Genomic DNA, 144,179 nt, shown 5'->3' with positions numbered 1-144,179 from the left:
GGTCATACAGTCTATAGAGTCTAGCAGGAGCCACCATCAACCAACATATTCTAGAAAAAATTAATAATATGGATAATGTATAGTTGAAAAAAGTCTCATGGATAAATCACCCGTTATAATTTTTCTTTAACCTTTAGTACAAATACATCAATATATCAATTGCTGTGCTCTTCTTTATCTTTTCGGGGTGAAGCAACTGAGTGGGTTAATTTCATTAAGACCCCCCGGGGACAAAGTTCCTAATGTAAAGATCCAGAAGGCTTCTCTTTGAAGAAGTAAGACATCTCTGTCACCCCCCCTGTTCGGGGCCGGAACATGTTCAATGCCCATGAATTTCAATGTGGGCAGTGTGTGTCCTGCTTCCAAAAAATGTTTGGCTATGGGGGTGGTTGCTATGCCACTAGATAACGCAGTCCTGATAGTGGATCTGTGTCCCCTCGAAATATATATACACACACATATATATATATAGAATTTGCATATGCCCACCCAGAATCCTTTGCAGTACTAACATCGCTGCAAATGTGTGATTTCTGTGTGAAAAGCGAGCCTTATGGATTGACTGGTGTGCAGATTTTTGTTGAACATTGTATTAACTATATAAATATATATATAATATACATTTTAAAAAAAAGAAACAAAATGGTTTGGAAATAGCAAAGTGCTACTTGTACTTATTGCCCTATAACTTGCAAAAAAAAACTAAGAACATGTTAACACTGGGTACTTCTAAACTCAGGACAACATTTTTTAAATATTTAGCACGGGTGTCTTTTGGCAGTTGTAGATGCATTACAGATTTTGGGGGTCAAAGTTAGAAAAAGTGTTTTGTTTTTTAATTTTTAATCATATTTTATAATTTTTTTACAGTAAACTATATGATATGATGAAAATAATGGTATCTTTAGTAAGACCTTTTAATGGAGAAAAGAACTGTATATAATATGTGTGGGTACAGTAAATGAGTAAGAGGAAAATTACAGCTAAACACAAACACTGCAGAAATGCAAAAGCAGCCCTGGTCCTTAACAGTGAGAAAAATGAAAAACGTCTGGTCACTAAGGGGTTAAGGATTCACATTTTTTTTATTTATAAATTATTTGTTATATGGTTTAAGTCTTTATGTAGCTTAGACATTTTAAAGACAAAGTTGCTGGTTATAAAATTGCAGTCTAAGCATATAGCCCATCAACATTTTAGACAATGGGTGAAGAAGTGATCTCAAGTGTTTGCAATACGAAAGGTCAAATACAGTGAGTACAATATAATGATCCCAAGAGTCAGACACTATCACTCCTAACGCTTTACCCTAGTCATTGTCACACGGTGAAATGTCACAAAATGACTGAGGTTTGTGTCACACGCCAACGCCCCAGCTATGAACTCACAAGCTACAAAGTGCCTCACAAGGAGACAATAGCTTCATTTTATATCCGAGGAGACAGATAAGATGGGCGATCCCAATATGATGCCGCGGCAGGGTGACCCGATGGCAGTCATGGTACGATGATATCAGAGGAGGGATATGTGGGGGGCAGGAAATTAGGATACAATTCAATTTGCTGATTCTGTGGGTAAGAAGCACACTCACGCTGCAAACCAGAAAACAGCTTTTTGTCACAAGTCCAAAAGTGCTCTACGGTTTCAATTCCCTTAACTAATCTGGCTGGACTAATTGCAAGTAGTTCTTTTGTGTGTGTGTGAATTAAGGGCTGATTGCGATTTCTCAAGGGGCTTTGAATAATGGATTTTATTTTATTTATTTTTTTAATCATGTATTTCCTTTATCTGTATCCAGCTCAACTTTTCATTGAAGAGACTCTTCTTGTTCTGTGCAAGGCGTGCTGAGTAGATAGTGTTCCGGCATAAAATTAAAGGAACACACCAAGTTCCATAACCACTACATTCTGCTGTAATAGTTATGGTGCCAGGAGTGCCCTAGTGCCCTGTCCTCTCAGGGTCTGACAACCTACCTAGGTCCAACTGGGTACCTGTTGATAGGTCCCCTTGTTCCGGAAACTCATGTTAGGAGCTTCTGTTATCTCTACTGAGCTAAGCCGTGCCATGCAGGGACACGCTTTTTGGCAGAGAGCGCCAACTGAACTCTCTCAGCCAATGAGCTTGGCTCTGCACGGCCAGGCTTAGCTCATGGCAGGAGCTTCTGGAAGCAGGGAGAGACAGAGGCAAGTTATCAAGCCATTCTTAAATGCTTTGAGTGTCAGGGCATTCCTGATACCATAACCACTACAGAGGACTGTTGTGGATATGGTGCTTCAAGTGTTTCTTTTGAGATTTATAAGGTAAGATTTGGCAAGTCAAAATCCTGGAACAAAGTGCTAAATAAGAAGCAATCGCCATGGAAACCAAGAGAATGCTCTTCATCATCTAACACTGTGCACCAGAACTGAGGTCCCTGTTTTACCTTGATACATCTAGCCAGGAGAGTAGAGTCCAGCTCTAGTTGATGTAAAGAATTCTAATGAATGGATTGTTAGAAAACAATTTCCGTGGGGACTGGGGAGGTGCTAGTTCTCAAAAAGACCAGGGTCTCCAACTCAAGGGTAAAGTTTGTGGTCCCTCTCACATATATTTATTTAAGCCCCTCCCAAAACCCCATCCTATACCATGCTGGGTGTCCAACCCTAAACTTTAACATGTTCTGTGGATCACATTATAACACCAAACTCTACATCATGGTTTATTAACCCTGCAACATCAGCATTAAACCTGCATCCACCGTATAAGAACCCTACACCCTAAGTAATAACCATAAACCATGCTCTATAATTTACTCACAATATGACACATTAAAGTTGAATTATAGCAAATTATGTAATTAAGGTTATATCTCAAACATTTTACAGGGAACGTTGGGCTCGAAATTAAAGGATCAAAGTCAAACATGGGGCTTTTCAAAGACCCCCCGGGGCTCCTACTCAGAACAGTCTGACACTCCTCCACCTTCAAAACCTTATCTGAAATATTGACCTCAAAGATTACTTTCTGTATTGCAACTAGATGGTTTAATGTTTTATACTTTTTATTTTACTATAATTTAATGTTATAGTAAATACCTTATATCTCAAATTGGAAATGTAGCAACCTTGTCCGACTAACAACACACGGATGTCTAAATATGCCCTTGGAATATTTTTAATTTACTGTTCCTTAAACTCTTTTCATAACTATATTTCGGCATATTATAGGTTAATGGAATAATTCTAACATGTTGCCTTTTTCAATGAAATATTATACTTATTTTTCACCAGTAGATCATACTGTGTCCAAAAATTCAGATGCTGTGTAAACAATTACCTTTGCACCTACAAAATAAATAAAACCTATTTAAAGATTAATAGGGTTGTTTGTCTTTCTGAACAACATGCAAACTATTCACACACATTTGAACAGAGCAAGCACCCACGAGGTAACATAACCCCCCTTGTATATGTAAATTAAGTCTGATACAGAAAGTTTGGCACAGAGCTAAAGGTATAGCAGTCAAATTGACTTACCGCAAAAGAGCATTCTCACCAAACTGGTCGGATATAAAATGATGGATTGTAACCAAATTCTAGAAAATGTATTCTAACCTACTTTATATTCTTGGCAGATATGAAAGTTGTTATAAACTTTTGGATCAAGTATAAATCTGAAAAACTAACAAAAAATATGAAACAATTACATAATCTGTTATAACTAGGCTGTTACCCAAAACGTGTCGGGAGCAGGTGTGTGGACAAGCGTCCAACATGTGGAATGTAGTCATGGTCATAAAAAGTGTTTTTGTGGATCGAAGAAAGGCTTGAAATGTCATTGGGATTTATATATTGTATTTTTTTTTCTTTTAATAACGTCAAGATCACTAGAATATGAATCCTATTGATACATGAATCAGTTGAAAGTTGAAATGTTGGATAGAAAACTGTCCATTAGTTTAGAAACGTGGACGTTTATTGTACTGAAAAAAAGGGAGTTGGGTTTCTAGCGCATTTGATGTAAGCAGTAAAGGATTGAACAACCCACAATAGAGTGTCTGTTGTGATGTGTACAGATGAAGGAAACAGTGCCTATGGGGATCTTCAGGAATATTTACATATGAAATGAAAGAAAGCAGGCAGACTATATGGTGTAGTAAGTTGGGAATAGTATTGAAGAAAAAAAAAGAGAAGAAATGCACTCACAATATGTAGAGCTGCCTAGGAGCCTATATGCTCCTTGGCAGTACAATCTCCGTCTGAGGAAGTTGGATGCGTCTCTTGACCCAATGGGGGTTGACAAGGTGGTTATAGAATATAAAGAGAATGACTACTAGAATGTAGTATGTGTGGAGTCACTGGTGTGAATAATATAGTGCGTAAATATACACTCACATTGTATAGAGCCTGATAATAGCTCTCGACAGTTTATTGAACTGGGAATACTGCAAGGTAGACTAAGCAATTGCAACTTTTAAGCCATCATAGCACTGAAAAAATTACCAACTTAACTGTTTGTTTGTTTTTTCAAATGAGTTATTTTGCGTAAAAAAACTTTCAATTCCTTTGTCAATTTTATGTATTTCTTTTTAATATCTGCAGTTTTCATTCTCCCTTTTATTTATTTATTTGTAAATCTTTTTTATATTGTCTCACATCGCAAACAAAAAGGAGGTACAGAGTGCGCAAGATAGAGTACCTCTAAAGATGTCTTTGTGAGGAGTAGAGATGAGTGGCATGGTGCCCAAGAGAGTCACAGTCACAGAACGCAGATCAGCCTATACTCTTTAGGGACAGAACAAAGTCACACAATGGAGAGAGATGCTTCAGGTCTAATAGCCTTGGGGAGATTTAACTTCTTGGCACCAAAACCACTGCAGCATGTTTAATGGTGCTTGGAGTGTTCCAGAGTTTTGCAATAGTCACTCTATCTGGAAACTACAAATGGTTCGCTCATCATATACGTACAATTCACCTGCGATCCTCTGGGCACGTTAATCTTTAAAGTTAATTGGCACAGACATTTTGGCACTAGAGGTATGTTCCCCTTATACACTTTTCATTGGTATTCTCCTTCAGTTTTCTAAACATTGTTACCATATTAATAAACTGCATACTTGGTCTCACCCTGTTGTGTAAGTTGGTGTTTAAAGGGAAGAGACAAAGAAAGTTCTACCTTTGGGTAGAAATCAAATGGTGATTAGTCTACGCTGGATTTCATCCCACTGGCATTACTATCTCTTCCCTGCTCCCTTTTAGTGCTATACAACGGCTGGCGTAGATAGAGCATCTCATACTTATGCGCCCAAGGATTAATTTATATCTCAGGTGCCTGTAGACACAACAAGTGTCCACAGCCTCACATTAAAAAAAAAAATATGGTTGTATTAAAAAAAAAAAAAAAAAAACTTTTTTTGGGAAATGGGTAGAGGTGCCCAACTTTCTCTGTTAATATACCTTCTGCAGAACACCCAACTGGAAAATGACCAGCGACAAAGACTAGAAATAAAACGTGCAAAGAACAAAGGCATGTGGAAAAACCTGTGCCCTTCCCTTACCCAATTTCCCAGTAGGTGGTGGATAGCAATGGTTAAAAAGTAGTACTGGTTTATGAGTCCCTCAAGGACAGACACCTATAGGCAGCTACATCATGAATAGATGGAGTAGCGCTTTAAGGTATTCTCAAATTTTGGATATGACTCTGAGCCATTCTTACTTAGGATACTACACTATATTTGGCATTTCTTCTGTTTTACATATTCCATATCTGAGAATCCCTTAAGGCACTACTTCCTCTCTTCATCACTGTCACGGTAGTTTACCCCAACTCGCAAGATTTAGTCCAACAATGACAATATAGAGCAGAGATACGTCTTACCGGACCTTAGAATGGCCGGACTAGACGTAGAGGAGAGAAATACAGAGTCAGGAACGATCCGAGGTCAAGGGTACAAAGAGACAGCGAAAACAAGAACTAGCCAAGGTCTGGTACACAGTAATCAGTAAGCCGGCAAACAGGACAAAACAGGGATAAAGAGATAAACGGAGTCAACTACAAAGCCAAGGTCAAGTACGAAAAATCACAACTGAACACAACAAGCAGTAAAGGGAACTGAAACAGAAACCACGATAGGGTGAGGGAGTTAAGGGAGAGGTAAGTATAAATACCCTAACATTTAATTTGATTGGCCCCTGTCATATCCACGCCCCCAAAATATGAGTGTATGGGGAATGTGGAATGACAGGGGCCAATGGGAGACCGTTTTAGTTTTCGACTCCCACTTCCCCTTTAAGAGTGTGCCCGAGATGCGCGGCGCGCTCTTGGAGCTAGGCGGGACACGTGACCGCATCCCGTGGTCAGTGCCCGCCGTCATTCGAGCCCCGAGCGAGCCACACGCGGCGGGAACTGAGGACCTCGGCCGGCCCCCGGAGAAGGTAAGTACCGCTACAATCACGTACATCTTTTCTGGACCAGACTTCGGTTTAGGTTGTCTGAGCTGCCTTTACCATCCAACTGTAGATCACTAGAAACCTTAACCTACCATCTCTTACACTTATGGACCAATAGGCAGCTGCTTACTCTGCCTAATGGCAAATGCAGACCATCATGCAACTGCCTACGTGTAGGAAGGCTACTGGGAAGAGAAGAACTATGCCAACCTGTGCTTAGCAATCTAGGCGCTTCAATATACCGCCAGGAAAATGAGAGTCATAGATTGTGGGGATTCAATCTGGAGCACTGTATCCCCCTAATATTTCCCAAGGTTCCAGAACCCGGAAACAGCTTTTATGCTGTAGTGAATAAAATATTCATAAATTTCTCAACATATTTTTCTCAACATATTTTGCTATTTTTAGAAAATATTTTGCTAGCCAACTTTGATACAGTGATTTTTTTTACGATTATATTTCAAATATTTACCATATTTTGGCTGCTGCCATAGACTTAGAAATGGGTTTATTTATGTCTATGAATTGAAATGGAAATGGAATGCGGAGGGTTAATCCTGGCCAGTGTAAAGAAGATATTTTCGAAGATGCACAAAGCATGCCTTTGATTTGCTAGTAGAGCTCACAGTTTGACCCAAGGGCAGAAATGCCTAGTGAAAGGGCAGCCGATTTGAGAATCCTGCAAGAGGTCCATTAAAGGAAAGAAAGCAAGACAACGGCTGGTTTTGTTTCCCAAAGGCTTCTGGTTTTATAAGAACGCCGTTCAAAAAAAGGGAGCATGATAATAATGACAGAGGGACAGAAGGGAAATTTCCTGCAATGACAAAAACCTGACAAGTGCAAAAAAAAAAAAAAAAAAGAACTTAATGATACTATTCACAGTCTATAGGAAATATAAAAAGACCGTGACATCTAACCTTCGCAAACCAGATATTTGTGAACTAGATTTCCTTTAAAAAGAACTGTCACATCTTTGAAAGTCACAGTTCCTCATTCGCTGAGTTAATGCTATCATTCAACGAGTTAAATCTATTGCAGCTCTTACGGAGGGTGAATAATGCAAGGGAGGTAAGCAAAACAAATCTACTTACCTCTGCAGCACTTCCATGCCTAGAGTGATGTTGTTGCCCTAGAATGCCCTGACCGTACTAACGATGCCCTAGACATTGGCAGAGAAATGCCATACAACGGGACTCCCAAACGTCCTGATTTTAGGGTCCCACTGTCCTGGATTTTGTTCCCCGGTGTTCTGCTTTTGGGTACACCGGGGCACTGTGCCAAAAAGCGTAGCGTAAGCACATCATTAGACATGTATTCACGACAGGCTGATCTTCCAGTAAATTGGGCAGACATTTGTTTTTTCTTAAACAGCAATGTTTTACATTGCATAGTGGGCCACAGCAGCACCCAGGCCACTTAATCTTAAAGAAGTGGTCTGGGTTTGGTTTACTTAACCCCTTAACACCGCAGCCAAATGTACAAGTTGTGAACGAAACAAAACGTAAACAAAACCTGGCATTTGCGCTATATGTCTGTCCAACCGTAATTCACCTCTTTCATATTAAATGCACCCCCCTTATTATATATCATTTTATTCAGGGGAAACAGGGCTTTCATTTAACATCAAATATTTAGCTATGAAACATAATTTAATATGAAAAAAATGGGAGAAAATAAGATTTTTTTTTATTTTTTTCGTTCTTCATGACATTTTAACTGTCAATGTCATAATACTGTTTGCTTTTACTGCAATAAAATACACATATTTGTATTCAGCAAAGTCTCACGTGTAAAACAGTACCCCCTATGTACAGGTTTTATGGTGTTTTGGGAAGTTACAGGGTCAAATATAGCGTGTTACATTTGAAATTGAAATTCGCCAGATTGGTTACGTTGCCTTTGAGACTGTATAGTAGCCCAGGAAATAAATTTACACCCATAATGGCATACCATTTGCAATAGTAGACGACCCAAGGTATTGCAAATAAGCGATGTCCAGTCTTTTTTAGTAGCCATTTGGTCACAAACACTGGCCAAAGTTAGCGTTTGTATTTGTTTGTGTGTGAAAAATGCAAAAAACGCCAATTTTGGCCAGTGTTTGTGACTAAGTGGCTACTAAAAAAGACTGGACATACCCCATTTGCAATACCTTTGGTTGTCTACTATTGCAAATGGTATGCCATCATAGGGGTAATTTTCATTCTTGGGCTACCATAGGGTCATAAAGGCAACGTAAGCAATCTGGCGAATTTTAATGTGAAAAAAATTAAACACAAGCCTTATATTTGACGCTGTAATTTTTGAAAACACCATAAAACCTGTACATGAGGGGTACTGTTGTACTCAGGAGACTTCGCTGAACACAAATATTTGTGTTTCAAAACAGTAAAAAGTATTGCAGCAATAATATCGTCCCTGTAAGTGCTGTTTGTGCGTGAAAAATTCAAAAAACGTCACTTTTACTGGCGATATCATGGTTGTAATACATTTTACTGTTTTGAAACACTAATATTTGTGTTCAGCGAAGTCTCCCGAGTAAAACAGTACCCCCCATGTACAGGTTTTATGGTGTCTTGGAAAGTTATAGGGTTAAATATAGTGCTAGCAAATTAAATTCCCTATACTTTCGGCATGGGTGGTCAGGCAGGTCCCGCTAATTGTAATTAATTAGGATACCTAATTATGTAAAATTATTACATAAATATATGTGTAGAATTAATATATGTACATATATACATATGTGTATATATACGTATATATATATATAATTTTTTTTAATATTTTTATTTATATATAGGTATATATATAGTGATATATACGTATATATTTATGTATATAGATATATATATTATTTCGTTATAAGTGTATTTTGATATAAATATATATATATTAATATCAGAATACAGTTAGAACGAAATAAAACACATATATTTTTTAATATTTTATTTTTAATTATTTTTTTTATTTTATTTTTTTACGTATTTACATATTAATTTTTTAATATTATTTATAAATATATATATATAACAATAAGTATATATATATTTAATCAGTATCAGTCTACGTGTAATTTGATATTAATATATATATATAATTATATATATATTAATATTAAAATACACCTAGACGGTGTATGTGTATGTGTGTATATGTGTATATATATACTTAGATCATATATATATAATATATATATATGATCTAAGTATATAATTTATTTATTTTTACACTGTTTTAAAACATTTTTATTTGATTTTCAGCCAGCAGGGGGACCAACTGTCATTACAGTTGGTCCCCCTGCTGGCAATGCAGCAGGCAGCTATACCGGCCATGTGATTGTGAGGTCCTCGCAAGGACCTCACTCTCACATGGCCGGGAGGGCTCCTGGAGGGCGGACGTGCCGCGGGGGGCTCCCTGGGAGTCCCCCGAACCGCGATCGCCGGCGTGGGACCGCCAGCGACTGGGTAAGTTACTAAAAACCGGAGGGCGTACTATTACGTCCGGCGGCGTTTAGAGCCGCTTTTAAAAGGACGTAATAGTACGCCCTCCGGTCTTACGGGGTTAATAATTACTAGTGTTTAGTATGTATACAATCTACAAAATTATATTTTCCCTGCACAGATAGTGCAGCCAATCCGGGAGCACTACCAGCATGCAACACTTCTGCACACTATATAATCCCACCCCTGCTACACCATCTTTGTGGAGAGTTTAGGAGCAGAGAGTGAGCAGAGTGTGAGAGCAGAGTATGAGAGCAGAGAGAGAGCAATTTGTGTGTGAACAAACAAAGTTGTGGTGGTGGTGGTGGTGGTAGTGGGGTAGTTGTGGGAGATTTGCCCAGGGAGGGTGATGGGAGGGAAGGTAGGTGTTCTTGTGGCAGGGAGAGTGGTGGCACTAGCAGCTCCTGCTGTTTCATTTGCCTCCACTTCAGGTTAGTTGAAGAGGAAGCAAGTGTACCACTACCTGTGCTCTGCCTCTTAACACTAGTACTGGTAGAGGAGCTAGTAGTGGTACCACCAGCAGTGACATGACGGCTACCAGTTTCCTCAGTCACTTTGGGGAGAATGTGAGGAGGACGTGGATTATGGTTTGTTTTGTTTTATTAAATTTTTATTTAAATTAAATCACAGAAAACTAAAAAACACAAAATGAATCACTGTAGCAAAGTCACAGTGCAGCAGAGAGACACCCTGGCAAACAGACTACCTGGCTTGAGCAGCCACACACTCTCATCACCCCCCCCCCCCCCCCCCTTCAAAAAAATAAACAAAATGCAGAAGTAAAAAATAAGGCAAAACTCTCTCTCTCTCCCCCTGGAGCACACACTTAAAAGCAATGTGGCTCCCCAAGTTTGCAGCAAGTAAAGTACAATAAATGTAATTTATCTCTCTCGTCACTTGTGCTATCACTACCTGATTTATATACTATCCCACCTCAATGACTTTGTGTGCCTTCACTGGCCAAGTGTCAGTGACAAAATTACCATTAATTGGCTGTCCTCTAACATCAATCAAAAAAATTTGATCATTTCATTGGACAGGGAATAGTGAAACCGGATTGGGCAAGCAAGTATTACATTGCACAAAAGGAATTAGCTTATTGGTCAAGATTCCTGGCATCATTCACATAATTTTCCCTCTCTCTCTCTTGTTTTGCTACTTTTCAGGCATTCAAATCACTTCGGCACTTCAGAGCTTGAGTACTTCCAAACTACCGAACTTCTTCAATTCTTCACTTCGGAACCTCGGCACTTCGGACATTCGTAGGCATCCGAATGTCCGAATGGCATGAAATCCGTACGAATTTACATTCGGAACGAAAGGAATTGCACATGTCTAATATTTTATTATTTTGATATATTTTTTTAAATATTGATCGTTTTATATATGATGTCTACGTTTCACATGATTATCTGGCAGTCGGAAAGGGAGAATTGTGGTGAATGTAGTCCACAACATGTTTGATGGCTGAGAGTGTTTGCGTAGGAGGCAGTGACTTGCAGTTAATGGTTACAACAATTAATACTGTTTATTCACATCCACCATTTTTGCCTTGATACATTAAACATAAACGTATCAAGGGACATTGAAGATCCTGTTATTACACTGCTTAAAGGCTCATAAGATATAAATCCAGCATCGTACTTAAGTTTCCTTAATATTCTGTCAGTATCACATTGGCGGAAGTCCAATGAAAAATTGCTATTGGGTTTTTAGTTGTTAAGCAGATGAAACAATGTTTAATTCACTTTTCAGCCATTATCTGGTGCCGTTTCATGAGGCCAGCACTAACGGAAGGGAAACAGGACGGCCAACAAAAATAGACAAAAACATCAAGGTCCATGTAAAAGTCGAATTAAAGGAACACTCAATTGTACAATAACATAGCAGTCCATTCTGAGATTCATTCCAGTGGCAATAACAATGGTATGCTAGGTTAATGAGAAGCCCGTCTCGAATAATGGCACGAAATTGACATATTGAACACATTAAAAAAGTGGCTTCACTTTATAGGATAAGTACGCTATTATTTGGCATCTGTTGATTAGGAAAAAAAAACTACTGAGCCTTTGTTTAGAACGTGGAAATGATTATCATCACCACGAATTCTACCTCATTCCGGACATACTCAAGTCATGTAATGGTCTATGTAATCCTGCTCCATGATTACAATTACACCAGCAGTATTAATATGTATATTTACACTTAAATAGATGTACCAGCCCCGTAATCTGTATAGAAAACATTTTATTTTTTTCAAACTGTCCATGCTGCAAAAAAAAGGGTCCAACACTGTTGGAATGGCCAATGCCTGTGTTTCTGTATACTACATGATCCAACCATTATTTTAATCATATTATGAAAACCCATAGTGTATTATGACATCGTGTACAAAAGGTGATGTCATCGTGCAATATTCCACCACCAGGGACAATCTGGGCTCTTAGTCTTTCTAATTACTTCTTCTCGTTGAATTCGTTATAGTGCCTGGAATCCCCCGGCACTGTTACTTCATTCCGTATTAAGTTCTTTTTGAGTGTTTTAACACTGAATGGGGGTCCCTGGCTACCCTCAGCTCTGTCTTCATTGAAAGTATGCCTCACTGATGATGCCTAACAAGGCTGAAACGATCGTCTGGTGGTTGCTGTATCTCTCGTGCAGAGGGAACTTGCTGGCATTTCGGATCTGGACACCCTGTATGGGTGGGACCAGTCTGATATGTTTCAGATATGTTCTCTCTGTAATGGCACAAGATGAGCAAAAACAAGCTTGAGAACTGAGCGGGGACCCACCGAAGGGCAGGCTATTTCAGCTGCTGCCCGTTCTCAGTATTCTCTAGCGACCCATTTTTTTTGCTCTTCATTGAAAGTATGGCTAATAAGTAGCTGTGATTGGCTGGCAGTCTCAGTGCCGCTCATTTCTTCTCAGGCTAAGGCTTCCTCATTAGGCCAAGCAGTACAGATGGAATAGGCTTCTTAGAAATCTAGTTTAGCATTAAAACATTTAAAACTGCATTAACACTGAACTGGAAGATGGCACTAGGGTTTTAGACACCACTTCAAGTACATGAGCAACTAAAGTGCCTAGAACAGGGGTAGGCAACCTTTGGCATTCCAGTTGCTGTTTACTACATTTCCTATAATGATCTTGCAGCCATAATCCTGGCAAAAGCATCATGGGAGAAGTAGTCCACAATATATTCTGGAGTGCTAAAGGCTGTCTACCCCTTCCCTAGCGTGACCCTTTAATGAATGCATAACTGGTTTTAAACTTTTGACACACTCATCTGGGCTGGTCAATGTGTGCCATGCACGTTCCACTTTTAGTGACCAAATGACAAGAGGTTTAAAGGATGACAGCCAGACTTCCACTGCGAAAGTCTTAAGGAAAGCATTGATTCAATTCTTTCCAATGGTAAAGTTTAAATGTGCGCATGGCGATCGCCGCACATGCGCCTTAAGTCACCAATGCTCCTCCGTGATGTCAACTGGGGAAGAGAAGTAAACAGCACAGAGGGAGACTTGGTACTGGATCAAGTTGAGTTCAAAAAAGTTTTTAACCCTTTCTTTGCCGAACAGAGGGGTGAGGACCTAATACTACTAGGAAAAGGAACACTATAATGTAAGTATACAGATTTATATTTCTAAAGTTATAGCGTTCCTTTATTCATTAATTAATTCATTTTTCATTACTAGCATTTTCCACATTCTTTGCTTACAGAAGAGCCTTAGGCTTTTGATTGTGAGGCTGTGTTTGTGAGTCAAGGCCTGAAAACCATTGATGGAGATAAGACATATGAAGTTATGTGAAGGTATTTACAGCTAGGAGGGGCAAAGGATGGGGGTAGGTGGGGTAGAACAGCATTATTATATACAATTGAAAAGTTTATCAACCAAATTCTTTAATCCGATATCCACAAAATAACAGTGGTGTAACATTGTTATAGATAAAATAATAATATGGTGACAAAGGTAGAGTAAATGAGGTTCAGTTAGTACCTGAACAATGCACAGAGAGGAGAAATGAAGAGTTGGAGGTTTTTGTTCGTGAGGTTGGCTTCGTAAGAAGAGAAGGACTAAGATCCCATGGGGCAATAGGCAAGATACAAGTTTGCCTCCACCCACCCCTTCATTCTCTACATAGTGATGGTTAATAAGGTCAAGTAAATTCATGGTTCTGAGACCTCTGTGTAACCCCTGGGCCTTAGGCAGCTGCCTAGAGTTCCCTTATGGTTAAACCTGCTCTGGGTTTAAGAAAAAGAATTGCTGAATAGTATTAACAGATAAATCTAGCTCTGTTGGTTGCCAGTTTTTTTGGCAGCAGATTGAATAAAAGAAATATGTCCACAGAGGTCAACGAGAGTTCTTCAGAGTTAGACAAAGACTATTCTGATAATTCGCTCAGATATTAGTGCCGTAGTTCTCAGAGTGTTAAGAAGAGGATGTATTTTGAAGAAGCATTTTATTCCAACCTACTGCTGAAAAGATAGCCCCATATTTCCACTTTATAGTCTATTTTTGTAGAAATGCCTTTAATTAATAAAGCTAATGCAGTAATTAAACCTGCGGGACTTGCTAGCATCCAATCCTATGAAACAATCTCCTTCACAATGCAACAAAATGATGGGTGAGAGACTCACTCACCCTATAATAATATAGTATTTAGTGGATACTATCTATATAGACAACACGATTAAAATAACGTAAAAAAATAAATAAAATTAGATTATCAGTTTGAGCATTTGAGTTTAGAGGTGCTATTTGTTCCTCTCTCTTAGATACTTATGAAATTGTCTTACGTCCGTATGTCTTTTAGGAGTTGAAGTGAATAGCTAAGCGTGAAAGACAATATAGACCATTTAGAACAAAAATTGCTTTTGTATTAATTCATCTTAAAAGTGATTTAACAAAATAAGAATACAGTTGTGTGTGGGGGGGAGCGAGGGGGGGACATTAAAAAACAGTTGCTTAGGACTTTGTACACAAGCGTGTTTCCAAAGCAGAGAGGCCTTATATGAGTTCTACATTGCTCATGTCAGTACAGAAGAGACTTATCCCAAACATGACTGCTGACCCATTCTCCTTTTGTCCACACACTTTTCTTGTGAATAAGGGCAACGGCCACAGCTTTATTAACTTCAATTTATATAACCATAATCTGTCAGCTGTTGGGCGGTTAACCCAACAGACAGTTCTCCACCTCTTTTTCCCAAGAGCCTCAACAGCCGGCACTTGCCATCAGCCCTCATGCGGTCTGTTGTCTCCCCAACTTGACTCTGTGTCTTTCTCTTTTACTCCCAGTTGCGCTGTCCAGGGATCCCGCCAAGCTGTGACAAAACAAGAAACAACAGCAAGACACCAAAACAAAACCAAACCAACACATCCAAGGGGAGGGTGCGTGGGATTTTTTAACCAGGTTCCCTCCAGAGTCTCTGCTGACTGGTAAGTCTCCTCCCCACTTCTCTCCCCAAACCCCTTTTCTTTGCAACAAATTATCCAATTTAGACCAGTCCACCATACATGGGCAGCAGTCATGATCCTCCTTCCCAAGATGTGCAGGGGGAAACTGATCTCACCTTCAGTGGCATTCTAGAACCAAAATCATATCCGTTCTTCTGCATACGATATACCGGACAATTATCTTGGCCATTTAAAGATGGCATCACTGATTTGGAAATTATGTTCAGCCAGGCACCATGACTAAAAAGTCCAAGTCTGAATTTCTCTTGGATTATGAAGACCTTTAAAGTTCAACAGAACCAAAAAAAAAGGTGTGAAATACCCACCTACCATGAATAAAAGCTTAGTAGCTTATTTTTTGAGTAGTTGTCTACACAGGAGGTCATGTCTTCTTGATGTCTATGTAGGCACAGTCTCTAATACTGAATTCTATCACTAGAGAGTAGACTGATAGATATATTATTTTGAATATTTGTTCTATCCACATTGAGCTCCACTGAGATCAAATGATAATAAATAACCACCGATTTCTAACTAGTTTTCACATCACGGTTCTCCCTTTTCGTCCAAGAAACATAAATAGTTGCGTTGTGTTATCTTTGTGTCCCTGAAGCTTGCGTGGGCGCTCTTTCTATTAAAGCAATTTTCTTCATCATTTTTTATATGTACAATTGGTTAACCAACAAAATAATAAAATCCCTGAGATCTAAAATTGCATCTCACTTATGACTTCATGCTTCCTGCATACCCTAATGAAACAGAAGAGGTGGTCATATTTAAAGTTTTTTTTTTTATCTTTTGTGTCTGCTGCCGTACACATTCAGAAATTTCACCTGTAAATGACTTTGTTAGAAGCAAGAAAGGGTTTTTATTGCACTCGTTTGACTTGTGGCTAATATATGCTTGATTTATCTACAAGGGTAATGGATCCCATTGCTCGGGAAAGGCTATAAATTTAAGAAAGACCCTGCACAAGGTGGATAGTGGCTCTGGATTGTTTCCAGGGATAAGTCGATATAGTGTAAAATGTAAAAAAAAAAAAAAAAGTCATACGGAAGGAAGCTGCAAAATTGGGAAGAATAAAAAAGTGAAGGATCAAGGATGGAAGGGGGAGACAGAAAAGAAGAGGGGATTTGTAAAATTAAAGAGAGAAGAGAAGGACACAGAATGAACAAGTGATCACTCATCGTGTTCTGCGGTTTAAGTGCTTTGATAGTTGTTTAATATTCCGAAGCTTTATAACGTTGATTGTAATATTAATCTACTCATCAATGATAGTATTACTGCTAATCTATGTAAAGCACTCAGAATAGAGGCACTATATTAAAGGTTAAATGAAAATAAAAATAAGTCTATCTATGAAACGTGCATAAAAGTCATGTCTGTGGGCCGCAAAGAGTTGTGTGCGTTTTAGTGTATCAGATAAAGTATTCAGCAGATAGCTGTTGGCTTTTATCAGTGATTTTCATGCGCGGGTCACTTCCGATTTTAGAATTCTGGTTCACTAGAACAATGATATTATCACAAAATGTAAAATCACAAAATAAAATATACAACTAACAATGTGCATTGGACAGTGTCAGATATTTAAAAAACAATTAGCTTAATTTAAAAAAAAATAACTGTATCTGTTTAACATTATTGCAGAGCATAAATAATTAGTTGAGTGTTGAGTTGGTCAAAATATTTTAAAGGAACTCTGTAAGGAGCAAAGCCACTGCAGCCCACTGTGGTGGTTATGGTGCCATGACTCCCTGGCACCCCCCCAGATTAAGTCATCAAATCACAGCCCTATTTCTGGATTCTCCTGCAAGGAGCTATGCAGTGCAGGGCAGTATGTTCATTGCCTGACAGTGTCCACTTTTAGCCAATGATCCTATATTGGGTCATGCTTGGATCAGGGTTCTAGGTTCTCCTGTAGAAGAAGCTGGATTTGGCATGGAGTCCGGGGGACCCAGGTAACGCTTCTTAAACGGTTTGACTTCTTACCTTTGGAGGGTACCTGACAACTCCCGGCACCATAACCACTACCGTGTACTATAGTGTTTATGGTGCCTCAAGTGTTCCTTTAAGGTGTAAAAAAAAACAAGAGGTTTGCAATGATGTGAATATTTCCCTTTGGTAGGATTTCAGCTCATTCCTTTTGACCAGAAGGGAAATACAATGTTACTGTGTAGTGATAAGATCAGTCAGAACTGCACTGTCTATAACAATAAATCAGTTGGGTAATCCCATAGGTAAGGCTTGTATTCTCTCCACATATGTAGATCTAGTGAGGGTATAGAATTTAAATACACTAAACCACCCAAAGACGCAAGTAACTACCCTGGTCAGATAGATATTGACTTTTGTCAACAGCTGACAATCACAGTTCTCATCAAACATAACTTATTAAACACAATTAAAATACTCACTTTTCTGCATCATAGCTGCCTTCAACAGACTTATTAATGTTTACATTAGCAGTTTAGTAATTAGACATGCTTGTGTTTTGTTGCCATTCACAGGGCCATTCAGACTTCAAATTCTGGACGCAGTTCTTGCTATTCAACAATGTCCGGCGTTTGCAATTCAGGCCCCGTTGGCAAACGGCTGAAATCCGTATTGAACGCTTTAAATCTGAGTCCCGAGAAGATCAATGCCATTCGCACATATTTAGATAACAGGTACACACATACAAATAGGGTACAAAAATGTTAGTACATAACATAAACAAAAAATTATAAACAGCTGTAAACAAAATCCACTAGCTGATGGGTGTTGCGTGGTGCGTCTCCTAAATATCGCCAGTATGTGAAATCTGAATTCGCCCCCAATCCTTCCCAAAAAAATACAAACAAAAAAAAACAAAACAAAGAGACCTAGCTGATCTGAGTGCCTCCTGTCTCTTAGCCAGGCACTGCAACATTCTAGATTCTTAGAACTGGAGCCAAGAAACAAGCAGCGTGAATGGAATAGTTTCAAGATTCGAAAAAGAAGAATGACTTCCTCTCCCCTAGAAAACGGACAGCAAGTCAGATCGTCTGGAAGTTCCCCAGATATCTGTAGGTTATATGGTTTCCTGTATCTTGACACCGTAGAATCTAAAGAAATGCCTGCGAGATGTATGCTGTCTTCTGCGTGGCTAGGATCAGATTTCCATAATTAAATCAATATATGTGTTTAGCAGTAGGTGATGAGGTATATTTCCAGAAGCTAAAATTATCTGGCAACATAGTGTTTAGTCTTAGGACGGTCATCTGAAACCAGGGGATGCTTAGTCACAGCGTTCAGGGGTATTGTTATTATTATCGTCATTTATATAGTGCCAACATATGCAGTACAGCTTTAAAATGCTAAAATGGGGATATTTGACAACAAGTCATTTACGTTCGGAATATAACGTTCGGAGGCAAGAGGTGAAGAAGGCCCTGCTCAAACGAGCGTACAATCTAGAACATTGTGGGGAAATGAAAGTGAATTTCTAATTTTAGGCAAAAGTTATTCAACTGGAGCTATGTTTTTAGGTCGGCTACTTTGGCCTTAAATTGGACATTCACTCTGAATTCCCCCAAATTCTCACTTTAGTAAAAAACACTGGATTTTATGTGGATCTTGCAGTAGTCGCATCCACTTAGAAAGTGGTCTCAGATTAAATAGCTTGGCGTCACGGGGAAGGGAGGGGGTTGAGGTTCAGATTTTAACGGATTGTATTATTGATCTCCCTATCAACGCCAGGGTCATAACGAAAAAAAAGGCCATAGCCTATCATTTGTAATCACATATTTGGGGGTTTGTTCACTAAACTAGTATTTGTGTAGAGTTCACAAGGGAACTGCTAAGTTTCATTAAAAAACAAATATGTAAAAAATATTCTACAACTCTTTACGCTCTACTGTTACGGCTTAAAATTCCCTTGTCAGTTCTCCAAAATTCCCAATTTAGAATGCAACCACATGTGGGTTTAAGACTTTTCTTGGCTTTCTTTAATTATCATTTCTCTCTTTTTGTGGGGGAACCGATAATAAGAGAGTTCCGAGTGAATTTTACATTTCAGGTCAAAATAGCTAAAATGGAAGAATTATCTAATTCACCTATGCTTTCATTTTGGCTACTTCGGCCTTAATTTTAAAAATCACTTGGAATTCTTGGTGAATTTTCGCTATAGTCAGAGCATTAATTGAAATATATATATTTAAGATGTAAAAATAGTTTATTGAAGTATGCAATGACACCTTTTTTATTGGACTAACATAATACTTAAAAAAAACACGCTTTCGAGCGTTTTCCACTATTCCTCAGGTCTGAAGCAATACCGAACATTCATTGCTTCAGACCTCAGGAAGAGAGGAAAACTCCAGAGGCGTGCCTTTTAAAGGAACACTATAGTGTCAGGAAAATTAACATGAATGCAGGATTAGCCCCTCCTCTCTGGAGATTAGAGCTGATTTTACTCACCATTTCTCCCACGCTGCACTGGTCTCGCAACCGCTGGCCCTGCCTTCTTGGCTGAGCTCATCAATTTTGATTACCTCAGCCAATCCAATGCTTTCTTGCTAAACATTGAATCAATGCATCTTTATAGGGGAACATTCAGTGACTCATGCCGAGCACACTGTGCAGCACTGAACTAGGAAGCACCTCTAGTGGTTGACTGAGTGACTGCCACTAAAGGTGTTACTAGCCAGCAATGTAAACACTGCCATGTAGTTATAGTTATGCAGGTGACTATAGTGTCCCTTTAAGCTAAATAATATCTTAAACACTTTAGATCCAACGGGAGTAAAGACGTATGGAATACTGCATGCATTACGTTCAGTACAATACTCATCTTTGCTCAGAACATCCAAAATTATCTTTACTAGAGGAGTTTACTGTAGTACAGATAAAAACAAGCACTCTGGTCTCTGTCTCCTCCTAGTGGTAAAATGAGGAACTGCTCACCTCGGTAAAATTAAGGCAGTTGGATTAATTTACTAAAACAAGGGGTGGTAATGGCTATAAATATCTACATACCCCTTCAAAGCCATTATTCTGTGTACTCTGTCTGTTTTATATTTATTTCCTACTTAACATTTTAGTGGTTCAAGGAATTGTGGAGAATTGAAGATTATGCTAGCTTTAGTGTACCTATAATCTTAATTTTAATAATGACAAGAGGTGAATATTTGCAATGAACTTTTTTTTACTAACTCCATAGGAGCAAAGAAAAAAAAAAAGTCAGAGGGTATATAATGGAACACAACTGCAACATCACAAGTCCATAGGAAAACAGGAAACGTAGAATAATAGTCCAACATCAGACTTGAAACCAAACAGGCGAATTAATTCCTCCCATAATCCACGATGAGGAATTAAACTGTATCCGAGCTTAAGTTCCAGAAGCAATTCAAATGGAAAGGAGAAAGTGTGTGATAGGTTGTTAATCCCACAGTAGGAAACTTCTGAAACATGTTAACCTGGCTGATCTATGCTGGATAATTTAAAGTACAATCAAAACGATAACCAAGAAGAAACAACCCACCTAATGTAACTAACTAAATACGACAGTAAACCAGCACCCCACCACACTATCATTTAGCCAACACATTGGAGACCAAGTAACCATGTCACTGAGTATGAGGGATACATAGAAAATCAGAGGGTAAGAATAATATGGAAAAAACAGAATGAAAGGGTGGGAAGAAACTGAGAAGTAGGGTGGGAAATATTCGCCTCCTGTTAGATTATAGGTATACTAAAGCTAGCATAATCTTCAATTTTATAACATGACAGGAGGATTCATATTTGCAATTGTACCGCTGAGAGAGAAGAGAAAAGGCTGCATTCGACGACGATCAAAAGTAGAAAGTACGAAAAGTGGACTCTCGCGTCCAATCTGCAGCTCAAAGAATGTCGGCCAAAGAAGCACCCGCCGAGTAAGCAGAGGAGGCCGCCGACCCCGGTACAGAGTGCTCACCGAAACCTGGATGAATCCCGGCTAACGATAGGAGCCAGCGAACCCACCTGGCTAAGGTAGTGACCAAGACTGGGCCATGAGAGCGAACATATAAGATGAGTAACTGACGCGATGTAGAGGGCCGCAGTAGCCTTAAACATAGGAACAAAGCACCGGGACGGCACAGAGTTGAGGATCAGCAGGGTGCCCCCGAGGTGATTGATATTAGGCCATCCGAAGCAGAATGCAACAATTCAACCTGTCTTTCGTTAGACTGCGGATCGTGGATGATCCTGCCAGGAATTCCATGCAGTTGATGTGCATGGAAAGCTCTTGGAGTCCAAACGCCTCCTGTGGACTCTTCGAAGCTGGAAAACAAGCTGGAAAACAAGTTCTGGGGTTGATCTCGAACCCCAGGAATTTAACCGTATGACACAGATTCACTGTGAATTTGGGCCTGTTAATCACGAATCCCAGCAATTGGATGGTGTAGGTGGTATGGTCTTGCAATGTTCCCTTGTCGCCGCCGAAGAGGAGAATGTCGTCAAAGTAGATTATGCGAAATCCTCAAGCACGAAGATGAGAGACTACCGGTTTCAGCATCTTCATGAAGCACCACAGGGCCGAGCTGAGGCCGAATGAGAGGCAAGTGAATTGCCATGCATGTCGGTGCCAAAGGAAACATAGGAAATTGTGGCTCTAAACGTGAAAAGGGATAGTGAGGTATGCGCCCTTGAGGTCCAATCTCCATCTTGAAGGAAGTCCCGGAGGAGGTGAATGCCTTCCATCTTGAAGTGTCTGTACATGACCGGAGTGTTCAATTCCCGTAGCTTGATGACCGTACGGAATTCTCCAGATTTCTGACCAGGAATACGTTGCTGAAGAAGCCCCTGGCATCTAGTGCCGGTTGAATGGATCCTTTCGAGCACAGTTCCCGAAGCTCCAGATCAATGAGTCAAGCATCGGCGGCTGTGAATTGCAGTGGATGGGGCGGATGAGATTGAATGGGAACCTCCACGAGTTCTATTCCATATCCGCAAACCATCTGCATTATCCAAGCATCCGTGGAAAGGTCTGCCTAGTTCTGGAAAAAAAGCAGAAACACGACCTGCAATCTGAAGAATGGGAAGAGGGGTAGAAAGAAAATTACTTCCCGGAGGTGAACCTTGCTCGAGCATGTCCTCCGCTACCTCTTTCACATTCCGAGCCCCTGGAATAGTTGAACCTTTGTCAATTCCCAGTTTTGCGGGAAGAAGGGTTGCATGTAACAGGGGCTTGATGGCCAGAAGCGGCTAGTGGCACGGCCCAGTTGCCGACCAGCCCTGTGAAAAAAATACTCCTGGAAGCATTTCCCCTGAAGATCTTCTCTGGGAGCCATAAATGCCAGCATCAGCTAATCAAATTCAGGGGTTGCAGCAACTTTGTTGGCTAAGGTGACGCGAGGGCATTCTGACCTCATGCGTTTACGCAGGTCTTTGTCAAGAGATTTTCGCAACCAAAAAATGCATAAATTTGCCAGATGTTCTGGGAGTGACCAGTCCTCAGAGTGAGAGTGGCGTATGTACCGAGGGTCAAACATTTGTTGGCTGGTGGTTTCTAGGAAAACTATCTGGGAAAGGACTCCCCTTTGGTCATAACACTCTTACTCTGGGGCTCACCTAGGAGCGATTCAGTGACAAAAGCAGAGTCTGATTATGGCGCAGAGTCGCACGCTGCCTCATCTGAATCGGATTTCTCAGCTTGCCATTCGTCCACGATGGACAGTTTGTGAGGGAGGTCATGTTCCTCATCGGAGGAGACTACAGGTGCCGGCTTCTTACTCTGTCTTACTGATGCCTTTCCCTTAGATTTTTTTAGCCCTGGAGCTTTCGTCTTTCTAGTAACGCTTTTGTGGGCAAGGGAACTCCCTGGAGGAGTCAGAGTCCTCAGAGTCTTACACATAGTGAGTCCGTTTTGGGGCGGACTGAGCGGGGCCATGTTCCACTGGGAATGCCTTGGAGAACGCCTTCTCCATGAAGGCAGCTACTGCCGCGGCAATCATAGCCTGTATGTCTGTTGGCGCTTGGGAGTCTTCCATGGCGACTTTATATAGGAAAGTGGGACACTGAACAACTTGGCACAAAGGGTTGTAGAGGCTTGGGGAACAGGAGAGTAGGTAAGCAGACAGGTGAGGGAACCTGTATCAATAGTAGTAGGCCACAGGCCTGTAAACAGAGCGGAGTAATGTATAATATCACTGGGGTTCACCCAGGAAAACAGAACCTGCATCAACAGGTTCAGTTTAACAGCACATAAAAGGGGGGCTCAGAATAAGGGATAAAACCTAACTGGGTAACCAAGCCCACAGTGCAGAGCTGGTCCCAATTGAGTCTCAAGAGACAGGGTAAACAGCTTGAAGCACGGTACCACAGCAGAACCGCAGGGTATGCCAAAATGGCGAAACAGGAGTAGTAGTGTGTTGTGTAACAGTGTATGTGTAGCAGTATGTGTATAATATTTCTGAGTGTGTGGGTGTGTGGGTGTGTGTGTGTGTGCGCTTAGCAGTATGTATACTGTGTGTGTTGATGGAAGTGGGTCAGTGTATGTATACTCTGTATAGCAGTGTGTGTCAGTGTGTATACTATATGTGTTTGTGGAAGTGTGTCAGTTTGTGTACAATCTGTATAGCAGTGTGTATACAGTGTATATGTTTATGGAAGTGGGTCAGTGTTTGTATACTCTGTATCAGTGGCAGAACTAAAGCAGAGAGGGCCCTGGTGCAAGAATATTTATGGGGTCCTCTTATCGCAAGGATGGAAAAAAAGTAGACAATGCTTTGCCAGCTGGGGATGTACAATGTGTCCATCATCGAAGGGTTGTATTTAGCGCTGAGCAGTGTTTGTATGTTTAAATGTAAGCATATTTTGTGTGGAGTATGTGTGTGTGATGTAGGGGTGTGTTTGTGTGTAGTGTTGTGTGTAGTTTTGACGTTTGAATGCAGGTATGTATTTGTGTGTAGTGTTTGAGTTTGAATACTGAGATTTATGCACATATACATATACACTGCCATACACACACACTGATACACATAAACATACTCTAACCACTGGCGGATCCAGGGGGTGGGGCAACGGGGCAATTGCCCCCCTCCCCCCCCCCCTCCGAGAATCCGAGGTTCTCCCTCTCCCCTGCCGACTAATGCAGGGCTGATGCAATGTGCCTTCATGGACCGGAGGGGAGATCAGAGATCTGCCTCTCCGGTCCGCAGGCACTGTTTGCTGGCCGCCGGCAGGGGAGGGAGAGAGAGAGGACCCGGGGGAGCTCAGTCTGCAGCTCCTCCAGGTCCCTCGCGAGCACGGAGCGTTGCCACGGCAACGCTCCGGATCTCGCGAGAGTGAACTCTAGCCTTGGAGACCGGGGCTAGAGTTCACTCTCACCACATGGACCACCAGGGATTCCCCACCGGACCACCAGGGATCGAGAAATGTCCCCCCCCCTCCCTAAACAAAGGTAAGAAGGGAGGGGGGACATTATGTATATTTTAAATAAAAAAAAAATAATTTTTATCAAATTAAAAAAAAAACATTAAAAAAAGCCCCCCATCCTTATCACACACATACCCTACACACACACACATTGCCCCCCATATACATAGACTGCCCCCATACACACACACTGCCCCCATACATACACATTGCCCCCACATACATAGACTGCGCCATACACACACACTGCCCCACATACATACACTGCCCCCATACACACACACATTGCCCCCATACACACACACTGCCCCCACATATATACACTGCCCCCATACACACACATTGCCCCCACACGCATTCACTGCCCCCATACACACACACATTGCCCCCATACACACACACTGCCCCCACATATATACACTGCCCCCATACACATACACTGCCCCCATACACATACACTGCCCCCACACACATACACTGCCCCCATACACATACACTGCCCCCATACACATACACTGCCCCCACATACATACACTGCCCCACATACATACACTGCCCCCATACACACACATTGCCCCCACACACATACACTGACCCCATACACATACACTGCCCCCACATAGATACACTGCCCCCATACACATACATTGCCCCCATACACATACATTGCCCCCACACACATACACTGCCCCATGCACATACACTGCCCCCATGCACATACACTGCCCCCATGCACATACACTGCCCCCATGCACATACACTGTACACTGAGGTATAGTCTCTAGAAGTATTCCGGTTCCTGTGTAGTAAAACACAGAGATCCCTGAATTACAAAACTCAACCTAAAAAAAAAAAAAAAAAAAAAAAAAAAAAATCTGATTTGGAAAAATTCTTCAAGGCAGCGATAGTCCCAGCTTGGATATTTTAGCCTCAATTTAGTAATTTAGTAGTTTAGTCAATAATCCCCTAGTTTATCGGATGGCGTACAAAATGACAAGGGTGATTGACAGACGGTAAAGGCCGTATACATTTTCTATCACTCTACCTCTAGTGATTCCACAGAAAACATCAATAACGACTAAATATTTGATGTGATCTGTTTTGCGGTGTTGTCATATTATTATTTGCAATAGTGTGTTTCTAATTAGCTGTTATATCTACATATTAAAATTGTAACGCATTTCAGATTACTTGGGCGTTATTTAAATGCCAATTATATTAATGTCATTGTTAATATTTTCCCCTGACGTTTACCCACGTCATTCAATTTAGTACCGTCGGATGTTCTCCATGTACTACATCCATATATTTAAACTTATTGTAACGCATGCGTTTACACAGTAAATGTATGCATTTACACAATATATGTACGTATTCAAAGGCTTCACGTGATAAATATATCATGTATTTTATTGTATATTAAATATTGTTATAAAATATAGTTTAAGCTATTTTTATTCCATTTTTTTCCATTGGACAAGAAGGGGGGGGGGGGGAATCTGTATATGTTACATTATGATATGACGTCAAATGAGATTAATTCCCTAATCAAAAATGGTTGCCGGTGACATGACGTCACGTCCCTTCAACCTCACGACATTGGTTTAAAGCTAAACAGCCTGTCAACCCATCGCGTTCGAACGGATCGTTCGGGAATTGTAGTTTAAAAACGGAAGCAACGCGTCCAGTTAGAAGAAGCGACAGACTACAAGTACCGCGGTGCAATGCGCGACGCAGCTTGAGACGGAAACGTGCGTGGAGGCGGTGTTTGCGCATGCGTGCGGAGAAGCGTGCTTCATGTGGAGGTCAGAGCTGGAAGAGGTGAGTGAAGGCAGGCCAGTGTATGTATGTATGTTCCCTATTATGCTGCGCTGCTGACTATGTTGGCGCTATGTAGGTGCCATATGTTATGAAACCTGCGGAATTGTGTTATTGACTAGCAGGATTCTCTAGTAATGTGGGAATTATCGATAATTCAATGTCAGTGCTTAGTCTCAGGCCTTAGTTGCTGAACTGCAAAACATTCTTTAAAGGGACACTATAGCATTAGGATTACAAAACTATTATTAACAAAAACGAAATGCCTAACACAACTGTTAAAGGGACACTATAGTGTCAGGAAAACAAATCGGTTTTCCTGACACTATAGTACCCTGAGGGTGCCCCCACCCTCAGGGTCCCCCTCCCGTGGCGCAGGGTCGTCCCCCCTCCCATGTTTAAAACCCCTTCAGTAGCTCACCTAATTCCAGCGCCGGGCTCCCTTACCTCTCCTCCCCCGCCAACGTCAGCATCCTCGTCACAGGAGCTGAATGCGCATGTGCGGCAGTGCCGTGCGCGCATTCAAAGTGTCCGTAGGAAAGCATTTTTCAATGCTTTCCTATGGGCGCTCTGCGTGATTAAGGCATAATATGCCTCAGTCATTGCAGATGACTGTCCGAAACTGCTATGTTTACATCAGGAAGGGTTAACCCTATTGGAACCTGCCACCCAGATCACTTCATTGAGCTGAAGTGGTCTGGGTGACTATAGTGTCCCTTCAACTGCTAACTCTATAGTGTTCCTCAGCCCTAAAGTTATTGTCTGGCGCATCCTTCCCTCCAAAAAAAAAAAACTTTAAACATATCTCTTTCCCGTGATGTCTACTGACATCAGTAATAGGGGGGGGGGACATTGTGCGCATGCAGTGTGAGTGCTGCGCATGCATTAGGCCTTCCCCGTATGAAGCATTGCCTCAGTGCTTTTCATTGGGGATTTTTTTTTGGACGCTGGATGTCCTAATGCAGAGCGTGAGGATGTCCAAGTCTGTGAAACTCCAGGACGTGCCTCTAGTGGCTGTCTCCAGGAAGTGCCTCTAGTGGCTGTCTAGGAGGCAGTCACTAGAAGCAGTCTTAGCTCAGCAATGTAAACATTGCAGTATCTGTGATGGGACAGGGTCACTACATCCAAACTATAGCTACTGTCATTGAAGTGGTCTGGGTAGGTATAGTGTCCATTTAAGTCAGCTATGCTTGTAATTGTTAGTTTCACCTAAAATTTTAAGTTTATTTTGTTTTCCTGGCATTTACACTTTAATGATTAAAGGACCACTATAGTGCCAGGAAAACAAACTCCTGACACTATATGGTTATTTGCCCCCCCCCCCCCCCCTCCCGCTGGGCTGAGGGGGTTAAAACCCCTTCAGCCACTTGCTTTAATCCGAATGTGCACGCGCGGCAAGAGCGGAAGCTGCCTCTAGTCGCTGTCAGGGAGATGGCCACTAGAGGCTGGATTAACCCTCAGTGTAAACATTGCAGTTTCTCTGAAACTGCCATGTTTTCAGCTGCAGGGTGAAAACTAGAGGGACCTGTCACCCAGACCACTTAATTGAGCTGAAGTGGTCTTGGTGCCTTTAACTATTTGTTTATAAGGATAGGTTGATTGCAATTGGGAAGATATGCTGAATGCCCAGGTCAGAGGTGTCTCGGGTGTATAATAAATTATTGGATAGGGGATATTCATGCTCAGTTTTTTTTTTTTTTTTTTTTTTTAGGTAATATCCCTCACTGTATTGGGATTTCTGTTTATTTTAAACCAATTGCTCAATATGTATTCCAAAATTTATCTCTTTAGTTTTTACAGAAAAACATATACTAAAACATGGCAGCGCGGCTCTTTGAGAGAATTGGCAAACTTGGCCTGGGATTGGCTGTGGTTGGTGGAGTGGTGAACTCTGCTTTATATAATGGTAAGTACGTATATTAATGCCGGTCATGTACTTTAACCTCTTTAATCAACATTGCAGTTTTTATCCCACACCACATTGTTCTTTAATGGCGACATTAGTAATTTCCCTATTCTGGTACATAGTTACACTAACTTAGAGGTTTCCATGATGACTTCCTCCAAAGGGGGACCACCAGTTATTTCTGCTAGTTCTCTACCTTTTCTATACAGGCTTTCACTGTGCCCTTACTTATGGACTAACATGAAGAAAGATTAGTACTAAAGAGAGCGAGGTACAAGTTTGTTAAAACAAATTATTAATGATCGTTTTTTTGTCCTTCCTCTCCCTCCAAAAGTTGATGCTGGACATCGTGCTGTCATCTTTGACAGATTTCAAGGGATACAGGATATAGTAGCCGATGAGGGGACACACTTCATCATTCCATGGGTGCAAAGGCCATTTATTTTTGACTGCCGTTCCCGTCCTCGCAATGTTCCTGTTATTACTGGGAGCAAAGGTGAGTAGATGCTCTAGTGACATATCTTTGTGTTTCCTTTAAAAGACCACCCAACACTAACACAATTCAGCATCTCTTAAAAATGACCGTTTTAATTAGATATCAACATTTTTTTTCCCCTTCCTGCTTCCATTAGTACCCCAGAGCTATAACAGAAGTGGCAGGTGTGCTCTTGAGCACGTCTGCTTCTCCCTCTGCATATTTCAGACCTCCGTCGAGTATACTGCTTGTGCACGCACAAAGGGAGCCCTTTAAAGGATTCTCAATAGGAAGCCTCAGTCTATTTCTCCGCAAACAGACTGAAAGCTTCTTTCAGGGGAAAAAAGTGAGTTCAAAAGAACTGCAGCTTTGGCAAGCTGTTGTAAGATATACCCCCAATTAATACATACATGATAATGCATGTATACATGGGAGATGTATGTACTAAGCATTGATTTATATATTTTGCCAGTATGGGCAGTGGAATGTTCCTCTAAGTCTGAAGGATAATCTATACATGGACCCTTTTCTTACTATTTCTAGATTGACATCAGTTGTACCTCACTGATGAAGCCAAAATAATAATCTGTGTTGCTGCATATTTTGTACGGATGTGACTTGACTAGCATGTGTGTTTTTTTTGTTTTTCTGGGCTATATTTTTGGATGCATTTGCTTTTTTAGACTAATAGCATAGTTTCTCGCATTAGAGGACCACTAATGTCATCGAGGGCTCTTCATCTCAATGAAGTGGCCTAGGTGCAGTGGCAAAAAAATGTTGACATGTGTTTTGTTTTTTTTTTTTCCAGTTTCAATCTCCTGCTATGTAAATCAAACTTTGATCACATATAGGAGGCTTTTGCATGGTCTAACAAGCTATTAACATAACAGGAGGCAGTAAACAGAATGTGCAATAAAGGAATTCTAAACCTTAGATGACTCTCTTTACAGGAAGAGTACAGAAAGACTGTACAAGTCACAGTCAGGGGCCTGTATTAACAGTGATTTAACTCCTAAATGGCAGAAAATTAAGCAGTGAGACTGCAGAGCATGATCTATACACCAAAATTGCTTTGTTAAGCTAAAGTTGCTTTGGTGCCTATGGTGTCTCTTTAAGTCCACCTTGAGCTGCTCATCAAAACAAAAAAAAAATATTGTCATTGATGCGCAAGTGTTTTTGTATATGATACCAACTTTTTTTATTGCAATAGATTGTATGTAATGAGAAATGGGGAATTTGTCCCACAGATCTACAGAATGTCAACATCACTCTGCGTATCCTTTTCCGGCCTATAATCAGTGAGTTGCCTCGGATCTTTACTAGCATTGGAGAGGACTATGATGAGAGAGTACTTCCATCAATTACAACTGAGATTCTCAAATCAGTAGTGGTAAGTGGGGAAGGTAGACTCCTTGTAGCGTACTTGACATTGAAAAATGACATGGAATCTTAATATAGAAAATGTAATTTAAACTACATATCACTGATCGAATATTTAGCAAGTACATAAGTAATCTGCATATATTTTTGTGTTCTACAACTTTTTACCATTGGCCCATAATTCAAATCTAGAAATATAGCTCCTGCAATATGTGTATATCTTCAATTAAAGGGGTAGTCTAAGCACCATGACCCATATAGCTCATTGTACTGGCAATAGGTAGAGAATATGTGGACACTGCCCCAAGATTTGTATTAAATATTTTGATTTTGTTAAATGAAAACAATGTCTGAGCTGGGGGACTAACTGTAGATATAAGCCACTCTCCACAGTAGAATGGGTCAGGGTATTCTAGACACCATTACCTTTGTAATTATAGTTCTTGAGCTGACTCTTTCATTTGTAGACTTTTTATCCTTTGATTAATTGACTTTTCATTAGATGACCTTCCTACATCGGTTTCTAGCAATCTAATTTTTACAACTTTAAAGGAGCACTTTAGGTCAGAAACACAAATCTGTAAGGATTCTACTCACCAGAACAAATGCAATAAGCTGAAGTTGTTGTGAGACTATTGTGTCCCTTAAAAGCATTAAACCTTGTTACTTTTTTTTTTTTTTTTTTTTTCTTTAGACCATGATCTTCACCCTTCAATGTGAATTTTTACTTCTGTAAACGGATCTATTTCACAGCTGTTTTTCTCGATCCTTTTCTATCTTAGGCCCGGTTTGATGCTGGGGAACTGATCACTCAGAGAGAGCTTGTTTCCAAACAAGTGAGTGAGGACCTCACAGAGAGAGCTGCAACGTTTGGGCTTATCCTTGATGATGTCTCACTGGTAAGTGTACTGACTGACCGCTGCTTCAAGATGTGCAGGCATAGAAAGACCTGTAATGCAAATTTATGGGAAAATGATCCCTTATATCTTTTAAAATTCTTTATGGCTTCAGTGTTTAGGGAGTGTGCACTCGACACTTGCTATTGGCAAGTGAAAATGTATTGCTGGTTCGTATGCTGTGAACTTTCCAGGCTTGCAGTGGTGATTATCTGTTGGCCCATAGCATAGAATTTTTGAAATTTTAGTGCACCATGACTACTTCAGTGATTTGAAGTGGGCACGGTGCCTGGAGTCTGTATGTGTAGCTTTTTGCCATGAAACTTTCCACATACAAAGTGTAACTCTGAGTTCCAGGTTGGCTTAAGTCAATTCTGTGTATATTGAGGGAGCATGGCGCTGGAGAAAGGTAAGTGTTTAAACCTTTCCTCCCCCTTCAGCCTGGCGGGAGGGGGACCCTGAGGGTGGGGGGACCTATTAACACTATAGTGCCAGGAAAACAAGTTTGTTTTTCCTGGCACTATAGTGGTCCTTTAAGAATCAAAACACGATTTACATTTAAAATTGCTATTAAAAGGATACATAAAGGTATTTGGTTTTCTTTTAAAATGTAGGGAGACTGTTGGCTGATTACATTAATAAACATATCTGCTCATTCTTTCTACAGACTCACTTGACATTTGGTAGAGAGTTCACTGATGCCGTAGAAGCCAAGCAAGTGGCCCAGCAGGAGGCTGAGCGAGCCCGATTTGTTGTGGAGAAGGTACAGTTTTTTTTTGTTTGTTTGTTTTCAATACTCTGACAGAATGCAGTCACTGATGGGGTTAATCACTAAACCAGATGTTGTTGGAAATTGATCCAATTAAAATTTGGCTATTGCGGAGTTAAAAATTTGGCTATTTTGTTCTAAAATTTGCAATTCCATAGTTTCTGGTTGAGAATACACATGGGGGGTCTTTTGGGAAGCTCTTGGAGGGGGAAAAGGGCATACAGGTGAATACTCCTCTCTCCTTGATCTTACCTTATTTCCTGTCCACCATTTGAAAAATTAGACTAAAACAAAAACAGCGCAACAATGAGTGAAAACCTTTCTCATTTGCACTGATTTGCTACAACATTTAAACCACTGACAGGTGAAATAACATTGATATCGTTACAGTGGCACCTATCAAGGGTTGGGATAGATTAGGCAGCAAGTGAATAGTCAGTTCTTGAATTTCATGTGTTGGAAGTAGGAAACATGAGCATCTCCCAAACCGCAAGTCTTGTTGGTCATTCATGGTATGCAGTAGTTGGTACCTACTAAAAGTGGTGCAAGGAAGGAGAACCGGTGAAACGTATGGATAGTGAAGGGCTAGCCTGTCTGGTCCGATCACACAGAAGAGCTACTGTAGCTCAAATTTCTGAAAAGCTTAAAGGAACACTACCTTTCCAGTCTGCTGGTGCTGGCTCTGCCCCTGATCTGCCTTCTTGGCTGACATCATCAGAAGTGATGATCTCAGCCAATCACAATGCTTTCCCATAGGAAAGCATTGGATTGGTTGACATTGGCCATACCAACTGCCCCACCCCCTTGGCAAACGCCACCATAGCCAATCAGCATCTTCTCATAGAAATGCATTGAATCTATATCTCTATGAGGAAAGTTCTGTGTTTCCATGCAGATGGTGGAAATACTGTCAGTCAAACTATGCAACACTAACCCAGGAAGCACCTCTAGTAGCCATCTGAGTAGTGGCCACTGGAGGTGTCCCTAGGCTGTAATGTAAACACTGCCTTTTTGCTGAAAATACAGTGTTTACTGCAAAAAGCCTGCAGAGACTAACTATATTCACCAAAATAATTACATTAAGCTGTAATTGTTCTGGTGACTATAGTGTCCCTTTAATGCTAACCATTATAGCATTTCAGAAGTGTCAGAACACACAGTGTATCGCATTTTGGTTCGTAGTCACAGACCGTTTAGAGTGCCCATGATGACCCCTTCCCACTGTTGAAAGCTTTTCAATGAGAACGTGAGTGTCAGAACTGGACCATTAAGCAATGGAAGATGATTATCTGGTCTGACATGTTTTCTTTTAGATAAGGTAGATGTGCGGGTGCGTTGTTGCGAACCTCTCCTAGGTGATCAGAGTATTGCCACCACGGATTCCCTTTCTCCCTTAGTGAAAGCCCCCAGAGAGATTATAGCCGAGGGTAAGGGTAAACACACTTTTTATTGCATGACTGTCGCTTTTTTATACACTGGTTCCAAACAGGGGACCACGAACAAAACCATAATATTGCACACTGCATGTTGCAACCCAGGTGTTTGAATTCTTGGATAGCTCCCGGTTGGGCACGTGCCCCTGAGAGTCCCTCACAAGTCTCTGGGCTGCTGTTAAGGTGCTGAGGCACTGTAGAAAGGGGCTTCCGGTGGTTAAGATCCTTCGGGAGAAGGTGGTGGCTGGCAAACCTGTACTAGTCCATAGTGACCAGGGTGTCTGTCAGTAGTTTGCCTACAGAGGGGATGGCAGCAGGATTCACTGCAGGCCCGTGGAGGCAGTGTTATGCTGGGATATCTTCTGGTTCTGGCATTCATGTGGATGTTACTTTGACACGTACCACGTACACCTCTTCATGGCAATGGTGTTCCCTGACGGCAGTGTCCACAATTCAAAAATTGTTCAGGAATGGATTGAGGAACATGACAAAGAGTTTAAGGTGTTGCCCTGGCCTCCAAATTCCCTAGATCTCAATCTAATTGAGCATCTTTAGGATGTGCTGGAACAACAAATCCAATTCCATGGAGGTACCACCTCGCATGTTGCAGGACTTAAAGGGACACTCCAGGCACCCAGACCACTTCTGCCCATTGGAGTGGTCTGGGTGCCAACTCCCACTACCCTTAACCCTACAAGTGTAATTATTGCAGTTTTTCTATAAACTGAAATAATTACCTTGCAGGGTTAACTCCTCCCCTAGTGACTGTCTACTAGACAGCCACTAGAGGGCACTTCCTGCTTCATAGCACAGAAAACCTGTGCTAGAGCGTCGCTGGACGTCTTCACGCTGTGTGAGGACCTACAGCGTCGCTCAATTCCCATGGGAAAGCATTGAAAAGCATTTTCAATGCTTTCCTATGGAGAGCTCTAATGTGCGTGCGCAGCATTGCAGTGCATGCGCATTAGGTCCAGCCTGCGGGCGGGATCAGTCTCGCCCACCGGCTGACGTAAGGAAGAGGAGGAGGAGCGGCGGCGTCCCGAAACAAACGCCAAGGGACATCGGCGGGGGTCTCAGGTAAGTGATTGAAGGGGTTTTCACCCCTTCAGCAACCAGGGATGGGGGGTGGGAGGGAGAGGGGACCTGCAGTGCCAGGTAAGTGGATTGTTTTCCTGGCACTGGAGTGTCCCTTTAAAGGATCTGCTGCAAATGTCTTGCCTGATATCATAGCACATGTTCAGAGGTCTTGTGGAGTCCATACCTTGACGCATCAGAGCTGTTGGCAGCATGAGGGGGGCCTACACAATATTAGACTGGTGGTTTTAGTGTTGTGGGTGATCAGTGTAGTATGTTTGTGCAACCGATTTGCTTGTACATTTTGATAAACCTGGTACTGCATTCCTTTAATGAGAGAAACAAATGGAAACATTTGCTTAGTCTCTTAATGTACATTGCGGCATCAGGACCCTAAACAGCCGGATGTATACAATGAAAAATAACGTTTCTGCCTTAATATAAATGCTGAACCACATCCAGATTCTGCCCAACCTACCTTCCATCTCTTTATTTAGAAATAATAAAACCATGTCCACAATTATGGTTTGCTGTAGTTTTCACAGTAACCCCAAGTTAACCCCAAGTTTTTTTTGTTTTTTGTTTTTTTTTAAATCCATGTTGTCACAAGAGGTATATGACTTGGGTAAGAAAAAAAGATAAACAAGTACCGTATATACTAGAGTATAAGCCGAGGCCCCTAATTTTACCCAAAAAAACTGGGAAAACTAATTGACTCGAGTATAAGACTAGGGTGGGAAATGCAGCAGCTACTGGTAAATTTCTAAATAAAATTAGATCCTAAAAAAATTATATTAATTTAATATTTATTTGCTGTGTGTGTGTTGCAGAGCCTTGGTGGGGGGTGGGCATTTTTATTATTATTTTAATATAAAAAAGTTTTGTTGTTATTTTTAATATTTTATATATTTTTTTTTTCGTCCCCCTTCCCTGCTTGATACATGGCAGGGAGGGGGCTCTCACTCCCTGGTGGTCCAGTGGCATTGGCAGTTCAGTGTAGGGGGGCTGGCAGGGAGCGTTTACTTACCTCTCCTGCAGCTCCTGTCAGCTCCCTTCTCCTCCGGTCCAGTCAGCTCCCTCTGTAAGTCTTGCGGCTGCGCTATGACCCCGCGGCTCTCGTGAGACTTATACTGTGAGCTGACCGGACCGGCGCGGAGGAGAAGGGAGCTGACAGGAGCTGCAGGAGAGGTAAGTAAACGCTCTCTGCCAGCCCCCCTCCTACACAGCCCCTTGTCTGTATAATGGCAATGTAAATTGCCATATTACAGACAGTGACTCGAGTATAAGTCGGGTTGGGGTTTTTCAGCACAAAAAATGTGCCGAAAAACTCTGCTTATACTCGAGTATATACGGTAATTGCAATCTGCTAGGGTTAAGGTGCTGCTAATGACTACATTGTGCATGCGGCTGGTAATGGATTATGAGAAGTTAGTGAACCTGTTGTGTCACACACATACATGCTCACTAATGGTTCTATAGGAAAAACATATCTGGCCCAGAAGCATTTGATAACATGCAAACAGAAGTATACTTTCCTTCTCAACATTACCTAGATAATGCATACAGGAAAGACCATTTTATTTTGACAGCACCATGTTTACAGTCATTTTCCATTGATTCTGCAGTGACTTATCGTCAAAGGTGTAGAACAAGCTATTTTTTGTTCTAAGTACACATTCTTGGCATTAACGCTTTAAACTGTCTCCGTAGGCTGAGCAGCAGAAGAAAGCCGCTATAATCTCCGCTGAAGGAGACTCCAAAGCTGCCGAATTAATCGCTGTGTCACTAGCAGACGTGGGGGACGGCTTGATAGAGTTGCGAAAACTGGAGGCTGCCGAAGACATTGCATACCAGCTTTCACGGTCTCGTAACGTCACCTACTTGCCCAGCGGGCAGTCAATATTGCTAAACCTGCCACAGTAATTCAGCTGAGGTGAGAATTTGGAGCAAGCAGAACTTCTCCCAAATTAATCCCTCAACATGAACTTGTAGTTCTGGTCATGACCGCTAAGGGTGCAGTTACGGAGGATCGTGTGTAAACACGTGAATGTTTTGTCAGCAGCTTGACCAATCTGTGCAGCATCAGAATATGACGACAATGACATGCCTTAATGATGAGTAACCTGTTCCAATACAGCAGTAAAGTGACCTAATGAAAAGTTGATTTAAGTTGATCACGGCATCAACACATTATATATAAAAATGTTTTGAATTCTGAAAGATTCTCACGAGCGTAATCACATTGTTTCCTCATATTGGGAGGGCTCTTCACTGTGTCCCTTTTTTGTCAATGATTACATGATATATCTCTGTCTGTCTCTTCATTTGCACTTACGGGATTGTCCAACTTGTCCCAATATCAGTTTTAGACTACAGTTGTTGGACTACAGTTCCCATAATTCTATACAAGTGAATCGTAGGAAATGTATTTTAACAACTGAAAGGTTTTTTTTTTTTTTTTTTCTCTATGGCAATTGAGTATTTAATTGTTGGGATACAATTCTTTTTCTGGTAGGACTAAGTACTGCAAACTGCTTTTCCTGAACTTGCATAATCCTGTCAACGTCAAAAAAACGCAAGGAAGTATAGTCGAACAATTGAGGGACGTGGCTGGACAGCCCTGATCTAAAATTAAACCTTATATTAGAAGTGCTATTATAAATACATTTGGTATATTTTTTTTTTTTTTTTAAATGTCCTAAATTTTGCTACTCAGTTGAATTAAGTATTCGTGACTAGGTGAAAAGGCACAGCATGATGTGAATAATGCAGGATAGACTTTGCAGCTCTGGAAGTAAGACATGCTAAAACGCCTTTCTTCCGCTTGCAAGGTGCACTGCGTCTTGGGCCCAGTTAAGATACAGAAACTCTTGTGTGTATTTCCCAGCACTTAGACTGTATAAACATTTTTGCACACACATTGCTTAATTGCAGTCCGTTTCACTGCAGTATATATTTTATTCCTGCATATTCCGTAGGTTGCGTATTAAAGAACCATTGTTGGGTCACTTTATTGAAACTTGCCTTTCTAAACAATTAAAGGATCAGTAGTGTTCTAATATAAATTGCTTTTATAATGAAATGGCACATTCATTTAAGATCACCTACATTACATGTCTGAGACTTACCAGTTGTGTTAACTACTGGAATACGCTAAAAGGCTTTGGTAGGACATTGAGGCTGTATATTGTGGTTGGGTAAAACACAATCCAATCGGAAAAGGCTGCAATTCAAAAAGAAGAACCGAAAAATGTTCGTGGGGCAAAAAAAAAAATGAATGAATGGCAGCCCCCAGTTTCATAAAATACTTAATTTCTGGGGCAATAAAAGTAAATCAATACTACTCATAATTTGAAATGTTAGTCGTTGATTCTGTGCTTTTTATATAAGAATTTATATTATAGCATTACTGTCTCTTTTTTCTTTAAAACTCTAAGCTGTCCATATTCTGTTAGCTGTTGTAAAAGAATAAATGCTGATTATTTCAATTAGGAAAAATGTCCCATGTGTCTTTCATATATGTTAATGTCTCGCAATTTTTGTGTATTTAAAATGATTTGTATTTATTTTATTCCCAATAGTTTAACCCCTTAATGATGCAAGGCATGCTATGCCATCCTACAAAAGGTGGGTTTAGCACGCCCTAATGATCTCCTACCCCCAGCCCAGATAATCTCTGTGATGATCGCTATCGGTGGTACTGCCTGACGACTGAGGCAGTTCCCCTGACTGCGATAGTCATCCGCGTCATGTTCTCACAACGACGCTGCCATCAAATGACACAGATCAGCTTCAGTGCAGGGGGGACCTGGGTTGTTGGGTAGATCAACAACTTATAATTTAAAAAAAAAAATGATTGTGCATAAAAAGTACTGTTGGAATCAAAATATATCTATTCTAAGTGTATTTTGATATTAAAATATATAATTTTGTTAATTGTATATTGGGACCTGCCTGACAACCCATGCAGAAATACCAGAGAATTTAATTTGCGAGCGCTATGTAGAAAATATTATTGTAGTGAAAGCTAACCGTATTATGAAATTCATAGTTAAAATGCCATGCAGAATAAAAAAAATAAATAAATTATTTCAAATATACATATTTAATATGGTATGAAAGCCCTTTTACTTCTGAACAAAATTATATAACAGTGTGGGTGCACTTAATATGAAATAAGTGAACTATGGTTGACATAGCGCAAGTTCTTTTGGTCAGAATTTGTACATTTGCTCTGTCCTTAAGGGGTAAACTAACATAGGAGGTGATGTGCATAGTAGTATTGTATATGTCTAAGCAGTCCTTTTTAGGGTGGCTTCCAAGATCTAAACAAATTTTGGTGTATCAGAATCTGTCCCGGTTTTCAGATTACAATCAATCATGAACTCTCGTGAGGGAGTTTTAAGAAAAACAAATATATATATACATGCATTTTAAAGGGAGCAATTGCAAAAAAAGAAAATTGATAATAGGTTTTCTCCAAATATTCCTGTGCCACTGGAGTTCCACTAACGAACAAGTGTTCATCTCGAAACCACCATGAGATAGGAGTGTTGACATTGACTGATAAAGGAGCACACTGTTGGCAGAGGGGCATCATATTATCTTACAGGACACCAACAAAGCCCACACATGGGTTGTGGAAACATGGTTCTGAAGTCAAACATCTGTACATAGACTCCATATAATTAGTTACTGGTATTCCGGAGCATCAGAGTCCACATACAAACTGCTCCTTCTCCATATTTCCCCATGGGTATGGTGTGTAAAACAAGGGGAATTACTAAATGATAACACTCCTTTTGATTCTAATAACAATCAGTTCCTGGAATCTTCAAAAGAGAAGTCATGTGTTCTTGGCTTACAGAATGATGAGGGAACTAATAACTTCAGATGTAACAGAGAATCTCAACAATGAATAATCAAAACAAGAAACAGACTCTAAAGCTTAGATAACAGAAAACATATTAGGGAGACATTTCCCGTTCAGGAGTCTCCAAGCCCACTTTCCAGATGTCAGAATGAGATCCGTCATATCCCAATATCATTTGGACTTAATACATAGTCATAATAGAAGAGAATCTGTAAATACCAGTATTAAAAATTAAACTGATAACTCTTTGCCAATAATAACGTTTTTTTTTCAGGGACAGAGTAGGAGTCCCTCATAACAAAGCAATAATTTCTCGCTTATGTCATGTTCAGGAAGCCAGAGAGGAAATGGAGACTGGTTGTAGACTTTATCTGGCCTGCAATTTTAATTCAAGTACTTCCAACTACACTCAGCAAGGTCCCTTGAATACTTCCTCAGGTCCTTCTAATCAATATTGTGGACCTCCGTCACATGGAGCATTTGTGTTTTCAGTTACTTGAAAAACGACGTATCTTTTCTCGAAGTTCTATGGGGTTATTCACTAAAGTGAGAATTCCAGATGAATTTTAGGTAAATTTCAAATTTAAGGCTATTTTGACTTTTTAATTTGAAATCGCCTTGAATTCTCACTTTAGTAACTAACCCTGTTAGAGTAGAACGTCAAGAGTAGATGATAATTTTCTGCAAAAGTCAACACTACAGAAGGATCATAGTGTGTCTAGCTCAGTGATTCCCAGTCCAGGATTTAGGGATTACCAAGTTGTCAAAGGTGTTTTTGGAAGAAGAAGAAAAAAACAACTCTTTAGACACAACAGGGTAATCCCTAAATCCTGTACTGGTAGGAGGTACTTGAAGACTGGGTTGGGAGCTCCTGGTCTAGCTGACAGAGTTCATCCCTTAGTCCTCTGGGAATTGGCACAATGGTATCTTCTTCCTCTCGTCATCTTTAATTTGTTAGTTCTGCAACAAAGTCAACAATTCGGATCAGTTCCTTGGAGTGTACTGCTTGAAACAGAAACTACAACAGCTATCTCTAACAAAAGCTTTACAGAAGACTTCCTCTCGGGTATATTGATTGGAAGATAATGATTACTGATGTAAGGCCAGGAAAGTTCCTAAGAAGCAGAAATCAGCACTTGCAAAGTAAGCCACGAGGGGACTGTGCCCTCGTCAAACCTTTCTGGGAGTCAGAAGGGTGATACGGGAGGTGACAGATGAATCTCTACCACTGTCACCAGCCCCATTCCTCTTACACAATGCCAGTTTACAGACGGTCTGTAATCCTGAGGCTCCTTAACGCTGCAAAGGCAATCATCCCCCTCTTTTGGAGACAACCGTGCACACCTCCCCTCAAGTGCTGGGTGAAAGAGGTGGAAGACACGAGGGAAATCGAAGATCTGAAAGTAACCTCACCAAATGACAGGGACAAGTACACACAGTGATGGTTGATGATTTCATACATCTAACCAACCCATGAACAGCTGGAGGAGAGCGATAAGTGGTCGTGGTACCAAGAGTAACCCTTTACAATTTACTATTAAGGTAGTTGGTGTGTTTTTTTTTTATTCTTTTTTTCATTCTTTATTTTTGTCGTGCACAAGGATACGTAGAACAAAGAAACTCACAATGCCACAACAGTGCTAGTGAGCACATTTAAAACAATGAACGACAAAGTGGTTGTAAAAATAGGCACATTATGATATTAAACTCTGCTGACTAGATATGTGTGTGTAGATCTCTATAGCTGGTACAGGTTATGTATAGATGAATATCTGGTGTGTAGCGTGACATGTCTAGAGTGTTTTCACAGTTTTTATAGTATGATGACAAATGAGATGCACTAAGACCTGTAGGCTGCTAGGTCCCAGAGATTTACACCTCCGGGTCAGGTATAAATTTGGCTTTATGAGTAACCTCGGGTTAGAGGCGGGGGGCTATTAGTGTTAGTGGGGAAACCAACCCTTCTGGTAAAGAGTCAGGCTAATAGATTTAGACAACCAAAATATCAGGTTAAGAAATTAGTAAACACAATACAAACTGAACTGAACATAAAGTAAGGTGCTACATATAGCCTAGTGCAATTTAAATTTGCAAACTATTATCTGTTAGTAGCTTCAGGTTATGGCCGCAGCATAGGAGTCCGTGAATGTCCTATGAGGGACAAACAGGTTGATAGTCGTCGGATCCCAATTGTGGGATGTTGCATTAGATACTGATCTCCTTGTTTGACGTCCCGTGGAAGGCCTAGGGTTTCCATGAGATCCGCGGTGCCTTGTAGGTCTTGGACAGGGTGGACTGAGTTGCCATGCAGAACCTGAAGGGTCCTCGACCCGCGCCATCTATAGCGAACGTTGTGGTTCCTAAGAAGTATGGTGAGTGGATGCAGGGAGCTCCGCCACTTGCAGTGTGTCTCCAGATAGGTCAGAGAAAAAAGTAAGTTCCATATTCTCCAATCTGTATGGAGAAGTCCCCTTTAGGGCTTGTCACTGCTACTCTGGAAGCACAACACTAGGTGCTTTCCGAGGCTTGGGAACTCTGAAGAATTTGTCTATGGAGATATGCTTGGCCTGCTTTGGTGGACGGCAAGGCCGCCAGTAGCCTCTTTAGGAGGTGCGTAAGTTTAGCTGCCGGGACGTCCTCCGATATGCCCCTGTTCTTCGAGTTTTTTTGGAGTCTTAAGTCCTCCAAGGTCGTGAGTCTCCAGTCAGAGACCGCTTGCTGTTGTTTTAGAGCCTGCACCGCGAGTGAGGTGATCTTCTGAGCCTGGTCATTCGCTGAGGCCTCGACTGAGTTCAGTCATCTTACGAGGCCTGTTATGTCAGACCGTAGGAACACCATATCCACTTAGAGTGTTTTCTGGAGGTTCATCAAAAGCTCCTTCAGTGTCTCCGTCGTCACCGGCTAAGAGTTCAGTTTTCGTGGGAAGAAAAGATGAGTTAAACCTAGGATTAAGGTTGTTTTCAGGTTTAGGCTTTGACAGCTTAACTTTGTGACTAATTCATTGGTTTGTTTAGGTTTTGGGAGGGGTTACATTTAGGGTTATGGAAATAGAGGTGTTTAGGGCATGTGCCGTTTGAAGGGTTATGTGCAAAGTACTCACCGTCCTATGTCTTCTGTAGTCCAGTCAGCCTCCTATGATTGATAACAGAGATGCAGAAACTGTTATACAGTGTACATCACACAATGTTGTCCCTGATCCTCCTGCAAGGCATTTCCTGTGTTAGAGGCTGCTAGTGTACAGATGGGAAGTGATCCCTTCCACTTCCTGTCCAGCCTCACTCACAGACACCGGAGGCTGGGACAGCCCTGGGTTTTACACCATCTATAACTGTTTCTGCAGCTCTGCTTTCAATTATAGGACACGGACTGGACTTTAGAGAACACTGACCAAGGCTCCTGGTACAATCTCTCCCAACCATCAAAGGCACATTATAAATTCTGAAAAAAATATCCTATGCTGCCTATTGGGAGATCTGACCCTGAATGTAGATTGGAGGAGCTATCCATTTAGTTTAAAGTGGCATTGTAACCCTCCCCGCCCCCCGAAAAATTAGTATTTGATAATACTGTCAGGCTATGTGATTTCCATCAACCATCACTAGTGACTGCTGCAGGGAAATTATTGCTTTCTGTGGAGGGCCTTGCAGTATCATCCATAAACTTCAAGGCTTTTACCTAACCCCTCCACCCCCCTCCCGGCCAACGGACCCCCAATGGAAATGTCACTGTCGGGGGTCTTTGCAAATTTTTAAATAATAAAATGGGTGTCTGTGCAACATTTTGTAGGGATATATTTTACACTGTTACATAGTAATACTGGTTTAAAAAAAAAAAAAAAAAACTAACATTCATCAAGTTCATATAAAACTTATATAATACAATAAAATCATTATGAGAATGCACAATGTATTTTTTTATGAGCATCCCTAATTAAAGAAGTAGTAGAGCCACCCGGTGAGTTGGTGAATTTTTCTGTACATTATTCACTAAAGGGTTTATTTACCAAACTCCAAATTGCAGCAAATTGAAATCCAAAGATTTTGTCAAACATAGATACATTGCATATCGTCCAACATTTTAAATAGACACACTTTCATTTTAAGGGTGTAACTTATGTAATTACGGAGCTGCTACGGGAAATATCAGGTAATGTACTCATAACAATTTATGATGACACTAAAATGTAATTTAGAAAAGGAACATTTATTTGAGTTTAAAGTCACCTTACTGGGAGTATTATTGCTGTGGAGCTCTGTTATACACTCAGACACATTACTGGGAGTATTATTGGTGTGGAGCTCTGTTATACACTCAGACACATTACTGGGAGTATTATTGCTGTGGAGCTCTGTTATACACTCAGACACATTACTGGGAGTATTATTGCTGTGGAGCTCTGTTATACACTCAGACACATTACTGGGAGCATTATTGCTGTGGAGCTCTGTTATACACTCAGACACATTACTGGGAGTATTATTGCTGTGGAGCTCTGTTATACATTCAGACACATTACTGGGAGTATTATTACTGTGGAGCTCTGTTATACACTCAGACACATTACTGGGTGTATTATTGCTGTGGAGCTCTGGTATACACTCAGACACATTACTGGGAGTATTATTGGTGTGGAGCTCTGTTATACACTCAGACACATTACTGGGAGTATTATTGCTGTGGAGCTCTGTTATACACTCAGACACATTACTGGGAGCATTATTGCTGTGGAGCTCTGTTATACACTCAGACACATTACTGGGAGCATTATTGCTGTGGAGCTCTGTTATACACTCAGACACATTACTGGGAGTATTATTGCTGTGGAGCTCTGTTATACACTCAGACACATTACTGGGAGTATTTTTGCTGTGCAGCTCTGTTATACACTCAGACACATTACTGGGAGTATTTTTGCTGTGCAGCTCTGTTATACACTCAGACACATTACTGGGAGCATTATTGCTGTGGAGCTCTGTTATACACTCAGACACATTACTGGGAGCATTATTGCTGTGGAGCTCTGTTATACACTCAGACACATTACTGGGAGTATTATTACTGCGGGGCTCTGTTATACACTCAGACACATTACTGGGAGTATTTTTGCTGTGCAGCTCTGTTATACACTCAGACACATTACTGGGAGTATTATTGCTGTGCAGCTCTGTTATACACGCAGACACACCAACAATATGGAGCTCCTAGAAAAGAGAGACATTAGGATAGAAAAGAGAAATAGAATAAAATAGGGACTGTCTCTCGTAAATAGGGACACTTGGGAGGTATGGACTTACTGAAATGTCCTAATTAGCTATTTTTTGGCCAGATTTTAAAGCTCTACATTTAACTTTAAACTAAAATAAAGTGTGAATTTTTCTGGAATTGAAAATAAATTTAAGACTTAAAATATTTTTATTTTTTTAAAATGACTATTTTTAACAAAAATAAATAAATAAATTTAAAATTCCGCACAAGTCCCACGTTGGCAGAACTGGTTGTAAAGTAATTGCAATATTTTTTTTATTTATTTAATTGCGTGTTTAATTCCCTGTTTTAATAAAGAATACAGCGAGGGTTAAGTCCGTCATTCCCACGCTGTGCACTTAAAGCGGCGCTGCGCGCTGGTTCTATTGTTAATCGCCGTCCAGGCAGGGAGGCGGTTGCCGCTTTAAGGCTCGCGCTCGCTATCACGTATTGGGAGGACCATTACAAAGAAGGGTTAGAAGGGCATCCACCTGCCAATCACCCTGAAAAAAGCCCGCCCCACGCCGCGCATGCGCCTCGATTTTTCTCGAACGTGAAGCCGTCTACCCTCTGCGCAGGCGCATTCATGCTCATTCGCCCTTACTCACTGAACCTGCCGCTGATGACACGTGACGCATGCGTGCTGGCGCGCCCTCGATTAACCCATACCCCGTTCCCTGTGCGTCGTGGGCGCACGCGCAGCTTCTCCACTCTCGAGCGTGCGCGCTCTCACCCACCCTCTCTCTTTGCGCTCTCTCCTTCTCTCAACATTCGCCTCTCCTCGCGCACACGCGCGCGCCTTCACTCCCCCTCTGCTCTCGCGCGCCTTCACTCCCCCCACCCCCTCTGCTCTCGCGCGCCACCTCCTTCCCTTGTCGCTTGAAGCGTGCGCGCGCCTTTTCTGAGCATGCGCACCAAGGCCGCCTCCTCAGAGCTCAGAGCGGTGCAGTAAACCCCCAGGACTCGCGCGCGCGGCCGCCAGACGGAGCGGGCAGCGGCCACGTAGCTGCGCGGCACCGGGAGCGCGCACGGAGGAAGCGGGGGGGGGCTTACCCCGCTCGGTGTAGTGACGTGAGCGGCGGAGGAGGAGGAGACCAGAGGGGGGCTACCGAGGCCAGGAAGGAAAATAAACGTCCCGGCAGCCATGGACCGAGGAACCCCGGGAGGGCGGGTGAGTCCGGGAGGCAGCCCGGGGCGGGAGGCAGGCTGAGGCCTAGTGAGAGGGGCCTGGGAGAGAGCTCACTCCGAGGCCTAGTGAGAGGGGCTGGGGACATTCTAACTCCCAGACAGGCCCAGGGTGGGAGCTAGGCCGCAGCCTGACTGGGGGGAGGGGGAGATTGTTAATAAAGCTGCCACCATGGGGGGCAATTAGCCAGCCTCCCTCCATCAGGGGCACACTCTGGCACAGGGGCAGTTGGTTTAGGCTGCGGCCTAGGGAGGGGCAATTAGGAGCCTCTCAGCTGCCCTCACTTTTTTGCTCTTTTACCTCCACCCCCTCCCCCCCCCCCCCCATCTTCATAACTGGTGGCACCATGATATGGCAGGGGCTGTCATTGTTGTGGTGGATGGGATATGATTTAACCCATTCTTAGTACCATCTTCTGACTTTCCAGGTGGGTTTGTTTCAATACCCCCCCTCCACCCCAAAAATAAAAAATAAAATCACTGCCCAAACTAGTGTGTGGCAGAGGCTTTAAAAAAAAGAAATAAAGCAATTTACATTGTCCCTTGTGGTATTGGGGTTTTGGGAATGAGTATGCTAAGCCCCCCCTCTGTTCCTTGTAGAATAGTAGTGAATAAATATGCTTTTGAGTAGGGATTTTATATTTTATCATTTAATTTGTTCACATATGGTTGAAACCAGGGTATCCTTTGTGTGTAGTGTGTGTATGTACAGGAACATATTTTATACACGTCTCTTTGTACTGGGGATTATATACGTGACCTCTTATTAGTAACTTTTTATTTTTTACTTTTTGTAATTCAGGGATTAAAATATTTTACGTAAGGGAGGAGATATTTAGAATAGGGTTGCAAGGTGTCAGTGGGGGAAGGGTTATTCACTAAAATGGGGATTGCTGTCCATTGACAAGGACTTGAAGTTTTATGGCAAAATTGGAAACAAACCTCTAGTATGATCTTCCAATATCCTGTTCTGCTGTTTTTATTTCCCCGGAATTCGCATTTCCCAGGTTGGTGGTTAGCCACACACATTAATTTGGACTCAAATCACTTTACCATGCTGTAGTGCAGTATATAAAAGTGCTGCCATTAAGTATGTAACTTCCATATGCTACGGAATGGAAATTATTAAAAACACTACTGACTAGTAACAATGTGATGCTGGAAATTTGGTGTTTTCCAATCCTAACCTCCAAAACATTTTGATTTAAAGGGAATCATGACGTGTCATGTGTCCTTAAGGGGTTAAAGAGATCACACCGAACTTGCCCCAATAACTTAGATTGTTCAGAAAAATGTAATATATTTAAAGTAAAGAAAATATTCCCTTGTATCTTTGCAACTTTTTTTGTGCTACTCACTAGACTTTTTATATTATTACTATTTTATTATTTATATAGCGCTAGCAACATCCGTAGCACTGTACAATGGGATATATCAGAAGTATGGTCCTCTACCCTTACCAGGAAGTGGCCTAACCAGTCAGTGGTCTCACATTTAGATCTGTGGATATAGAAGAGTTGGACAAGGGTAACCCAGCAAGTGCAAGGTGCATATTGGGCACTTGCTGTTTTACCCTCTTTGCAGAGATTAGAATTGAAACAATCAACAATTTGCATTTGTGTTTCAACTCGTAGATCTGTTGAACTGGCTGTTTGCCAGTTTCAAAGCTCTGTGCATAGGTTGATTTCTGCTCAGAAAAGGTTTTTTGGGGATTTGTAGTTTGGGAGCTTTTTACTTATGAATGCTGTTATCTGAGCTCTCTCACAGGGGAGGGCCAGAGGAAGCAGGTTTTAAGGCACTCTTTAACGCATATCATATCATAATAGAAACAAAACTGGTGTATGTTAGAATTGTGCAAAAGCTTGTTTGAGCCAGTTTGTCTGAATGAAATTCCTTTTAATCCACAACCGATCTAATCGATCTTTTTGGGGTTCATCTGTGAAGTCTCATATATATATAATATGGATGAGGAATTTCATTGTAATGTAAATCTATGAAGTGGACCAGAATGCTGGCACACGAGGAACCGAAATACGTGTTACACCATTTGAAAATGTCGCTGTAGTGGTACTTATGGTTTCTTCATATTTTGTAAGAATTTTCATGCTAAACTGTTCAAATGTTAGTTTAATTACTACTCATTGGATTGTAGTGAATATAAAATCAAAGTTGCTAAACGTATGTAATAATAAAGTCAGGAATGTAGCTTGTTGGAAACCTTTTCTAACTCTGATGTTTTGTTATAAATTGTGTACATTGGATTTCAAATAACTATTTAAAAGGAACAATGTAGCATTACAAATATAAACATATTTTCTCCTACCCACCTCGGACACCTTTGAAAGGTGAGTTTACTTGCCTTTATGCCCTTTCGGTACTGGTCTCACCACAGCTGCTCTGCCTCCCTTGCTGAAATCAAGATTCCATAGGGACACATTGGGAGGCTAGTGCAAATGCACAGCAACTCGCTGTTCTAAGAGCAGATTCTCACAGGTAAATTCCTAAAGTCAGAGGTTCTACCCTATGAGGGTTAAAACTAAAGGGCCACATCACTGAGCTGAAGTGGTCCTAGTGCCTTTTAATAGTTTTAATTTGTGGTATATGAACCACCTTGTGTTCATCAGCCATCCCACATTCAATTGCGAGATGAATCTCTCCCAAGGCAATAATTAGTGTAGTAATTGTGGTGCTTAGAGTGCCCCTTAAATTAAAATATCTTTAGGACACCTATTATTCAGTCTTCAATCTTTTGAATTCAATAGTAGTTTCAAAAGGTGTTAAATCCATTTCAAGTAGTTTATTTTTTGTACATCTGGAAAATATATGTCTGTAATGGTGTTCGGTAAGCAAGGTAGATTGTCTAATATTGCAATATATATTTATAAAACATTAAAAGTAAAGCTAGTATACCAATGTGCACTAAAAAAATTAATTTGTGAGAGTTCTGTGTTGTTACATATAAATAAAGAGATAATGTATTTGTGTTATTTAGCACACAGGTTTGGAGAAGACAATGCTTCTGGGAAACCTTAAAAATAGCTCTGAGAAACCGTAGTACAACGCATACCGTGACGCACTATGTTAACCAAATGACCATCCATAAGCGTACCTTCAAAAGAAAATAATATAGTATTTAACCAGGAAAGGTACATGCAGATTACTCTGGTTTTCAAGTGCGTCCTGGGTATGTTACCTTAGCCCAACATCCAGGGGTTGTTACTATGCAGTATGGTGCTGTTATTGTAATTCATACGAAAACTGGGTGGCATGTAATATACTTCTTAGGAGAAGAAATCCATGTTCAGGTAGAAAAATCCCAGTTTAAAAAAAGTGACTTTACATCCCATTAACTCCTGTTCTCAAAGTATTTTGTGTGCATGTGCTTATGGGATGAGAGGTCAGATACTGAGTCCCCTTTGATGTACCAGTATTTCATTTATATTCACATATTCAATGCCATATAAAAGATTAGGCTTATGTTTCATTTATTATTTTAAAAACAAAACAATAAAATACTCACTTTGAAGTGGTGACTGACATGAGGTGCGATTTTGTAACATTTGTTTGCGTGGCAGCAGTGCAGTATATGCCTGAGTGTTTTTGGTATTGGTTAAAATAGATCTGCTGGTATATTTGCATTTCTTGGTGCATTTTAGTTTTGAATGACTATCTTTAAAAAATGTCCCTAGCTACCTCAATTTTATCTTCCACCGTAGCACCATACACACAAGAGTCACTCTTCCTGTCCTGGTCCCCCCTACAAAAAAAATAGGGAAAAAAATGGCTAAAACTTACCTTAATTTCCAGTTTCAAGGCCAAGTTCTCTGTCTGATTCTTCACCACTGATGCCACTCCCATTTATTTGTAGCAGGGTGTGCCAAGGTGGTAAGTGGCGGCATGAGGAGGGTGTTCCTCGGTTGGTTGTCAGTTGCCAGAATTCCGTGCTTGGTGAGCAGCACCGAGGACGTCTCAGTGAAGGAAAAAGGCAAATTATTTTTTTTAAAAGACATATCACATTTCAGCATACTTAAATGGAACCTATTGTCCTTAAGATAAGTCGTTATTTCAATACTATAGGTCCCCTAAACGCTTTGTGATCCCTGTCCTTCTCCTTCCCTGTTTGCTCAGTAAACATTTTGTAAAATAAAGATCACTTACTTTGTTTCCAGCGCCTGGGATTTCTCCATTGCAGCCTCTAGGTCCTCTAGACAGAATGTATAGATTTACTTGATAGCTTTTGAAAGTCTGATTTCTCACCTGTTTATTGACAGCATAGCCCTGATGATGATTTCCTTGCAATGAAGCCAGTTTGTATTTGTTCCCCATGCTGGGCCAGTAGATTAGAGGATGTGGAGCAGAAGTAGGATGTAGTAGAAACTGAGTGTTAACCATAATGTAATACGCTCTGGCCCACCTGCATTTTTGTGGCAGCACTAGAGAACATAAGTGGTTCTCGTGTAATACATTTTTAGTGTGCATGTGTTTTTACTTTATTTTTTTTTTAGTTTAGATCACTGGTTGCCCTTCCTATAAAAAAAATAATCCATAAAACCTACCTGTAGTCTCCCCTCGCAGTCATCAGTTTTGATGACTTGTCCAATCCAATAGTTCTTATAGAGAAGCAATGAATACACATGTTGCGTGTGCGGCAGTCACTGCGATCTGTTAGTCCACTGTTGCTCATATCACTGGATGTACACAATGTCTAGTATCTGCATTCTTTACTAGTCAAAAGGGGCAGGATCTGTGCACCAACTTCACTACACTAAGACAGTCATTTTGGTGCTTATAGTGTCATTGTAAATGTTTTTTGACTTATCTAAATATACTATGATCAATAGAGAGCTGCTTTTTGGCCATTAAAATGTACATGTCATGACACCTGTGATGAATGGTGGTCAACTGTGCTCGTAAATTATTCCATAATGCATCCCATAATTATGTCTGCATGAATGACTAAGTATGTTGCATAGTAAGCTGTAATATTTGGTTTCTTATTCTGTGCTTAGAAATGCCTGTCTGAAGTGCAAAAGCTTCATGTTTCACTAGTAAGAGCCTCCTATTAAGTGTAAAGAGAAATTAAGGCACAGTATTTGCTAGCCTGTAAAATCTGGACTATAATGCATAGCAAGAGGGATACTGCAGTATTCAGAGACTTACAAAAAAAATCAATAAAAATTAATCAACCATTCAGATGCTGCTAACTGGACAGAAACTTAATCTCTCTGATCTGTACCAAAAGCAGAAAGGGGTGAAAACGTTTATATACAAAGTGCACTAGTGCTACCTAATCAAACTTTACAAGCAACAGACCTCTGCATAGACCATTTACAATGTGCTTTGAGAGGGTGTACACATTGAACAATAGGTTTTAGCTTCCAAAATGTATGCATGGAGGTATGTTTCTCATCAAATATAATTGTCATATGTGCACATTGCATTCTTATCTTTTGCGGTTTACATTTTAGTAAATTTGTAACTATAAGGTGGTTTAAAAACAAAAACCCTTGCCTGCAGCCTTTAGTTCTCCTTTGCTGCCTCTGATAAATGTGTTATTTTCAGGATTATATACTGAAGCGAGAGTTATTGTGAATTTTAAGGGTTACTGCAAGTACCATGTCCACTTCAGTTACTTAAAGGGATCATGGTGCCTGGAATCTGTGCAGTGTTTCACTTTGAAATGCTGTACATAATGAAAATAACTCCTTGGCTGCCGAACCTGTAACTACACATCCACTAGCGTTATTGAGTGTTTTTAGCCAGCCCTCAATTCTTTGCAAAATCTGGTGCCAGACAACTAATGGGGGCCTTTGCCCCCACATGCAACCCGCATTTGCCTCTGTCCACCCTTCCTAACCTCCCTGCCCCCAGGCAAGGGGTAGTAACGTCAAGCAAGGAGGATCAGACTGAGGGGAGAATATGGTGACCAGTGATGGAAAAGAGGTAAGTTAATTTCTTTTTGGAGGGGGCAGACCAACACCAGAAGTAATCTATGCTTCCAGTTCATTTACTTTGGCCTTAAAATTGAAATTCACAATTTTCACTTTAGTAATAACGGTGTTAGTAAAGACTCTGTAGTGAACACATGTTGTTAGGAGCACCAAACCCGCATACGAAAGAGACAAACTGATCTGTAAGGTTTTTATTTTGTGCATTATTTCTGTTAGTCATTCAAATTACAGTGAGCCCACTCTGGTTTGTGTTTTTTCAAAGCTTTGTTGAAATGTGCATTTTTGGTGGCAAGTTGACTGTAAATGAATGGGGTTATATCACTTGTACAGTTGCTGTGGGTGATAAGTTCTTATTTTGTAGATAATTTGCCTTCTATAAAAATATCACCATTATAAGGAGTAATTTTGTCTAGTTTCACCCCAGAGATGCATCTCCACCTCCCTATCCTGCCCACAATGCTTTGCATTTTGTCTTCTGGGTCTTATTATACATCTCTTCCAAAGGTTTAGTTAGCATACAAAAATACTTTCTGTTCTATTTCCCCAATTACCAGTTGAAATCTGATATTCTGATGTCTTTCAAAATATGACAATCTCTATAGCTAGTCGAGAAAATAATCACAGTTTAATACGTTCAGAGACATGAATTTGCGGGGGCAACAAATGTGATTATTGCTAATTTTAAACATCAGTGGTAAGTTGTTTTTTACTTAAAGATTATTTTGTGGAGGCTATCTGACTGTACAGTTTTGCACTGTTTATTTCTGTGTGTGTGATTATTCATTGAGAGGGTAGAGTGGCACCTGGTTAAGAAATCCAATTTAGCATTGCAGGAAAGCTGAACTTGATGGACACGTCTCTCTTCAGCTATGTGACTATGTATGTAATTGCTAGAGGACATACCCAACACAGTCTAGATAAAATCTGATCTTAAAACTTGTGTGGTTCAACATGTATTGATTGTGAATTTCAACCCTTTCTTTGGCACATTGTTGCATTAATGAGGGGCATACAAAGTCTTCAAACATGTTTTATTACTTGAACCCTTTGGAGCTATGGGAACTATTCTTGTGTAAAAGGCACTATGGATAAGGCCCCCCTGTTCCGATTTCAGTAAAACCGCTAGCTTAACCTTGCAGGTGCTTTGCCTGCAAGGGGAAGATTTTAACGTCTGTCTGTTATGTACGTAAAATATGCACAGAATTGACGTTAGGCAGCCTGGGTTTACTATGTCACATGTGTAAATAGCCCCCCTGCACACAATTGCCAATAAGTCTGTATGTGCACTGTTTCAAGCTAAAACACTGCACATACTGACTCCTACCACCATGACCACTTCAAATCACTGAAATAGTCCATATTGGTTAGATCAACCATTTTTTTTATCAAATACTAACTATACAGTGCTGAAGTGTTAAAGTGAAGATTTATGATTTATTACGCATTCGATCAGTCTATTTTTCTTTTATTCTGAGAGGAGGTAAAATGTTAAGGAAAATACATTTAATGATGAGATAAATGTATGTGATGCTTTAGGCAGGAAATGTATATATTCTATATTTCAATGCCGATTACATCATTTGAAACTGTCAGATATTTGGAGAATTCCATCAATCCTGACTTTAGTAAACAATGGTGCAGTTTTACATCAGACAGCCTGTATCTTTGCTTATAAATAATTAATGAAGTCTCAAGTGATTGGTTACAGAAACAAAGAGCAAATCCGAGGAATACAAGCAGCAGAAAGTGATCCAGGGCAGTGTGTTAGAAACAAAGCACAATGGATTAATATGTGAAAACTAAGAGTAGTAAATATGCTAGCCATTCACATTTCTGGGAACTTTCTATTCTGCTGTGTCTGTCCAGTGAAATGTTATATGTAATGGGGGGGGGGGGGGAATTAAACTTATAGAAGCTTATAGATAAATAAAAAACATTATTTGTTTCTATAAAATTACTCTTATCACAAGTATAATAAACTTTAATAGTAGGGGAAAAAAACTAAAATAATTGTATTTCCAATTTATAATTTACGTTTCTTACCCCCCCCCCCCCCCCCGCCTGCAAAGGAAAAGATGATCACGTCTGTCACCAGAGCATGGTGCATGCTGACGACAGACTTAAAATATGCACAGAATTGGCATTGACAGCCCGGAACAGAGTTCTGGGCTGCCAATGTCACATGCTGGGGGTGCAATTGGCCCCCAACATACAATTGAAATATCTCTGGATGTGCAGAAGTAGAAACACTGCACATACATATTCTTATCACTATGACCACTTCAAATCACTGAATTGGCCTTGATTGGAGTAGCCTAAATGGACATTATAGGCACCCAGACCACTTCATCTCATTAAAGCATGGGTGAAATGTAAAACATTGCCGTATAGAGTCGTCCAGACAGCCACTAGACACATCCTGCTCTCTACCGGAATTTGACTCTGTGAAATGACGTTTGGCGTTCTCGCGCTTTGTAAGAGCACATTTCACATCAAACTCCCAATAGTAAAACATTGATTCCACACTCTGCTTTGGGGAATCTTTAATGAGCACCAGTCTCTTGCCATGCATGCGCTTTAGATTCTTCCATCTGCCTGACGTCATGGGAGAAGTAGTCCTAGCCAGCGCTGAGGAACGGGGTCTTTAACACAATATTCACAATGTGAGGCATGGGGCAGTTATACTGTTAGGAATACAGGTTTGTATTCCTAATACCATAGTGTTCCAATAATAACTTCTATCTGAACAGAAAGTTGTCTTTTTTTGGGTGGGGAATGTTGACAAAGTGTTACATTTTTTTGGAAGTAAACACAGGTCCAGGTGACTAATAGTGCTCAAGAAATAGTCTTTGGTCCCCTGTAGTCCTGACTACAGCCAACAGTGAATTCCCATTGGCTATTATCGAAATTTGCAAATGATTCCTTTAAAGGGTTTCTCCATGCATCCTGACCATATCATTGATCGGAAGTGGCCATAGTGCTTGTAGTTTGTATGTGCAATATTTTGCTTTTAAACTGTTTACATACAGAGATTGACCCCTCTGCTGCTGGAGATGTTACTTCACCTCTGGCAGCGTCATATGCATGTCATCAGTCAGCCTGGAACTGGAGTTCAGAGCTGCCTAATGTAAATTCTCTGCAACTTTCATTGCATAGAATGAGTCATTGGCTCAAAGTGGTCAGCTGTTGCTCTCGGCCAACGAATGACGTTTGCCGTGGCTTCCTTTTTTGGAGCACTGGAGCCCAACAGACACCCAGGTAAGAGGGTAAATTGTTGTATGGCTCATGTGCAACTATCACTGTGCTTTGCCAATCTGATGCTTGTCTTTGAGAAGCATTGGATCTCACTATTTTTTATGAGAAGCTCTAGCAGTGTTCAAAATCACTTTTTTTTTTTATTTATTTTTTTTAGACCTTATAGGGACAGTCTGCTGCCAAAATATATACAGTATATTTTTTTTAACTCCATTTAGTAGTTGTACCCCCAATGTAAACATGCATGCATCCAATTATAACCCTTGTAACCCAGCCCAGACATTTCTGTGCCGGTCCAGTCACAGACTTCCCAATGCAGCTCAATGGGAAGTCTTGGCAAGGCAGCTGCTCTGGGCAGATTCTCAGACAAATATAAACGCCAAAGCTTAGCATTATTCGAGAAGAGGGCTACATCTGTGCACCAAACCACTACATTAAGATGCAGTGGCTTTGGTGCTTATTGTGTTTGAAGTCTCATTGTAAGCTTCCAACCCTTTCAGTTAATGTACAAAACCATGTTCTGTAATCCTACGTTTTAATATATTTCCCACAGTAAGGAGTTAAAGGGTATTTTTTTACTTTTTCTACATCTCCATGCTAATCTTGCTGAGGCTGGCCCAGCTGCAGTGGCTGAGCTCATCTTGATGCTCTCAGCCAGTTCAGTGCTTTCCTATAGGTAAAATGGGGGGGGGGGGGGGCGCTATTGTGCATGCTCTGCGCCAATCAGCATTTCCTCATTTCCTCAGTACATTAAGTTGTAGTGGTTCTGGTGACCATAGTGTCCCTTTAAAGTATGATAATTGTCAAGTTTTGTCATTCTGACCTGTATATAAGGAAAGTACAGTAATCCTTACTTTTCCTTATATGTTTTACAAAAACTAGAGCCGTCAGGGGAAAAAAGGGGTTTTAGACGCATAGAGCTATATCAAGCAGATTAGATACTTTACTATTTGGTAATAGATCCACTTAGCAGTGCATTTGCAAATAAGCAACGTTTTACATTTATTTTGCATTACATTTTAATGCATTTTCTGTATAATACATGAAATAATAGATTACATTCCCTGTTGTGTATTCTTTTTACCACAAAAAACGGCTAGAGCAGTGGTTCACAAACTTTTTAGTTTCAAGGCGCCCTTAATATTTTAATATTTTTCCAAGGCGCCCCAAGTCAAAAGATTTTCTAGGTTATGTATATATATGTACAGTGCAGCGGCATATACTGGGCCCCTGTTCGGCAGAAATGCTTGCCGTTCAAGCGCAGATCCAGAACCTAATCTTGGGAGGGGCACTGGTAGATTATTTAAATAAATAATCAAGGCACAATAACCACTACACCACGTTGTAGTGGTTATGGTGCCAGTAGTGCCCTCTCAGAGTAAGTAGTAAAGCTGTTTAAGAGCAGTTTGACAACTTACCTGGGATCTGTCGGGATAGGGGCTGTAGTGTGTATGTGAGGCAGCTTGTGGGTGGGGGACAGTGTGTGTGTATGGAGGGGCAGTGTCCCCCACCCACAAGCTGCCCCACATACACACTACAGACCCTATCCCGGGTATGGAGGGGAGCAGTGTGTGTGTGTGTGTGTGTGTGTGTGTGTGTGTGTGTGTTTTGGGGGGGGGGGCAAATTTATGAATATATTTTTAGTTATAAATAATAATTTTCAAGCAGGGAGGGGGGACATTTCCTGCAATCCCTGGTGATCCCAATGGTGAGTGAATTCTAGCAGCCTCACTCTCGCAAGATTCGGCAATGCTCCGAGCTTGTGAGAGGAGAACCTGGCGGAGCCGCAGGTTAGAGCTCCCCCGGGTCCTCTCTCCCCTGCCGGCTGCCAGCAGTACACTGCTAGCGGGCCAGAGAAGGTGATCTCTGATCTCCCCTCCGGTCCTGCAGAGTTGGCCGGGGAGAGGGAGGCACAGTTCCCAGTGCTGTCATCATAGCACCGGGGAAATATCTCACGGCACAGTTTGGGAACCGCTGGGCTAGAGTATTGTATGCTTGAGGGATGTTCTTGCTTGCTTGCTTAGAGTTGCAGTTAATTTATTTTGTCATTCCCTAGAGTTTCCAGCTTATTAAATGAACCCTTCTGTTTTTAGTTGGTGATCTTGGTGGCTGTTAATTAATAAAGTTTGTAATCCTTCATAATGTATGTGTTAATAGGATAGACCTTGTATTTAAAATATCTGTTGATTCTAGAATTCCAGGTTCTAGAATATTACTACATTCCACGGTTCTTTCCTTCCGGCATTCAAACAAATACTCTTATGTCACATTGTAACTACTGCTGATCATATTTTTTGGCTATAAATGCATTCCAGTACCCTGGAGTGTTACTTCATAGGCCAACAGCAAGTGTTTTTTTTTCTAAATATGTTTGTTTATTGAGTGTTATTTCAACTTTACCTTTGAGAGGAAAAAAATTTCAGTAGCGACTCGCAGGTCCGTCAATCAAACTAACAAAGCCCCTAGAGTTACTGGAGACATTACACTCTTATACGCAGGCATTGGTGGCGCGCAGGCCACCTTGTGTTGTGGTGAACCCCAGCATGTTGGACTCGCAGGTCCAATGGTTGATAAGCAGTTGTAAATTCCCTTTGGTAATAAGTGTAAGACAAGTAAAACAAGCAGACGTGACAGTCACATAACTTAGCAGCGTAACTCACAGATCTCCCGTTATGCTATTTCCACAACATCTGGTACGGATTTGCAGATCCGCATCAGTTAGGCGTATCGTATTGTGTGGATCTAGGGTGGTCTTATTTCAATACACGGTTAGCCCGAGTCACCCATTTGTCTGTGTGTAATCGGTATGACGTCGATAAATATCATTAAGGCTTATGGACAAAGGTCTCTTTGTTAATCGGTTAGTGCAACCCTGGTTGGTCCATGTTGATATGACTGTGCATGTTGCCTAAGCTGTGTTTCTTTTCATTATTTCTATGTACTCTTTATGGTTTTTTTTTTTCCCTTTTTCTTCGTTCTTATCCTCTATGCATATCAGTTTCGCCATGTATATTCGGCAATGTCTAAGTGGTCAGCTATCGGTTATGATTTGTGTGCAGTGTGGTGTGTCATTTCCTTAACCTAGGTACATGTGTGATCAGGGATAGTGGTGATTAGTGTCCGTTTTCTCCGGTGTGTCGGGGTGGAAAACCCCCCAGTGTGTGTTCCTGTTGTCTGTGGGTTAGGTTTTCCTGTCGGGGTTTGGCATGGTGTCCGGTTGACATTCAGGGTCGTAGTCCCTTCTTCTGTCCCTCCCCCGTCTGTCAACTTCAGCTATAGATGTATCTCTCTTGTCAGTCACCTGGAGTGGTCTATTCCGGGTGGTCATCGGGCGGCTTGTCCACTGTTTGGTGGGAACCCTGGTGTTGTAAATGTGTGTCAGTCCCCGTGATGTGAGGTGTCGCTGCATCTACATGTTGCATGTCCACCTGTGTGTCGTCGGGGGTTGTGAGATGAATTCCTTTGTGGGGGCACTTTGCGCTCGTTGTGGACGCGCATGGGTCTGTCGTGGTGAGTGTTGCCGGCTTTTACTGTGTTCTCGTTGTGCGTTTAGGTTTTAGTGTGTTTCATGTGCTGGATTCACCCTCCCAGCAGCAGCTCATCCCTCCAAGGCAGCCCCCCGATCCTAGGTCCCCGACAGACCCATCCCCCCGCGTCCCCGCCCCCCGGTGGCTGGCGGGTAGGGTTGGGTTGGTGGTCGGTCGTGTCCGGCGAGACCGGGAGCCCCGCCATTTACCTCCTTCGCCTCACCCCCTATCTAGGAATTGGTTGTGTTCTGCGTGCAGTACATGTACCACAGTCTCCACTGCTCTGTGTTTCTCCTGTCTGCCCAGGAGACTAGCTATTATGGATTCGGCTTTGTGTATGTCGTCAACCCTGTGTCTCCATTGTCCGGTTGTCGGCACGGTCGGTGTTTTCCATAGTAGCGGTATTAGTGCTTTCGCTGCGTTCAGCAGGTGGCGAAGGATCGACTTTTTATATTGTGAGAGCGTATTGTTCGAGTGGTGTAGCAGGACCAGGTCCACTGTCAAGTTTGTGGGTTCTCCCGTTAGCTTCCGTATTTCCGTCTCAATCTCCTTCCAGTACGGTTGGATTTTGACGCAATCCCACCAGATGTGTTTGAGGGTGCCTGCGTCACTTTCACACCTCCAGCAGGTTTCTGGTATAGTCTGCTTGATCCGGTGCAGTAGGGCCGGCGTGCGGTACCAGTGGGACAGCAACTTGTAGTTCATTTCTTGATATCGCGTGCTCGAGGTCTTCCCATTGCCTCTTGAATAGGTCCTTTTTTTCCTTTTCTCCTATCGCCAGGCGCTGGTAGATGGTCGAGACTGTGCCGACTGCGTCGGGTGTTTGGAAGCACATCTCTTCAAACCACGTCAGTTCTCTGTGTAGCTTGTTCCTGTGAGGTAAGTTATGGTAAAAGTGCTTGAGTTGAGCGTAGTGAAATTGGTGCATGATAGTAGGCGCCTCTCCTTCTGATATTTCCCGTGCGGTCCTCAGCCCAGTGTCCGCTAATACCGCGTGTAGTGGAATGTAGTCGCTTTGGGTTTCCAGTGGCCACGTGGATGGCAGCAGTCCGTCGCCTATGTTCGAGTTGTGGGTAATAGGGATCAGTGGACTATGTGAAGGGGATATGTAAGGTGTTTTTCGCAGCCTGGTCCAAGATTTGAGTGTTTGGGTGATGGGGGAGTCTTCCCCCAAGGATTTTGAGGCTGCTCCCTCGTCGTGCCAGATGTATTGATATCAGCAAGGTCTTTGCACAGAGTGATCCAACGTTTATGAGGGGTGGCTGCGTGGAGTTCCCTAATGCGCTGTATAATTGTTGCGTGATAGTATTTATTTAGGTCTGGCAGTGCCAGTCCCCCCCACGATTTGGGAAGGCATAGTTTCTCATGCGCTATCCTGGCTCTGTCACCCTTCCGATGTATTTAAGGATCGCTGTCCGTAGTGTTTTGAAGAATACTTGCGGGATTATTCGGGGGATTGTATGGAACATGTACAGTATCCTGGGGAGGATGTTCATCTTCACGACTGCTATCCGTCCTTGCCAGGAGATGTGACTGTAATTCCACCTTTAGAGGTCGTCTAGGACGGTGGACAGAAGGGGTGTGTAGTTGAGTGTAAAGGTCTTTCGCCTCGGGGGTAACCTGTATTCCCAGGTATTTCATGCGATCCGTGCACCAGTGGAACGGGAACAGCAAGTGTTTTTTGTCCTAGTGAGATTTGTGTACCGTATCAGAACACATTTGGGACTTTTTGCTCTCAGTCTCATTATAACGACATAGTTCACACCCCCTCCCTGTTGTCATACACCAAGGCTTGCAGTGCTTCATTTTCTAAGTGACTATATACTGACTGAAAAAGAAACCTGGTAAGGTAATGCATTTTAGTTTCTCCTATTGTGTTTCCATTGTGATGTGCAAATGTTTTTTACACAGTTGCTCTCAACTCAAAAGAATTGTTTGTTTCTTTTCCCTCTTTTCATATTGTTATTTTTAACAGTTCACATTTTGAATACGTTCAATTCCGTTGCAACATTTTATGAAACGACAGGCAGGGTTAAGGAAAAAAATACACTAAAAAAAAAAAAAACCTTGCAATGTATCACTGGCATATGATGCTTTGTTACGGAGTTGCTTGTTTTGCTGAAAAGATTGTGTGAACAATCCCTCCATGCAAACAGTGGTGGTTGGAATTTATGTTGAACCTGTGCTGAAAGCATTTCTTGATTACTGTAAAAAAGCCAGAGCTAACCACTATATATTTTTTTAATTTAAAAAATTACACTGTATCAGAGGATATGGATCAAAATTATGTTTTCATTCATTCACCCATGGGAAATTATGTTTTTAGTGTCCTTTTTAATGTTTTGATTTTATTACCAAAACCTAGATAAGAAAAATTGGCTTATTTTCTTGTCCACTGATGCTAGTGCATCAAAAATTGTTATCGAAGTTAAAGGGAAACTTTAACATTAGGAATGCAGAGCTGTATTTCTAATATAGTTTGTCGGTGTCATAGAAGTAGCACCACCCTTCCACCATTAAAAATGAATGATTTACTCATCTTTATCCATCGCTGTGGCTGAAACTATGCCCTTGCTGAGATCATCGGTAATAATAATCTCAGCTAATCAAGTGTTTCTCCACAGAGAAGAGACATATTGAGCTGCATGCACCAATGGAGATTTCCTCAACGAGATACATTTTAATGCCTCTTTATGGCGAGATTAAAAATCATTTGGCATAATCATTCAGGACATGAGATCGCCAAAGTAAGTCCTGCAAACATTGCAAGACTACAAAGAGGAAGTGTGTTTAGTGGATGTCTGAGTGACAGTCATTACAGAACCTCTTTGAGATAATCAGTGTAAACACTCCTTTTCACATGTCACATTACATTTGGTCCCAAATTGAAGTTTCACATGTCTAATAATCATTTATTACTAGTTCTTTTTCCATTTGTTTTGCAAATACCTTGTGGTGCTTTGGCTGTTGCACCACGTTTTATAACACTGGGGAAATATGTTTGTTTTTTTGTAAATGAATCGAACATAAATTTAGGATTTGTTCTATTTTCTGATTATAGTGTGAGGTGGAAAGCAGCTAGACATAGTAGCCTATGGAAAAGATGGTTACTGAATTGAATTTTAATACAAAGGAAGGAGCCATTCTTCCTCAAATCTAGTTTGCCCGATAAAAATCAAAGGCAGCACACAGAATTACAGGACATGCCAGTTATATATATATATATCTCAAATTGGTAAAGGGGATGAATTATAGCATTGTAGACCAATGACCAGTGGGATCCTTTTTAAATACACTCCAAACACTATAACTTGTTATAGTGGTTGCTGTACATAAAGGCTATAGGTGAAACCACTTCAGGTATTTGTCAAACCAAGTAGCATGGTTGGTGCACAAGCTATACTTTATGGTGCCCCAAGGTTAATTTAAAAAAAAAAATTTTTTTTTCATTTTTACATATTCATCCAAGTATTTTTCCTTTAATAATATTAGATGTACAAAACAAAAACACATGTGGTGTTAACATTATTTTTCAGTGGATGTTTAGTAACTCACTGTATCAGACTGTGATTAAAGATTAAATTGTATAACATAAAATAGATATTCCATTTTCACTTTTTGCCGTTCAGACCACGCGGGAAAAAAATTAAATATCATAAGCACTTTGTTTCAAGAATGTAAATTCTTACATACGAGTCCTTCCTTTGAAGGTATTTGGCTATGGTGTTAAAATCCTCAGTCTGTCACTGTATCAAGGTAGATGTACAACAAGATAGCACTTGAGTTGTTGCACGTGACCGCTTTGATGTCAGCAGTGATGCCAGCAATCTGGCGAAGCTGAACAAAGTGAAATGCACCAGTCAACGCTGACATATTTTGCGGTAGTATTTTCCATATCTTGAAGTAAACAAGAAACACTGTTCTTGGCCACAGGTCGCATTTTCTGTCACCATGACCACCTAGCACCCTCAGTTTTTCTTTGCACGTTTCCTGGCATCTGTGATGGCAACTTGTGATACTGCTTCTCTGTTTCTACCCAGCCAAGAGAGCCTAGTACATTTTATTTAATACCTTACATTTTTGGAGTCTAAGCATGTTTCTGGCCTTATTCTGTGAGAGGCATTTCACAGTATCTTGGGAAGGGATCACCAAACCTAAAAGACGCAGTCCCTTCCTCCCCACAGTTTACAATTCAGTTTGTTACTGTGGTGCTTAGGATGTACTTTTAAAGTACAGTATATTTTAGAAGCTAAACATGCTAACTGGTAAAAACTATTTCTTGGAAATGTGGCTTTTTAAATTTTGTGGTTACATCTTGAACATGTAGAATCAATGTGCTCTTGCCATTTACTCAATGTGTTTTTCTCTGAAGTTCTCAGAAAATACAGTTAGAATTATGACCGGTTCTCCTCAAATTTCAATGAAAATCTTGCCATATAATTCAAATACTATACCAACTTTTCTGTTTTTGAGCTACATGAAAAATGGGGAAGAAATTTTTTTTTTCATTTTATTTTTTGTGTGCATTAATTATTTTTAAATTATCAAAATGTAATGAATTCAGTTGCTAATACTTTGATTTCTTGCATGGTGTCTGATTGGTAACATTGGTAACATCTTCTATGAGTCTTAATAAGATCAGCCCAGTAGTGTGCAAGGCTTAGGTTATTGGCTTAGAGCAATTAGCTTGTGCTTTTGGCCAATGAACTGGCCCTGCATGGCAGAATTTACTTCAGGAGCGCTAACTGATGCTCATGTAGGAACCCCTGACTCTCCATAGAGAAAGTGACCGGGAAATGCAAAAACTCTCAAGCTTCACGTGATCAAAACTTTAATGAACACTAATGTGTATTCCTGACCCTAAGGTGTGAAAAATGCAGTTTAGCCCCCTGGTCCCCCTTAAAAATTGTTAAAACCTACCTTTATTCAAGCGCCGTGCAGGTTCGCTGGCCCCGCCTCCTTGGATGACACCACCAGAATTGATTATCTCAGCCAATCCAATGTTTTCCCACAGGAAAGCGTTCGATTGGCTGACATTGTCAATTCTGATGATCTCAGCCAAGGAGACAGGGACAGAGCCAAATGCCGCCCTGGCCAATCAGCATTTTCTCATACAGATGCATTGAATTAATGCATCTCTAAGGGGAAAGGTCAGTGTCTCCATGCAGAGGGTGGAGAAGCTGAATGTCAGTGCTTCACATTGTGCAGCACTGACTCTGGAAGCACCTCCAATGGCCATCTGGGTGATTGCCACTGTAGGTGTCCCTAGGCTGTAATGTTACAGCAAAAGCCTGTAGAGACCAGAACTACATTAAGCTGTATTTGTTCTGGTGACTATAATGTCCTTTTAATCTTTATATGTCCCCCTTTTAATTTATTGGGGCTCATGTGCATGATATGTTACATGAACCCTCTGTGTGAGTTAGAATTTATAGTTAATCAGACAGAACCAGTCAATGAAAGACACTTGCAGCCACACTGTAAATTACATGTACTCACTTAGTTGAAGGTGTGTATTTTAGAGATGATACAAAGCATGGCAAATGCAATAGCCAAGGCGCTATGTCTGCTTAATATTATGCATGTATCTAAGTTAAACTATGAATATGCATTTTTCTCTTGCTCTAAACTTATCAGAGAACAATCAAGCATGCTGCTGTTGGAAAATGGTGACTGTAGTAAATTGACCTTCTTTTCATTTTGCAGGTAAAGTTTTGTAAAGCGATCAAGGTTTAGATGAACCCATTGATCTTCAGTGAGTCATCCACACTCAAGTCCTCCCTGAAATCCTCTTGGTAATCTTTGCGGTGAGCAACTAATTTCTGGAAGTTCAGAAATGTTGCGTCCGTCAAATACTCAACCTGACCCAATGGGGCAGGCAGCCAATTCCTGCCAAAAAATGCTTGACAATCGCCCTCCAGATGTTTCTGGAATAGGGATGGACGACCCATGTCGGGTTAATGTTCCTCCTTCATTTTATCACAGCGGGAGCCAAGAGCTTGATTTATCAAACAAGACATTCAAAAGAGAATCTGGGGGCCCATACCCTGTTCTAATGGACACTAAGCTACATCTCCTTGAATCCGAGCAGCAAACGTACTTTAGGGACAGTAAGCCTACTAATGAAGTTAGAGCTGTGAAAGGAGAGAGACAGAATTCTGGGGAGTCTGAGGAGGACGATGATGACGACGAAGAGGATGATAATGAGGACGAAGATGAGGATGAAGTCAACTATAAGAGAGAGCAGATCATTGTAGAAGTAAACCTTAACAACCAAACCTTGAATGTCTCCAAAGGGGACAAAGGTGTGCCCAAAGATCCTTCTCACATGAAGACCAGCAGTGATGAGGATGGAGGTGACTCTGGGGAGGATGATCAGGACAGCCATGAGGATGAGGAGAATGAGCCTCACCCAATGGAAAATCAGGCTAATATGGAACATCAGAACCAGGACCAAAAAATTGAAAATTCAGAGATGACTGGTGATGGAATTGCACCTCCCAACTCTCAAAACCAGCAGGATAAGAGTGGGGAGGCTCCAAAGCGAAGGAAGAAATCTCCAAAGGACCCTAAGTCGCCCAATGATAAGGGCAAGGGAGACGAGAAGGAGACTCTGACCTGTGATAAATGTCCTCGGGTTTTCAACACACGTTGGTATTTGGAGAAACATATGAATGTCACTCATCGGCGAATGCAAATTTGTGACAAGTGTGGAAAGAAGTTTGTCCTCGAGAGTGAATTGTCACTTCATCTACAAACCGATTGTGAGAAGAACATACAGGTATGTTTATCTTTAAGTGAAAGTTGATTATTATTGAATAATGCATTACTTTGCCTGGTGTTCGCTGCCATTGCCATCCTGGTTGGACAAAATTGCAGTTGATGTTGCCAAAGTTTAGTTTTCACCTTATCTGTCATGCTGCATATGGGGCAGATTCTTTTGGGGGGAGGCAGGGGCTGGAGACCTAAATTTAGAGCATCATAACCACTACATTAAGCTGAAGTGGTTATGGTGTTTAGAGTGCCCCTTTAAGTTAGCCATGGCTACATTTGTATGACCTGTCTTTATGAAAAGGAATGTTGCAAGCCTAATCTGTGAATGTAATCTGGTTTTGTGCACAGCTAAATTTTCCACTTTACTTAGAGCAGGCAAACACAAACATTTCTGTCCTCCTTACATTACTGGTCAAAATGTCTGGTGTAAGTGGGTGATCCAGCTAATACTTTTTGATAAGGTTCAAAAATGGCAACCACACAAATGTAAGGGCACTAGGGCACATCATCTTGCTTATCCTGCAAGTTTTTGAAAATCATCTTTTAATATGCATAAATTAATATGCAAAGTATGACATTTTTGGGTGTCTTTTGTTTTTCCTGTTGAACATTTGCTTGCAATATAAAGGAAAAAACATTGCTTTAATTGTACTTGGTGATAACACAGGTAATGGCACATTAAAATGGATAACTTTGAATGATTAGCTTTTTGTTATTTTATTTTTATTGCAGAGCCTGGTTTCCAATTTATTGACAAATAGGTCCTATGATTCCTGGTGTTCTGTGCCTTAAAAACATTTGATGCCAATGAAATCATGGGAAAACATCTGTTGTGCATGGTTCATCTTTTATAAGATGGCAGGACCAATGACTTGCAATTGTAGTAGAGTTAAAGGGACCATCTAGGCACTGTAACTGTCTTATCTCGTTTAAAGAAACACTATAGTGTTATGAATACAAAGCTATATTCCTATCACCATGGTGTCAGTGGGGGCTGGGCTGTAGCTGCTGGCCTGGGACCATTTTTCAGTGTTAAGCTATTTAAAAATGGTTTAACACTAAATGGAGGCAGGGCGCTAGTGACTCCAGACACAGGTCTCTTTAACTTCATTGATTTGCTTTGCCCCATTAATGATTCTTTAGCATTTATTATGGTGCGGAGCCACCCCCAACAAAAAAAAATATGGAGAAAAAGTAATTATTTAAAAAAAGAAGAAATGCAGATGATTCATAAAAACAAAAATCCAAACTCATTGCTAATTGTAAACTAATCTGAAATCTACACATTACACCAAGCACTTCTTGATGCACATTCTGCCTGGGTCTTGGAAAGGAGGAATAACCATACTGTTCAATTAAAGGGACACTATAGTCACCTGAACAACTTTAGCTTAATGAAGCAGTTTTGGTGTATAGAACATGCCCCTGCAGCCTCACGGCTCAATCCTCTGCCATTTAGGAGTTAAATCCCTTTGTTTATGAACCCTAGTCACACCTCCCTGCATGTAACTTGCCCAGCCTTCCATAAACACTTCCTGTAACGAGAGCCCTATTTAGGCTTTCTTTATTGCAAGTTCTGTTTAATTAAGATTTTCTTATCCCCTGCTATGTTAATAGCTTGCTAGACCCTGCAAGAGCCTCCTGTATGTGATTAAAGTTCAATTTAGAGATTGAGATACAATTATTTAAGGTAAATTACATCTGTTTGAAAGTGAAACCAGTTTTTTTTTTTTTCAAGCAGGCTCTGTCAATCATAGCCAGGGGAGGTGTGGCTAGGGCTGCATAAACCGAAACAAAGTGATTTAACCCCTTAAGACCGCAGGACGTTCTATGCCGTCCTTATTTAGATGGCTCTAAAATCCGCAGGGCGGCATAGAACGTCCTGCGATCTTGTGTACTTACCCGGTCGCTGGCGATCCCACGCCGGCGATCGCGGTATGGGGGACTTACCTGGGAGCCCAGGGAGTCCCCCTCCGTCCTCTTCGGCCCCCCAGGGCCATGTGATCGCGAGGTCCTTGCGAGGACCCCGCGATCACATGGACGGCATAGCCGTCCAAGGCAGTGCCAGCAGGGGGAGTGCCTGTAATGACAGGTACTCCCCCTGCTGTCTGAAATTCAAATAAAATCAGTTAACAGTGTAAAAATAAGATTATATATACTTATTATATATATGATCTAAGTATATATATATATACACATATATACATACACTGTCTACATGTATTTTAATATTAATATATACATAATTATATATATATAATTATCAAAATACATGTACAATGATATTGATTAAATATATATATAATTTTTATTTTATATATATTTATATATAATAAAAAATAAATAAATATATAAATACGTTAAAAAAAATAATACAAAATAAAGAGATAAAAAATATATAAACATGCGTAATTTCGTTCTAACTGTATTTTAAAATTAATATATATATATATTGATATCAAAATACATGTAGAACGAAATAATATATATATCTATATACATAAGTATATACGTATATATCACTAAATATATACCTATATATAAATAAAAATAATAAAAAAAATTATATACATATATATGCACACACATATATATATATATATATATATATATATATATATATATATATATATATAATAATTCTACGCATATATTTATGTAATAAATTTACATAATTAGGTCATTTTATTAATTACAATTAGCGGGACCTGCCTGACAACCCATGCTGAAACTATAGGGAATTTAATTTGCTAGCACTATATTTAACCCTGTAACTTTCCAAGACACCATAAAACCTGTACATGGGGGGTACTGTTTTACTCGGAAGACTTCGCTGAACACAAATATTAGTGTTTCAAAACAGTAAAATATATTACAACGACGATATCGTCAGTGACAGTGACATTTTTTGCATTTTTCACACACAAATGGCACTTACACTGACGATATAATTGTTGTGATACGTTTTACTGTTTTGAAACACTAATATTTGTGTTCAGCGAAGTCTCCTGAGTATAACAGTACCCCTCATGTACAGGTTTTATGGTGTTTTCAAAAGTTACAGAGTCAAATATAAGGTTTGCATTTCAGTTTTTTCACATTAAAATTCGCCAGGTTGCCTTTGAGACCGTATGGTAGCCCAGGAATGAAAATTATCCCCATGATGGCATACCATTTGCAATAGTAGACAACCCAGGGTATTGCAAATAGGGTATGTTTTTTTTTTTTTTTAGTAGCCACTTAGTCACAAACACTGGCCAAAATTTGCATTCAAATTAGTTTTTTGCATTTTCAAATATTAACACTAACTTTGGCCAGTGTTTGTGACCAAGTGGCTACTAAAAAAGACTGGACATACTCCATTTGCAATACCTTGGGTTGTCTACTTTTGCAAATGGTATGCCATCATGGGGTTCTTATTTCTGGGCTACCATATGGTCTCAAAGGCAACGTAACCAATCTGGCGAATTTCAATGTGAAAAAACTGAAATATGTAACATGCTATATTTGACCCTGTAACTTCCCAAAACACCATAAAACCTGTACATAGGGGGTACTGTTTTACACGTGAGACATCGCTGAATACAAATATGTGTATTGTGTTGCAGTAAAAGCAAACAGTATTATGACATTCACAGTTAGAATGTCACGTAGAACTAAAAAAAATTTTAAAATTCTTATTTTCTCCCATTTTTGTAATATTTTTTCATATTAAATTATGTTCCATACCTAAATATTTGATGTTAAATGAAAGCCCTGTTTCCCCTGAATAAAATTATATATAATAAGTGTGGGTGCATTTAATATGAAAGAGGTGAATTACGGTTGGACAGACATGTAGCGCAAATGCCAGGTTTTGTTTACGTTTTTTTGGGATCACAACTCGTACATTTGGCTGCAGTCTTAAGGGGTTAACTCCTAAATGACAGCGAATTGAACAGTGAAATTTCAGGGGAATGATCTATACACTAAAACTGCTTTATTTAGCTAAAGTGATCTAGGTGACTATAATGTTCCTTTAAAAATATGGCAAATTATAAAAAACCCACAGCAATTAATAGGGCAAGTTAATAGAAATCGCTTCACTCTCTTTCCCCCCCCAATAGGATGTATAGTCATGCTAAAGGGATACTATAGGTTCCAGGAATACAAAGCTCCCTCTGCCTCCCAACTCCTGCGCGCCCCACCGAGTTGGTGAATAAAGGGTTAAACATTTACTTACTTTACACCAGTGTCCCTTTGGCGCTGGGTAGCGACTCCGCCTCCTCCGTCCCGCGATGGGCGGGCACTAATGTGCATGCATGGCAAATGTCACGCATTAGTCCTCCCCATAAGAAAGCATTTAATAAATGTTTTCCTATGGGGGGGAAAATCTGACATTGGATGTCTTCATGCAGAGCATGAGGACGTCCAGCGTTAGTTACCAGAGCAAATATAGATAGAGTGCTGGATCTCGTCCTCCCCCACTACAATGTGAGTTCTACACTATACTACTACACACAGATACAGCAATACAGACTCTGGCTGCGTACACACAGCCCCTGGACCACCAGGGAGTGTAATGTCTTCCTCCCTGGCCATAGGTGAAAGACAGGAACGGTGGAAGAATATCAGTATTGGGAGTCGGCCCAAAAGGCCACAGATAACCTGAAAATTATGTCAATCACTAGTATTTATGTATATATTGTTAAAGGCTCACCCTGGGCACAATAAAAACCTTTAAAAGTTATGATACAGACTGTAGTTGGGTAATGTCAAAGGATGAGTTTTACTTCCAACTTTGCTGCCTCAGATAAGCTTTTTCAGATCTTGTCACATTCAGAATGAGGAGCTTCTGATGGGTGAAGCCTTGTTTTGGAGGGGTCTGCCTGCTTCAGCACTTGTCTGTGGTTGAAATGTAACTTGTTCAACTAGACAATATGAAGTAGGAAAAATTTATTTATGCCCACTCTTAACAATGTTGTACACATACGCTACAGCATTATGAAATCTACTTAAAATACAGCTATCCCTGCCGGTATCTGCTTTATTAGAAATGAAAGGGCAAATAGTATTTTTTTCCTTGTTTCCTCAGCAAATTACAAAAATGTAATCATTTTTAAATTTAAAAAAAGCTGAATTGTTAATGAAGCGTGTGATGATAGGAAGTGGCCACATTCTATTTCTTAAAAGTACTTTTCCACTGCTTCTATAATAAAATCTTTTAAAGCCGAAGTATTAAGACGTCAGCACTAAAGCTTTTTAATATTCTGCATTCAGCTTACATTCCATTATGTACAGACTTTACTCTCTGATGATAAAATCTGTTAATTATATGTATCCCATCCACTAACTCCAGGACTGAGTCAAAAGCCATATAAAGTGACAGTATGGGCTTTGACACGTTTGTTGAAATGATGTAACACAGGGGAAGCGGCCTGTGAAAGCTCACCCATGTCCACCTATCTAAACTGCATCGGTGCACGTTATCTCTGCATGCTCCAGTGTATATATTCACAATGGTGTATCTATTTTAAGTTAAGAGAATTTGCTTTTCAAAGTAAATCTGTTTCCAGATATTGAAGTTACTTTCTGTATTGTTATACTATAATTTATAAAGCTCAAACATATTGCTGCACAAATGTACACTTTAGGACATTTTAGTGCTAAACAAAACCTCTGTTTTAAAATGTGTAGAGGGATTTAGGGATTGATTAAACAAATTGTGATTTATTTATTTTTAAATGTCTAGCTCCATTCTCTCCCAGTTGAAATGTCAAGTTCCCCTTTCCCCATGTAGCAAGCCCTCTGACTGTAACCAGTTAGTTACCTTTGATGTCACCCGTACTGTGATTGGTACTAAATGTAATGAACCTAGAACCCTGTGTTTTAGAGTAGCATGTGGACTTTTAAAATCTTGTTTGAGACAAACCATATTTAAAAAAACATTTGTAAATAAGAGCTAAATAACTGTTAAACTATTTTACTATGTCATGGTAATATGTAATTGAAATAAAACAATCCTTTCAACTCACAATAATTTTTAGTTGCTTTTTTTGGCCCTTTTTCCAAGTAAGGAATCATCAGTTTAGTTTAATAAGGCAATACTAATATTATAACTTCTAAGAGAATTTGAGTCCCTTGAAGATGACAATGAACTTGGGTCTTGTATGGCCAAGTACTTATTAAAATTAGTTGCTTTTGTAAGTCATGTAGTGCTAACCTCTCTCTCCCTTTCTCTCTTAATGCAGTGCATTACATGCAACAAGACTTTTAAAAAGCTATGGTCCCTTCACGAACACATAAAGATTGTTCATGGCTACGCGGAAAAGAAGTTTTCATGTGAGATCTGTGAGAAGAAATTCTACACAATGGCACATGTACGCAAGCATTTGGTCGGTAAGTTCCCCCTCATTCCTTGTCGTGTCTTTTACGCATCTCACATTTGTATTAAACAACTGCCAGTATGCTGAATGCTCTTCCAAGCTCTTGACCCACTGTCTGAGACAATAACTTTGCCTGTGGGGGAATATACATTAATAATAAACCGTTGTCAAAGTACTTATGCAAGAGTGCATTTCATTATTATCATGGGCATAATTTAACGTTGAGAATAAATAGCCACCTCTAACTTTAACATATAATATCAACAAGTGAGACATGTTTGTATTGGTTGTATTGCACACATGGTCTTAAAGGGACATTATAGTCACCCAGACCACTTCAGCTCAATGAAGTGGTCTGGTTGCCAGGTCCCTCTAGGGTTAACCCTGCCTGCTGTAAACATAGCAGTTTCAGAGAAACTGCTATGTTTACATTTAGGGTTAAGCCAGCCTCTAGTGGCTGTCTTCCGGACAGCCACTAGAGTTGCATCTGCAACGCTGGATTATTATGCCTCCATCACACAGAGCGTCCATAGGAAAGCATTGAGAAATGCTATCTTATGGACACTTTGAATGCGCACGCGGCACTGCTGCGCATTCTGTTCCGCTGACGCCGGCAGGGGGGGGAGGGAAGGGAGCCCGGCGGTAGAATAAGGTGAGTAACTAAAGTGGTTTTAAGCCCTTCAGCACCACAGGAGGGGGACCCTGAGGGTGGGGGCACCCTCAGGGTACTATAGTGTCAGGAAAACCGATTTGTTTTCCTGACACTATAGTGATCCTTTAAGAATTAGGTTAATAATGTTATTTTGGTCACATTGAATTACAGTTCTATTTACAATAGTCATAGTAGCAGTAGCATGTGTGGGATAGGCATATGTCTATCTTAGCTATAAGATAAGGCCTGGGACTGAGTATTTAGAAAATTGGGCAGACTAGATGGGTCAAATGGTTCTTATCTGCTGTCATATTCTATGTATCTAAGTCTTATTTGAAACCAGTCCAGTTGAAAGTAATTTTGTGTATAAATTAAAAAAAAACTTTTTTTTTTAACTCTGCCTTGAATGTACTATATATTCTTTACTTTGTTATAACTACAATCCTAGACGTATACGGTCATCAAATTCAGCTACTTGTCATCGAGTGTGGTTCTATGTTACCGTAACACAATCCTACATGTGTAAACCATATTCCTATTCCAACTACAATCCTACTAGTTATATATAGATCCATAAGATATGACTGCATATAAGCCCTACATTTTATCAAGAGTTTTACTATATTAGTCTTAATAAAGAAAAAAAAAATTTTTGTATTTTGAATGCTTTTCCCAGCCCAGTTACCCATTCTGTTCTGTATAACTCTCTTTAGCCGTAAACAACTAATGCTACATATAATTGTATTGGCTTTACATTCTCCAGTAGGGTAGTGGGTAGAATTTGAATCCCCCATTAAGCAATCAGATCACATTCTATTATTGGTTTGCACTAACATGTAACTTGAAAGTGGCTAGTAGTAATATTTAGTCCTATAAGTGCAAATATCCCTTTATGACCAAGGTTGGAATGCATTGTCTTTTGACCAGCAGATGGCGAAATTGCTTTGACTGAACATTTTGAAGCACACAATGAGAAATTTCACCAGTTGATACATTTACATTACTTGTATGCTTGCAGGTGCTAGTTGAGCTGTTGAAAATTTAAGTGTTGACATTTCTCTTTGTATTTATTTTATTTTAAGTCCGCTAAATAGCTTTTCAGTCCAACATAAATAATTGGACTGTAATATAGATTTAACAATCCCTTTAATAACCCCGTTACTGCATAGAGCTAGCTGACCAATAGTTGTCCAATCTCAGCAGCTGTCGCAAGTGAAAGCTGTGGGGATCAGACATCATCCATATTGTCGCGAGATGTGATCTATGGAGACTCCTGTAGGATCATCTGTAAACTTTTTGTGTTGTACTCGCAAGGGTTATATCAAGTGAAGTGCCAGGGGCTGTACAAAATACACAATATATTTTGGCTGATACTAGTTATAGCAGCACAATTTACAGGGACACTGTAGTCAACTGAACAACTACAGCTTATTGTATTTGTTCTGGTGAGTAGAATCATTCCCTTCAGACTTTTTGTAGTAAACACTGTCTTTTCAGAGAAAGTGCAGTGTTTACATTACAGCCTAGGGATACCCCCACTGGCCACTCCTCAGATGGCTACTAGAGGTGCTTCCTGGGGCAGTGCTGCACACTGAGCAGTACTGCCATTCAGTGTCTCCATCCTCTGCATGCAGATACTGAACTTTCCTCATAGAGATGCATTGATTCAATTCATCTCTATGAGGAGATGCTGATTGGCTAGGGCTGTGTTGGGCTAGTGCTGGGTCTGCCCCTGATCTGCCTCCTTGACAGTCTCGGCCACTCCAATGCTTTCCTATTTGAAAGCATTGTGATTGGCTCAGAGAATCACTTCTGATGATGTCAGCCAAGCAGACAGATCAGGGCAGACTGGAATAAAAGTAAGATTTTACCATATTTAGGGAGGCTAGATGGTGGTTTTAATACTATAGAGTCAGGGATACGTGTTTATGTTCCTGACTTTATAGTGTTCTTTTACTGTAAAAATCAAACTAAAAACTGCCATGTATTAAATTATATTTTTCTAGAATGACTTATGAGTAGTAGCACCATCTTGTGGTCAAATATAAAAGTGGAAAATCAACATATTCCATCTTTCATTTACTTATTTTTATTGCAGCAACATATTCTGCAGAACTTTAATGGGTTGTGTTTTTTTTTTTTTTTTAAATATTCTTTATTTGTAGTTTTACATATGGAAATAATTACAAAATTGTCATGTATAGAACATTGGAAATTGTCAGTGAACTCAAGAATCACATATCAAGCTTATTAAAGGATCACTATAGTGTCAAGAAAACACTCTTTTCCTGACACTATATCATCCTTCGGACCCCCCCACACTCAGGGCTCCACTCCCTTGGCGCTGAAGGGGTTAAAACCCCTTCAGCCACTAACCCCAATCCAGTGCCGGGCTCCCTCGGCGCTGGTGACCTCTCCTCCCCCACCGATGTCAGCTCCCGAGTGGAGCGGAATGCGCATGCGCGGCAAGAGCCGAGAACACATTCAAACAGTCCATAGGAAAGCATTTCTCAATGCCTTCCTATGGACGTTCTGTACACTGGAATGCGAAAAAAAATCGCATCCAGCGTCGCAGAAGCGCCTCTAGCGGCTGTCAGGAAGACAGCCACTAGAGGTTGGATTAACCCTGCTATGTAAACATAGCCGTTACTCTGAAACGGCCATGTTTACATTTGATCGGTTAAAACCTGGGGGACCTGGCACCCAGACCACTTAATTGAGCTGAAGTCATCTTGATGACTATAGTGTTCCTTTAAACATTCAGTAAATAGTCAAATACCTCATTAAATATGAATTTTGCAGACAACAATGCAAATTCTTGTATTTAAGGTGGTATATTATATTCTGAACGTTGGAGGTTGTGCTGTTTTTGGGTAAAGGAGATTGTGTTGGAAGGAAATCACTGCTACAGTGTTAAGTAGTGTAATGGGTGTATGGCTTTGTCTTTTCTTCATGACTATTTAAAACTGTTGGGTCCTGTGTAAGGGGTGTAAAACTCTGCTCTGATCGTGTAAGCCTATTAGTGTTATTGGGGGGTAATGGGAAGTGTTGATAGGAGGTAAGCCATGAGGTAAGGGAGTATACTGGTGTTTCAATTGTATTTGATAAAAGGTATGGGGGGGGGGCTGGACGCTTGCCACACCACTCCGCCCCAGAAATGGAGATAGTGGTAGAAGAGTGAGAGGAATATAGAAGAACAAAGAGGAATAAGGTGAAGTTACATGCTTGAGGCTTTTTATTTTTTTCCTCTGACAGTTTTGAGAAGCATTGATTGTATTATTGTGTTTGGGAAGGATGAGTCTCTAAGCCAAGTGTCCCATATTTTATGGAATATCCTTGGAGTATCTTGTATTTCAGCTGTTAGCCTATCCATGTCTGTTATCTTTGTTCTGTTACTATTGTAGTGAGAGAAGGTGTTGCCTACGCTTCTGCTTTTGCCCTGCGGACCAATAAGTTTATTCTTGCTGCTAGTTTGTTCTCAGCTGTGGTGAATGGTTCAATATGTTTGGAGAGGAGCATTATCCAGGAGTTTAACGGATAAGGTTTTCCTATAATTCTAGACTATAGATGTTATGCTAAGCTAGAGCGGTTTGATTTGCAGTGGAAGTGCCTACTTCTTCACAGCATTTCTAACATGTATTCGTGGGGATTTGTTTCATGATTACTATGCGTTCAGGTGTTAAATAGCATCTAAAAAGTGCCTTGTATGCCTCTTCCTTGTACATGACACATGGTACATGTTGTGAGGGATGCAATTTGAGTTCCAAATGGCGGATTCTTCTGGGGATCCAAGGTCTCTCTCCCAAGCAGCTATATGTGGTAGTGAGATTTGTGATTGACGTGTAGCTAGGGAGATATGTCTGATATCTGACCTTTGCATGTTTGAGGGCTCATGCATTCTTGCTCAGATTTGGTTAATGGGAAAGTGCCTGATGGATTTCTGGTGGTGACGTGAAACTGCTCAACTGGAAATGGCTAAAATAATCAAAAGCTTTAAGAGTTGAATGATTTGGTATTTCAGAGTAATCAATTATTTTGACATTTAAAAATAGCTTACCCAATTTTATTTCTTTGTTTTCAAATTGGGCATTATTTCCTGGGGGAAATAATTTTGGAGAATTGGTGTGAGAGGGGAGAGAAAAATGGAAAGGTCATATGTATTGCATACACGATCCCATACGTCTATGGTAGGTGTGCTTTGTAGGTGCTGTAGGAGGGGGCAGTGGTATTCACTGCCCTGGAAACCAAATATATAAGGGTTAGCGGTCTCTGCCCAACATGGAATGTTTGAGGTCTACCCATCACATTGTCTGAGAGTAAGTGCCACTGTTGCAGTTGTGCTAAGTGTGAGTCTTGATAATGGAAATTACATTAGGGAGTCCCTGCCTTCCATACTTCTTATGGACAGGGTGTTTGTGCTTATTTGGGGTTTACAACCTTTCCATATAAATTTGTCAATTAATGACTGTAGTGTTTTAAAATCAGATAGGATGTAGGGAATTGGGAGTGCTAATGATGCCGGGATCATTATAGAGCGCAAGGGAGCAGAGAGGAGCTACAGGCAGAGTACTGCTCCTTCACACACAGGAAGAGAGCAGCCCCACTTGACCCCAGAAAAGACCCATTCAGCTCACAAAGGTAGGGAAGCTGAGTGGGTTTCAATTAAAACAAAAATGTAGGCGTGCGTGTGCCTGTCAAGTTTGTGTGTGTGTGTGCCTGTTGTCAGCGTGAGTGTGTGAGCCTGTCAGAGTGTGCGCGCGCTTGTCAGTATCTGTGTGTGTGTGTGTTTTTACTCCCCCTTTTTCCCATTTTCCACCGCCGTGCCAGTTTCGCCATGGCTGAGATTATCAATCTTTATGATCTCAGCTAAGCCAATGCTTTCCTAAGGAGGATTTTGTGCATGTGCAGCAAATGTACCAATCCGCATCTCCTCATAGAGATGCATTAAATTAATTAATCTTTATGAGGAACATTCAGTGCCTCCATGCGGAACTTGGAGACACTAAACCCGGCTGCACATGGTGCAGCAGTGACCCAGGAGACTCTAGTGGCCACCTGAGTGACTGTCACTAGAGGTGTTACTAAGCAGAAATGTAAAAAGCAGTGTTTACACTGAAACGCCTGCAGGGACCAGCTATAGACACCAGAACAACTACATCAAGCTCTAGTGGTTCTGGTGACTATAGTGTCCCTTTAAGTATTGCATTTTCTCGTTGCAAATGACTGACTCTTAGCTTTTTTAGCGGGCTCATAGATTCCAAACAAATTTGTCAAGCCCTGGTCTAAACTCATATTTATTTTTATGTGCGGGCATTTGGTGCATTGATTTTGTTTGTAATTATGCAGGATTAATGCATTAAATCTTAGGGTTTTACTCTCCTTCCTATAATTTAAAAGCCGGATGGCAGCAGAGAGGACCAGTTTTGGAGCATGGAGAGCCATAATGTGGCATTTAAGCCATTTTGTTGTCTTTTAAGTTGAGATTATAATTTTTGCAAGTTTAATCTAATTTACATTAAAAATAAAATGTCTGCATTTTAGCAAGAGGCAATTGAGATTTCAGAGGGAAATTCTATTAATCTATAAAAAGTAAACCGATTTCCTTTAATTCTGAATACTTTAAAGGTGTGAAAGCACTATATTATAGATATTTAAGATGTTCACATTTAATAACGATAACGGTTTTAGTGTACGTCTCATCCTTTGGTAGAGCAGAATGCTACTCATAGCAGAAGAATTTTAATTGTCTTTGTTGGTCTCTATGCAGCTCACACGAAAGACATGCCTTTCACATGCGAAACATGTGGGAAATCCTTCAAGAGGAGCATGTCCCTGAAGGTGCATTCCTTACAGCACTCTGGAGAGAAGCCTTTCAGATGTGAGGTATGATACTGCATTTTCTATTCCTTCTTATTAGCCACTGATTTCTCCCTGTTCTATTCGAACTTACCCCTACTTTTCCTCTTCTTACTTCTGTACACTAGAGGTTTTCACATATTTGTTTTATCTTGCACCTTCTTTCCAGTTAACACAATACTTTTAACTAGTGCTTTTTATCATCCTCTCTGAGCAAAACACCAGTATTTTAGACTTTTTATTATTATTTTTCTCTTGATATAAGCAGACGCATGTGGCAACTATAGCATAATATTGCCTTTTTAGGTTAATCCAAAAATGCCCTGGAAAGGCAATTTTATGATAACATTGCAACGTGTAATTTTTCTTTTATATTATTTGCTCAGGAGGTCTGGTAGAACACATTTCCCAAGTTAAAACATTTTTTATTTTTTATTTTTTTTAATTCAGGAGGCAAACAAATATTAATTTTATTTCTTCTGGAATCTGATTATCTGTCTGTTAATTATTTACCTTTCGCTTTCTATCAAAATATATATATTAACAAAACCGTAGTAGGAAAGGTTAAAGGGACTTAACATGTATAGCTTGGAGGAAAGACGAGACGGGGGATATAATAGAAACATTTAAATACATAAAGGGAATCAACACAGTAAAGGAGGAAACTATATTTAAAAGAAGAAAAACTACCACAATAAGAGGACATAGTCTTAAATTAGAGGGGCAAAGGTTTAAAAATATCAGGAAGTATTACTTTACAGAGAGGGCAGTGGATGCATGGAATAGCCTTCCAGCTGAAGTGGTAGAGGTTAACACAGTAAAGGAGTTTAAGCATGCGTGGATAGGCATAAGGCTATCCTAACTATAAGATAAGGCCAGAGACTAATGAAAGTATTTAGAAAATTGGGCAGACTAGATGGGCCGAATGGTTCTTATCTGCCGTCGCATTCTATGTTCCTAAGTATTATTTGAAAGTATTTTTGTGTACGGTTTTATTTCTCATTTTCTTTTCTCTTTTTTATGTGTTTATTTAGAGAGATCATACCACTATGTAACACTGACTGTACTTGGATTTAAACTACAATATTACTGAATATTGACAATTAGTATATAGATATGTTTATGCAATCATTTCTCATGCAATGTATGTACATTAGTGTTGTGATTGCTTAATAAATAGAAGAAGAAAAAAGAAACTTAAAAGCACTAAAATTACTTTGTAATAAGCAGTAAGTAATACAAAATATAAATATCCATTCACTGGCATTGACCATACAGTTTCCCATAATGACAGCAAAGTGTAAATATTTGACTGTGTACGAGTATATTGCCCACTTACAGTTAATAACTATTGCTGGCAAAAATCAAACTAACAGGTAATGGTATTTTAAAGTGTATCGCTGTTATTGCAGACTCTGAACATTTGTCTAAGGTACATCCAGAGCCCTTCTTACCTTCTGCAATCTCTACACACATTGATCCATACGGACTCTTGTAGTGTTCAGTTATATAGATTTGATGACATAAATTACAGTCACTCTAAGCAGGCAGGTAGGCTGAATAGATCACATTGTGAACCAGTGCACAAGCTAAGAGTCAGACATAAAATACTTCTTTATATATTTTGGTGAAATACGGTAATTTTTTTTTTAATTGGGTTATTTTTTTACAAGAAACCTTTCCAATTGGGTCTTACACAATCATTTAGATTAAAATGATCCCTTACTACAGCATTAATCCTAATTGTCTCCATTCGTTTCTTTTCAATCCCCAGAACTGCGATGAGCGGTTTCAGTACAAGTACCAGCTACGCTCGCACATGAGTATTCACATCGGGCACAAACAATTTATGTGCCAGTGGTGTGGCAAGGACTTTAACATGAAGCAGTACTTTGATGAGCACATGAAAACCCACACTGGTAAGATGTTTGCCACTTTTACTTCACAGACAATATCTGCTTATTAAATGTTAATAAAATCTGTCTTCAGATAAATATTATAAGACACTCCAATTTGCTCCCTGCAAAATCCCTGGGCTCACGTTGCAATTAGTAGTAGAAGCAGTGCTTGTGATGATGTAGATGTGTGGATTGTCACGTACAAGGAGATGATGATGAGAATGTAATATATGTGCCATAAAGCACTGGTGGCTCCTATTAAAATGGATGCAGGCCTATCTTAAAGGGACACTATAGTCGGCAGAACAACTACTGATTAATGTAGTTGTAATGGTGTCTATAGCCTGTCCCTGAAGGCTTTTTTAATGTAAACTTAGCCTCTTCAGAGAAAAGTTGTTTGTTAGTGCCTAGAGACACCTGTAGTGGCTGTCACTGAGATGGCTGTCACTGAGAGGTGTTTACTCAGTCTATGCTGCATGAATATGCTGAACACTGGGTGGAACCAGCTGTGACAGACATGTGCAACGCTGGAAAAAGGTGTGAGTAAACTCACCTTTTTAACCAGAGGTACAAAGAGGGGGGCAGGGGGCTAAACTGTAATTAAGACCTATAGTGTCAGAAATACACACTTGTATTCCTGTCACTATAGTGTTCCTTTAATGTTTGTACCTGTGCTCAAGCTACAACTATTTGTTTATGCATGTCATCTACTTTTTGGGCACCACTGGTGTAAACCTCCATAATATTATAAATAAAGCATTTCAAGAAGTGAAGGCAAGAGGTAATCGCAACATTTGGACAATTATGTTTATGAAAGGGAGATAAATAGGTTGTAGATTTTGTCCCTATTATGTAGCTGCAATAGTTTGGCCAAATTGAAAAGATGGAACACCGCAGTGCTAATAGTGTTTAATGAAGGATCTAATTACTGTACATATAACCTTTTTTCACAATCTGTCAGTTTGTTTTTGCTATTATTGAACTCCTAAGGAGCCTTTGTTGTGGAACGTTAGCTGCACAAAAGTGAGCAGTTTGTTTTGCTTTTTTAGCTACTGCAGTAACATGACCTCTAAAAACATTTTCCATATGTGCAATAGTTTGGTTATGAACGGAGGATACATTGTGTGTTCTATAGGAAGCAGAAAGCTTTAACCCTTATATTGAAAATTTTTTTGTCATTATGCTCTCCAGGACTTAAACTTTCCCAATCACGGCATGGAATATTATGCCATTGTCGTACCTGAAAGACTAGGGATTCCCTCTATTAGTTGGGACCAAAACCAGTACCCATACACTGACTTACTGAATTTAGAAATCACACAAAGAGAAGACAATTCCTTCACATTGATTTCAGTTAGCTTAGAAAGGGCACAGAGTTGTGATTAATTGATTTTTTTTAAAGAAAGGTTCTATCTTGGGTCCTCCCCTTTTTATGTGCTTATTAACAACCGTCCGTGTAGCATGCCATAAAAGCATCTTAATATTGTAAATTCTCTGCAAAGGGATTTGGACTAATTAGCAGACTTGGCATAGACTTAGCAGATGAGATTTGATTTGCAAATTTAGTTACTATTTCTCCAGAGGAATCTGATGGAACTTGAAAAAGTACGAACACAAGATGCACAAGTAATGAATGGACTCGAATATTTTAGCTATATAGATAGGTTATGTTGCATATTTTTTTTTTAAACAAACAAAAACCAAAAGGCTTCGTCAAGACATTTTGTAACAAGTGTCACAAATACACATAAGAAAGTCCCAAGTGTTCTGGTTAGACCAGAGCTGTTGGGACTTTCTTATGTGTATTTGTAAATCCAGAATGGACTTTGAACTTATTTCGTTTTTGCCCAGTTTTTCTGACATTGATTTGCATGTAACCAGATGACTTGGGACTTTCTTATGTCTGTTTGTGAATCGTGAATGAACTTATTTTCACTTTAATTTTCTGACTTAGATTTGCGTGTATCTTATATCAGCTCCTGTTATTTCTAAACTTTACTGATGGCTCTTAGTTCTATTTTGGAATACACTGCCTAGAGAGGATGTGCGGCCAATTTTAATTTAGAATTTTTTTTTAAAGAGGGACTCAGTGCAGTTTTAGCACAGTAGTAATGTAACTATTAATAAAAACTCATTGATCCAGGCAGTAATCAGATCGCCATTTTAGAGAAGGGATTTCCTTCATAAATATATATTTTTTTATTTTTTTTTAGCACATTTGGAAAACTCTTGAGGGTGTTTCTCTTTTTTTATTATTCATTTATTTATTTCCTTTTGGATCAACCGCAATAACAACAAAATTCTCTTGGAAAGTTCATTTTTGGACAATAAAGGTTTAGGAACAGTAGTGTGTTAATAGCCGTCTGTCGGCAAAAAAAACAACCTGAAGATGTAGTAAGTAGGCTAAACTGACTGACAGGGTAACATTAATAATCTTTTTAAAGGTGTAGAGTGGAATGTTAAACAATACAAAACAGAAAGGAGAGAGGTGTACAGTATGTCAATTCTCCTGAATGACATACTGATAACCCCTGGTGAAAAAATGTTTTCATCAACAAAGTACAAAAAGCAAGCAAGAGGGTAAATAACAGAAGTATAAATGGGATTTCAGTGGAGTATCCCGTAGAGTGGAAATCCCTGCTGATTTCGGATAACAGTAATATTCTGGGAAAAAATGCAAAATATCAATAAAACTTTTATAATAGTAATGAATATAAATGGGAAAACCTACACCCAATATATATAGAAAAAAGAAAAAAAAAAATATATATATATATATATATAGAAAGAAAGGGGCTACTGGTCGGCAACTCGAAAACGGATTGCCCTCCAAATAGACCGTATATCCTTATGTTACAAAAAGGCTTGTACTGCAGGTACCCACTAAAGGGAGTCTTTGCATGCAGTGAGCCAAAACAAAAAACTCTTTAATAATCCCTCTTGAGGAAAAGAAAGCAAAAAATGTGTTATATGTACAAGTGTAAGTTAAAAATGAGGACCTGGGGGGCGGAGCCTGACCGGGGAGCTGCACAGACACGCTTACTGTAAGCTCCAGAGCCTGCACCCGGTTTTCGGCGAAAATCAGCGGGAAATCGACAGATCCTGCACTCCAGTTCACCCTGCCTTGCTACACAAGGGAAGGGGTACCAGGGGACACCTCACAAGCCTAAATGCCCGCTGTGATGCTGGACCGAAGGACCGAGGCCTACATCTCACAGGGCTGGCGAGAGACGGCCGCTCTCCCAGCTCACCAATTCATGCAGCACCCGCAGTATCGGACTTCCCTCCCCCCCCCAGGACCGGCGGGGGTTATCCCGGTCCCCACTAACATGTATTGTCGACCCAAAAACTCTGCAAACGCTGTAGACACTCCACAGCAGGCTCTAAACCAGCAAGCTGAATACCACAAAATGGCGACCACAAACCTGAAGGCCGAGCCTGCGTCCCCTCAGCCTCTTCACGAACGCCTGGATGCTCTGCTGCAAAGTTTTTGGGAGAAACTGGAGCAGCGGAGGGCTCAACGAACCCCCAACCAGCATGAGGTAATGGGGCAGCTGGAGGCCGCGAGACGGAGAGGGCAAACCCCGGGCAAAACCGCCTTACACTTACTGGCGGAACTCCCTCCTAGGCAGGGGCCCAACAGGAGACTCACTCCAAAACACCGACCACACCGCAGGAGGGTCGCCCGCCGCCGGCGGCGGAGAACCACCAGGGCCCTCCACAGCGCCCACAACGGGAAAGACCCGGTCCCGAGAGGTACCCGAGTCTGTGGACACGAGGTGTGGGCCCAATCTAAAGCCTGGAGCTGGGGAGAAGCTTCTCCATTCCCCTCCACGTTGACCCACCTGACACCTCCGCAGCTGAACAACCAAATACCCCTCCAACCAACATCAACCATAATGCTGACGGGGATCGGCTAAATGAAACCAAGACCCAGACATAAAAGGCCAGACCACAAGCTGACGAACACTTACAACCTGGCGTAATGGTACCGCAACCTGCCTATTCACCGTATGTCTTTGCAAAGCTACCTTCATAATTGCTACATTATACACCACTGTGAAGCACTCGCTGGACACTGGCGACCAAGCTACGGCGACCTAACACAGAGGGGCATCGGCTGAGTAGCCCACTGGGACTTTACATACCCTGGCAGGAATTACGGCACCCGAAACCCGACACAGCCCTACTCACCTCTATCTTTTCGCAATGGACGCAATCCAGCCCTTTCTGCAACCATCCAGGTCTGCTACCTGCAAGAAACCGACACGGTGTCCTCACATCTGACCGTTATGTACATGTTATCTCTCCTGCTCTTATCATGCTAATGTTTTTTTTTGTTTTTTTTATTATTTTTATTAGTACATACTGTATAACTCGTTTAAGCTCTGGTACTAATGAGAAGTCTGATGATACAGCGACATGTTAAAGCGTCACATGTTGAAGCGAAACATACTTAAGCGACACGTGTTAAAGCAACACATACTTAAGCGACACAAGTTATAGCGACTTATGTTAAAGCGACTAATATTAAAGCGACTAATGTTAAAGCGACTATTGTTAAAGCGACTATTGTTAAAGCGACTAATGTTAAAGCGACTAATGTTAACTTGGACATAGGATATGTCATTCTTACTAACCCTTATTTGCTACGGTTTTGCATTAATTCACACTCGTACTTTACTTTAAAAAAAAAAAAAAAAAAGAGGCAATGCTAATCTGGAAATGTGACACAATACTGTTGTATTTATCCGAAGCTGTAACCTATTAGAACATTATCCTTGTTTTCTCTTCTGTAACCTATCCCATATGCCTTCAATAAAAAACAGATTGACAAAAAAAAATGAGGACCTAGTGGGGTAAGGGTCATAGCTACGCCTGACTTTACTATAACGAGCACAAAAACTAAGGAGATATAAGTGTGGCTTCAAACATATGCCGAATACTCCACTAGAATAATTGTGTCAGAGAGACCAAGGGTACAGAGTATGCAGCAACAGTTGCTAAAACATCCGGTTATATTTTGTATCAAATAGTAGAGGCTACAATATGTGCACCCAAAAATGCAAAATATAAATACAATAGTACCTAGTATATGTTTGAAGTAGATTTTAGATATCACTTATTATGTAGGAAACAGGTGCAATTGTAGGTAGTATGAACCTGGAGATAGCTTAAAGGCTGTAGACTACAGTGCAGTTGTACCTTTGGATGCCATAAACTTTTATCCAGTGCATAACGCGAATCTTTCAATAGTCTCTAGTACATCTTAAAGTATATTCTCAATACATATCACTATTGTGTGAGGATACCTGGAGATAGTTTAAGAGCTGTTAGGTTACAATGCAGTTCAAAATATAGATGTACCTTTAAATGCCATAAATTTATATCCAGTGCAAAAAGCAAAAAAAAACCAAATTGCAGTTAACCCTAATCGGGAAACAGAGTGCCGATATGGATCAAACAAGTGACTCGGACACTAAACAAAGATAGCAATATTGAGACCCTGTTATGAGTCTATAGAAATAAAAGGTCGTCCTAAATAAACGGATATATGAACAAATGGAACTAGTACTTAAAGGAGGCTGGAAAAATTCCAGTGTATAAACCAGAGTACATCGGATCCAGTTATTATATAGGACGATATTTTTCTATGATAGGCATACAAATGCCATGATTAGGGACCGAACTAGAAGTTCTAGATGTGTATATAAAGAGGCGTAGATGAACACTTATAAAGAGATAAACAAATGTTCATAATATATTAAAAGAAGTAATAAGCTTCTAACATACAGGGAAACACAGAGAATTTGTTGGGATGGACGTGTTGTGTTGACAGATGTTGTTAAAGGGTTAATTAAATTAACCTTAAGTAGATGAAAAAAGGGGGATTTTATACCGACCAATAAACTTGTAGATATACACACAAAATATTTACATAGTATTTACAAAATAAATTTTGCAAAGTGACCTGACAGGATTATTGAATTGGTATTATTTAGATAAAGGGGGCGAAGGAGAAACCTTCATTGAGACCGTACGGACTCACCGATTGGACAGGGAGCTTTACGTCATATTGGGGGGAAGTCCTAAGACTCGTTTAAAAAGAGGCGCCATCCACTCTGCAAACGGCTCTTGACAAAGGCGACGTGTATCGCCGAAACGCGCGTTGAGCAGCTCTTAATGAGCGGATTCATCCTATTTTTTAATTTTCTTGTTTGGACAATTCTGGGGCTGTGACATTACTACGATCCTGAGCACTGCTAAAGACCATTTGAGTATATATGTATATGATATGTACAAGATGCTAGGGATTCCTACCCCCAAATCACATTTAGCTGTTTAGGCATCTTTGTACATATGGTTACATAATTCATTTCTATGCTTCCCTTTATGATTTAATATGGGTCTCTATATACCTTTTGCCTTAAAAATCAAGATTTGCTTTTTGCACTGGATATAAATTTATGGCATTTAAAGGTACATCTATATTTTGAACTGCATTGTAACCTAACAGCTCTTAAACTATCTCCAGGTATCCTCACACAATAGTGATATGTATTGAGAATATACTTTAAGATGTACTAGAGACTATTGAAAGATTCGCGTTATGCACTGGATAAAAGTTTATGGCATCCAAAGGTACAACTGCACTGTAGTCTACAGCCTTTAAGCTATCTCCAGGTTCATACTCCCTACAATTGCACCTGTTTCCTACATAATAAGTGATATCTAAAATCTACTTCAAACATATACTAGGTACTATTGTATTTATATTTTGCATTTTTGGGTGCACATATTGTAGCCTCTACTATTTGATACAAAATATAACCGGATGTTTTAGCAACTGTTGCTGCATACTCTGTACCCTTGGTCTCTCTGACACAATTATTCTAGTGGAGTATTCGGCATATGTTTGAAGCCACACTTATATCTCCTTAGTTTTTGTGCTCGTTATAGTAAAGTCAGGCGTAGCTATGACCCTTACCCCACTAGGTCCTCATTTTTAACTTACACTTGTACATATAACACATTTTTTGCTTTCTTTTCCTCAAGAGGGATTATTAAAGAGTTTTTTGTTTTGGCTCACTGCATGCAAAGACTCCCTTTAGTGGGTACCTGCAGTACAAGCCTTTTTGTAACATAAGGATATAAGGTCTATTTGGAGGGCAATCCGTTTTCGAGTTGCCGACCAGTAGCCCCTTTCTTTCTATATATTTCCAGGGGTTAAGCCCCACTATATCCTATAACCACCACAACATTGGCGGATGGATTTAATCCATTTCCTTCCAGTGGTTGTTCTTTATCATATATATATATAATATATATATATATATATATATATATATATATATATATATATATATATATATATATATATATATATATAAATAAAAGTGAGTGGGAAATAACCTCACCTGAGCTGTCTGGGACTCAAAATCCCCACCAGAGCTGTCTGAATCCTCCGGGCTAGATAAGGTTGGACATTCACAAGTTCACTGTGATACTAATGTGACAGTATCAATGAGGTTTACCTAACTAAGACCTGAAACAGTGGCAAAGTGCAATTGTTTAAAAAAGGTATAAACACTAATGTGACAATGTCGCAGTCATGAACAATAAATTGGAGATAGTCTCAGTAGACAGCCAATCTGAGGTCTCTAAAGCAGGAGGTTTGTACAGTCCGGTCAGGGACTGGTATCTGATATCGTGCTAGGGGTAAGTACACTTATAGTAGAGAGAAGGCTGTCATGACTGTGCTTTTTCCACAGTGACAGTTCTTACACATATTCCAGTGAACTCACGAAAAGTAGTGGTGTATGTGCAGTGGTATTGGTGCACTGCAAAGCATAACCCTTTACTGGCATCTGTGAACGTGCCAGATTAGCAAAATATGGAGAAGATACTATTAAAGATGTTAAACCAGTAACGGTTTATGCATGGGATTCTATACAATGGAGGTATAGATCTCGTGGATAAGGCAGTTATTAGCTAAATAGTGAATTTCCAAATACAAAGCCAACGTAATTGCTGATAATGGCTTAGCAGGAACAAACAAGTCTGGAAGGTATCCGGTCTGGACCGGGTTACTCATACATTACTATAACTAAAAGCAATGTGAATGAAATGGATGTTGGGCAGCATTGGTATGGTATGCTATAGTAAGGTTGCGAACTGGTAAGTATGATAGCCTTGCTTAGACTGGGTCTAACGAAGGGGGTACAATTATCCAATATCCCCACTATCCTAAGCACTTGTGCCTTTGAGGGCACCCCTTACAAAAAATGCCTGCATATCCCCTAACATTTGAATAGATTATCCTCCCAACCCAGACCTTCCGCGGCCGACTGCAATAAGAGAACAGCTGGCTGCTGAAAGAAAAGAACGCTCAAGTGGTTTTCTTCAGTGAGGAGGTATGACTTCTAGTATGGTAGAAGTCACTGTTGGTGCAGATCCACATGTCACTGCACCAACAGTGACTTCTACCATACTTCTGTATTCACAGCAATCTTGTACCGTTTGCTCTAGACTCAGTACCCACCGCCACACTTATCACTGCAGCTAAGCCTGTCAGAGCAGGTTAAAACCTCCGATACCTCCTCACTGTAGAAAACCACACGTCGGGTCCACCCAGCCGAGGTCATAATACAGGTTAGATGCAAACGTAGCAATATGATTTGTTTGGCTAGGAGACAGGTTAGGAACTACATACCGATATCGTAAAGTAACATTATACCTTGCTAGTTATAAACATGCTATAGTATTCGTGTATCCACTGTTGGACTATAGTGTAACACACCCGCATATAGCCGGAAGGGGACCAATGTGTCAGTCAACTAAGAATATCACACGCTATTGTGTGTGCTAACTTAGTCTTGTGAGTTATGTAGCTAGGAGACCCGTTGCTTAAAAAAAAATACAGGAGGTCCATGCTTGCTTAAGTTATAACGGTAGGATTATACTGTGTAGAGAGTCTCGTGTATTCTGACCAGTTGCTGGAGTTATCTGGTGGTAAGGCTAAAATGTCTCGGATATTTATGAATGCCCAAATTGGCTACTGGTGGTCTGGTTTGGCCTTTGGGTGGTCGGTACTAGGACTCTTCCCCCAATCAGTCCTCTTTGCTCAACCAATGCCGGCTCCGGAGGCTTGACAGGTGCTTTTAGCGGAAGGGCAGGGGTTTCCCTTACTCTGGATCTTGTAGTCGCTGGGCTGTTGGGGTGTCTTCCACCCATGTTCCGGCGTTGGGTTCGGCTGTGTTCGTGGGCTAAAGCTCTCCACTGCTTGTCTTTAGTAGTGCTTGTCTCCCGGAACCCGCTGAGTTCTCCTCTTTGCTATCCTGCTCCAGTGTGCGTAGTGGTACAGGCGCTTCTTGGAGCTGGCGTTGATTAGAGGCCGGGAGGTGAGTCGGGACGGAGTGTATTTGTGCTTGCGTGAGGGGTTGCTTGCTGCTGGGTGCACCAGTAGGGGGGGGGGGGAAACGTAGGCCCTTAGTCATGATTGCTGCTGTAGCGGGCTGCAGGGGAGTGGCCACCTCCCCTGCGCCGACCATGCTTGTAGGCCGCAGGTTTGTTGAGTCGTGCCCGATGGGATGCTTATTTGATATCTGCATGTTCCCCACAGTGTCACCTCACTGGTGGTGGCACTTTTGCGTAGTTTGGGTGCCTTTCTTGGCTGCTTTATCTTCGTTTTCGTCTGAAGATGCAGGAGCAACTCTATCTCGTCTCCGCTTAGCTAAGTGTTAAAGGTATATTTTAGTGTTGGAAACATAAACCTGTATTCCCAAAGCTTATTGTGTCCTAGTGAGAAAAAAAACATTTCTCCAGCACTGAAATTACCTTGGTGCTGCCGCACTAATCTGCTCAGGTGACGTAATTCGACTTTCACCGATGGTTCGATACATTATTCCTCGTAAAGAACACTAATGCACATGCGCTGCGAGTGCACACATCCAAATACTTCTCATTGGAAAGCATTTGATTTGATGCTTTTTTATGAGCTGCGTTTAGTCGCATGAAAGAATTTCACACTGTTAATGTAAAGGAAGCTCCTCTAGTGGCTGTCAGGAGACAGCCACTAGAGGTGAATTTAACCCTTCAATAGGTACATTGATGTTTGTGTTAAAACTAAAGGGCCACTGCATCCTGGCCACTTTATTGACATTGACATGGTCCAAGTGACTTTAGTGGGCCTTCGGATTTCTTTAGAAAGAAAAAAACAGTTTTAGAAATTGTCATACAAGTATGCTTGGCAACTTATTTAGTGAAATTGGTGACAAAAGAGCTTCCTGAGCAGCTTCACCATACAAATATGTGCTTTTCTTTGTTTTCATTTACACTTTAACTGCTGTTAAAGTCCCTGCATCAGATTGTGACAATGTTTCATTTGCATGTGGTGCACATTCTGCAATATTGTAACTGCAAGAAAAAAATGATCCATTTATACACACAATTACACACACTAGACAAATAAGCACAACCTATAGCTAACTTGTTGTTGGATCATTGGGCTGTGCAAAAATCTCAGTAGTAACCGTTTCTCACTATCAAATTACTTTGTCTAGTTTTGTTGCAGATGTATCCTAACAGCATGCTATTAAACATGTTACATTTTAAAGGATTTGTGACAGAAATATTTGCATAATTTTATTCATCTAATAGTTGTAAATATCATTAAACAGACTATTCTTAGTAAAGCACATAAATCAGCGAACTGATATGTAAATGAAACATTAATGGCACCCCTTCTGGTAAGTTAGGTATGACTGGGACTAAAGCTTAATTGCATTTTATGTCATGATGAAAATAAATTATTATTTGTCACACAGTATTTTAGTAACAAAAATTTCCATCGTTAACAGCTGCATTCTTTCTCATTACAGGAGAGAAACCTTTTATCTGTGAAATCTGCGGGAAGAGCTTTACCAGCCGTCCCAACATGAAGCGCCACCGCCGGACCCACACGGGAGAAAAGCCCTACCCATGTGATGTGTGTGGCATGCGATTTCGTTTTTCCAATATGCTGAAAGCACACAAAGAGAAGTGCTTCCGGGTTACCAGCCCAGTGGGTGTTCCCCCTGCCCTGCAGATCACGCTGACCAATCCCTCGGCAGGTATTAACAACCTACCACCAACCCATGTTCCGCCCAGCAGCCCTACACCTCCACTGAACCTAAATGCCCTGAGTGCCCTGCCCCCTCGCCCTATCCCTCATCCTTTCTCCCACCTTCATTTGCATCCGCACTCCCACCCACATCACTTGGCGGTACCTCCAGTCCCCCATCTGCCGCCACCGCCTGCTCTCTTCAAGAGTGAGGCGCTGAACCATCGGGGACAGAATGACGACAGTTTTCTTCGACACTTGGCAGAGAAGACCAGCGCCAGCCAACATCATTAACGCCAATGCCAGCCCTCTTGGTAGAAGTGCCAGCCTTAGACGGGTGTTACCCAATCTAGGATCAGTTTGACCATGTACTGTGGCTTGGCTACAACTACCCAACATGCCCTTTTTACTGACGAGTGCATTAAAAAAAAGCAGGGTGAGTTTGGTGACCCTGTTTGGGTGAAATAACTGTAGCACAGTGTGATGCTGTCCCAGTGTGACGATGAATTGAATTTGCAACCTAAGCATTATTTTAACCTATGAAAGTCATGGACGTGACATTTCATTCTTTCATGCAAGCAGCACCGCTGTGCGGGCAGACACTACTCCGGTATCAGTAGAGGCACTGGCCTGGTCTACAAAGTTTAAAACGAGTTAAAGAAAAACTTGAACGAATCTGGGGAGCTAACCCCAATCAGATTACTTCAGGACAGCTCTGGAAAGGCAGAGTTACAAACTGAGTTTGTTTTTTCCCCCCCTCTCCTTAGTGTGTACTAATGTCAAAATGACTGACACGTTTCCTTAAAGCATTAAAAATACAACACTTTTGCTCCCATCTCTCCTCGTGTTACAGCCCCAAGGAGTGTAAAACTTGCTGTCAAGCCTGAAATGGAAAGACTCCTCCTGTACTTATTTTACTACCGAAAATTATTTTAGAGGATTTTTTTTGTATAGGCAGACTCTAGTATTTCAACAAAGCTGTGTAATTTTTATTTTTCAGTAGCTTTGCCCTTTGTCATATTCAAATTCTTTTGGGTGTTTTTTTTTTTTTTTTCCTTTACATTTTTTAGTTTATTATTATTATTATTATAATTATTATAATATTTGGAATAGTCATCCAAAAGAATTTCCACAAACTCCTATCCCTCTCCCTATTCTGGCCTTCGATAATATCTTGCTCTCCCAATTTGTCATGTGGTGTGCGTGCGTGTGTATATATGTATGTATGCGTGCGTGTAAATATATATATATGTGTGTATGTATATCTGTGTATATATACATACACACAAATGTATGTGTGAACATACAATTGTTTGTATATATGTATACAACTGAAATTATTTTTTTTACTTTAAAAGTGCAGTCCCTTTTGATTATTCAACATAAAACATGGTAATAATTACAATTATACTGTTATGTTAAGCTTATAAAGAGCCATTTAATGTTTGTTTAAACTTCCATTAAACATCTTTGAAACGTATAAGTTGTATGAAAGAGGCAAGTTTGTTTTTTATTCTTTCATTTAAAATCTAGCAACCAAAACCAAGATTTTGTGTATAATGGCAAAACAAAAACACAAAGTGGGATTGCACCTTTAAAGTCTATTAAATTTTAGTACATGTTAAAATCAATCAATTTGTAATAAAATGCTTCCTTTCCACATGTCTCAGTTACCACTTAGAACCTGTGTATTAAACAAAAAAATATGTAAAGTACTCGGCACTTTAAATTTGCATTTTGGGGAAAGTTACATAGACTTTAATGGAATGACAGGTACCCTTTATGACCTTGTTAGTCACATGAAGTAGCAGCAGAGCATGTGTGCTTTTGGGGGGTGTTACTACTCAAAACTCCATATTTACATTTTTCTTTTTACTAACTGCCCCCTCTGCTGCTGCCAACAAATGCCATGGCGGTGCAAGTTGACTATTGCAGCACACATGGACCCTGAGGGGGGATGCAGGAGAGCAATATATGAATTATCTTATATGGATTATTTTAGTAAGCTAGTTTTCAGGTGATATTAAAATATTAATAAAGGGTAAAGGTTTTACTTTGTGTGTATGTGTGTACATAGCCTGTTTTCAAGCACATGCTTTAAAATAGGTTTGATCAGTGGTTCTTGATATTTTATTAGCAGGGAACCAAATTAAGGCCATGGCATCAGCTTGGTGATCAATTAATTGGTTGTAAGATTAGATCACTTCAACTTAATTGCTAAAATTCTGACAGAACACTTCTTTAAGCTCTACTTAGTGTCAAAACAGACATTACATTGTGTAAGGCAATACCACTACAGTAAACACAATTGGGGACAACTACCATATTAATATCATGTACTTACTCCAAACAATGGTGATACCAAAAACTGCACGGGAACCCACTTTGGGATTCCAATCCAAGAATTAAGAACCATTGAATGAGATGTATGATAGCACCGCATGAATGAAATATTGTTCAATTTCCACTTCAAGAAAATATTCTATGAATGGGCTTTTTTTTTTTTTTTATCAGTGGCCGCAAACCCCCCTTTTATTTCCCCATGTCAAAAGAACTTCAGTACCCTGGATGGACTCCAGGAGAATGTATTCCATCCTACTACATCTCCGTCCTAAAAGCTTTCCTCATAAGAAAAATAGGTTTTCATATTCCTAAAACCATGCCGTTTATGAAAATGACAACCAATGAATTCTGTAGACAAGAGGGTTTACCCTTGTCAAACTTTAAATTCACACATCTAACACTCAAGATACTTATAAAAAAAGAGTTATGAGGCAGATTTTGCAATCTTAGAAATACTAAACTACAAATATATTATATATTTTTGAGATTTTCTTACTACTTCAAGATCGTCTGTGGCTGTCTTCCAGTACTGGTTATACTCTTCCTAGAGTGTTGACCGTGGTTCTGTTGAAACAGAATGTCCTATAGACAATACATGGACAACCTGATTGCTACATCTATACTGGCAACCATTCCATGTACTGTTTTTGTGTGATAAAAGACCCTTAGGACACATCGGAATAGGAATATGTTGTATTATTTATTTATTTTGTATTATGGAACTTTTGCCTATTTCTAGGCTTTTCACTAAGGAATTTGGGTCATCATATGTACACAGTATCATGTGTAACAACTGGAGACCACCTAATAGAGGAATTTGGTTTATTTGTGTTTTGTTTTGAATACAACCATCTTAAAGGACCACTCTAGTGCCAGGAAAACATACTTGTTTTCCTGGCACTAGAGTGCCCTGAGGGTGCCCCCAACCTCAGGGTCCCCCTCCCGCCGGGCTCTGGGGGAGGAAGGGGTTAAACTTACCTCTTTCTCCAGCGCCGGGCGGGGAGCTTTGCTCCTTCTTCCTTGCGACGTCATCGGCTGAATGCGCATGCGCGGCAGGAGCCGCGCTCGCATTCAGCCGGTCGCATAGGAAAGCATTTACAATGCTTTCCTATAAACCAAATTTACAATGCTTTCCTATGGACGCTTGCGTGCTCTCACTGTGATTTTTCACAGTGAGAAGCACGCAAGCGCCTCTAGCGGCTGTCAATGAGACAGCCACTAGAGGTTTTGGAGGCTGGATTAACCCTCAGTATAAACATATCAGTTTCTCTGAAACTGCTATGTTTATAAAAAAAAAGGGTTAATCCTAGAGGGACCTGGCACCCAGACCACCTCATTAAGCTGAAGTGGTCTGGGTGCCTAGGGTGGTCCTTTAAGTGCAAATTACAGTTCCTGGAGCTTGATGGTTTAAACTATTTCCATGTGTTTATGAAAACATAAGCCCCAAAGCAGCTGGGATGCATAAAAATAAGACCCAGGTCTATTATCTACGTGTGACTGTTTAATTCCGAAAATTACCTACTGCCTCTGGTCGCATTGGCAATTAAGACTGCTAAGCAGTTGTAGACGGTAAACTGTTATTCCAATTAGGTTTTCAGTATTTTTATGTATACCCCATCTTACTCATAACAGCATTTATGTTATGGTACTGCTATAGTTCCTGCTAAGTTCTGGGTAGACTCTGGCATCTGGTCCTTTGATTTAGCCAGGATGAATTTGATTGGATTTTAGGACTGCTTTCTCTCGGCCACGGTGTGGCCTTCTGTGTTTTCCTTTTATACATTCACAAAGATTGCATCTGGCACCCTGATCTTTCCAATAAAGATACTGGCAAGCGTTCTGCTTGGTTGCCCTTTGCTACATTCGGTCATTTATCTCCCAAGTATTCTTTACGCACTTGTAATGGTACACTGCAGTGGCTGGATGAGACCTTGGTTTAGAGTTCTTCATGCATTGACTTATTTAGCCCATTACATTCCTTGATTATGGTAAAACCATAAACATCTTCCTAATATTAAAATAGTGTGCTTGGTGCTCAGATACTCTAAGCTCTATAAATCTCTGTTCCAGTGGGAATAAGCACTAGTGTGTGCTTTCCATGTAAGCATTGTAGAGACCTTACAAAAAAAAGCTTTTTTTTTTTTTTTAGGGGTGGGGGGATCATTTTAATTTTTTACTGTCCGTGTAATTTATTCTCTACTGCATATAACCTGCACCCTTTAATGTCTCTATATATTTTTCTCCTGGGGTTCCTAAATGTGGGTATGTTTAAATCCACTGTCATTTCATTAAAAGCAGTGGAAATACTTAATTTCCCCCACCGATAAAAGCATTTTACCTTTACTGCAAATTCCAATTTTGTTGGTTAAAAGAATGTTGGAGCTGAAATATTTATTAATAGTGGCCATTAATATTGCAATCTGTAAAAAAAAAATGCATGTCTAATGCCTTGTTATCGCTTTCTTTAATTGCAAATCCAATGCAATTACATTCTAGCGGCAGTTGGTGTTAACAATGTATTGGCAGAGTTCTAATTTATTAACTATATACGGTATTCGGACCTATTCGACTCTAAATCGACCTTAATGCAGCTGTCTCCGGCTTAGTGTTTTTATCGATCTTTTTATTTCTTTGGTTCTTAACATCTATGCGTGTGGCTAATGTTTCTTGGAAGGTGTGAATGCAAGTCGTTAAGAGCGATCATCATTACGAATTTAAACTGTAATTACAAAGGTGAAACAAATTGCACACTAGCGACCATGTTTCCGCTGCTAGTATAAGGTAATCTGACGCAGGCTCTGTTCTTGGATTCTGTTGGTCCTTAGCCCAAAGGGCAATGCTTGTGTATAAACAGTCTGAATCTTGGCAATTATGACTCACGAAATTAACTTACCCTGACAATGTTTTCTCTTTCAGTTGTTTAATACACTACAGTTCGGCGTACTGTGTATTTTATAATTGTATTCATGTCTAATGTACGTATATTAGAGATGCACAGATTCCTCTCTGTTTACACAAGACACACTGGGAGAGCTATATGAAAGTGTCAGAATTGTGATAGAATTGGTGCAATTGTGAAACAGTTGGAAAAATACATATATTATAGCCCAAAGATAACAAATATCCACCTCCCCCACCCCTAAAAAATAAATTTTTGACAACTGTGACAAAGTAGAAGTGGATGTGGCTTATTTAAGAATTTCAACTCACCTGATTAAAACTACAACAACAAAAAAATAAACTGAGTATTTTTTATTTTTCTGTGTGTGGGTGTATGTATTATAAAATTGGCTTACAACTGTAGAATTTAATGCTGGTGTATCCAGGGGCTCTTTGTTACGTTCTATAATAAAATGACTCTTATTTACAATATGGTCACAAATCCATTCTGACATGTTATGAAATGTTTGATGCAAATTTTTTTAAAGGGACAGTAAAGTTGTTTTTTTGGTTTTGGTTTTTTCAAAAAGTGTATTTGTATGTAAATAGCAAGTTGTGGGTGCACACAGGATTATATATGCATTTAAGTAAGTGAAGAAAATCCCTCCCTCACTAAAAAAACATGTAGCCGCAACTCTTCAACCGCAAAATTCAATAAACATGGATATACTGGTTTTCATCGTACTTATAGCAGTTCAATAGGTCCAATAACAGGGTTACCTTCTCGGTGCTGGGATCCTCCCTGTAATCAAATGATACTTCACAGAGGACAAGTTTGTTGATCCGCACTCATAGGAAATCCCCAAAAATACAACAGGAAGAAATCATAGAAAGAAAATGGACATTTATTGAAGTCAAAAAAGAAAATAAATATGGCAAGATACTAGAAAAGCAGTCCTAATGTAAGCTGTATTGGTCCAAGCATGTGGGTGAAAAAAGGGTTGTGAGCGAACAAAATATAAAAAGTCCAAAACCTTAGCATTGGACCACCTGCAGCTGCTGTACAGGGGGGAGAGCACCAAAGAAGCCGACCCTAAAGAAAGATTAGAGCAGCTCTGAACGCGTTTCGCACCATTCCGGGTGCTTTCTCAACATGAGCATGTTGTAAAAGCACCCGGAGTGGTGCGAAACGTGTCCAGGGCTTCTCTAATCTTTCTTTAGGGTCGGCTTCTTTGGTGCTCTCCCCCCTGTACAGCAGATGCAGGTGGTCCCATGCTCAGGTTTTGGACTTTTTATACTTTTAAATCACAGCCTTTTTTTTTTTTCTTTCCTTCCTTCGTTTTTCACCTATACTGCTGTTTTAGTATCTTGCTATATGTATTCTTTTTTTACTTCAATAAATGTCCATTTTCTTTCTATGATTTCTTCCTGGTGTATTTTTGGGGATTCCATATGAGTGCGGGTCAACAAACTTGTCCTGTGTGAGGTATCATTATATATGCATTTCATTTGATCTTAATGTTTGGGAATTTTTTTTTATTTTTAACTTTACTGTCTGCTTTAAATGGTAAAGTGTGTTTGTATGCATTTTAGTATGTTAAGGTTGCAAGAAGAAAAAGAAAGCATTGTGTAGGAACCAGCTGTTCATGACTTTATATATTAAGAACATTAATTTATTAGGATATTTGTGAAAACCCTAAAGATCAGATTCATTAAATACTTTTTTAATGATGAAAGTTAAAATCATATTTAACTCCAGAGTACCTGAGACCGTTTAATGTAGACCTCCAGATGAATGATATATATAAAAAAAAAAAAAAAATCAAATCATGGATTGCTCCTTAATTGTATATTACCTGATATTGTATATTATTAAATGTACTTTATGAAATATAATGCTGACATAAATTACGTTTCATAGGAAGACCTTAGCTTTTAACGTTTTCAGTTATATTTTAAATGGTAAAATGGATTTCATTTCTCTAAATCTCCATCTTGTTTTTGCTGTTTTTTTAATACTAAATGGGGGCTACATTAAGGCAAATATGGAGTAGATAAAAAGGATCTCCCTAAAACACTAAACGGTATGCACTACAAAGTCCTGACCAGTCTATATCCTCTCCTGATACAGCCCTTTGCTGTGACATCTGCTCTAATAAATCAGCCTACTTGGGTGTCATTGCATGCCGGCCATCGCGGCCCCTTACAGAGACATGCGGGGTTGGACAGGACAGGAAAGCACTACTGCTCAGGAGAAGAGACTGTCTGGGCACTTTTTCTACAGTGAATCACATCTAATATCGCTCAAATGCCTTAAATTAGTTGTCATTATTCTTATTTGGAAGAGAGACAAATTCTTTACATAAGGGAAACTTAATGACATATTTGTTAGATTCAAGTTGGCTTGGTGACCCATATAACAAATTCTGTTAAGCAAAACACCTCTTTTGAGCGTTGGAATGCTTTCCAACACAATGTTTTTTCACAAATTCACTTCTTGTATACTGATTAATACAGTGTTTCTGTCCTAAGCATTTAGGGACACAACCTAATCGCACATGGACCCAATATTTGGTCTCGAACAAGTTGTAAAGAACACCACCTTAACGACAGACATTTCATGCTGCTTTAGAAATAAGATGAAATTAAATGGTTGTCAAAGATGGACCACTTTTCTTTTCAAAAATGAATAGGGAAGGAGGAGACAGATACACGGGTAAATGTAAAATAATGGCTTTCTTGGAATAGGATTGGGAATGTTATTACATCAGAATGTTAGAGTATGTGGTGCATAATGGTACAATTAAATAGTATAATATGGGTGTGGGTGCCTTTCCAGACTGATAAATAGGTATTAAAAAGATTGGGGAAGAGGCTACACTAAAGTGGGGATTGAACAAACTGGGGAGATTGCTAACTAATGCGTTTACGGAATTGTGTTATAAGGCAGGTATCACTGATGCAAAAAATAATAAATGGGAAGACTGTAAAATAGATAAAAACCAAAGGGCAATCAAAAGACTGGAGATTTTTTTTAAATGGCTGATTAATATGTGAGAGAAGATAAAAAAGGAGAGTAAAAATGTGTGACAACTGACGTGAAACAGACAAAAATGAAAAGGACACTGTAGGCACAGTAAGTGATTTTGCATTGAAGTAGTTAGTGTCTGGAGCCCCCTGGCACCGCATGTCCGTTCAGTGTTGAACCATTTTTGACTATTTTCTCTGTGATGCTTGAGATAATGAGGAAGCATTAGCCTGAGCAGCAATGGACAGCTGTGATTGGCTGAGAGTGTCAGCTTTCACAGTGCCCATTGGTGGAAAAAAATGGTACGGCTAAAAGGACTATGCTGTGGGTGGCCTGCGACCCTCGTTCAGTAACTGCTCGAAAATAGCTCAACACTCGTATGTATGTATTCATTTGTACAGACACTTATGGTATATGTAGTGACTTGCAAACTGCATCAAACATGCAGGTTGCATTACCTCTTTGGCTCATTACATAAATTTACAGTGAACATAAAATCTTTGCCCCAAGAAAACAATTATTATTTTTTTTGTGAATATTATTTTTTTTAGTTTAAAAATATTTAACAAAATATTACATTGTTTTTGTGAAAAAAAATTAACAAATATAATATTTGGGTTTTCAACCAAATAAAGGGTTTTTTTTCTTCTAAATTTACCCTACATTTTTTTTCTAGGCCTCCGTAGCTAAAAATTAGTTTGCTTATGTATTAAGTGTACTTGTTATTAATTATAAAAAAATTAAAACATTAAACTTAACTTTCATTATATCGATGTAAAAGAATATCACCACCGTATTCCACAGCATTTTACAATTCTAATGTTAGGATATAACTGCAAATAGGAGCAAACCCATTAGAAAATATTAGCAAAAAACATGTAAATAAAATCTCTGCTGGAGCCAGTTTACAATCTAACTTGCTCATAGTATTCATAATAAAATTTTGAGTCCAGATTAACGCTGTACCCTATCTCAAGATTTCTAGTACAATGTATTCTTTTGATATAATTCAATGCTTGCCTATGAGAAGTATTTGATTGGATGCACTAGACGCCCACTGCACATGAACATAATGTCCCTAATTCTCCCCTCTGAGGAGAATTTGATTGATCAAACGGCTGCGATGCAACAACTTGAGTGTTCGTTTTAATTTATCATGTAGCACATTTACAAAACGGTTTGTTAAAAAACATGAAAGACATGACAGGTGGGAGAAAAATCTTGAATTGTGTGTATCTGTGCACTTTAAAAAAAAAAAAAAAAAAAGCCAAGAACTATAGCAGTCTTAGTACATTTTGTGTTATCGAGCTGCTTGCGGTTGTCAGTATATTGGTGTCCAGCAGTCTGTTACTAATGAAAAAATACACATGTGAAAGCCCTTGTGTGATTTTTTGGATGTGGATGTAATAGGCAGCAACACGGCCAAACCTGGAGTCATTCTTCCTGGCCGGTTAAGGTTGCGACCTGTAAATCTCAGGAAGGATATGAAAAATAAATAACAGAGAAAATCCAATAGTGTAGTTATGTTAATTAAGGTGGGAAATTATTTGTGAGATAAATGCACTTAAACATTTCAGAGCTGCAAATCAGCAAGTGCATTTGCACAAATGCACCTGAGAGGTATAATCCCCATTTCCAGATTTAATGAAGCTTCTCCTCTTATTTGGTTTCTCAGTGGGGTATAAAATGAGAACAAACGGGAAGACACTCAGTAGTGTCTAAATGAAAAGCAAGTTGTCCGGAATAAACCTTCAGAATGTGATTCTTTATTAAGGTGCCACGTCAGTGGGTGATGCTTCAGCCCCTTTAGGCTTTAATCAAATGTTAATTTATTTTTTTATATAAGTGGTATTTTTTTTTTACTCCAGGTTACATTGGTTTAACTCTTTTTCATATCTGGAATAGCATTTACGAAACGTAGCTACACAATTAGACTGGTCTGCATACAATTGCCTGCCACTGCTTTGGTACTCCAACTCTTGCATTGTGTGGAGTTATATTTACACATTCCAAGTCAGAAATGTAGCGTAGGAGTTACGGGGGTTTTTACAATGATAAGCATTCTTCACTTATCCATTTCTACGATCTTCAGCATTCAACCACGCTATCGCCAAGTTCTCTTGTTTTGCCACTTAACTTTTTGACTATTTCTGTGATTCTTGCTTGTCATCTTCACATTGGCCTGTTACGTTTGTTGACTGTGCCTCTCCCTCACGGTGAGAGGAAGCCACAACAGACTAAATTGAAGTGCCACACTTAGAATCACTGGTAGATGTTTTGTTGATTATGTTGTGCACAAACCAGTGACACAACAACACAACTGGCCAAGACACAGTTTTGCCACCAATAATCCAAATAAAATAAATCATTTATTTATAGAAAGAGGATTGTCATTATGGGTGTAATTAAAAATAAGTGGTTGTGTGTGTATATTATTTCATTCTTTGTTTCATTTCCGACCCAGTATGCTGGAACACAGAAAACCAAATTTTTTTCAGGTTCCAACTAATAATGGTCCTACACTGTATATTGGGTCTTCATCCTCTTTCGTAGACATTACAGAACATGAAACGGGTGAAAATCCATCTCTGAAACTACAGACGCTTCCTCAACAGAATGGGTGAGTAACATATTTGTTTTATTCTGTAACACTTGACTAAATGTTTGATGTTATTTTACATTTCATGTTTAATCTATATTGTTGTTACCTCATTTAGTTACTGGCAATTGTATAGAACTGGACACCCAGACAGGTAAAACTACCAATGCTGTGAAGCTTAAACTGGTATTTTGTGATAATTATTGACCTTAGATTTCAGCTACCTGGGATTAAATGCCTATTTTTTATTTATTTATTTTTTAAAATTTTTTTACTGGTAATCATGTAGCAGGAGGTTAATTTGCAACCAAAATACAAAGTGCCGAGGAGCCCAGTAGTTTAACTCGCTTCCGAGTGTCCTGGAGCTGAGATCTTTGACACACTCTTCCTTGGTGTTTTTTTGGATTGAGACTGCTTGCGTACATATACTGGCAGTCTCCATATTTACCAGAGTAGTGGGGGGGGGGAGAGAAACAGAACAGGGACTTTTGTGTCACCCTTACTGTAACCAACTACTATGTGGATTTCCCCACTCTTAGAAAGTATGTGGGGATATCCGGCAGTTTTAAGTGGATACTAGTTCAATGTTCGTAATTTTTGTTTTTAATTTTTGCTTATTGGCATGTCTGTGACTCCCAGGCTCCTTGTTTTAAGTTATAAAATTAACTATGAATGAGTCTTTACTTACCTTGTTTACAGTGCCGAGATTCACTTTGTGCTGCCCACCTCTTCATCTTCCGTCTTGTCTAGGTTGATTCCTTTTTGGCTTCTCCTCTTTGGATTCCTCTTTGGCTAATCATTATGGAAGGGAAGCGCATGTGTGGCAAGCACTGCACTCCTCCTGTCAATTACTTCTCATACCGAAGCATTGAATCCAATGCTTCTCTATGAGAAGCATGATAGGCTGTATAACAGCCTACTGCACCCAGACCAAATTTTAATGAAGTGGACTTGGTGAGTAAATCAGTCCATTAAGCTCTCTGATGTCATGATCATTAATGTTTCTTTCCTCTGTCATTTGAATCTTGAAACCATTTGGTAATAAACAAAATTCATGCCAGGTGCATTTCACAGGAAATCCTCCCTCATCTAACCTCCCATTAGACTTGTTGGGTGCCAGAAATTGGAGACCTTTTTTTTCTCGAATGTAGGACACATGCACAAGATGTGTTACATTCCACTATGATGATAATGTGAATAGAGCAGTGGTTCCCAAATCGGTCCACAAAGGCACCCCTGCCAGTCCATGATTTAGGGATTGCCCAATGTGTCTTAGGTGTTTTTAGAGGAATATGAAATACAATTGTGGGTGCTTTGTGCCAATATCAAATACAGAGTTGTGCCCATAGTCGTGCTCCCAGACACTCTAATGCCGCCCAAATGCTAGACTGCTGCACAAGCCAGCAGGAAGATCTTGACCGGCGTTAGGCTGCCAAATTCCCCAGATCTCAATCTGATTGAGCATCTGTAGGATGTGCTGGAATAACAATCCGATCCATGGAGGCCCCACTTAGCAATTTACAGGACCTAATGGATATGCTGCTAATGTCTTGATGCCAGGTACCACAGGACATATTCAGAGTTCTTGAGGAGTCCATGTTTAGATGCATCAAAGCTGTCTTGGTAGGGCGAGTGGGACCTATACAATTTTAGGCAGATGGGTTTTAATTCTCATTAATGAGCCTTGGGCACCCATAACCCAGACCTCCGTTCACCTGTTTTCCTCCTTTCTACCACTTTTGGTAGGTACTAACCACTGCATACCAGGAACACCCCCCCAAAACTTGACTTTTTGGAGATGCTCTGACCCAGTCATCCAGCCATCATGATTTGGTCCTTGTCAAAGTCACTCAGATCTTTTTGCTTGCCCATTATTCATGCTTCCAACCAGGGCCGGACTGGGACAGAAATTCAGCCTGGGCAAATAAAGGCAGAGCAGCCCACTATGAAGGGCGGAGCCTAAAAGGAGGCGTTTTTGTTAGTGGGATGCCCCAGTAAATGTCCTGGATTTTTATTTTGTTAAACGTAAACATGTGCTGCATTTGCTAGTGATTTGTCTCTGGTGTCCACCATAGTGGGATACCAGAGAACAACTGTGGAACGGGACTGTTAAAGTGTGTTGTGTGGATGCTCCCTGTGCTGTTGTATGTGTGTATAGGAGACTATTTTGTGTTGAAGTTTGTGTGTAATGGGGTCTGTTTGTGGCTAGGGGCTGTAGTGTGTGTTCCTGGGTTGTAAAGTGTGTGCATGTTTATAGGGCGTGTAGAGGGTGTTATATTAGGGGGTATAGAGTGTGTAGTGTGTGTAGGTGCAGGTAATCTGATAGTGGCTTCTTTAATTAAACAAAATATAAACTCATTTATAAATATATTACATTTACTCCCCCTGTCCCTTATTACCTTGCATGGGGAGGGAGCACGTTGTTCCCTGGTGGTCCAGTGAGAGCGGGGGCAAGCTGACACACCGCAAGGTGGTCCCGTGGTCTGGTTATTTGGCCTGTACCGCTGCTCGGTACAGACCATGTCTCTGACTCTTGCGAGCGCCAGTATTACAGAGCGTTGCTGTGTTGCTCTGTTAATATCGGCACTCGCAAGACACACGCTGCCCAGCTTAGTGTCTGGATTATCTTCCACTCCGGTACCGGCCCGTGAATCTCTCCTCGGGCCCATGAAGGGACCCTGGTCCCTCTTAGGGCCGTTGCTGCCCTGCATGGGCCGGCAGGAGAAGTCCCTTGATCTCTCCTGTCGGCCTCTGCCCATGGCCATTGCGGCTCACTGGGCATTCGCCCGATGGCCAGTCCGGGCCTGCTTCCAACACATGAAATTCAAGAACTGACTGTCTGTTTACTGCCTGACTGCATAATATATCCCACACCTTGACAGGTGCCGTTGTAACAATATAATCTCTGTTACTCACTTTAACTGTCAGTGGTTTAAATGTTGTCTGATCACTTAAAATTGGGGAAAACTAGCACAGAGCTCCAGTGTTATATCTGCTATTTATATAATGTGAAGCTCTGTGTTTTATTGCCTCCCCCAGTCTCTAACTCCCATATCAAAACCAACCTGTCACCAATCCCTGTCTGATATTCCTTTCCATCTATCACTTTGCCCATGCCTCCTCTCTCCCCATTCCCTTCCCTCTCTTGTCTTATACTCCTATCACTAACTCATCCCTCCCATCTCTTACCCACCCTTCCCTCACTTCACATCTTCCTTTGACTCTAAAGAGGGATGCACAACAGGTAGATCCCCAGATGTTGTAGAACTACAATTCTCATGATGCTTTGTGAGTCTTTAGAATGCAAAGTATCATGGAAGTTGTAGTTTTACATCTGGGGATCTACCTTTTGGACATCTCTGCCTCCCTTTCCATTCTCCTATCAGCTCCCATCTTCCCATGACTCCCATCCACCGCTCATCCCATACTCCTATTGATCCATACTTATTAGTCTTTTTATGACAACTCCTATCACTCCCATCCATCTCTCCTCCGTTCTCACACCCACCTCTCTCCTAATATCACCTCTCCCCCGTTAGCTTACTCTCCCACCTATCCCTATGTTCAGATTCTCCAATCACTCCCACCATTCTCCCCTCTCTCCTACCATCCCCCATCCTACCCATACCTCAGTCTCTCCACAGCCTCCTATCATTCCAACCCTTTCTCATTCTCCTATCATGCCCAGTCATCCCTTCTTTTCTGTAACCTCCTATCACTCCCAACACACATCCCTCACTGTTACCTACAGACATTCAGTTATCCACACACATCACTTAGAGCTACTCACACCTAGCCACATCACACACAGCCATCCCGCACCAAACAGTCACCCCATACACACAGAGCCTTTTAATAAATATTTCACCATATATAAAAAACACAAAGGAATAGAAATCTTGTATGCACACACCTATGATTATACCATACATATATTTAAAGCTCTGAGTGACACCCACCAGGTGTGGTTTAAATCTGATTTTGAGTGCCTTCACCTTAGCCCTAGGCATTTTTGGTACATTTCAAGGTGACAAAGCTTTAACACCTTTGTTTTCCTGCTTGGCCCTGTAGTTGTTTTTTTCAGTTCTCAAGAGACAGTGTAATCTTGTGCTAAGGCTTCTGAGTCTAAGAAGTAGGTATGACATTCTATATGAATTTATTTTAGATTCTGAATCTTAATTGGACATTTGTAAATATAAAAGCCACAGCGATACAAGCTATAACAATGCTTCCACTTGTGACTCAGCTGCCATCAGTAAATGGGATATGAGCCAGGTCTACCTGCTATTCCCAATCAAAGTACTTTATTTATTTTAATTTTTTTAATACTGTTTAGCACATTTATTTTACCTAAAGACCAAAATTAAATTAAACCCTTTAATTTTGATTTTTCAGCAGGTTAGTGGAATAACTCCCTAACCTGGTATCCCTGTGTGGGATTGCTATATTTGATACCAAATTAGGGAGCAATATTATTACACACACACACACACACACACACACACACACACACACATACATACACACACGTGGAGCTGTTCAGGAAAAGCACAGTAAGTACATAGCTCCATCGCTGCCCCGAACCCCCCCATCCAAATGATATAATTGGTTGTGGGGTACTGCATGTGGTGCTGGTGCCCGCAGGAGCCAATGAGATCACCCTGCACTAATTACCCAGCTCCTTGTGCATCCTAGACTCTTTCTGGAGCTGAGATATGATGGCGTAGCGGCCTCAACAGCATTACAGAGCAACAGTGGCCTAAGCAAACCGTTTGCAGATAGCAATTCCTGCAGCACCCAACTGGATGTAGTTATTAGTTTGTAAATGAGTCTGTGTATACATGAATGTACATGTCTTTTTGTGTACATGAAGTAAGTTTTGTGTACATGAGGGTTGGGGATGACACAGAGGAAGGCTCAATTTTTTTAAATCTCTTATTATTTTACATATCGGGAGGGCCAAATACATTACTATCTTGGGTGCCTTGTAACCTAGGTAGCCTCTGTAGCACCATTACCGCCTTGTGAAAAGTCCGGTGATGGGAATGAAGTGTTGACTATATGAGTCTGGCCCCATCTGGAGGCGTGGTTAAGGCAGAGATTAAACACTTCCTTGTAGTAATACCCTTTATACCATCAGTTGGAGCTCTGATAGGCTAAAAGCAGTCAGTTGCAGTTATGGTGTAGTGTAAGCTAGACTTGTCGGATGCGTGTGTAGCAATATCGTACTTAAAACAATAACAAAAACAAACACATGGTAAAACAGAAGGTAAACCGGCATGCAAAGCACTAAAGGTAAGGCAGTGACTGATTAATGTATTGAAGTTGCTGGCCACCATTTTTGCAGTTCAGATCAGCTCTCCCTCAGCGCCTGTGGAGGATACAGAGGGAGTAGAAGGTTTGTTTCAGTGGGACAGTTCAGGTTAGGGCCCCGCTTCTCTCCGTGTTTCTAGGAGTGAAAGAAATTACTCTCTCTGGATTCCATGTGTGTGACGTCGTGGGGTTCTCCCGTGGTTGGGTTTGAGTTGGTATCCCCAGTGCCCTCAGGAATGGTTCTGCATCCTGTAGCGAGGAGAGGCTGTGCGTGGCGCCCCCCTTGGTCACTGTTGGGGACCTTGGGAATGTCCATTTATAATCGATCTTTGCATCTCTCAGTTGAGTTGTGACCGCGGCCAGAGACCTGCGCCACAGTAACGTGTTGCGGGTCAGGTCTTGGTAAAAAGGTAACTTGAGAATTTTCGAATGTAAGCGGGGTCTTTCCTCTGACCGCCGTGAGAAGCTTAATTTTGTCGGTCACAGAGTGACAACGGATAATGACATCTTGAGGGGCGTCTGCTGGTGCTTGTCTGGCTTTTCGGATACTAAAACAGCCGTCCAATACAAGTTTTTTTTGCCTGTGCGGGTGGCAGAAGTGTTGCCATGAGACGTCTGGGGTAGTTCTGAGGAGTCAATGGTGTCTGGGATCCCCCTTAGTTTTAGGTTGGCGCGTCTGTTGCGTTCTTCTGCTTGGTCCAGTCTTGTGGTTAGGGTGGACTGTGCTGCCTGCATATGGTAACAAGTGTCTTATCTCTCTCACCTCTCTTTTGAGATCTAGGATGTCCTCCTCTGTGGCCTGTGTGCGTGCGGTCATCGCCTGCATTTCAGTCTTTATTAGGTTAATATCTGCTGCGTGCATTCTCCTCATTTCCATCAGGAGGTCGGCAATATCTTGCTTGGTAGCCGGGGTTTGTGTGTCTTGGCTGGCCAGTGACTCTGTGGCTCGAGGAGTGGTGGATATTTCCAATCCAGCCCCATTCTGTTCCCCCTCGTCTAGAGAGGCTGGCGTGCGCTCCGGCGGGGCCGCCATCTTGGGCGCCATTGGCCTCTGCAGCATGTCGCCGATATCTTGTGTGCCTCTGCCGGCGGTTGGTGGAGGCTTTTGGGACCTGCGACCCATTGTGTAGCTGTCCGGTTCCGTGGGGTCAGTTAAGAGGTAGGTGCCGTTTCGAGCGTCTATTGCTGTGGCCTCCGTCGCGTACCTTGCGGTTTGAAGTTTCAGGTAGGCCCCAGATTTTCGCCAGGTCCTTTTACCCGTTTGCGGGAACGGAAAGGCATTCGCCTGTACCTTGGGATCCGGGGGTACTCGGGTGGGTGTTTGGGTCGTCTGATGGTACCCTGGTACCTCGGATTGATTTGGATTGTCGTAGATTGTTCGGAGCTCTGTGTAAGTGCGTCCGTTCAGGTTCAGCTCCCTTTTGGATACTTTTTAAGGTGTTCTGTGACAAGGTCCATAGTCTGTAGGAAGGAGGCTTGACCTCCAAGCTGCTCCAAGAGCCAGAGGAATGGAGGCTTCTGTTACAGGGAACAAACAAATACACTGACTCACACACACAGGAACCAATATAAACACACAGACCCATGCACACACTGACAGGTACACATTAACCAATACAAATCCACTGACAGTGACCCCTACATGCACAGACATTGACATACACACACAGTGACCTATACACGCAAACTGAAATACACACAGAGTAATCAATAAAAAGACACTGACACAAGAATGACCATTAAATACACACGCGCACGCTCTTCCTTACCAGGACCGGCGTTGCCTTATCTTAGCATGTGCTAATGTCAGTCTCTGAAATTGTAGCCTACACAGAGCACCGGCTGCCAGGATTATGGCATTGATGTATCCCGGTAGCCTTCAGCTCTGTGTAGTACACGGTATGGCTAGCTTCTGCATCTCCTTGCACCTCCTCACCGGTTCTATGATAGAGGGAGACCGCAAACCACAGCGCACTTTTTGTGTCCCGCTCCTGGACTTGCGTTGGCCCTGCTCAGTCTGGATGCCCATGATTTTATTATGGGTATTTGGGCCACATAATTGCATTGGACAACTCTTATAAGGCCTGCAGGCCATAAGTTGCCAAGCCCTGATCTAGATGAAGTTGGCATGGTTTTATTCTTTTTTATATAGTAAATTATTTTGCTCCCCCTGCCTCCCCACTCTCCTCCCCCTTAGGAAAACATTGTCCATACACATAAGATTAGGGAGGAGCGGAGGCAGAACGTGGACATTGGCCCTGGAATCGGGTAAGTGTCAAAAGGGTTTTTTAACCCCTTCTGCACCATGGCGGGGGGGGGGGGGCTGGGGGAGTGGAGGCTGCGACAGAGGGGGGGCAAAATAGGGAGCTATAGTGCAAGGGAAACATTTTTATTTTTTTCCTTACACTACAGTTTTCCTTTAAGTATGAATGAAAAGTAGAAAAGGGATGGGGGGAAACACATTGTTTTAACATGTATGATTATTTTTTCACATTAGGGGCAGTAAAAAAATAAAAATAGGACTCAAAATAAATTCACGCATCAGTCCAGATTGTGAAATGCCCCATATGTCTTTGAGCTAAATTAGTGTTTAGAGGTAGATAACAATGCCGTCTTTACTGCAGGGCATAAGGCCCTGGCCTTATAACTTACAGGGGCCCACAGCAGATGTCCCTTGTGCCCTGAGGTTCTGGCCATGTCGTGCTGCTGGGTTCGAGTCCCCTCTGAGCAGGCCTTCCGCCACCCTAGTTTGATAAAGATGGCCGCCACGAATTGTGGTGTCCATCTGGAAAGTGTCCTGTTAGCTCCGATGTTTAGAGACTTGCTGTGGGTTACCAGGGCAACGCTCTAATAACCAGAGCTTGTGAGTGCATATACGCTGGACCACCAGGAAAGCGGTCATTCCTGAACTACCAGCAGTAAGGATTCCCCCCTCCCTGACACACACTAGTAAGCCACAGGATTAGTGGAAATATTTTATTAAAGAAACACACTAGTGTTAGGAATACAAACATTCCTATAGTGCTGGAGTACAGGTTCAGGTGTCCAAACCTCATCAGGAGTTAAAAGGTATTTAAACTCTTCTCCATCGCCGTGGCTGACATAATCAGTGTTGATGATCTCCACCAATCCAATGCTTTTCCAAAGAAAGCATTAAGCGCTATTGCGCTATGCCAATCAGCATCTCCCCATAGAGAGGCATTTAATCAATGCAATGTTAAGGAATTCCTTTATGAATTAATGTTTGTTATATCTGCAGCTCCCGAGTTGGCAATGCCATCAGCTGGTGTGATTTTTTTTATAATTCAAAAGCAATAGTCCTTGTGATCTTGCACTTTGCATTCTCTAGTCTAGAGAAAGTTGTCTTTATCCATTTTTCCTGTCTGATCTTGTTTGCACGGGCATCTTTGTCATACAGACATCTAGTCACGTCTTTTGTAGAGCCCTAGTAATTTACATATCCTGCTTTAGTTTGCTGCATTTTAACGTTAAGGGCTTCAAACCGTTGTTACCCAAGGACCCACCATTCTTGTCATTAATGCAGCTATCCGTATGAAAAAAAAACACAACTTACTGTAAATTTATTTTTTCTTGGTTTTAGTTGCAATGCTTACAAATTTATATAGAAAGGAGGGTCGTAAGTACTGCCATTAATCCTATTAAAAATGTAATTAACAGGGGGGGCGGGGCCTGACTGCCATGGAGGGAAGACGTGCCTGCTTGAGGCTCCCTCCTGATCTAAGCTACATCAACTAAATGGTCACTCCTGACCCACGAAAACCGACTCAAAATGACCCCAAGCAACGCACTGACCCTTAGTCCATACGGTAAACCGGTAATGCGGCCCGGGAGTGGACGACAGATGGCAGGCTATACTCGTGGAGGCATGCGGCCGGGTGTGCACGAGATGGGAGCGGTCGGCCGAGCTCTCAGTCTGGAGCGACCCGCGAGCCGATTGCTACAAATGGGTACCCCGTAACCCCCCCCCCCCCCCGGACCGGTGGGGGTGATCCCGGTCCACCACTGGGAGTACTACCAGCTTTGGCAGAAACAAGCATGGAACAAACTGGAGGTCGGGGAGACCCACCCAAGATGGCGGCAACCACGCTGTTCACGAGCAAACATGAGGTACAACAAGCCCCTGTGTCCAGCCTGGAACTAATATTTACAAACTTCTGGCTTAAGCTTGAGCACAGATTAAGGCAGGGGGCCTTGCTAACGCCCACCTCCAGACACCCGCCAAACCGCCCGCCGCCTGACCCGCAGCATAAAATGGCACCCCAGGTGAGGCCCAAACCAGCGAGAAAACATCTGAGAGACAAACAAACAGCTTACCCACACAGGGCGGCGAAACTGCGAAAACGACCAAGACGCAGTAGGGGCACACACCAGGCTCCCTCTACCGTACGAGCAACTCTACCCCAGACTACTGACTCACACAAGCGACATCCATCACGTCCACTGACCCCCCGCATTGAACTGCGACGACATGGGCAACCGTGGCAGGGACCAGCGCAGCCCCAACGAGGCATCGGCTGAGGAACCTAAAGAGCACTGCATACCTGGGTCCATGACCGAAAGACTGTCCGCAGCAAGCTACTGATGCCTCATATGGTTCCTATTTGCAAATGCTATAGTTTTTGTTTTCCTGTGGTTTTTCATTTGATGTGTCCTTTATACTTTTATGAACCTGCTACGACCAATGATTTGAATCTACCCACCTAACATAGCAAACACTGCAGTGTTAAGCATTACCTGTATTTACTTGTTTACTGCATCTTCATGTTCACTCTGATGTTTAAGCTCTCATAAATTAGAGATTTAAAGCAAGGTTAACAGATATTGCTGCCTCTGAAAACAATCACCATTAAGCATGACAATGTTGGCAATATCAGAACCTCTAGTTAAAACATATCTTATATTCTGACATAACCTTTGTAGACCTAGCCTGTTATTATTATTATTTAAAAATGTGCTGTCAATCGCATGCCATGTCAAACCCAATGTTTCTACTCAACTTGCCAATGCTATTGTGGCATCGCAAGAAAAATGTTATCCGTATTTACATGCACAAGAAAAATAAAGAATTAAAAAAAAAAAAATGTAATTAACAGAAAAATTTTGTTTTATACCATTTTAGCTCTGGTCTATAAACAGGTTTCATAGCGATCCTTTCTCTTTGGTTCAAAAATGTAAATTAAAGAGCAGTTCATCTTTCCAAGCGACATGCTAGACCAGCTGTGTTTTAAATAGCTGCAGTTAATTTGAGGGTACAGGACTTCTAACCAAGTCCCTGTGTCCATTGAGTTTGCCACAATCCTCCCTGTAATTATACGATCAGTAGGGCTCTGTACGCTGCACATAGGTAAAACCATGTTTTCTTGCCACACAGCTGGATATACGAGACCTATTTTCTCATTCTGGCTTTAGACATGTATACTAATCTATAATTTACCCTAGTCTGACTCATTAAGCATATAAATAGGACCTCCAACAATTCCGTGCCTGACTGCAGTGTACATTGGTATTAGAGTGAAGGTCAAATGGTTTATCGATGGCATTCTATTCCTCTAATTGTCTGGTTACAACTATATGTCTGTTTGTCCACCCATTGTAAAGCGCTGCGGAATTTGACGGCGCTCTATAAATAATAAAATAATAATAATAATAATGTAAACATATGGGTCCACCCTTTTCCCACTCAATTATCTTAAAGGGACTCTATAGTTTACATATAAAAGCAAGAAAGACAGGTCCCCCAGCCTTCCTTCTTGCTTTTATATGTACTTTCAAATATAAAAAATAATTTTCAATGCTTTTTTATATTAAAAACTTACCTCCGTTCCAGCGCCGAGCTCCCAGCCATGCCACGCTCCCTTTTTCGTCAAAATGACGAAATCGCGGGGCCCAATAGGACGCTTCTCTGAGAGAAACGTCATTGCTCCCTTGTGCGCATGCGCGACTTCGCCGCACATGCGCACAGACTTCAGAGGGCGGTATTCATGCCGCCCTCTGAAGTCCTGAGCGCACTACCGCGCATGCACGCGGTGTGCGCGGCCACGAGCTGAGCTAACTGACAGCTCAGCTCGCTGTCTTTGCCCGCCCCCCCTCCTCTGCTGACAGGCTGGAGAGAGAAGGCGCGCACACAGTGCCTTCTCTTTCCTGCACACGTCAGACGTATCTTAAAGGGACTCTCCAGGCAGCCCCTGTTTACTCACCTGGTTCCAGCGCCGGGAGCCTCGTGAAGCCGCGCCCCCTATTTCGTCAAAATGACGAAATAGGCAGGCGCGAGCAGGGAGCAATCAGACGCTTCCATTTGGAAGCGTCATTGCTCCCTTGTGCGCATGCGCGGCTTCGCCACACATGCGCACAGACTTCAGAGGGCGGCATTCATGCCGCCCTCTGAAGTCCTCAGCGCACTACCGCGCATGCTCAGCTCGCAGTCAGCTCAGCTCGCAGTCTTTGCCCGCCCCCCTCCTCTGCTGACAGGCTGGAGAGAGAAGGCGCGCACACAGTGCCTTCGCTCTCCTGCACACGTCAGACGTATTTTCATTGTCCCTTTAAGCATAATAGGCAATCTAAGTATAGATGTTTTATTAAAACATAACATTTTGCAATCATGTGCAGCAGGACCTTAGAGCAAACGCTGGGCTCTGTGCATTGTGAGTTAATTTGTACTCTTGTAGAAACTGGTAACACCAGCTCTGAAATAGTGCATTGTCTTCTTTTTTACACAGTGGAATTTAAGACGCTTCAAGTAACAGGTGAGAATGTGTATGGAATTAGACAAGTACCATAACCACGACAACTTAGTGTTGTGTTTTTGTTGTGGTTTTTTTTTTTTTAAATCTTATCTTATCGGATACCCAAAGCCTGGCTCCTTTGCTGCTGCTCAGATCATGCTGTGTAGAAGTGTTTGTCTGCTCTATGTGCTCATGCCAGCCTCCGTAAGGTTACCGACAATCTGCAGTCTTGTGCCACAACTTCGCCAACGAGGCTGGCACACAGCGCAGGGTATGTGCACTCATTTGCTACCTCCATGGGAGACAATGACTTGGACAGTGTGCCCAGGTAAATTGACTTTAAGATCCCAGATCTATACACAAACATACAATCCAGCATTAACAAAACTACCTTTAGCTTCACCCTCCCCTGACTTCTGCACACAAAGCTGAGTATTTCACCTTCAGTTTGTCAAATACAAACACCCAAAATGACTGAGCTGTTTTTTAGTTTCAAGTTAAATAGTGATTATTTCCAGTGCCTCCCAACGAGCTGCCCAATTTCACTTCTTTTTTTTTAATTTGCGAGGGGGTAGGAAGAATTTAGCTACCTAACTGTAATTTATGTGCCAAGAGTAGCTTTCTTTTTTTTTTTTTTTTTTTTACAAATTTTAGTTAATATAGGAGAAATTACAAAATTTTTTTTTTTGAACATCAAATTTTTAATACATTCTCTCCCCAAAATTGTAAAATGATGTTGCCTTTCTCTGGCTGCTGAAAATATAACAGTCTAAGTAATGGCACAAATAATTGAGCCTACTCTTCTGCATATGGTGGTGTGCCATTAATGAGTGATATCGTTTAAAAAAAAAACAAACACCCAAATGATCCACACCTTAAAAAATAAAAATGTTTTATTAGATCTTTTCTTTATAAACCTTGACCTATACAACATGGGTTCCAGCATGCAAAGGTTGGCAAGTAGGAAAATTGCCCCTGGCCCACAGGCCTGGATGGATTGGCAAGGGGGTTGCGGGCTGCAGACTCAAAACATTCTTCTTAAAATTAAAATAGTGGCGGTCATATTGGAATGTCTGTTTGCACAGTTTTGTGGGAGTAACGCAATCAGCAGGATGTATGCAGAGCCTTTTCTCTTAGCTCAGCACTGTGTGGGTTTGTGGAAGCCTACCAAAAGTCCCACTCTCTACGGGGGGCAATCCTAATTTCGGGGTCTTGTCCTACTGTTGTTCCCTGGTGTCTTGCATCTCCTACACCGTATCTGTATGTTGTTCAATATGGCTGTGCTGTGGTATGGCCTCTACACATTAAAGGCATGCTAATTTTGAGGAAGAATAATGTAGATGTAACATCAAAACAGGCATAGCCTGCAACAAATGCAAATCATAGTATCAGCACGATATCCATTGCTAATGCAAACTGACGTTAAGAATGCATTTTATTTTTTCTTTAGAATCTGCCCAGTCAAATTACCTCTGAATTAATGACAATAAACTGAGTGAGTTGCTAATAGCTACGTTTAAATGACAGACAATATCTCAGGTGGCTCCGTTTACAGACAATAAGGGACTTGATTACTTAACTCATGATAATGGCAAACAATGCAAATTTCACAGGTTGGTTATCCACTCATCTCTGTATGCTAAATTACCCTTATATTGTAATTTATAAAGTGCAAATACATTCTGAAGCACTAAACACTAGGTGACATATGTGTTTCAACTTTGCATGTGTAAACAGGGTAGTTGGCTGTTGTGGCTTGAAGTTCTCTTGGGCTAATTTTTATTTTTTTATTTATTTGTTATTTTTTTTTGTTGTTGCAGGTGTTGAGAAACTTTGAAAAGTTTTGCAGTGGAAAAAAACCCACTGGAACAAGTGGCATCACAGAAACTGCAAAATGAATAGTGATAAGTATGTATCCAATCTGCCGCATAATTATTCCCGTTTTAAGAGCATGTATAGTCTGCGAGATGGTGTATCGTGGAGTCTTCTGCTTGCCCAGCAGAGCAGCGTTGTTTACCCGCCACCTCTTGATGGCACAGATCTCAATTCAGGCAGTCGCGTGACTTAGCTTGGTCAGGGTTGGATTACAGGTAACACGAACAGGAAAAGTATCTATAACCTCAAGGGATTAATTTACAATTCCTTAACAGCGGACCGCAGCTAAGCTACCAGCACACAATGCTGGATTAATAAAACACTGTCAAATCTCTTAGGACTTGGGCACAGATGCATTTTCTGTTGTCCCTATGGTTACCCAACGCCATGGATGCGCCATCTACTTTCCTAGATTACTGTTGTGGGGAAAGTGTGTACACAAATATGAACCATTTTATAGTATGACGCAATATTTATTTATTTTTACATTTTTTTTCCTTAATATGCATTTTTTTTTAATTTTTTTTTTAAATAACTGCGCCATAGGAGCTTCTCTTTAGTATGCGCTAATATCCTGAGAACATAGAGATGCGATCCTGGTATTTGTGATCCCTCAAAGCTTCCTATATATTGGATGCACTGCAGAAAGTGGAATGCAAAAATGTATTTTTCGCTTCATTATCAGAAACATTGAGTAACGTCTTGTAGCTACCCTGGAAATCAATGTTTTAAATTAATAGAATTCATTAAAAAATTCAGGATGTGATGCAAGTACACCTTGTTTGGTTATATTTTTATAGGAATGGCCTTGATTTAATATTGTTGAATAAGCGTTTCAAATGTTTTTGGATAAACATTTAAAATGAGTTAATATTATGAAAAATATTTTAATTTTGTACGTGATATATTGATATCGTTGTTGTTTTTTTATTATTTTATTTTTTTATATATATATATATTTTTTTTTTTATATATTTTAATTATTTTTGAGAACTGTAAAATGTAATCCAAAAAAATATAAAATATTTTGAAAAGCGTATCCAAGAATGTTAAATAGATGCCAGTATTGGTAAAAGAAAGATACTCCAATGGAGTATAACAGAGACTCTGTTACACTTCATACCCAGTCCCTGAAGCTTGACTGGGGTCTCTAATGACCTCTTCCATCGGACCAGGCTGCACCAGCTGAAGCTCTGTAGACTGGGTTGTGGGGGGCCTGGACACTTACTTACATCAGTATGTATGTAACATACGGCACTCCAGATGTTGTGGACTGTATTTCCTTTGATGCTTTGCCAGCATTATGGCAGATGTAGCTCACAACACATGGAGCGCCGAAGGATCTCGACCCCTGATCTAGATAATTTGTGCAAATCTGTCCACATTTGCATGGCGATGATGAGCTTAGCACTGCTGCCCAAATTTGGATGTCCCTCTGTAATTATAATAATAACGAGCATTTGCATTTTTATAGTAGCAAGATAATTTACATACGAATGCTGAAAACCCAAGAGCACGATGAACTGTAGTGGTTATGGTGCTTAATGTCCCTTTTAATATTTCAAATAACTTTTTAATTTATTTTTTTGTACTTTTTTTTTTTTTTTTTTTTATAAACTTTTGTTTTTGTGTCCTCATTGCATTATTACCCCTATATCAATTATTGTATAGAATGTATATATTATGGTATATTGCATCATACATTCTCAGGCACCTGTGTTCAGAGATGTGGGTGGTCTTCTCCTGGTTATTTAACAAACTGGGCGTGGCCAGGCGGCCAGTCACCGCCCCCAGCACCTTTTGTGAATGGGAGTGGGCAGGGTCAGTAGGCTATCTGGCCACGACGCCCCGCCCCCTTGCGGTGTCCTCTGTCGGCCGTTAAGTTTCTCCGATTGGCTCAGCTCATGTGACGCGCTGAGGGGGGGGGGGGGGGGATGATGCAGCCGGGTCGCCTCCTCGTATATAACGATCGGGAGAGATAACAAGGTACCGAGAGCAAAGAGCATCTGCAACCTGGAAAGGGGAAGCCAAGGTCGAGACTGCTGCACCAGCAACAAAACAAGGTAAATCCGCTCCGGACACCCCTCTATTGTGACAAGGTCTGCCCTGACCTTCAGAGTCTCACATGCAGGGGAGATACCACTGGGGACAGAAAAGGGGTGAAGTTGCTAGAGGGCATAGCAATGAGTGGGAGCATCCACTATTAGAAGCTGGGGGGGTAGCATATTGTATTATGTATAGATATATTGTATTATGTATAGATATATTGTATCAGCTGTTTCTGAACTACATGTTCTTTTAATGCTCAGCCAGCACTAAAGCTGCCTGGGCATCATGGGAAATGTAGTCCAGCAACCTTTTGGGGGTACTAATGTTAATATGTGCTATAGAGTTCCTATTAAATGACATTCAGAGAATATATTTTATTTTTATTTCCCTAGCTGGGAGTGGGGTCAATGTATAACATTAGTATCAGTCATTATTTATGGGCTGAGACATTGCAGGTGTCCATCACCAGTGAAGGACATCAATGTTGGGCTATAAAAGGATCAGTGGTTACATTGTACCATCTATTTATTCTGCTACTGCTAGGGGGTAATTATGGTGCTGTGGTTGTGGTACATGGAGTCCTGCTGAGGTGGCATAGTAAATGTTGTGCTATACACTGGTCACACCCCTTTTAGAGTGATTGATTTTATTATAACCGTATAAACATTGGATAATATCTTTATTGATGGGCAAGACACAAAACAAATAGAATCCCCCAATTATCTTAATATCCGTCTAAAGGCGTTTATTTGACTGTTCTGCACTCAGTGACATTCACTTCATCCCCCTCCACTTTTTTTTCATATTTATTTTGTTTTTATTGAAAAGTCCACAGTATAACAAGACTTGTGTTTTTATTTTATTATTTACAATTCTATTCTTTTTCGCTCATTATAACACCCCCTGTCCATACATCTCCTAGTCTCTGTTCCTACCTGTTTGTTTTTCATTAGTTTCTCAGTCTCCCCCCACTATCTATGAACTCCACACTAATATCTCTCTAAGCTTTTTATTTTTCTGCCCCCGCTCATTTTTTTCCATCATTTTCTTACCCTATTTATTTCCTGAAAATCTCCTCTCTCGTTTCTCTCTCTCCTGTTTGTCTCTTATTGTTTTCTCATTATTCTGTATATATTTTTCAAGACCTGGCTCCACTTTTCCTCTGTTTCCTATACTCCTACATACCTAAATACGATTTTATGTCCCGCAGTTGATTTTCTACATTATTGTTATGGGGTGCACAATAGCTGGCATGCTAATATAGAGCGTTCACCAAATCCGTGTCTATCTTCTGCCCTCACAGATTCCAACCTTAGAATCCCAATATAACTGTGTGACTTGATAGATCAAATATCTGGTTTCTATAAAACATTATATGCGGACACTGAGTTCTCTCAGTGCTGGACAATGAGGGCAATTTTGGTGTGTTTTTTTTTTTTGGGGGGGGGGGGTGGGGGCATATTGCAAGATATTACAGCTTTTTTGGTTTGGAAAATCACTCTCCTGTCAGTCTACAGATGAACAAAAGTTACTATGCACAAACTTTTATGTAAATATTATGTACATTCCTTTTTGAACTTAAGTGCTTAGACTCTCAGGTATTTTTTTTTTTCTAAACACCTTAGACACACCCAGATAAACCTTAAATCCTGGACTGGTACGGGGTCCCTGAGGACTGGGTTGAGAACCCCTGGTTTAGAGGAGAGAACACCATGATCACGCCACATATAAAAATAGGGATTTTTTTGCATGTTTTGTACGATTGCCATTGGTTTTCCTGGTAGCAATATTGCTAAAGTTACAGCAATGCATTGTAGTAGGTAGGTGTGACTAGGTAGGTTTGCAAGTGAACATTTTCCCTTTAATTAGCATGTCGCTTGCTTCTTGGCGCTGTTAATCCGGTCTGTCTCTCCTCTCCCCTGTATCTGATGGAACTGTGCTCAACAATGCTCTGACAGAATGCGTTGGGTTCTTGTGTAGGATATTATGTAACAAAATGGAGAGCATTGTTTGTCCTCCAGAAAAAAAAACTAGCTATAAATAATAGTGTTACTGTGTGATTCTGGCATTGGTAGCAAACCAGTATAGTGTAGTGTTACTGGTGGTGTGGAAGTTATATAAATATGTGTGTGTGTGTGTGTGTATATACATTTTATTTTTCTTACTGCTCCTGGGTGGTATATATTCCTCATTCTCGGGTCCTCTGGGAGTCTGAGGGTTCGGCGCAGTATCTTAGCGGTTCCTTGGGCTTTGCTCTTCTGGACAGCGATTTCAGATGTCCCACCTGGAATCTGCTGAAGTCACTTCCCCCAACTCGGGAGTCACAGCCCCGAGTGCTCCTATCACAACTGGAACTACAACTGCCTTCACTTTCCACATCCTTTCTAGCTCCTCTTTCAGCCCTTGGTATTTGTATGTCATAGTCACTGGCTATTGCCACATCAACCACCATTGCAATTCTTCCGTTCCTTGTCTGCCACCACAATGACAGGTTGTTTGGCCACTGTTTGCGTGTCTGTCAGGATATATACATATAATCAGTTTTAGTTTTGTACTGATGAAAGCTTTAAGCTAAAACTGAAATGTAAATATTTACTTGCTCGGCTGATCCTCGGAGCAAGTCCTGGGAGTGCTACCGTTTTGTGATAGATATAAATATATATGATTCGGAAAAACAAATCAGACGTACAAAAAAAGCGCAAAAATGGCACTGTGTACTGTAAACTATAAACACCAGACTTCCCCAAACTCCGGCCCTCCAGATGTTGCTGAACTACAACACCCATGATTCTATGAATTGAAACAGGCTGAGAATCATGGGAGTTGTAGTTAAGCAACATCTGGAGGGCCGGAGTTTGGGGAAGCCTGATATACGCCATATGAATGTTATGCATTTCCCCACAATTTCATTCTCAAATCAAGTGAGAAAAAACAAAAAATAACCAATCTAGGATTAACCCCTTAAGGACACATGACATGTGGGATATGTCATGATTCCCTTTTATTCCAGAAGTTTGGTCGTTAAGGGGTTAAAGGAGGAGAGCAGTAAAGTAACCTTTACTTATACACTTGTTCTTAAATCTATATATTTTATTGTGTTCCTCTTTTTCCTATACCTGAACCTACAAATGCTATTTTTAGCTGAATGGGCATAAATTCACACATTAACAATTCAAAATCTCACGAAGTCTTCCCAGATTGGCAACTGTTAAAGCTGCAAAGTGGGGGAAGCCAACTCCATGTTAATGCCTATGGTTTTGCAATGGGATGTCAAACAAGTTCCTGTAAATTAGGCGGTCAGGTGAGCACATACTTTTTGGCCATATAGTGGAGCGTCCTGATTTTTATTTGTATTTTTTGTACATTTTTATTTTTGAAGTGCAGAGATTAACAAGCGGGCCTGCATCACCACAATAGCGATTACAGGCCGGGTGATGCATACAAGATCATGACCTGCAACAGTACTGCACAATTTTAAAGTTAATAAAACATGCTTATGCAGGGTATGTCAGTAGGTGAGTAAGTATTCATAGCTATGAAACCTGGTACACAAACTGACAGTTTTAGTGGCGTGAGAGCTTATAGTAAAACATGCTTATGCAGGGTATGTCCGTGGATGGGTAAGTACTCATAGCAATAAAACGGGGCGTCTGCCCCACTCCCCTCCCGAGTAGGCCGCAGGCTCTGAAGTTTCGTACTGCAGGGGCCCCAAAACTCCCGATCTTAGAGTCTACGGTGGTGCCAACCTTCTCCTGTGCACTTTAGTTTACTACTCCGTTCGATTAGCAGCGGTAAGTCCATGATTTCTGCCGGTTAGGTTAGATTTAGCAGGAGCCCCAGTGACATGCGACCGGTCAGCCTGGCGGTCAAGCCCCGCCCCCGTAGCTTCCTGATTTACCTACCTCGTATTCAGCCTTCAGCTAACCTAGTATCTTAAAATATATATTTTAGGTTATAATGGAAGCCAAACTAAATATTTTAAGACTACAAAAAAAAAAAATTCTACTTTACATATTGTTTTTACACCACAGTCTATACAAGAAGGATTTGTTATTACGGTGCTTGAAGTGTCTGTTTTAGGCAATTCGAGTTTGACAAATAAATATTATTGTATTATACATTTTATGTATATATTTTGTAGTAGAGTGATGTACATTGTAGTACAGTGACTTTACTGTTAGTAAAATCAGCATTTAGTGGGGTTCCATAACAATCAATTTAAAAAAAAAAAAAAAAATTTCATCAATAATTTAAAAAAAAATTACAATTTTGTGGAACTACCAACAGAGCTCTAAATCCTGAAACAAACTAATCAGTTCTTTAGTTTATTTCATGATTCGATCACATGGTGATTCAGAGTTGCAGAATTCGGATGACTTGCTGATTACTCAAAATGAAGACTAATCGCAATACATTTAAAACTAAATGCACAAGTCTAGTAACCAGTGTAGCTAATGAGAAAAATCAAAGCGCTAGTGGTAATCAATATGACCAGGTGGTACTAGTAAACTGAGCTTTATTATTGGTTGATACTAGTAGACTAGGGTGAACTAGAATCCTGGAGTCGGGACTAGTAATGAGTAAGATGAACGTCCTGAGTGATGTGTGGTACTTAATGGTTTGACTAATACTCACTGGGGTTTAATCACTAAAGTATGCAGTGAATTGAGATTTAAATGGCTGAAGTTAAAGGACTGCTCTGGGCATCAAAACCGCTTTAGCTTAATGAAGCAGTATGGGTGTATGGATCATGTCTCTGAAGTCTCACTGCTGAATTCTCTGCAATTTAGGAGTTAAATCACTTTTGTCTCTGTTTATGCAGCCCATGTCACACCTCCCTGCTTGTGACTCACACAGCTTACATGAAAAAAATGGTTTCATTTTTAATCAGATCTTAAAGGGACACTTTAGGCACGCAGACCGCTTCATCTCATTGAAATGGTCTGCGTGCAGTTCCCCTCTCCCCGTAACCCTGTAATGTAAAGCATTGCAGGTTTAGAGAAACTGCAATGTTTACAATTTGTTTGAGTAAATCCAGTATTTTCAAAATCCCCATAGGAAAGCACAGCTGACTAAATATAACATGTTTTATAAAAAAAAATTAATTGAAACAGAATACTTGCATGTCTGGAGATTCAGCTACCACATGGATTTAGATATCCCTAAGTATTACAGGGGATGGACAAACGCTCCCACATTAGCATTCTGTGACTGTTCACATTTCATGTTTGAGGATTTTTTTTGTGCTTTAATGAATGAATTTTCAATCATTGACTTGAATAATGAGTCACGTCGCCAAACGAGTGTATATCAGTCGTGGGTGGCTTTCTGAAGAATCTCCTCTCTCTTATCAGTGCTTCACCCTATGTTATCCATAACGTCTTCGCATGCGGTCTACAAATTCCATCAATTGCTTTGACCTCTGCCCCGTCATTATTTACCCACAAAATCAATTGATAAACCAGGTCATATTTATCAAAAGGAGATAAGAAAGCAGGAAATGTCCGATCTACTTTAACAGATGGTGGATTTGAGCTGCCTTCCCCCTTGTTTAGTGGTATATTTTATTCATCTTGAACAATTAATGAACATTTCATCGCTTTTATTCTAATGTTTACAGGAACACTCTAAGCACCAAAACTACTTTAGCTTAAAGGGACACTATAGTCACCAAAACAACTTTAGCTTAATGAAGCAGTTTTGGTATATAGGTCATGCCCCTGCAGTCTCACTGCTCAATGCTCTGCCATTTAGGAGTTAAATCACTTTGTTTACGCATCATATTTAGTCTATTTAATCATGCTTTGTAAAATCCCCTCCCATGATATATACATTAAATATATATTTAATGGAAGCACAGCCCTGCACCTGTCATAAATTGGGAGCACAGGCCTGCACCATAATCACAGCAGCTATATTTGTAGCTCTTTGCCCACACGGGGCTGGCTCATGTACATATTATAGATTAATCACCTTAAAGGGACACTATAGTCACCTGAATAACTACAGCTTAATGTATTTGTTCAGGTGAGATCTATAGCTCCCTGCAGGCAATCTAATGTAAACACTGTATTTTCAGAGAAAAATACAGTGTTTACATTGATTGATAGGAATACCTCCAGTGGCCGTCACTCAGACGGCCACCAGAGGGACTTCCTATCATGCAGGGCCCTAAAAAGGCCCTGTACACGTCTGACGTTTGAAAATACATCTGACGTGTGCAGGAGAGAGAAGGCACTGTGTGCGCGCCTTCTCTCTCCAGCCTGTCCGAGAGGAGAGGAGAGGGGGCGGGCAAAGACCGCGAGCTGAGCTGTCAGTCAGCTCAGCTCGCGGCCGCTCACACCGCGCGCATGCGCGGTAGTGCGCTGAGGACTTCAGAGGGCGGCATGAATGCCGTCCTCTGAAGTCTGTGCGCATGTGTGGCGAAGCCGCGCATGCGCACAAGGGAGCAATGACGCTTCCAAATGGAAGCGTCTGATTGCTCCCTGCTCACGCCCGCCCATTTTGACGAAATAGGGGGCGCGGCTTCACGAGGCTCCCGGCGCTGGAACCAGGTGAGTAAACAGGGGCTGCCTGGAGAGTCCCTTTAATTGTGGCAAAGTCAAATAGATAATTGGTAAATGTATTTAATGTTGGCCCTCTATTTGTATGTTTGCTGTCTGGTTAGAAATGGAACATGGAGCACATTGGAATTCGGTCCTGTTTTAAAGACACAATCTTTTTAAGTCTCTTTCAGTGTTCTCTGTCTCAAGTTCCATGGATTTTTTTTCCATGGTTTGCTTTTAAAGGGAAAGTGACACTTACCAGGATTTTTTTATATATTTATTCCAGTATATTTAACAAATGTGTCTGTGAAGTGGGAAATTTTTGAATTTTTTTAAATTTGTTTTTTAAAGCTTCTTACCCAGCAACTGGGCGTCTCCGCTTCCTGTCACTCATTGTTATAAGCTCTATCCTTTGCCCATGGCAGTCCGCGTAGAGAAAGCAATACAGAGAAAAGGAGAAATGAAAGCGCGTTTCTATATCTTCTTTTTATAGCTTCAGCGCGAGGTCAGAGATTTCAAATAACTGTGCTACATATCACCTTCAAATAAAAGGTGTCCATGAGCCCTACAGCAATACACTTGGCAAATTTGGATGATTACCAAAGGCTTTTAAAGGCACAAGCCTAACATCCTCATTGCTACCAGGTTGTGCTATGGAAATCCAGGACACTCCTTTGTTTGGAAGGCTCGTATGGACACCAGGTTAGAAGATCCCTTGTACCTCTTAAAAGTATGTTAGTAAGAGAAATGTTACCAGAGGATGCCCTTGAACAAGGTACAATATCTTGGTGATGAGTGTGGCGCCTCATTTGATGTATAGAGTACCCGAAGATATGTCTCTTGAGGATGAAAATGTATTTTGATTTTTGCATCCAAGGGCAATGATTATTAATACTTCATTATTCTGCCAAACTGTCTATGGATGTTGCTGGGTGGGGCGCTGACACTACATGGACTGTAGAAAAGTTGATAACCGCACATTTGCTCAATGGTCCACATTTTATATGCTTAATAAAATGTTAATTTGCATCTAAATTCTAAATATCGGTTCAGTTTGGAAATATCCAAATTACACCATTAACTATCTATGTTTAACTTTTAACATTTTTTTCCCCAACAGTAAATTTTTTTTTTTTTTTTTTTGTTTTTTTTTTACTTTGGCATTCTTTTATTTGACGTGTCAGTGGAGCAGTCTCCATAGAAGCCAGTTGCTCTTGCCTAAATATAATATAAAAATGTTTTTTGTGCAAATGTAATACTTATTTTTTTTCTTTTAAATCTCTTTATGGCCTTGATATAATAATTTTTGGATAAACTTTTCAAAGGATTTAATCTTTTTGGACAAACTTTTAAAATGGATTTTTCATAATATTTAAATATATTTACTCAAAAAAAATATTATAATGGGGGGAAAAAAAGACACTTCTAAAGGATGTAAATTTGTGCAAAGTTTAGTTTTTTTTTTTATGTTTTCTTTTTACTAAAATACAAAGATTCTTACTATGCTGTGTTTGACTTGCAGGTGTTAGAAATGGCCAGCACCCTAAAATATCTCCTGATTTTCGATTTCGATGAAACGATCGTAAATGAAAACAGTGATGACTCTGTGACACAGGTGGCACCTGGACAAGAACTTCCCGACTGGCTACGACAGACGTTTGAAGAAGGTTACTATAACCAGTACATGCAGAGGGTGTTCGCGTATTTTGGAGAGAAAGGAGTGAAGATAGTGGACATTAAATCGGTCTACGAGAACATCCCACTTTCACCTGGAATGCCTGATTTATTTCGATTTCTGACAAAGAATCAAGACCGATTTGAGATCATCCTTATTTCGGATGCTAATATGTTTGGCATTGAAAGCACCTTAAAAATTAATGGCTACCATTCCCTCTTCCGCCGTGTAATTAGCAATCCAACGAATGTCGGCAAGAATGGACATCTTAGTTTAGGACCATACCATTCCCATGGCTGTTCTCAATGCCCAGCCAACATGTGCAAGAGGAAGATTTTAGCAGAATACATCTCTGAAAGGTCTCAAGATGGTGTAGACTTTGAGAATATATTGTATGTTGGTGATGGAGCAAATGATTTTTGCCCGGTGGCTACGTTCACTTCAACAGATGTTGCGTTCCCTCGGAAAAATTACCCCATGCACCAATTGATCCGAAAAATGGAAGAGAAAAAGAAGGGAAGCTACCAAGCAAAAGTTGTCCCTTGGGATTCAGCCGAAGTGGTCTCACGTTATCTTCAGGCACTTCTGAACAAGTCATAGCAATGGGAAAGAATATAATGAAATGCAAAATAGGGAAAGGGACTTTAAGCATTGAGAATTTACACTATGTTTCAGATCAATATATCTATGCAATTAATCTATTCTTTTCCACAGCCATAAAATATAGTTTTTAAAATGTACAAAGGAGGGACGGGTAATGACGTGTAGGTTGTGTATTTTTACAGAATAGTTTAATGAAAAAATATTATTTAATGTCCATATGAAGAAGAAAAAAAGTTTTTAATTGGATAAACCTTCTACATTATCAAAATAAGACGTCAATTATTTTCTCCAACATTTACTAAACACTGAGGAATAATTGAAAGATTTTTGTTTAAACATAAAAAAAAGGTTTGGATTGTGTCGAATGTTGTATCCAAGAGTTCCTCGTTTTGTCTTTAGAAACTTTAGGAGTTGTGAAGTTGCTTCGTGTAGGTGTGAGTTGTGCTTCCGCTGTACAAAACTGTTACTCTTGAAAACAGTATTGTGTTTTCACAGTCTGCGTGAGAATAAATGAGTGTCACGGGAGAAATTAGTACACCACGAGCAATATTAAAGTCTAAAATAACTTTTTCGTGCTTACAGAACAAACAAAAAAAGGATTGGCTTTGGGTTTTTCATGGGGTGTAGGAAGTAAATGCTTCATAAGGTTGGCATGTGCTGGACTTTTAATTTTTTGTTTTTGTAAATCTTTATCTAAATAATTTTTCAATTCAAAGGCAAACAAATTGGATGTGTGTGTTCAAGTCCACACAGAAAGACAAGTTATGGCAATAATAAAGACTTCTAGACATTGTTAAAAAGTAAAGGGGCTGAGGGGTGAGAGGGAAAGGGAGAAAGCATTGGTCAACTGAACAGACCCATTGGTTTTTAATTTCAGTCATTTTTGTTAACAAGTTTCAAAACACTTAGGGTCTTGAGGGGATTGTTTCAAAACAGAACCACCATCAGGGGGTACAGACAGTACCCTGGTAAGAGACCGGTACAGCACAGGGGCCTGCATAGACCTGTAAGATTTAGTGGTCTGGTTGAGGAGAGAGCTATTTTTCCCATAACCAGACAGCATTGCCCATAGGTTTTTAATTGGGCGCTGTATCAAATGGAAGGCTGGATTTTCTGGTTTTCACAATGAGTTGCCGAGATGGGTTGCTTGCTCTTCTGCCGTGAAAAGGGAACAGTACAGCAAATAGTCCCAGCTGCACCACGATACATTTGAGGTAAACCTAGTGAGAGGGGAAAGTGGAGGGTAGAGGCAGGGGTTATTTTTGGCTGGTTATGGTGAAGGGAAGTTTATATATGTGTCTGACAGTTTGTGTGTATATCTAAGTCTGACTGTGTGTCTGGTTGACAATAAATGTGTGTGTGTGTGTATTGCTGACAGTGCATCTATGCACCTGTGTGTTTGTGTCTCCTAGTGTGCATGTATGGCTGATGTGTGTATGTCGTCTGACTTTGGAGCTGTTTCTCACAATGTGTGTACATCGGTGGCTCTGTGTGCCTGACGTGTTTGTCTAACTGTATATGTGAGAGTTTTTGTGTTTGACATTGTGTGTGTGTGTGTGTGTGTGTGTGTGTGTGTGTGTGTGCGTGCGCCTATCATTGTGTAGGTGTGTTTGTCAGTGTGTTTATACCGGAACAGTTTATATTAAGGGGCTGCAAGACCGATGTGATCGTTCTGGTTAGAAATATAAGGAATCCAAGTAGACAAGATGGATGTCAAAGTAAGCGAAGCAACCATGGCTTCAATAATCTGAATTTCTTCAACCATCTTTAACCACTGCAGGAAGACTTGTCAGATTAACGTCACAGATTTTACGGAGGTGGAGATTAAAATGAGATCGATACACTTTATAGGTTAGACATCATTTGCTGTGTCTCAAGATTGCAATTTGAATTTGCATGGACGGACCTGCTGCAGTAGTTTTACTTCAATGTAGTGTTTCCTGCATTGCCTTGGCAACAATGAAATTTGAGTCTTAATGACCTTGGGATACCTCATGTATTCACTTCTAATAGGTGTTTTCTAAAATTTAAGTCTAGTATCTAGCATAGTTTCCTCCGCCTAGTGGTTATAGACAGTCTTGTGTTTTATACTGGCCTTCAGAATCAAATCTTCTGGTTGTTTTTTTTTTTTTTCTTTAAGGAGCACTCTAAAAACCATAACCACAACAGCTCATTGTAATCAGGATGCAAAGAATCTATGGACACAGTCCCACTGTTTTAGATTAAACCGTTTTTGAGTAGCTTGACAGAAACCTTGAATCTCCTACAATCCAGTCCCTCTGCTGCGGCTAACTCAAGGCACAAGTGAACTTTTGGGCACATTAGCCCATCTCACTTTGGAGAGAAATGACCGGCTGAGAGTGTTTGGGGTGGGTTAGGTTTGTTCTCTCACCCCGTTATTGCTGCTTAAGGGATACCTGTGATATTTTACCTTATACTCTTTTGAAAGATCATACAATTCAGTTTTGCTAGCAAATGTATAGTTTGGGAGAAAAACAAATTAAAAAGAAATAGTTTTTCTCCGAACTGTCCGTCAATGCCGGGGCAGACACTGAATGTCAAGGCATTGACTGACGAGAGAGCAGGAGAGACTTTCCCATAGGAGGTCCTTCTGCTCTACCAAGTGAAGCAACCACAGCGGTTGTCATGGAAACCCCCACGTGACGGAGTAACACATAGCACGAATGCATCATGTATCTTTGTGACTTATTGTGTATGCAATGTATATGGGAGCATTTACGTTAATATCTTATTACAGGTTCATTTTAAAGTTGGGTGGGCTAAAGCTACGCTCCACCTCAACATTAACTAAGCCACAGCAGATGAACTAGGATGTAGGCCCTAAGAGAACCCCTATTTTGAAAATCAGTAGTGGTTAAAGTGAGCTGTGTGGTAGTTATGGTGCATAGTGTGCCCTTTAATTCCATATTTGCATTAAATGTTATAATACTGTTGTTATATCACTCTCACTTCCATATTACAATGGCTAATCACTGGCTATTGTCTCAACAGGGCTACCTGGCATCAATCTGCCTTCCAAAGGGACACGCCGTTCTTTAATGGAATGTGAAGATGTTTTTAAAAGTCAACGTATTTTAGCAATATGTTTTGAGTTTAGAGCATTAACACTTTTGTCGCCTCTGTGCAAAGCTACAAAAGTGAAGTTGATTTTTTTAATAATCATTAAAACATGGTCATGTCCAATCCAGGACATGTGATCCATCTGGTATACATAGTGCTCGTTGTGTGACTGCCCCGAGTATCTGGTCAGTCTGTCCCTGATAGTTCCTGTCCCTTAACCCAGCAATGTAAAAACCTCTAAAGAAAAGCATTGAGTAAATGCTTTCTATGCATGCGCATTAGGAATTCCCATACGCCGTGACATCTGAAGGACCTTGGCGCTGGAATCCGGTAAATTAAAGTAATTTTTTTTTTTAGCCTTTTATTGCTGGGGGGAGGATTGCAGGGGCAGAGAGACAGTATGATGTTAGGAACACAGTTTTGTATTCCTAACAGTATTGTGTTCCTTTAAGCCCTGAGTGGCAGATCTATCACACATCCTGTCACTATGGGGCACATGCGCATCAGTACGATATTCCACCTTAATGGGCAGATACTTTGTGACATCAGTTGTGTCACAGCTAACCCTCTGCCCACTCAATAAATAATACCTGCCACTGTCGTACAGATTGATCCAGATACTTATTCGGTGTGTTGCGTGTGTTTATTCACACAGAAACAAAGTTTACATTATAAACACGGTCTATAATTTCGCATATGTGATATACACATTGAAAATCGTATGTATGGATTAACTCCTGCACAATACAACTATATTGGTATGATGTGGCTTTGGGCAGGCCTACCACTATTAATGTTACCAAATTAAAGACAATTGGCATTTACAGGAGATTCTTTGAGACTCATGTATAAAATCCAGTTCAAACAAAATAACTCCGTTATCCTCTTTTTAAAGGGACACTCCACTGCTCAAATATGAAATATAAATAAAAATCACTGTTTGCTAGATATACGCCCAATGGAAACATTTAATTATGCATTTTTTCATTGGGGTTATATCTAAAACAGATTACAAAAGCTGCAGATCTCATGCATGTAGCCCTCTGCAAGCCCTCCCCTTCTAACCCCGCCCAGATTTTCTGTGGCTGTCCAATCGTAGACTTCTTAATGCAGTTCAATGAGAACTCTTTGCAAGGCACATGCTCTGGGCAATTTCTGCCTCTTTAGTTTAGTTCCACTGAGCTAAACAAACCAGGAAGAGTACACTCTAAATACATAAAGCACTTCAGCAAGCATGTGTTTTGGGGATCTGGAGTGTCCCTTTAACACTCTATAGATCCAGTTCATTGATAATTAAATCAGGAACTCTTAAATACATACGTTGCTCCATATTTGTTTATAGAGGTGCTTTGCGTGTAACATTTTTAGAAAATATGGTGTTACAAATATCTTCTACCTTGATGCATATTGTTCTTAAACTCAGGAAATAATGGGGGAGATTCATCAATGCATTAACGGATGCTATTTCTGGGGGAAGTGCTAAATAAGAAGCAATCACCATGGAAACCAACAGAATTTGCAACAACTTTTTAGACTTTGCACACAGAATAGCACCTGTTTTACCTTGATAAACCTCCCATAATCAAGCTTGCAGGTATACGGTTTCATATAAAGTATTTATTTTTATTGTGTTTTCAGCACTTTCTTGTTTTTTCTTTTAATTTTTAATGTTTCTTAAAATTTCCTGTTAATATGAACATTCCCTATAATTGACTATATTGCTTTGCATAATCCCTCCTATTACTCTATATTACCTCTCTATAACTCCTCCTATTACTCCATATAACCTCTCTATAACTCCTCCTATTACTCATATAACCTCTCTATAACTCCTATTACTCCATATAACCTCTCTATAACTCCTCCTATTACTCCATATAACCTCTCCCTATAACTCCTCCTATTACTCCATATAACCTCTCCCTATAACTCCTCCTATTACTCCATATAACCTCTCGCTATAACTCCTCCTATTACTCCATATAACCTCTCCCTATAACTCCTCCTATTACTCCATATAACCTCTCGCTATAACTCCTCCTATTACTCCATATAACCTCTCCCTATAACTCCTCCTATTACTCCTTATAACCTCTACCTATAACTCCTATTACTTCATATAACCTCTCCCTATAACTCCTCCTATTACCCCATATATCCTCTCCCTATAACCCCTCCTATTACTCCATATAACCTCTCTATAACTCCTCCTATTACTCCATATAATCTCTCTCTATAACTCCTCCTATTACTCCATATAATCTCTCTATAACTCCTCCTATTACTCCATATAACCTCTCCCTATAACTCCTCCTATTACTCCATATACCCTCTCCCTATAACTCCTCCTATTACTCCATATAACCTCTCTATAACTCATCCTATTACTCCATATAACCTCTCCCTATAACTCCTCCTATTACTCCATATACCCTCTCCCTATAACTCCTCCTATTACTCCATATAACCTCTCCCTATAACTCCTCCTATTACTCCATATAACCTCTCCCTATAACTCCTCCTATTACTCCATATAACCTCTCTATAACTCCTCCTATTACTCCATATAACCTCTCCCTATAACTCCTGCTATTACTCCATATAACCTCTCTATAACTCCTCCTATTACTCCATATAACCTCTCCCTATAACTCCTCCTATTACTCCATATAACCTCTCCCTATAACTCCTCCTATTACTCCATATAACCTCTCCCTATAACTCCTCCTATTACTCCATATAACCTCTCCCTATAACTCCTGCTATTACTCCATATAACCTCTCTATAACTCCTCCTATTACTCCATATAACCTCTCCCTATAACTCCTCCTATTACTCCATATAACCTCTCCCTATAACTCCTCCTATTACTCCATATAACCTCTCCCTATAACTCCTCCTATTACTCCATATAACCTCTCCCTATAACTCCTCCTATTACTCCATATAACCTCTCACTATAACGCCTCCTATTACTCCATATAACCTCTCCCTATAACTCCTATTACTCCATATAACCTCTCACTATAACTCCTCCTATTACTCCATATAACCTCTCCCTATAACTCATCCTATTACTCTATATAACCTCTCCCTAGAACTCCTCCTGTTATTCCATATCGTCACATCTTGTAACTCCTCATTCTATCTCACAAAGTATCTGTTTCAGATTTAAATCTCACTTCTTACTATTATTATTCTTACAGACCGCACAATGCAATGAACATATGGAAAGTGTTAAGTTTCAATCAACCCGAAGACACATTTTCTTACACTTTATAATATGTGTAAATATTTCAGGTAAATATTTTTGCATGTGTAAATTTCATCATTCTAGAGAGGGGTTGAATAAAAGGTATACCCCCTGGTGCAAATCTAGGACTCCCATGATGCTTTGCGTCAGGCCTGGTAAAATGTCATGGGAACTGCAGTTTATTAAGAGACTAGCGGTCCTATTTACCAGCCACACCTGTTATTAAGGTGAACAAATTCTATATTGCTCTGTTCAAATTTTGCTTCCAGTTCTTTCAACTAAGTTATGAGAGTAAGGCATACTTACGAGGTACAGTGTCTTTATAAAAGTGTCTTGTCCAACACACAGACGCACTGCGCAAAATGACAGTACTGCAACCAGGGATATTTACTCAAATGAATTTCGAATTCTAATATAAAAGAACTGAAATGGAAAAATGCACTATTTCAGCTATGTTTACAATTTGGAATTTATTTTGAATTCCTGATATTTCTCACTTTAGTGAGAATGTCCGGTATCTCACTGGTGTAAATCAGCAATGGTATAAAATATGGAATTGTTCTGGAAATGGAAACCATTCGATATTTATCGGACATTGTTATGGAATGTATACCCAGTTAACCTGTTCTACTTTTTGGACTCTTTCTTCATTTTTCCTGCAATATAGAAAGCCATATGAAATCTTTATTTTTCCAACAAAAGCCACTATAGAAATTGCGTGTCTATATATTTAAGCATGTACCGTTAATGGATAATGAAACTCGAACAACTATGTATGATGTAATAAACAATGAATGAAAGATAATGTGCTCATTTTATTTCTAACATTTTATACAGTTTACATTTATTAAGAACATATTTTCAACACTTTTTGTGTGTGTGGATGGGACTGTATAAAAAATATCAGGTCATATTTATTAATGTAATTCAAAAGCAGTAGGAATACGAATGTGTATTTTTAGCACTATAGTATCGTAATCACTGTTTAGTTGACCACCCTATCGCATGTTTTAAAAAGGTGTTATTTTATTATTGTTTTTTTTTTTTTTTTATATATATATTTTTTTCCTGGTTTTAGAATGCTTTTACCTCCGACTTAGAAGTACGGCTATGGGGTCCAAGTTTGCCCCAAGCTATGCTAATTTATTTATGCCCTATTGGGAAATGTCTGGGTGTCGTACTTGATCCTTTACATGAGATACATAGATTTTTTTTATTTATTTTAATTATTTTAAGGGTTGACCGTATTTACGGATAAGACAAAATTATACAGAAATTGATGAATATAATAAACAAGTTGAGGTTCTAAAGAAACAATTTTTGGAAAAATTAAAAAAAAAAAATAACTTTTGGAGGGAAGATCGGAAATAATTATTGGCTTATAAAGTAAAGAAAGATCTTACAAAAAGGAAAAATATTGAAATTCAACTTTTATATTTTAGTTCCAATAACAATTATTTATGGTAAATTTTAATAAAAAACTGGCACATTTTAAAACAAGACATGATATTAGAAATTTTATAGATTAAAAAAAGTTTATATTTAGAGGAGCAATAAATTTTATACAAACGCCAACCACAAGTTTTATTGATGACAAGATACCTTAATGAAATATATTTTTTTTATATTCCTAACAATATAGTGTTCCTTTAAATCTAGCCCAGCAGTTCCCAAACTGTGTGCTGGGGCGCCGCAAGATAATGTTCCAGTGCTATGATGATAGCACCGGGAACTGTGCCTCCCTCTCCCCGGCCGGCTCTGCAAGACCAGAGGGCTGATCAGAGATCTCCCTCACCGGCCCGCTAGCAGTGTAATGTTGGCATCCAGCAGAAGAGGGAGATAGGACCTGGGGGAGCTTTAACCTGCAGTACCACCAGTTCTCCTCTCGCGAGCTTGAAGCGCTGCCTCAGTTACCATGGCAAAGCTCAGAATCTCGCGAGAGTGAACTCTAGCAGCTTCTGAGGCTGCTAGAGTTCACGCTTACCACTGGGACCATCAGCGCTTCCCCACTGGACCACCAGGGATTGCAGGAAATGTCCCCTCTCCCAGGCAAAGGTAAGCAGGGAGGGGGGGATATGAAAATAATTATTTTTCATAAAAATAAGTTATATTCTCATGAATTTGCTCTCCCACCTCCACAGACCACACAATAACTCCCCCCCACACATTACCACCCATACACACACACACACACACAGTGGCGTACATACCAGGGTCGCGGCTGCGACCGGGCCCGGCCCACCAGGGGGCCCGGCCGCCCTGCGACCCAGGTATGTAGCCACTGGGCCAGCCTCTTCTCCTGGGGGGCCCAAGAGCCGGCCACCTCAGGGCCCCCCGAGGCTGGCCCTGCTGTCACCAGGTTGGCGGGCGCGCGAGGGAGCACTCTCCCCTGTGTGCTCCCTCTTCAGCTCCCTCGCGCGCCGTACTGAAACGGGAGCCGGAAGATGATGTCATCTTCCGGCTCCGGTATCAGTACGCGGCGCGCAAGGGAGCTGAAGAGGGAGCACACAGGGGAGAGTGCTCCCTCGCGCGCCCGCAGGACCAGCCAGCCGGGTGACACCACTGGACCCCAGGGAATCCCCTCAGCTCTCCCACAGGTAAGGAGGCTGGGGGGATTAAATAAATAAAAAAATAAAAACGTGTGAGTGTATGTTAGTGAGTGTATGTTAGTGTGAGTATATCTTAGTGTGAGTGTGTATGTTAGTGTGAGTGTATGTTAGTGTGAGTGTATGTTAGTGAGTGTGTATGTGTGTATGTGTGTATGTGAGTGTGTGAGTGCGTGTGTTAGTGTCAGAGTGTGAGTGCGTGTGTTAGTGTCAGAGTGTGAGTGCGTGTGTTAGTGTCAGAGTGTGAGTGCGTGTGTTAGTGTCAGAGTGTGAGTGCGTGTGTTAGTGTCAGAGTGTGAGTGCGTGTGTTAGTGTCAGAGTGTGAGTGCGTGTGTTAGTGTCAGAGTGTGAGTGTGTGTGTTAGTGTCAGAGTGTGAGTGCGTGTGTTAGTGTCAGAGTGTGAGTGCGTGTGTTAGTGTCAGAGTGTGAGTGCGTGTGTTAGTGTCAGAGTGTGAGTGCGTGTGTTAGTGTCAGAGTGTGAGTGCGTGTGTTAGTGTCAGAGTGTGAGTGCGTGTGTTAGAGTGTGTGCGTGTGTTAGTGTCAGAGTGTGAGTGCGTGTGTTAGAGTGTGAGTGCGTGTGTTAGAGTGTGAGCGTGTGTTAGAGTGTGAGCGTGTGTTAGAGTGTGAGCGTGTGTTAGAGTGTGAGCGTGTGTTAGAGTGTGAGCGTGTGTTAGAGTGTGAGCGTGTGTTAGAGTGTGAGCGTGTGTTAGAGTGTGAGCGTGTGTTAGAGTGTGAGCGTGTGTTAGAGTGTGAGCGTGTGTTAGAGTGTGAGCGTGTGTTAGAGTGTGAGCGTGTGTTAGAGTGTGAGCGTGTGTTAGAGTGTGAGCGTGTGTTAGAGTGTGAGCGAGTGTTAGAGTGTGAGCGAGTGTTAGAGTGTGAGCGAGTGTTAGAGTGTGAGCGAGTGTTAGAGTGTGAGCGAGTGTTAGAGTGTGAGCGAGTGTTAGAGTGTGAGCGAGTGTTAGAGTGTGAGCGAGTGTGTGTGTGTTAGTGTCAGAGTGTGTGTGTGTTAGTGTCAGAGTGTGTGTGTGTTAGTGTCAGAGTGTGTCTGTGTGCGTCTGTTAGTGAGTATGTATGTTTGGCACTGAGTGTGTGTCTGTCAGTTAATGTGTGCGTGTGTGTCTTAAGCACTTACCTTTCTCCAGCGCCGGACTCCCTTGGCGCTGGGGATCTCTCCGCCCCAATCCGCCTCTCAGCTCCGAATGCGCATGCGTGGCAAGAGCCACGCGCGCATTCAAACCGCCCATAGGAAAGCATTACTCAATGCTTTCCTATGGACGTTCAGCATCTTCTCACTGTGATTTTCACAGTGAGAATCGCAGAAAATCCTCTAGCGGCTGTCAATGAGACAGCCACTAGAGGCTGGATTAACCCTCAGTGAAACATAGTAGTTTCTCTGAAACTGCTATGTTTTCAGCTGCAGGGTTAAAACTAGAGAGACCTGGCACCCAGACCACTTCATTGAGCTGATGTGATCTGGGTGTCTGTAGTGGTCCTTTAAGTGTATGTGTTTATGCATGCACTGGTGTACATACCGTGGTCGCAGCCCTGCGACCAGGTGCCCGCCGCCATGTGTTGCGGCCCCAGCCCGCGCAGAGTAAGCGCGTGCGCGGGGGGCCCACGGATCAGTTTTCGCACCGGGGCCCCATGGGTTGTGTGTACGCCACTGCACACACACACACACACACACTGCCCCCTCCATACACACAATTGCCCTCCTACACACACTTCCCCTACATACACACAAACTGTGCCCCTTACACACTGCCCCCCACACACTGTACTCCTCATACAACCTGCCCCACACTGTAAATCTCACGCACAAGCTGCCCCACATACACACGCACACTCCCCACACACACACACACACCCTGTACCCCTCACACACTGCCCCCCACATGCTCTGTGCCCCTCATTCAACCTGCACACACTTCTACAGCCCCTATCTGACAGATCCCAGGTAAGTTTCAAACTGTTTGTAAACAGTTTTACTACTTTCTGTGGGAGGGCACTACTGGCACCATAACCACTACAAAGTGCTGTAGTGGTTATTGTGCCTGGATTGTTTCTTTAAATAATCAACCAGTGCCCCTCCCAAGATTAGGTTCTGGAACTGCCCTTGAACAGCATGCATTTCTGCCGATCAGGGGCCCAGTATATGCCGCTGTACTGTACATATATACAACCTAGAAAATCTTTTGAATTGGGGCACCTTGGAAAAATATTAAAATAATAAGGGCGTCTTGAACCTAAAAAGTTTGGGAACCACTGGTCTAGCCTATATTTGACCAAGGAGAGGGCATCTATAGGATGTATACTCATTCAGGCTGAAAAAAATACAAAGTCCCCAATGTGTTCAACCTTTAAAACACTTATTTTTTTGTTCTGTTAATCCTAAAAAGATTGAAATGCTTTGTTACAATAATACCTAAATCTTCAAAGCATTTTCTTTTTTTTTTCCAGCTTTTAGATGCGTTTTTTAATTTATTTAATTTTCTTTAGACCACTTAGAGATCCATAGTTTTTAACGAGTTCAGTAATATTTAAGGTATATTATATTCATTCTATTTTTTTTAATGGTTTTAAATATATTTGTATTTTTCCATTTATATAAGAGTGCTTTTGAGACTAAATTTATTTGTTTTTGAGAAAGATTATCACTATTTTTAGATGTTTTTGTTTCCTCCTAAGTTACCTGCTTAGTGTTGACAGTATAGTGTCCTTTATTACCTTCATAGCTTTTTGAAGGTTTTTATTTCTTTTTTTCTTCAAACTATTATTTATTTATTTTTTGTCAATCTCCTGTTTCATACTGAGGTGTTGGCATACCAATACATAGAGGCATTGGCAATACGATAGCAAAATGTTTGACAGCGTTCTGAGAATGGAACTTAGTAAGGAGTTATGAGCTTTGACATAGATGCAAACACATTTTTTTTTTTTTAAATTCTTTATTTTGTTTTGTGCATAGATTGACAATATACGTGTAGCGCCACGACAGCATCCACACGCGTTTCCTTAACATTTCACATCGTGACAGTTTAGACAGCACATTTTTTATAATAAATGAGAGAATCAAACTATTTAACATCGCTTTCATGTTTTAACAGACTAAGCTAGACATGCATGGAACAATGCTGATTGCGCTTAGGATATGGAGCAGGCAGGTCGTTTAGATGTATGGCTTCGTAGCGCATGAAAAACAAAATAATAAAAATAAGCAAATAAAAATCAACGGTTTTGATCTAAAGTTAAACCAGCGTAAGTCATATAACTAAGGTTTGCTAAGCGAGAGGCGTTAGCTTTTAGACAGTGACATTTGGTGTGAAACAAAATAAGCTATTACAAAACATTGGTTAGATCTCTGAATGTCTAGTTAAGACTTTGAATGATAAAATAACAATCAAGAAACACCAGCTAGCCGTGTGTGGTAGGTCTCTACAATGAGAAACTAAACTGCTGAAACCTGGCTTTCATGATAATTATTACATGCTGATCTAAAGCAGTAAGTATGACGTTACCTGGTGACCATAAACATGCTAAATAAAACAGTCGAGTGGCAAACAGTTGTAACTGTTCAGCAGGCCATCCCATGGTAACTGCGTTTTGAGTAGGCAAGGACTAAGTGAAAACAGATAATGCACCTTTTTTTTTTTTTTGATATGACATAGATGTTACATAGATAACAAGCTGACAAGTGTCGCATTAGTGTATAAAATGCTAGGCTAATATTGCGCTTAACTCCTACGCATCAGTAGTTATAACAACATGCTATAGCTTTAAAAACGAAACCCATACGTTTGGTATCAATGTGCGGTATTTTCCTGGCTCGGCTGCGCTTGGCAAATGTTACGGTAAGATTCAAAAGCGTAATCTGCGCTTTGTAAGATAGGTGTGCACGCTAAGTAAATATAGTTCTGGCTAGTAACTGTGTGAACCTAAAAGTAAAATAACTGATTTTAAAAGTGTAAATAAAATCACCTGGCAACATTAGTATCCTAGTTCAACATGCAGACCTCGATTCTGGTTATATATTTCCGATTTAACTATTGGCATAGGAATAACCATAGCGAGGACTAGGAGAGTGTAACGCTTCAAAAGTATGAGGTTAGGCATATCTGAAATTTACATGTTATGGTCGTCTAGGGTTGTTGTTGCAGGTAGAATTATATATAGTAGTCTAACTTTCCGCTGCTGGGTATAAATCAGCAAATATGTTTAAGACAGTTTTGCCATCACAGTTACAGTAGAGTTTAGTAGGTAATTAAGCATGGCATTGAGATGCTTATGCTTAATAGTGAGCATGCTAGATTAATCAAACACATTATAAAATTGTTGCACGTTATATTCATAGAGGAACACATATTAATAATAGGTTGCCAGACATGCAGGCTAATTAACATGGGGATGGCCAGTAGCCGGCTGTCTAGGGACACAACCAGTGAGTGTGAGGAGACATAATGATATTATGTAAAGATTAGAAATAATTGCTTCAGTATGAGATGGCAAATTGAAATCAAGCAGGAATTAAGGATAGTTGCGTCAAGCAAAACATTTGAGCAATACTTAATATGAGAGTCCCGTGGAGTGTGTCCTTCTCAGTGTGATGGGAGCAGTATAATCATGCGACAAGTGATCATTAGCAGAGTCTGGGTATTTAACCGTAATGGAGGTTGGTAACTTTCCAGGCTAAGTATACCCCTATACGGCAGTATGATGGATACTTCAGCCGATGCCCACGCTCGGTAAGTCCCAGTTGCTGTCATTGGGTTTCCCTCCTATGTTGCCCCTGGGCATGGTGTCTCTGTGTCGGGCGGCAGCTCCGGTAGAGCTCTGTGTGGTTTTCTGACGCACAGCCCCAGGTTTTGTAGCTTTGTCTGAAGGGCGATCAATCTTGTGGTACTGGAAGCCGTGGTTTTGGCCGGGTGAAGTGCTCATATGTGTCGCTCGGTTTGCATTTCCCATGTAGTCGGTCAGTGAGTGGGAGCGTGCGCTGGAGGAACATGGCGCCTTTTCCCGCCTTGGAGATCTCAGGTACCTGCTCCGTCGGACGGCCTCTCTGGATGTCAGGGGCACTCGCCTGTAGTAGCGGCGGCGCGTCGTTGGTCGGATCCAGGAGGCTACCGTTAGTTCTGCCCGGCGGTAGGTTACTCCGTGGCTAAGCAGCACTTCTTGGAAGATCGCGCAGAGCCGATCAAGGAGCCCCAGGTTTGTCATGGGTGGTTGGTGGAGTGTGTTTCGCTCCTTAGCCCTCCGTGTGGTAGCCATTTTGGGTGTGTCTTTGTGGCCTGTTGCCCTCGTTTGCCGTGTAGTCGGCATGTCTGCTTTCCGTTGCGGTCGATGTGTCCAGTGGGGACCGGGATGACCCCCGCCGGTCCAGAGGGGGGGGGGGGGGTATGCCGTGGTGCAGTTGCTTACGGGGCTCTGTGCCGAGGGCAACGGTCGCCTCTCCCCGGCTTTCTCCCCAGTAGGCCGCATTTTGTTTTCCGCTCTCCTGGCTCTGACAGGACCCGGAGTGGCATCGACTGGTTCAGGGGGGCACCCCCGACGTGGGTGGTGCACCCTCAAGGGTTTTTGGGCCATGTAGCCCCCGCTTTTGTCCCGGGTTTTGCTGGTCAGACAGGAGCTCGTGCCAAACATGTCTGCTCAGCTTGGCGGTCAGGCTCCGCCCCAGATGCAAACACATTTTGTGCTCAGTGGCTTAGTTAGATCAAAACACCAGCACAGCTCACAGATGACTGTTTTGTATGAGGATACTACTAAAGGCATAAATGTAAAGCAATGTAAGGACTATGTAACCTGATTCCAATAAATGGGATGGGATAGGAACACAGAGTTCAGTATGGTGGTACCAGATCCACCAAGTGGTCGTGAAACCAAAACAATACGTATAGATAAAAAAAACTGAACACCCCAATCAAGGGGGGACTCAATACTGGATTTTAAAGAAGGTAAAAATCAAAACTGCAACTAAAAAAACTTGATTAGAGCTAAGATTTGTGGGGCAACAATCACAAATATCCTCAGCTATATGTACCAATAGAACCTCATAAAAAAAAATACTTTATTAGGTTAGACAAGAAAATAATGATGCAAATGGAACTTATGCTGGGAAGCAGATATAATTGTTATGTGTATTACAACCTCATTTCCCAATCTTTCCCAAGCACATGGCCAGCCACGGGAGAGTGATTTACCCGGGACAGACTCCAGTTTGCCGGGACTGTCCCAGCAAAAACAATTGGCAAGTGTGTGTGTGTGTGTGTGTGTGTCAGTGAGCTTGTATGTAGTGAGCTAGTGTGTCAGTGAGCTTGTATGTAGTGAGCTAGTGTGTCAGTCAGCTTGTCTGTAGTGAGCTAGTGTGTGTGTGTAACGGAGCTTGTGTGTCAGTGAACTTGTATTTAATGAGCATGTGTGTGTCAGTGAGTTTGCCTGTAGTAAGCTTGTGTGTGTTCCTGAGCATGTCTGTAGTGAGCCTTGTGTGTATCAGTGAGCTTGTCTGTCTTTGAGCCTGTGTATCAGTGAGCTTGTGTGCTTACTGTAATATATATTGACTTATAGGGCTGGTGCGCTTTACCACCGAATCACCTGCGTGAGCTGCCACACACTTAAGCCTGCATTGCCCAGCCCTGTTACACGTGTCTGGGAGCTGCTGTTAACATGTACTAGTAGTCTAGAGATTGAAACATAGGGTATTATGCTCAGATATCTGTATAATACATATAGTGCTGCTCTCTGTATAATACAGGATACAGATCTATGTGTATAATAAACTGGGACAGTCAGTGCTCCCTGTATAGTGCTGCTCTTTTTATAGTACAGGTCTATGTGTATAATAAGCTGGGACAGTCAGTGCTCTCTGTATAGTACAGGTCTGTGTATAATATCCTGGTATAGTCAGTGCTCTCTGTATAGTGCTGCTCTCTGTATAGTACAGGTCTGTGTGTATAATATCCTGGTACAGTCAGTGCTCCCTGTATAGTGCTGTTCTATGTATAATACAGGTCTGTGTATAATATCCTGGGACAGTCAGTGCTCCCTGTATAGTGCTGTTTTCTGTATAATACAGGTCTGTGTATAATATCCCGGCAGAGTCAGTACTCCCTGCAGTGGTGTACTAAGGGGAGGGTGGGGGCGGTCTGCTCCGGGTGCCACCAGGGCTGGCCAGGCTAGGGAGTCTGTGAGCTGTGTGGCTGCACCGGCACCATAGCAGCAGGGGCTGGAAGCAGGAGCAGGAAACCTGCACCGAGATTTGCGGGCGGAGCCAGAATGTCCGTGGGGGACAGAGCCAAGCCGGGTGTGGGGGCGGAAGCAGGAAGGAGTCCCTGCTTCCCCAACTACAGCACAGGAGGGACTGAATCCACTGCTCCTCCAGCCCAAGCTTACTGTAAGTGAGAGAGTGTGTGCTGTGTGTAACTGTGATTGTTACTGTCTTTGTCTCTGTGTGTGTGTGACTTTCTGCCTGTGATTGTGTGTGAGACTGTGTGACTTTCTGCCTGTGATTGTGTGTGTGACTGTGTGACTTTCTGCCTGTGATTGTGTGTGTGACTGTGTGACTTTCTGCCTGTAATTGTGTGTGTGACTGTGTGACTTTCTGCCTGTAATTGTGTGTGTGACTGTGTGACTTTCTGCCTGTGTGACTTTCTGCCTGTAATTGTGTATGACACTGTGACTTTCTGCCTGTGTGACTTTCTGCCTGTGATTGTGTGTGTGACTGTGTGACTTTCTGCCTGTGATTGTGTGTGTGACTGTGTGACTTTCTGCCTGTGATTGTGTGTGTGACTGTGTGACTTTCTGCCTGTGATTGTGTGTGTGACTGTGTGACTTTCTGCCTGTGATTGTGTGTGTGACTGTGTGACTTTCTGCCTGTAATTGTGTGTGTGACTGTGTGACTTTCTGCCTGTAATTGTGTGTGTGACTGTGTGACTTTCTGCCTGTGTGACTTTCTGCCTGTAATTGTGTATGACACTGTGACTTTCTGCCTGTGTGACTTTCTGCCTGTGATTGTGTGTGTGACTGTGTGACTTTCTGCCTGTGATTGTGTGTGTGACTGTGTGACTTTCTGCCTGTGATTGTGTGTGTGACTGTGTGACTTTCTGCCTGTGATTGTGTGTGTGACTGTGTGACTTTCTGCCTGTGTGACTTTCTGCCTGTGATTGTGTGTGTGACTGTGTGACTTTCTGCCTGTGATTGTGTGTGTGACTGTGTGACTTTCTGCCTGTGTGACTTTCTGCCTGTGATTGTGTGTGTGACTGTGTGACTTTCTGCCTGTGATTGTGTGTGTGACTGTGTGACTTTCTGCCTGTGTGACTTTCTGCCTGTGATTGTGTGTGACTGTGTTGTGTGTGTGTGTGTCTGTCTGCCTGTGTGACTTTCTGCCTGTGATTGTGT

General features: G+C 40.8%; 3 protein-coding genes across 5 annotated transcripts; all 3 read left to right on the top strand.

Annotated features, from left to right (window-relative positions):
• Window positions 1-26,516: 26,516 nt before the first annotated feature.
• Window positions 26,517-38,014, top strand: PHB1 (prohibitin 1). 3 transcript variants are annotated; one of them, XM_063459255.1, is made up of 7 exons: window positions 26,517-26,586; window positions 28,384-28,489; window positions 28,824-28,985; window positions 30,212-30,354; window positions 31,127-31,243; window positions 31,908-32,003; window positions 36,227-38,014. In XM_063459255.1, exons 2-7 carry the CDS (start codon window positions 28,402-28,404, stop codon window positions 36,437-36,439), a joined length of 819 nt encoding a protein of 272 aa, XP_063315325.1. In that variant the 5' UTR covers window positions 26,517-26,586; window positions 28,384-28,401; the 3' UTR covers window positions 36,440-38,014. The 3 variants fall into 3 exon arrangements, with proteins under 3 accessions (XP_063315325.1, XP_063315324.1, XP_063315326.1); XM_063459254.1 differs by having other exon boundaries at window positions 26,519-26,586; window positions 28,375-28,489; XM_063459256.1 differs by having other exon boundaries at window positions 26,538-26,586; window positions 28,387-28,489.
• Window positions 38,015-45,599: 7,585 nt separating this feature from the next.
• ZNF652 (zinc finger protein 652) lies at window positions 45,600-92,228 on the top strand. The gene is made up of 6 exons (XM_063425533.1): window positions 45,600-45,804; window positions 64,258-65,332; window positions 71,556-71,703; window positions 78,110-78,225; window positions 79,973-80,117; window positions 90,977-92,228. Exons 2-6 carry the CDS (start codon window positions 64,388-64,390, stop codon window positions 91,489-91,491), a joined length of 1,869 nt encoding a protein of 622 aa, XP_063281603.1. The 5' UTR covers window positions 45,600-45,804; window positions 64,258-64,387; the 3' UTR covers window positions 91,492-92,228.
• Window positions 92,229-117,909: 25,681 nt separating this feature from the next.
• On the top strand, window positions 117,910-127,394 carry PHOSPHO1 (phosphoethanolamine/phosphocholine phosphatase 1). Its single transcript, XM_063425532.1, has 2 exons — window positions 117,910-118,041; window positions 126,095-127,394. The coding sequence occupies exon 2, from the start codon at window positions 126,104-126,106 to the stop codon at window positions 126,845-126,847; it is 744 nt and encodes a 247-aa protein (XP_063281602.1). The 5' UTR covers window positions 117,910-118,041; window positions 126,095-126,103; the 3' UTR covers window positions 126,848-127,394.
• The last annotated feature ends 16,785 nt before the right edge of the window (window positions 127,395-144,179 follow it).

This window comes from Pelobates fuscus, chromosome 6, assembly GCF_036172605.1.
Source record: "Pelobates fuscus isolate aPelFus1 chromosome 6, aPelFus1.pri, whole genome shotgun sequence".
Taxonomy (NCBI): Eukaryota; Metazoa; Chordata; class Amphibia; order Anura; family Pelobatidae; genus Pelobates; species Pelobates fuscus.
This window is presented reverse-complemented; position numbering and strand designations above follow the sequence as displayed.

Excerpts from the sequence above, each read along its gene's own strand:
- PHOSPHO1 (XM_063425532.1), top strand. The coding sequence starts at position 126,104 with ATGGCCAGCACCCTAAAATATCTCCTGATTTTCGATTTCGATGAAACG.
- PHB1 (XM_063459255.1), top strand. The coding sequence starts at position 28,402 with ATGGCAGCGCGGCTCTTTGAGAGAATTGGCAAACTTGGCCTGGGATTG. Across the intron at positions 28,490-28,823 it reads GAACTCTGCTTTATATAATG|TTGATGCTGGACATCGTGCT; the intron begins GTAAGTACGTAT and ends TCCCTCCAAAAG. Across the intron at positions 28,986-30,211 it reads TGTTATTACTGGGAGCAAAG|ATCTACAGAATGTCAACATC; the intron begins GTGAGTAGATGC and ends TTTGTCCCACAG.
- ZNF652 (XM_063425533.1), top strand. The coding sequence starts at position 64,388 with ATGTTGCGTCCGTCAAATACTCAACCTGACCCAATGGGGCAGGCAGCC. Across the intron at positions 71,704-78,109 it reads TGTACGCAAGCATTTGGTCG|CTCACACGAAAGACATGCCT; the intron begins GTAAGTTCCCCC and ends GTCTCTATGCAG. Across the intron at positions 78,226-79,972 it reads AGAAGCCTTTCAGATGTGAG|AACTGCGATGAGCGGTTTCA; the intron begins GTATGATACTGC and ends TTCAATCCCCAG.